Raw genomic sequence first — 113,105 nt, 5'->3', positions numbered from 1 at the left:
TCCTCAGTCGTGTCTTGTTGTAACCCTACCTCAGACCATAAAACTTTACGACCCAGGAAAGCAGGCATTCCAGCATTACACACACACACACACTCTGGACTTTGAAACAGATATTCCCCCACATAACAAGCCACTGAATGTTGATATGTATTCCTATGTTTCTCAAAGTGTCGTCACTTGCCATAACGGAAACACTGACAACTTTATTGTGTGTTTAATCAAACTTTATGTGTGTGTAATAATGCATATAAATGTAACATTATGTTTCCCTGACCTTTATCTGTCATTTTTGATATCTGTCTGACCGTCCTGTTCTAATTCAACCCGTCATCCATAGGGGATTACAGTAAAATGTAGTGTTCTGTGTGTACCATCGTAAGAGGAAATATGAATTCTTTCTCTCAATAAGACATATGGTCAATGGAGGCGTGGCTTCTTTACACAAAGAAGTTTTTTTTCCCGCTTCAGAAAAGACGATCTGATTGGCTTTTGTCCCAACCGGAGGGTGTAAACAGATGTCTGACAAAAGGAAGAAACTCTTCTCCGATCTCTCTCTCTTCTCCGGTCTCTCTCATCCCTGACCTCCTCCTCCTTCTCCACGTGCAGCGCTGCTCCAGCTGGACAGGCCTTGCCTTGGCCACTGGGACACATGGCCCGCACCATGAAAAAGCCTGCCGTCTCTGTAACCAAGATCTGAAACCTCTCCCGTCCCGGGAGACGCACCTGACTTTCTCGGTAATATTACATTCAGTGAGCCTTTTTAAACTTCGCGGCACTGGAAGACCCAGCAGAAACAGGACACGTCCGCGCTGTCCGCTTCCCGCTTCCTGCCTCAGCCTCACCAGAAAGAGCACAGAATTCTGCAAGTATATTGAGCTGATAAAAGGTGTTTCCAGGGGTCTCGTGAACAAAGGTTTCTGTATGTAATAATTACTAATTTTCCCTTCTCTTTCTTTCTCTCTTTCTTTCTTTCATGTCATTCATTCCGATCACGTCATGTTTGTTTAAATGTTTGTTTGTTTTATTGTTTGCATTTTATGTACGTTTATATTTGTAGCTTATAATCTCTAGCGTGTGCCATTTTATTAATAAACCCATTCATACTTTTAACTGTCTCTGTGTTTGAAAACCCACTTTTTATAAAGTCAATGAAACAAAAGATCTATAAAGCTACAGGCTCTATATTATAAAACTACTTTGAGTAGTTTTAATTTATAAACCCAAAGAGGTTTTATCTTCGTGGCCAGAAGATAAACTTTCTTGGAGTTTTGTAAACAGGAATACTTCTTCTTAACTGTGATAGTCTTACATTTATTCGCGGGACGAATAACGGATGACGAAACCAGTTACAGAACGAGGCATTTCCTATAATTGATAAAGTAAATGCATATGCGATTTATGAATTATGACCATGAGTTATGATTATTAATATTTCTAAAATTCCCTATATCCTTGAGCTAATTCGCATTAACCCAGAGGCATTTACGTTACAAATACTTGTAGTATAAAAGATACTTACACATGTCTGAGTTTGCAGATGCTTACACCAATATTTACCTCCATCCTCCCCACCACCACCAGGATGGTCCCTGTCCATACCTCCCAGGGGGTCGGCTGCGCCCCTGCCTTCGTCTTCAGGCAGGAAATGCAGATTCTGTTACCCTCGGATAGCGAGCTACAGACGGGGCCGATGCCAAAGAACCTCATAATATAAAACTTGCTTGCTCTTGCTGGTTTGTTAATAAATGAATGTTTTTTTTTTACGTCATTTTGCCTCCCGAGTGTTTCTGGTAGAACTGATGTTAACAAGCAGATTCACTGAAGAAAAGAGAAACAACAAGAACTACCACTGACTTCAAGACAGGGTCAGATGAAATCAACTGAAGATAAAAGAAGACATTAAAGTGGTCATAAACTGGATTATTTTATTATTTTATAATGTTTCCTGGGGTGCCCTTATAATGTTAGTATGATTTTTACATCAAAAATTGTCATAATCTGAAATAAAAGGCATTTTTCCAAGCCTGATTTTAGCCTCTGATTTGAACACTCTGTTTGAAGGGGCATGTCTGCTGTGAGACTTCAGTGTTAACGCCCACTGCTGTGATTGGCTGCTGTGAGACTTCAGTGTAAACGCCCTCTGCTGTGATTGGCTGCTGTGAGACTTCAGTGAAAACACCCACTGCTGTGATTGGCTGTGAGACTTCAGTGTAAACGCCCACTGCTGTGATTGGCTGCTGTGAGACTTCAGTGTAAACGCCCACTGCTGTGATTGGCTGACAGCTGTGCATATGAAATTGCTAGCATTACATGTGGAACTCTCTCAAATACTTTTACTACGTTTTTACTATTACAGCTATCGAGATTAACGAATCGTAAGAAGTTTTTAAAGTATTTAGTCTATTTCATCACATTAAAGGTTGCCGTGATGAGCATTGAGCAGATGAAAGACAGTCTGTTGATCGTGAAAGAATTGATTTTCTTGCTCAGACAAAAGCTGATATAAAACTCACCCTACAATAAAGCAATAAAACGCACCCTGGACAGAAGATCGCAAAGAAAGAGCACAAACTTTTGTCCAAACTTTTCTCCTTCCTTATCTCTGCATTCCCCTCAAATTCGAATTCTCAGTTCACGGCCCCTTTAATTCTCTCAAGATCCCAGCAGAGGAGGATTAAACAAATCCACAAACAGCTTTACCAGCTTCACTTATCATCACAAAACCTGCCACTAAAAGTCAACACAAAAACAACAGCAAAAATAAAAGCAAAAAATTAAAGAAAATAACGACAAATTCAGTGGCATAATTTATTTATGTCACAATGCATGCTGGGAGTCATGGATGAGTTTTGATTGGTGGTACCCAGCATCCATTGCGGCATGAAGCTTTTGATTGTCACTATTGTTGAGATTCATACGCTGATTCTTGATGTCTGTGTGAGTCTGAAAAATGTCAATCCAAACTTTTCAAAATCATTCATATTTTCTGGTTATCGCAACACTGATGGATCTCATGAAATCAGTGAATCAGGCCATTAGATTACAGTGATCATTAATTAATAAATAGTCAACACTGTCTGATCATGTTTCTTTTGGCTTTTTTGCCATAACAAATGTATTTTAAAGACACAGCTACTGCAACCAAAGGAAAACTACTGTAAAAAAAAAAAAAAAAGGTTGAGAGAGTCAAGAGCCCAACTACAGCAAACACTGATCATCATGATGGTAAAGTCAAATGAAACAATAAAACATAAACATCTAAAGCTCTGTTAATTCTCAATAAGAACCTCTATTGCCACATGACAGAAATAAAGTCAATCTGGTTAGTAATAAGTGAAGCTGGTAATGCTATTTGTGGAGTTGTTTAATCCTCCTCTGCTGGGATCTTGAGAGATTTAAAGGTGCTGTGTGTAACTTTTTCACTCTACTAAAGCATAAAAATACCATAATATGTTACCATAATATATTTAGGAAACATGCTAAGGCCACATACACGTTTCTCTGAAAAACACTTCTACAGCCAGTTATTTTACTTATTATTTTACATGTTCTGTGTTGTCAGTCTGTTTTTGTTTTGGTCTGTGTGACTCCGCCCACTGCCAGTTCACCCAATAGTGTTTTGACACCCCGGATGCCAGTTGGCAGAAAACGCAACGTATTGGAGCCAGAAAACAAAACTGGGTCAGAGATTGCAGATTCCACACAACCTAAAAAGCCTCGATATCCATCTAAAAATCTCAATGAACGAGAGCATATCAAAACGCAGATGAATCAACTCATCAACTTACAGTGTTGTAAGTCTCCTCGGCTTTCATTGTCAATTGCGCTCGTTCCTGTTGCGTGTCCTTAAACTGGCAACTCGCGTGTGCGTCGAGTCTGAGCCAGAGTTGCCAACTATTTTCAAAGGATAGTAGCTAATGCCTGCCCCAAAAGTCGCTAGATGATGTCATACGTTAATTAGCATATTCATGACGTCATCACGCCGTACTTGCGTTCTGCCTGCCTAATTTGTTTTCTCTCCAAATTCATGCTCACATAATGTATTTTAATATAATATAATATAGCCGATTATCCAATAAAGCTGTTCTCATTTATATTTTTTGTCAGACAATAGAACAAGTATGATATAGTGAATTACTACTTTTTTCATAAGTGTAAAATTATTTGAAAAGTTCGGCAACTGGATGAACTAAAGCTCTGTGATAGTGAGTATTTCAAGTGATAAGCACAAGAAAAGAATGGAAATTAAAATGGTCAAAATAAATTCTTTAAATATAAAACAAAAGAGAAGCTGATAAGTGATAATTCTGTGGCAAAAACACTGCTCGCAATTCACGTCTGTCAGATGCCGTGCGCAGAATGTGCTGCTCCTCCTCTCAGCCATTCACTGAACAGGGTAGATGCAGAGAGGGGTGTGACGGCAGGGAGAAAGCAAGACCTTGCGCTTGCAGGACAGTACTGGCAACATTTGGAAAGTTACTGAGGTTTGTCCAAAAAGTCGCTAAAGGGGTCTGAAAAGTCGCTAAATCTAGGCGCTAAGCTGGCAGCACTGGTCTGAGCAGGAGGGGGCGGGGGAAACAATGATCTCTGAGATTTTGAATTTGGACTGCAGTACCTATTTCGACCACTAGCTGTCATTCTTACAGACCGCACCTTTAAATGTCTTCTTTTATCTTCAGTTGATCTTATCTAAGCCTGTGGCTGGAAGTCAGTTGTATGTTTGGAGAACATTATTATTATAAAAATCTGTTAGCTGGGCTTGCCTCATACTATGAGCTCACCATGTGACACCACTGTGATAGTGCTGAGAAACAGGAAGTAAAATACCCCCCCCAGTGACCGATATTTGAATCGCCTCCTCTCAACCTGCTCAACATTTTGAATTCACAATGAGCTCACATATTACTATTGTCACTGTGATCATCGTATGATTTCAAGTGTTGTCTGGGTACGCACCACTCATCTCACTGAGTGACGCAACCCTCACCACAGGCTTCTACATGTCACATATTTGGACTGCCTTCAAATTCAGTTTCAACCTGTTTTGTCATATTTCCATAACTTCAATAACAGTGTTATAGTTCCTGAATTTTCAACTCTACATTGAGCTCCTTCCAGTGAAGCAAAGTTATAGCACTATCTGCCTGAAGAAAAGCAGAAGTAGAGGAGAAACCTTCAACACTGATGTTAATTGTTTTATTTTAAAAAGATAGATCATATATAAACCACATTACCTCGACCTGCAGAACTAACATCCACATTTTGGGGAGGATCAGGTAACATTTTCAACCATTTTTCTTATTATCGCTACCATTGCACAGATATCTCAATGAACATACCAGCATACATTTTTTTGTTAGAATTATAAACGTTTATAAACGTCTCTGAAATGTTACCCACCACTTACGAGAGATATTAAAGATATCATTAAATTACTATATGTTCTACATTCTCTGTTGTAGTATATAATCTGGAGATTGTTTGAATAGATCAAATGTCTGAGTTTTTTTCTTCTTTTTCTGGTTAGCATAATACAAGTCTTTGCTGTATATCAGTCGTACACTTTTAACAAGGTTGAGATGAAATTTAGGTCAGAGGAATATAGACTGTGTAAAAATTAAATGTCACCCTCATAAAGAATCATAAAGGTGTGAATCAAATTGCAAGCATGTTAACTTTGTGAACTGGTTCAACCGGGTCGTTGAAAAGAGCTGTCAAAAAAAAAAAAAAGAGAGAGAGAATTCCACTATCAGGTCTATGAGGGATTCTCAAAGTTACCCATTACACTTTGAAATGTTTGGAAGTAAAACTGTCCTAAAATTAAAGTCTGTACAACAGATGCCATATTAATCATTGTTTTATGTACATTTCAAATGGTTATTTTTATTTATTTATTTATTTATTTATTTAATCAGGGACAGTACACATTAATAGTACATAACAATATAAAATGCGCCAGATTTAGCCAACACTGGCTAATTTTCATCCGTTGTCCCTGTTAAACTTCAAGCACCTCCTGTATCAGTCAACAATTATCAAAAATTCCTAAAAGACATCTCACAATAGCCGCATTTTGTTTAATTTCTTAATGCTTTGTAATGTTTGGAAGTAAAACTAAAATTAAAACAGTGTACAACAGATACTGTAAATACTTAGACAAAGTGCTCACTGGGTATTTTATAAGGTACACCTTGCTAGCAGTGGAGAGTAGCTATCAGAAGATGGTACACTGTGGTCATAAAGGGGATTCGCTATCAGGTTTCATGTTGTTTACGCCAAATTCTGAACCGACTATCTGAATGTTGCAGCAGAAATCCAGACTCGTCAGATCAGGCAACGTTTTTCCAACCTTCTATTGTCCGTGTGAATTGTAGCCTTAGTTTGCTGTTCTTATCTGACAAGAGAGGCACAGGTGTGTCTGAGACTTGTAATATATCACAACTATGCAGTGCTTTCAACCACATAATGTTTATTTTAGATTTCAGTCATTTAAACCCATATAAGCAGCAGCAAACCGATTCTCAAAACGATTTTCATTATAATTAATAATGGATATAATTCATTATTCATCTTGCGAATCTCCAATCCCTTTCTAACAAAACGGACAAACTTCTTCTCCTCACCTGCACTAACAAGGATTTTTTAAACTCTTCTTCGGAGCTAACGGGGGAAACGAGAGGTGGTGGATTGTGTTTCTACATTACCGAAAGTTGGTGTTTAGATGCTTCAGATGCAACAACACTGAAGAAGATGTGCTCTCCTAATTTAGAGGCCCATTTCATAAACTGTAAACCTGTCTACTCGCAGCGGGAGTTTTCCTTTTTCATTCTCGTGAATGTGTACATACCTCCAGATGCGTGTGTGAGTGCGGCGCTACAGCAGCTGGCTGAACAAATAGCTGAACCGGAACAAAGGTACCCAGACTCTCTTTTAATCATTCTTGGGGATTTTAACAAAGCAAATCTCTCCTGTGAACTGCCAAAATACAGACAGCATGTCATGTCCCACCAGAGACAGTAATATACTGGACCACTGTTAAACCACAATAAAGAATGCGTATCTCTCCGTTCCACGGGCAGCTTTGGGACTCTCTGATCACTGTTTGGTTCATCTAATACCGACCTACAGGTAGAAACTGAAATCAGATAATCCTGTAATAAGGACTGTAAAAAGATGGACTAATGAAGCAGAGCAGGATCTACAGGTCTGCAATATACTTTAGTCAAGGGCTGGAGCCTGGACTGGACTCTGGTGACATATCCATTATCATGCCAATCTCTACAGAGTTGTCATGACAGAACTATACAGTATGAAATTTGACAATACTGAGTCAAAAGCAGAAGTTGATTGATATATTTATTTATCAGAGAAAATGAATCAACCTCCTATGTCTGTACCATTTTGTTTTGTGACTGTATATTCAGTAAAGGCCAAATTTGGGTTGTGCATGTTTTCTACATGCCACTTAATTTACTGCATACCAATAGTGTAATCTTTAACCATGGGTCACAAAAGCTCTCTTCAACCATCTCACGCTATGTACATTATGTTTCATTTCCTAGAGGACAACTTCAGACAACTCTCTACAACTCGTCATAGACATTTATGAGACACCATGGACCAAGACTCAGAGCGTAAGTAGTTACCGCAGTAAAAGCAGAGATAGCCATATGAAAAAAAGTCTGCATTACACTGATTAAAAGTGAAGTGGCCCAAATAAGTACTTGCTATTCTATAGAATATGCCGTTCTTGAATCTTATAAAATCACGTTCTTCCTTGTGAGCAGTTATCATGTTATTATCTCTCTACCAGGTGCTTGGTTTGTGGACGCCCACTGGGCGAAACTTGTCCAGAGAGTACATATGGTGATGCCGATAGCGGATGAGCTGCAGTCCGGTGGCATGCTGCAATATGAGCCATACTGTAAGATCAGAGCAGCAGATACTAACCAGGAGAAAATGAGAGAGTTTTATAAAGTGTTGCACTCTGGAGGAGACCAGGTTAAATCTGCCTTTTATTCTAGACTGGAAAAGCATGAGCCATCTCTGTTCAGAGACTTAGGTAAGAGCACACTAATTTTGGCTATTATACCACATGTGTCTATACAGTATGTACTGAGATATGTACTGTTAAAATATGTACTTTTACAGGCATTGCACAAAATGCAGAAGCTCTTGTAGAAACCTTAAATATTTTGTCTTAACTTTCCATCTTGTTCACTTATTTCTGTCAGGACCACTATCATCAAATACGATTGACAATTAGCATATGTTTTGGATTGGCGGTATGGTTATGTTCTGGGCAGCCTAGCATGGATAAGAGCAGGGAGAGCAGCAATTACCCCCTTTAGGGTACACAGAACAGAACCAACATGAATGTATTGCAGATATCATTAATGTCAATATTTTAATGTACAACATAATTCGAGAATTTAGTCTGATTCAAAGGGGAATCAGAAGGCCAAATACTGACCAAATATGAGGAGCTGGGGATGGAGGAGGGTAATTTGCTCCTGAGAAACGCGATAGCTGTTGATAATACTGGAGGAGCTGATATATGAATACAGTGATAGGTGTCGTATTCCTATAGGTAGATGTGCATCAGCTGAGAGTCTGACAGTCTTTGCTTTTCAAACCGTAAGATAGATAGATAGACAGACAGACAGACAGACAGACAGACAGACAACGAGATACATAGCGAGATAGATAGATGACAGACAGACAGACAGTGAGATAGACTGATGTAAAATGTTTGAAAATATATGTGTAATGCCTTAATCAATATATCAATTAATATATCACTGAATGTATCAAGTGTGTCTAATGTTCTACAGGCTCCACAGGACATCACACACACTCTGAAAAAACACATTCCTCAGGTGACTGATGAATTTTATAATAATATGTTTTAAATATTGCACTCCATCGACCTCGTAATTTAGTTGGTATTTCTCTGCTCTGGAATTTCTTACTGTATTTGAATCAGGAAAAAAAACTAACTCTTTGAACATTGACCGTTTCTACAGAAATCAGCCCAGTGATTCACAAATATATGAAGCGGATCTGCAGCGAGTATCAGTATGTGACTGAGTATAACTCACTGCCTGGTGAACATGTGCTGCTGTCTGAGCGCTTCACACAACCTTTGATCCTTCAGAAACATAGAGATCGAATAGAGCGAGAAGAAGAGATCTGCTCCAGTGGAGAGAGCTTCCAGCAGGTCCTCAGCTCCAGGAGCAGTGGAGACTCTGTCCATCTCAGCTCTCTGTTCGACCCAGATGTCAAAGGGATCAGTCCTAGATCTGTGATACTGCAGGGAAATTCTGGAAACGGGAAATCTTTCACTGTGCAGAAGATCATGATGGACTGGGCATCTGGTGACTTCTACAAAGGGCGGTTTGATATTGTGTTCCACTTAAAGTGTAAAGAAATAAATCGCATTCCTGGCAAGAAGAGTTTGGTGGAGATCTTGAGCTGCAGTTGTAGTTTATCATCACATGAGATCTCACAGATTTTACAGCAGTCGCCAGAGAAGGTTCTTTTGGTCATTGATGGATTTGATGAGCTGAAACTCACACAGGACATTAATGACACATCAGCACACACTGATCTGCTTCAGAAAGCCCCACCTGTGGACACTCTTTGTGCCCTGCTGAGGGGTCGAATCCTGCCAGAGTCTCTCCTGCTGGTCTCCTCCAGATCTACAGCTACGGACACACTCAGTAAAATGCTCAAAGGACCTCAGCGTTTCTCTGAGATTGTGGGATTTTCAGAAAAGGGGGTGGAGGAGTACTTCCAGAAGTTTTTTAAAAATGAGGACCATTTCAGGGAGGCTTATACAAATGTGAAGGCAAATGAAACCCTCATCACTGCCTGCTCAATCCCTGTCGTCTGCTGGATCATCTGCACAACTATCCAGGAGAGATTCAAATATGGTGCAAATAAGACAAGCGGACTGGAAACCACGACCTCCATCTACGTGGACTTTGTGTGCACTCTTCTGGAGCATCACTGCCAGGGTTTGAGTCAGTCCGTCCCGACCCTGCTGAGGAGTCTGGGTCAGCTGGCAGAGAGAGGGATGCTGGAACAGCAAGTCCTGCTGGATGAGAAAAGTGTGAATGAAACCATTTCAGACCCTGCTGGAAATCCATTCTTGTGCAAGTTCCTGTTTAAGAGAAGAATCCACCAGGAGACAATGTTCAGTTTCATGCATCTCAGCTTTCAGGAGTTCTTCACTGCTCTGTACTATGTCCTTCTGGATGAAGAAGAGTCCCAGAGGAAACTTATAAGGTTTTGCGATGATATTTTTTCAAAACCAGCTGTGGTGCAATTTGCATTTGGTTTGTTGAATAAGGATGTGAGACTCACACTTGAAGAACATGGTCTGTTCATTTGTCCAAAAACACAGGCTGATCTGAAAGAATGGATTTTGGAAAAGGTTAAAGATTGTTCCTTGAATTCGGAAGCAGTATGTTTTGTTCTTCACTGTCTCTATGAACTTCATGAAGAAGACTTTGTGAAAGAAGCAATGGAATCCTGGAAAAAGATTAAACTATGTTGTTATTCCCTCAGAAGAACAGAATTATGTGCCCTGCTGTACTGCTCTCAGTGCTGTCAGAGCATTGAAGAAATCTCTAGCTTGTTTTTAACATCGGAAGATTTGTCTATGATTTTGCCTGAACTTCACAAGTTTAAAAAAGCAAGGTAAATGTGTTGGTCTAAAATACATATTTGGTGGATGTAATTAATATCTAATCTCTAATTTGCTGTTGCAAGGTAAATTTAATTAGTCTGTACAGTAATGTTCTGGATTTGATTTTGAAGCTTGGGTATAGAAGATCCATCTGACTCTGATCTCGTTGAACTGATCTACGCTCTCGCGAGAGGACAGACCCTGAGCTCACAGAGGTAATGTTTTAAAATATATTTTATACGTTTGGTGTGTTTTATGCACACGTGCTATCATCCTTTAATGTGCTTTTGTTTAACTTTAAGGTTCATGTATATTTTTTCTGTGCTTTGATTTGCAGCTTTCGTGTAGAAACCTTTCCAATAAAGTATTTTGATTATGCTGTCCACAAACTTGATCTGTCAATCGACGAAGAGCCGTCCAGGTGAAGAACAAGTGAATTTTTTCTTTATTCTTTTCATTAAATAGTTTTTTTCTCCTGATAACCAGAAATAATTTTATGATTAATATGTTTTGTATAACCAATTATATCATCGTCTTGTTCTCCCTTTATCTGGCATACTTGGTCTCCGCAATCTAACAGATTATAATTCTAATATAATAATGCAACTAAATTGGTCACCCAAAACAAATATGAAAATTAGGTACAATCTTTGTGTAAATCTTTTTTGACTATTGCTAATGATGCAAATATTGGCTGGTGCCCAACAAACCACCAATTAATCATAATAAAAAATAAATAAAAAATCACAAAAAGATATTCTAAGCAAGAAATCATTGACTCATAGACACAACAACAACTTGAATATTTTTTTCATTCTTTTTTTTATAGTATCTGCATAGAGATTTTCCTGCTTCACCATCCAGATTTGCAATCATTCAGTCTCACCTTTCCACACTCAAAGATAATCAACATCGACTGGACCAGACTTTTTCAGATAATTCACCAAAGGGATTCAGAAGCATTGCTGTCATTTCTCTGTTCCTTCTCTAACCTGAAAAAGATGGAAATAAGCGTGAGGTGTCTAACTAAGATGTTATCTGCCTGGACCCTCCAGATGAGCCAGAACTGCCCCAGTCTAACTGAACTCACGTGAGAAACATGAAACAACTCGTTCCAAACCTGTTTTCCTCTGAGGAACACAACAGAAGTTATTTTAAAGAATGCTTGTGTAACACCCCATGGACTTCCATTGTTTGGACAAGAAATACAATTAACCAAAACTGTTTTATTACCAGCATTATTCAAAATATCTTCTTCCATGTTCTGCAGAAGAAAGAAAGACACACAGGTTATGAATGACATGGCAGAGTTTCATTTCTCTTAGTTAACTACCCTTTTAAAACATTAAAAGGCTATGAATTAATGACACTGATCACACAGTCACTCACCTTTAAGGAATTGAAAACCTTAGAAATACAAAATGGTTTAGTAAACAAAGGAACTATTGTATTTTATATTATTATTATATGCATTTATTATTATTATTTTATTCATTTATTTATTTCTCTTGGCAGTTTTGCAGTTTTGCAATACTCTTGCTATATCAGATAACCTTACAAAGCAAATGAAACCGCCCATCTGTAGTTCATGGCCTTCATCCATTTAAACTGTTATGGAATTGTTTAAATTAATGTGTAATAAGCAGATGTGAAGAATGGCATTATCAATCTTAATAATTTTATCTGTATAATGTGTTTCCACATCTAGGGTAAATGCTGGCTTATTACTGGAGGAAGGAATCAAGATCTTGCAGAGCTCAAACACAAGACCAAGGTGTATGATGACACTTTACGGGTTTGTATTGGTTTATCATTATATAGATTTTCTATGAAATTTCATGGAGAGTACAGCTTACAAGCTTTAAAAAGGAGACAAAAACACCATAAAAGAATGACTTTTCCATATTCCATGTTTTCTGAATTCATATAATACCTTTTTGTAAGGAACAAATCAAAAGTTTGAGAATTGTTATTCATAAATTAAGTTTTCTTTACATCCACCCTAGATCTCATAGTTCATTAACAATTCAATAACAACTTAAATGTTGATCTGTTTCTCACACAAATTATTGTTATAACAATAATTAAAAGCAAATATCAGGTTTTTTAAAGACTCTGTACTGATGCTGTGCTTTGTGCTTTCTAATTATGAAGGTACATATGCAATAAACCGTCTCAAAAATGCACAGATTATAAAGGTCTGTTTGACTGCAACCAGGAGGTGGAGATTCTTCTGAATGACCAGGGCTTTTCCATGGAGACTTTTTGAAAGTAAGTTAAGACTGAGATTAACACTAAGAAAGCACCAATAAAAAAATGAGAACTGTAATATGACACGAGCCAGTAACACAAACGTTTTCTTATGATTTATACAATTCCATTTGAACATCGCATACTAAATGTTGATCCTATCCTACAGGTCAGCTTGTTCATATTTCTCTGTCATGATTTATCTCTCGTCTCTCCATTTCTAAGGCCCTTGTTTTGGGAACTAATGAGAAAACTGAGAAAACTTTGGAACTAATGGTACAGCTTTACAGGAGAAAACTGCAACATCTTTACCTGGAGCTGTGGATGGGAATAAAGACACCAAACAACTCTGAAGTCATTTACATGCATTGTAATCATAATAGCTGTGTTTCAATTTGTTTGTATAGTGTTTTTCCAAGCAGCTTTACAGAGTTTTACGATGTTGATGCTTTGTCCAAATTTAATATTTTAGAGCAGAATGATTTTTTAGATCGTATGGTTTATGTGTGAAGAAAATATAAACTATCAAGCATTTGAGATTTGCTGTATATATCATGTGACAGTTATTGTATTAAATTAAATTGTATATTTAAAGCCACACTAAGTAGAATTTGTGTTTTTGTCAAACAGCGACCCCTAGAGTCGCTGTGGAGTACTTGCACTGTCGTAAATATATTAGCCTATATTATAACGTTTTTACATGATTGCAGCTAAATCACAAGTAAATAGTCTATAGTCTAGGCCTACTGTATAATTTAATTTCTGTTGTTTTTACTGGAATGTAAACATTACAAAATGCCAGATAACATCAATTAAGTTAAATGTACGTCGCATTATTTCATAACATTGGCCGTTATGATGTTTAGACATTAGACATGATTATTGCAATTTATCATAATAGTTTGCAAATTGTGCTCGTTCATACTATTTACAACCTCTACGTTAGGCTTATTTATGTACTGATAATTATGTGAGATATTGAAAGCTGTTCTCATGATAATCACAGAAATTATGTCAACAGCGTCGTCTGATATCCCTCAGGACTACGTGATAAATACACCTCACAACACCTGAGTTCAGCTGGCAAACTAATTTGTGAGGCATAGCTATCAGATTTATCAAAACGATTCCATTTACACCTGGTCACATAAATGCATTTTTGCGAAACGGATTTAAATCCGATCTTCAATTCTCGCGCTATATGCAGATTTAATGGAGTGCACGTCACCGAAAGCAACAGATATGAGCTGCATTTCATAGATCATCAGCTAAAATTTCAAAATCAAAGACCGCAATAGCCTAAGAGAGAGCAGTAAGCCTGGTAAGATCATTTCGTTTCTTTACTTTTAATGATGAAGATTGTGTGTTAAGCGTCTGCGACTTACTTTCACTTTGATTTGCGATAGTTTGCACGTTGGCTTGATGCAGTTGCTCATCTGCGGTGATGCGTGTTCCAGCACGTTGTCATATCTGGATATAACATATAGCCTATAACACGCTCTCACACGTTTTTATTTTATTTTATTTATTTATTTAAATTTTTTTTGGGAGGAGTACAATTTGGTTTCTTTCAACAACCATATGCATTTACACTTGTCCAGTTTCGTCTGGAATGCGTCTCAGATCTCCTCCTGAAGTGGTTTGAGGGATCGGATTCAAATCCGTCTCGAATGCATTTCGGAGGGCATGTAGGGGAGAGTGGGGTGATTTGTGCCAGGGGTGAAGTAGTTCCACCCCTTGTTTCTGGAAAACCATAGAAGAAATTGGTCATGTGACCACATAATTTTGAAACGCAATCACTTTTACTCATCCTCCAAAGAAGAGAGACACATGGCATGAGAGTTAAGCACACTTTAGTGCAAAAAACTGTTTTTTCCCTTTCAAAGTAAAATTTCTATGATTAAGGTTTTTTGATTGTAGTGTCTGAACAATTATAGACAAATTTGAAAACATTTCACACATGTTTTAGTGCTTTAGTAGTCTACACAATGAGTCTATACAGTTAGCATGATGTTAGCTCTTAACTGCTGGATCATGCTAGTTTTTCAAACTTGTGGGTCTGGGGTGATTTGTGCCAAAGGGCCTGGGTTAAGTTGTGCCAGATCCAGACCACCTAGACCTACTCACAGGGGATAATCTTGAGAAGTGAGGAGATGGGCATGCCTCATCATTGTTTGACTTAGGCCTGCCTGCTATTTGTTTAATTTAGCTAACTCTGATTTCAGTTTTGAGTTTGCACTATGTTATTAAAGAGAAGTTTTATTCCGTTTTTAAGTGGCCTATGTCACAATAGGATGTTTAGAAATTAGCCTAGTCACTTTATTCTTATATGTTACATAATTGACAGCGCTATGTCAACAGGCATCTATTGCCAAAGCCTTTTTGCCTGAAATGATTCACAAACATCATATATTGTGTTGCTATGGTGCTCTAAATGGTTGCTAGGGCGTAGCTTGATAGCTTCACAATGATCCTGAGAGACTGATTGGTCGTCTGAGTAAAATGAGCCCGCCCCCTTGTCTCTATGACACTGTGATCCAGAGTTATGTTCAATACAAAATCCCTATGCAATTGACCATAGTAGGAAAAACGCATGCTATGGTATTCCAGGGTGACAATATCTAAATAAACCTTAAATGAGTGATTTTGTATTGAATTTATCTTGCTTTCATATAGCATTACGGTTCATAACATTAAAATGTTCTGTTTTACTTCAGAAATCACTGGCACAATTTACCCCAATGTATTCCCCCAAAGGCACAACTTCCCCCGCACCAGGGGCAAGTTGTGCCATGAGACCACTTTTTTCCCAAAAGCTATATTTCTGAAACAATTTATTTCAGATCCAAAGTTATTGTTCTCAGGGATGCACCACATCCTGAAATATATGTACATCCTTAAGTTGAAGGCATTACAACCATGGCCTCACTTTAAAGTCACTTTGAGTAAAAACTGGCACAACTCACCCCACTTTCCCCTACACCTGGGGCCCGTTCTTCGTACGTCGCTAACTCAGTTAGCTGGATTTGATTGTTGGCGATGTGGCATGATCTTGGATTGTTTGGTTCTTCGACGCTCATCCTGGACTTGCTGTCATAGCAACAGGTGCGCAATCTTAAACCTGCTCGGGAGCAGGCTTATTTCATGTTATCAGGATTTGACTGCGGCTTTATAAGCGGAACTGATACGGGAAGTCCAGCGCAGCGCGATAGTGCACTTTCTGAGATATATTTTTTTCTCGTGACTCGTGAGATTGTTGTTTACATTATTAATTTGTTGGAAACGCACATTTATTTTTGACTTGTCGGAGTCTGGCTTTAAGCACAAACTGTTTGCATTGCCCTAAGATTATTTGCGAGTGGCTCTTTCCTTTACACTATTGGAGATGCGGAGAACTTGATGGAAAGTGCTGTTTGTCGTGTCATTCGGAGTTTACCTGGAGCTTTTAGGTTTAAAAAACAGTTTTAGTTTTTTTTAAAGCAGGTTTTTTTAGGCTATCATAATTTTTTATGAAGATCATACAATCATGACCATGCCGATTACAGTATATGTCACTCAGGCTTCACTAACGTGATTGGTACCATAGGCTATAGCTAGACCATAGACTGCCATCAAGGCCTCAATAAGGGGAGTGAACAGAAAGAGGGTTCACAATGTAAATGTGCAGCCCAGTTACTATTGTGATTCTTAATATTCCAGATTAGTAATATTATATCAAAAAAAAAAAAAAAAGCCAGTTGACTAAAATCTTCCATATCACAAATGTGAAAGCAAAATGTAGGATCTGTGCATGACTTAAGCATTTTCAGAGATTCACATTTATGCACATTATTTGAAAGTGGTAAGAAAAGTTCCACAATTAAATATCAAGCTCACTACACTTATGCTGATCCTAACAGAACTGCATTTTTTCATAGGTGATTATGACATGTTCCTGCCTGCAGACAGGTGTTTTATGACCCCATTCCCTGACCCAAACCAGTTACAATGCAGCTCTAGCCAGGACAAGGGCACACAATGAAATTAACTTTCGCTAACTAAAGGGAAGATGTCAGTGTCTGAAAAGTCTGAGGGTTGCACACCTGACAGGGCCTGGGACATTGTTGCATGTGCCATATTACACAACATTGCCAAAAAAAAAAAAAAACACTTTTCATTAAATGTTTAATAAAAGACAAATATGCTTAGTTCCTTGAGTTTAATTTCACTTGTTCTTTGTAAGAAAAGCCAGTGGTCAAGTGCCTGCAACAAGAGATATTAGACACATGCCTCAGGCAACACATAAAAAGGAAAAGTTGGCTATACACTGCCCACCTATATAGGCCTATGTGTCCTCTGTCTTCTGTAGGCCTTTCTGTAGATGTGGAATCTTGCAACTTATATTGCAGCCATAAAGCATACAAGTATAAATTAAGTAAAGTTATTTATGCACTTGCAGGTAGGCTAGTTCCTCCATATGACAGTTATCTGAGAGGGTTTATTCTGAGAGGGCTCCTGTCTGCCTCGCTGCCTGCTGTGAGTGTGTTTGCTTCGGTGCTGTAAGCTCCGTCTTAGCCTCGTATTTCTTTGTTTTGAACCATCATTTACTACAATTTGTAGTTGTTTATACTAAATACAGCTTACCCAACATCTCAGATTGACATCGCTAGCTTCCATTACTACTAGCACAACATGCTAATTCGCTACTGCTAGCCTGTTAACGCGCCACCCGTGCGCTCAGCTGTTTTATTTATTTTTTTTTCTCTCGCGCGCTCGCGCCTTTGAGTTAATAAAAGCTCAGGTAAGTAATAATCAGTCAACAAACACGGTGAGTAATGTCTTGTCCTGTTATTGTCACCTGCACTTCATGTCACATGTTTAGCATAGACTTCTCTGTTGGCAATGTAGGATTTATATGTGATAAATGTAAGGAGACAGTTAGGCTGACAGAGAAGATTTCAGAATTAGAGACACGCATCCAAACTTTAATTGAGGATAGTAAGAGTGCTAGAGCTTTAGATACTATTTTGGATGCGCATAGCATAGTGAACTCTTTACATGATTCGGTTCCAGCTGAAGTAGAGCCTGTGCAGCCGGGCAAATGGGTGACAGTGAGGGATCGCTCTAGTCGCGGATCAAAAAACCACTCTTCCGTTCCGATTACCACAACAAATCGATTTGCCCCGCTCAGTGAAACACCCACTGAGAATTCTGTTGATTGTGCCCTAGTAATTGGTGATTCGATCACACGGAACGTGAAAATAGAGACACCAGCGAACATAGTCACATGTTTGCCGGGAGCCAGAGCGCCTGACATCAAAGCAAATTTAAAAGTGCTGGCTAATGCTAATCGTAAATTCTCTAAGATCATTATTCATGTCGGCACTAATGATGTTCGACTCCGCCAGTCGGAGATCACCAAAATTAATATTAAAGAGGTGTGTGAACTTGCAAGTACGATGTCAGGCACTGTAATTTGCTCTGGCCCCCTTCCTGTTCGCAGGAGTGATGAGATAGTTAGTAGATTGTGTTCACTGAATCGCTGGCTGTCTGAGTGGTGTCCGTGTAATAATATAGAATTCATAGACAATTGGAAAAGTTTTTGGGGCAAACCTGACCTGTTGAAAAGAGATGGTATTCATCCCTCCTGGGATGGTGCTGCTCTTCTATCTAGTAATATGGCTCATAGTCTTAGAGCTCAAACATGACAAATTGGGCACCAGGTCAGGAAGCAGACAGACTGGCTAAACCAACCGTCTGCTAGCGGCCTCGCATCACCCAGGTCAGATAAATCCCATCACATAGAGCCTCTTTCACCTAGCTATCATCATATAGAGACTGTGTCTGTTCCCCGATTTTGGAAATCCAAAAAATGTTTAAACCTATCTAAGGTTAAAAATTTAATTGATGTTCAACAAATAAAAAACAGCTATAATACAGATGAGCAAATGCTAAAGCTTGGGTTGCTGAATATTCGATCGCTTACTTCAAAAGCACTCATTGTTAATGATATGATTTCAGATAATAACCTAGATGTGCTGTGTTTGACAGAAACCTGGCTAAAACCAAGCGATTACATTACTTTAAATGAGTCCACCCCGCAAGACTACTGTTATAAACATGAACCTCGTCTTAAACGCAAAGGGGGTGGTGTTGCTGTAATTTATAGTAATATTTTCAAAACCACTAAGAAATCAAGTTTCGAATATAATTCTTTTGAAGTGTTAGTGCTTAATGTAAAAATATATAGTATAAATGATAAATCACGTTTGAGATTTGTGCTGGCTACTGTATACAGGCCACCAGGGCACCATACAGACTTTATCAAAGAATTTGCGGACTTTCTATCAGAGTTAGTATTGGCTGCAGATAAAGTACTAATTGTTGGTGATTTTAATATACACATCGATAATGAAAAAGATGCATTGGGTTTGGCATTTAAAGACATTGTAAACTCAATTGGAATTAGACAACACGTGTCAGGACCTACTCATCGTCGTAATCATACTCTAGATCTAATATTATCACATGGAATAGATGTTGATGCCGTTGAAATTCTGCAGCAGAGCGATGACATCTCAGATCATTATCTAGTCTCGTGTAAATTACATTAAGCCAAGGCTGCAAAGCCGACTCCGTGTTACAAATATGTTAGACCTATCACTTCTGCTACTAAAGATTGCTTTATTAATAATCTTCCTGATCAGTTTCATCATCTCAGCATCCCGGATAGCTTAGAAAAACTTGATATTGCAACAGAAACTTTTAACTCTCTCTTTTCCAGCACCTTAGACACACCATCTGCTCCTTTGCGCTTAAAGAGGATTAAAGAAAATAATCCAACGCCGTGGTACAACGAGCACACTCGGGCCCTTAAGAGAGCAGCCAGAAAAATGGAGCGCAACTGGAAGAAAACAAAATTAGAGGTATTTCGCATTTCATGGAAAGAGAGCTCGATTGCTTACAGAGAGGCTTTAAAAGCTGCTAGATCTGCTTATTTTTCAAACCTATTAGAAGAAAATAAACATAATCCTAGGTATTTATTTGAAACAGTGGCTAAACTAACGAAAAAGAAAGCTTCAAACACAGAAGGTTCCAAGCAGCACAGCAGTAATGACTTTATGAACTTCTTCACTTATAAGATTGATAATATCAGGGATAAAATTATAACTATGCAACCGTCTACTACAGTATCGCATCAGGCAGTGCATTGTAGTGTCCCTGAGGAAAAATTTGATTCATTCATTGCTATAGGAGAGGAAGAATTTACTAAACTCGTTAAATCATCTAAATCTACAACATGTATGTTAGACCCTATACCGACTAAGCTAATGAAAGAGATGCTTCCAGAGGTCATAGATCCTCTTCTTAATATCCTTAATTCATCTTTGTCTCTAGGATACGTACCAAAAAACTTTAAGCTGGCTATGATTAAACCGCTTGTTAAAAAAATGCAACTTGATCCTTCAGAATTAGTCAATTACAGGCCGATCTCGAATCTACCTTTTCTGTCAAAGATACTAGAAAAGGCAGTATCTTCACAACTATGTTCCTTTCTAGAAAGAAATGATATCTGCGAGGATTTTCAGTCCGGATTTAGACCATACCATAGTACTGAGACTGCTCTCGTTAGAGTAACAAATGATTTGCTCTTATCATCCGATCGTGGTTGTGTCTCTCTATTAGTGTTACTCGATCTTAGTGCTGCGTTTGACACCATTGACCACAACATTCTTTTAAATAGACTAGAAAACTATGTTGGCATTAGTGGAATTGCACTAGCATGGTTTAAATCATACTTATCTGACCGTTATCAGTTTGTAGCAGTAAATGAAGAGATGTCTTATCGATCACAAGTTCAGTATGGCGTACCACAGGGCTCAGTACTAGGACCGCTGCTGTTCACTCTGTACATGCTACCATTAGGAGATATCATTAGGAAATATGGAATTAGCTTTCACTGTTATGCCGACGATACTCAGCTCTATATTTCTTCAAAACCTAACGAAACTTACCAATTCACTAAATTAACAGAATGCATAGCTGATATAAAAAATTGGATGACTCGTAATTTCCTACTTCTAAATTCTGAAAAAACAGAGATTCTAATTATTGGACAAAAAACTTCCTCACGTAATAACCTAGAATACTGTCTAACACTTGATGGCTGCTCTGTTAAGTCTTCGTCGTCGGTTAGGAACCTGGGTGTGCTCTTTGATACCAATCTTTCATTTGAAAGTCACGTGTCTAGTATCTGTAAAACCGCATTTTTCCATCTTAAAAATATATCTAAATTACGTCATATGCTCTCATTGACAAATGCGGAACAATTAGTCCATGCGTTCATGACCTCAAGGCTAGATTATTGTAATGCTCTACTGGGTGGTTGCCCTGCACGCTTAATAAACAAACTACAGCTAGTTCAAAACGCAGCAGCTCGAGTTCTTACCAGAACCAGGAAGTATGACCATATTAGCCCGGTTCTGTCAAAACTGCACTGGCTCCCTATTAAACATCGCATCAATTTTAAAATATTGCTGATTACTTACAAAGCACTAAATGGTTTAGCTCCGCAGTACTTGAGCGAGCTCTTAACGCATTATACTCCTTCACGTCTATTGCGATCTCAAAATTCCGGCCAGTTGATAATACCTAGAATATCTAAATCGACTGCTGGCGGTAGATCCTTTTCCTATTTAGCACCAAAACTTTGGAACAGCCTTCCTACCATTGTCCGGGAAGCAGACACACTCTGTCAGTTCAAATCTAGATTAAAGACACATCTCTTTGACATAGCGTTCACATAATACATTATAGACTTCTATAATTCAATATTAGGCTGCATAGATTAGGTCAGCTGGAACCGGGAACACTTCCCATAAATCCTGATGTACTTGTTACATCATGAGAAGAATGGCATCTACGCTAATTTTAGTGTCTTTGTTTATCCCAAGGTTTTCTCGCAGCCTGCCGGATCCAGGCCGTTTCCAGATCTGATGAAGGACCTTCGCCTGGACCCGATGTCAACGCAGTGCTGAAGTGCCAACTAGTCTCTCCCTATGGAGGATCCCTTTCCCACTCTACAGATAACGCGTCGTCGGGAAAACTCAATTTGCGTATCTACCCCGAATTGATAAAATAAAATAAAATTCTGAATCAAAACTATAAGGAAACACCAGTAATTTGTTTAGGCTTGGTTTGCAGGGAATTCCAAACCTGCACACATATATTCAAACGCACATAACTATAGAACCCGTTCTTAATGCGCATTTTTTTTATTTATTTTTTTTATTTAGATAAAACGCCATCAGCGTTTCTCACAGGTTCGCGTTTAAAGTCTGTGTAGAGAGAATGGTGTCGTCTTGGCGGCCCTAATTTAAAAACAAATGATCGTTGCGACGGAAGCGAATCAATCAAAACTAACTTTAGCTGGAAAATAACTTTATTAAAGAACCGCTATAAAGCCAAAACAATCTTACGTTAAATTATACATTTATCTCTGTAAAGCTGCTTTGAGACAATCTACATTGTTAAAAGCGCTATATAAATGAAAATGAAAAATGACACTGTCCAGTGCAATGGAAACAAATGGACATTACAAAGTCTTATTCTTTCTTTCTTTTGGAAAGTTAGAAAATGTCCACTTACTGCACATATTTCAGCCACCACTTTCTTGGGAACAGATACAAGTGTTGGTGTATTGTGTAAAATTGCACAAAAGAGGAAAACACAGTGTCATTACAATGAACTACCCTGGGGAAAAATGTGATCAACTCATGGTAAAATATTTTCACATTAACATATCAGTTTTAACTTTCACAAGTCAAAGCAATTCATCATTACTCAAGATTTAACAGTTGAAATGACTATGCAGCCTTAATTTAATGCAGCAAAAATGATTTTACAGTGTAGGAGAGTAAGATATTTTCTTCTTTTTTTTTTTCTCAGCTTTTTTCTTGGTTGCTTTTATAATCAGACAACCATTTATTTAACAGTGCCTTTTATAAAATAGACTATAATATAACAAAAAATTACCATTATGTAGAATATTTTTGTACTTCACTTTTATTTGTTCCCATGTTCCAGTATGGTGACTGACATTAAAATGCACAAAGTAATTATGCAATTATTAAAATACAAAAATATAGGCTAATAAGTGATAAAAACATCTAACATGGCCACCTCTAACGGATTTAAATTGTCTGCTACTTTTTGCCAGCCCTCTCTCCTGGCTTTTGCAGACTTTGAGGTGTTCCCTGGCGTTTTGATTAAACATTAAAATTCCGAATAAACTTCGACTATTAGTTCTTGCTCTGCTGAGGAGAAAAACTGAGCGCGCTCTTTGGCCACGCTGAGCAGCCAATAGCAGCTTTGCTGATCAATGTTTCTACTATCGATACATATCCCCTTTAAACCAGCGCATGAACGCGCAATTATCTCAGATAACTCAATCCAGCGATACTAATCATATCCGGCAAGTGTGTTCGAAGAACCGAGTTAGCCAGATCATGATTCGCACGATGATATCATCTTGGATGTGTCATTTGATCTCGTGATCTGTCAGTGTCTGTCTATATTACACATAATAATAGTTATAATATTAATCTCATGATAGTAGCCTAATAGCCATATATTGTAAAAAATAATGCACCGAAAAATAAAGAAAACTTTCATAATTAGTTTTGTACTAATTTCTATACTTGAAAGAGATAAGCACATGATCTTTTATTTTGACGGAAACCGCATCAAGCTTTTATTTTGGCGGAAAACATGGATACAAACGCGTCTCATTAAACTTCTAGTAAATTGCTGTAATCGTCAACAAGGCAGATGTGGAAATAATCTGTAACTGGGTAATGGGTTCCTACACTCATAGCCAAAGTGTTTTGAAAGTAGTTCTGCTTACCGCGGACTCTACGTTAAACTTTCTCATCTCTCTCCTGATCCTCCTCACTATCCTCATCATCAGCCACTGGAGCTGATGAAGGTCCTGCTGCTGCAGAAAACATATATATCTTGACACATTTTACAGCGTCTGCTTGAAGGGCCTGTATCTATTTTTCACGCTATTTCTCTGCACATTCCTTGCGTTTCTTCTCCATCTCTCAGACTCTCTTTTGACAGATACACACTTGACACTGCACGCTCACTCAAAGCCCAGAGGGGGAGCTTTTTAAAGATGTGATTGGGCCAGCCCAGTGTCAATCAAGAAAACAACCAATGGGCCGCTGACCTACGCGTTTCATGGGCCGGTCTGTCAGTGAAAAAAAAAAACTAACGCTTACTTTTTTTTTTGACCAATGCATTACACCGGCACTAACCCAGCGCCGTCAATTAAACAAAACAAAACGAATGAGCCGCCGATGTACGAGTTTTATGGGCCGTTAAAAAAAAAAAAAAGTATGAGATGTATCGGCCCAAAAGCACGTCGGCCCACCGGGCATTTGCCCGGTATGCCAGATTACCAGTCCAGCCCTGTGGGCGGCCAATCACGTGGTGTGCTGGCGGATGGATGGAAAGTCTTTGAAGTTGGAAGTGGGTTTTGCAGTTGAATTGTTGACTGAAACTTTGCAGCAAAACTGAACTTAAAACCGAGACTCTCAACAAAAAAGAATAGAAACTAAGTAAGAAAAAGATAAGTGAGACGAGAGTAGTTAGATGGCTTGAATGAAGCGGTTTAACCCATGTTCTTCTGATCTTGATTTTGGTTCTTTTGTTTGCTCGTCTACATTACTCGTCTGTCTGGTTACTCCGTCATGGCTTCTCCATGGCTATATTCTCTAAGGCTTCTCTTGTTACTCTAAGGCTTGTTCGGGTCATAAGATTTTAAACTCAAATGTTTGTCCAGCCTCCTGGATGAGTTCTGACCAATTAGGCACTGTCTTTATTTGAGAGGGTACAGTTTAGACATGATTCCTATTATAAGCATACGAAACATTTTGCACAGATTTCAATCAAGCCATCTTTTGAATTATGAACATACGATCGTACTGATAGAAAACAAGAAACACTTTCATTCAATTACATCTAATAGTTATAACAATTGCATGATTTATATGTGATCTAAGCATGATAGTCACATATATAGGTTGTAGACATAATATAGGATTATGTAGTTGAACTATGTTTGATTATACGTCCATCAATAATTGTTTTGGGATGATTTTATGCATTTTGATATGTAAAGTCTCAGTTTGTGGTTTTAAGAGGTTTCAACCCTGGGGTCGTTCAAAGGTCTCTATAAAGAAGAAGGTCTGTTTTGTATATCTATCGGGGGATCAAACAACCTCTGCCGTTATCTTGGTGAGTCCCGAGCTGTGCCATCTATGAACCAATCAGTCTTTTCCAAAGTATCAAACGTTGATACGTTCTTCCTTTAGTTGGGCTCATCTCTTTGAAGCTGGCATAAGTTCTTAGCTGGGGGTTTTCGTTGGTTATCTCAGACTGGCTGGAGCCTGGACTTCATGGTCCTGAATGGTTGATTTTGGGTCTGGAGTGTTGAATTTTTGTGTGGAATTATGTTTGAACAAATCATCTGGTCCAAACAATCCTACACATTATATTCATATAAATAGATTAGTCTATGTGGAAATTGATTTTTTTTCTTCATCGTTATTTCTAAACCTTAACTGGTGCAAAATACAGTGCATCACAGATCACATCAGGTCATCTGTACAGTATCTGCTTGTTTTACACTCTTTGACCACCAGTTGGTATTGTGAGCAAATGAAGCCTCGAGAAATGAACCTTTTTGTGAACCACTTGGCTGAAAGGCTTCAATGCTTCATGAGGCTTCATCTCACCATCACTACAGATGAGGGGAGTTTCCAAAGCTCCAAGAGCAGTGACAGCGACTCACTGAACACTGAAAAACAACAACACAAGGAGAAAGGAGCGGCAGTCAAACGTGCCAGCATTCCCTTTCAGACCAGAGTAGTGGATCAGAGCTAGTGAAATAGAAGTGGCACAACTTACCCAAAATTAGGGGTACATTATGTTGTCACTGGGCAATTTGAGTTTAAAATAAATAAATATTAGTTTTTTTGTGCATTATCCCATGACAGACTTACTTAACATCACATTATTCAGAATGCCTACCATTCATAATATTTCCATGAAGTGAAATATCAAAAATATCACAATGTTAAATGCTGAGACTACAAATAAAGTTAGAAAAAAGAGCTTTTATTAGGTAAAGAAAATATAAAAATGTTCCATCATTGCAGTTCAACAAACTTTGTGTGTTTGCAGAGGAATTTAATCACATGAAAACAGAGCATGAAAAATTATATTTGCCACAACTATCTTTTTTTTAGTAAAATTCTACATTTTATAATTTATGGCTAATCTATCAGAAATTCACCAACAAGTATGAAATAGACAGTCAAATATAAATCTTGCTATACATTTACTTTGGCATTGAAGCAGAACTCAGCACTGAAAAAAAAAAAAAAACTCAGCCGTTTGAGGCAGCGAGTGGATTCTGACTAAATTAAACACCTCTGATTGGCCCTGATTTGCGTTCAAGAGATCAACAAACATGACTGCGATTGGCTACATTTCTCACCGCTGCAAAAATACATTGAAAATGGAAACATGAGACACACTAGAGTGTTTGCCAAATCTGTTTCGCCAACATGATATTATTACAATATATATAATATATATCAACTTTTGAGGGTGATTATTTTTTTATTTGATTTTGTGATGTTTTTTATCCATGTGTTAATTTTTTAACAAAAATTATTTGTTATCAAACATTTAATTGGCGGAGCCCCTGCAGTACCGTTGTGGACCCCTGGTTGGAGAGCCTTGGGTTGAAGAACCTGTGGCACAGAAGAAGGCAGAATGAAAGAGTGAGATGGTTTTTATGCACAAACAGTGTACAAAATTAATTGTTGAATAAACTAATAAATTAAACTTGCTGGTTGGCTGGTAACTTTAACTATATTAGTTAGTATGAACTAACAATGAAAAATACCAAAGTGTTTATTAATCTCAGTTAATGTTAATTTCAACGTTTATTAAAAAAATATTCATGTGTCTGTCAATATTATTTAATGGACCTGAACTAAACAGTTGAATTTTTAACGTTAACAAAGATGAATACTCGGGATGCACCGATATGAAAATGTTGTCAAATACCGATAACCGATAATTCTTTGTATTTGAAAGCCGATAATCAATATATTGGCCAATAAATCTAGAGCCTGATTTCAAAAACAGAAGGCTCACCATTAAAAGCCATGTCCCAAACACTTTAACATAAATCAAACAGTAAACCAGTGTAAGATTCCTTATCTTTTCAAATTAATTGTACACTCCTATGGCCAAATTTCTTTATTAATAACTAAAATGGTAACACTTTACAATAAGGTTTCATTTTGTTAGCATTAGTTAACATGAAGCAACAATGAATGAACAATACTTCAACAGGATTTATTAATCTCAGTTAATGTTAATATCAACATTTTAGCAAGGGGGGGCAAGGGCGGGGGGGGGCTTAACCCCCCCTAAGATGATCTTAAGCCCCCCTTGCGGTGATCTGAATGATGATTATGTGACTGCGCATTCGTGCAGGGTTCGCCTAAACACTTTATGAATAAGATAACAATAAACGAGAACTGTCTGAACTGTTCTCGACTTTAAGATATTAAACGTATCACACACATGTGAGAGGAAAACCTGAAGACCGTGACACCCCAAGTACGCATTGCATGACCTTTATTGCCTATCTACGGCAAGCCCTGAGGGGAAAATGCATTGCACACACACATAGAACGAGTGCCAGCACATCGAGAATGAATGCATCATAACACAATCAAACATAAGGTCTGTTAGAATTATTATTATGAGGCTACTTTTATTACCAAATCAATATTACAATTAATTAGCCCCGCAATAATTTCATAGCGCATCACTGCATAACCGACGCGCAGCAATGAAGATGTTATATTAGTCCTCATTTAAAAAACAACGTGTTTAACACGAAATAATTCTCATTTTTTTCACCATGGGCCACAAGAGAAATATTAAGAAAATAAATTAAGGTTAGGCCTATATACCGTTATCAGAACATGTTGAGTAGATTCAGCTCTCACTGGTCAGTTTTTACTTTCACTTTCTATAGTGAATAATTGAATGGGATTTGATAGTAGCCTACTTCTTCACCGACATAACTCTCGCGCAAAGTGCTCACCTTCATGGTTTAAAACGTTTTTCTTTTTCAACAATTGCGCAGAATGATGGACAACAATCACATTTCGCCCACGTCTTATCCCGTTATAAATCCCCGTCTTAAAGTGCGTGCTCTCACTTTCATTTCTGCCGTGGTCAGTAACGTTAGGCCTGTCGCTCTAAAGACTGTAACGTTAAGCTGGATCACAAACAGTACAGCTCCATCCTCGAGTAACAACGAGAGTAAATGAAGACGGCTATGTTCATTCTTACATCCATGATCCAACAACAAAACACCTCAATCGCTTAGGAGACATTTCTTGTCTACAGCGGCTCAAGCGTCAAAACAATGGAGGACTCTGTGTCCAGCTCACTCAGGGCGGGGCTATGCTCAAACTGCAGTGTCAATCAACAGTCGTGGGCGGGGCCTGTGCAATTCTACGTCACACTGCATAGAATCTTAGAACAGCTCGTTCTGAGACAGTGCTTATGATTTATTGAGATTGTAAAAAAAACACTGGGTGGATTTTTATCATATAGGGTGGTTTTGCTCACACACTGCCAACACACATTTCACGAGTTCACACTTACATATAATTTAAATGGGTAAGTTTAATGCGTATATGGCGTGCTGTCCGGAGGGAGGGCTCCGAGCTCGGAGTTCAGCCCGAACCCAGAGTACTCCCCCCGTATGTAAGTGTTTAGTACTAGAAGTGTGGAGAAGGGGTGGTGGAGGGATGCTGCAAAAACTGTCAATGGAATGAGGTGAGACTGCTGAGTATTTATACCTCTCACCATTGATTGCTGAGTGCTTTCCACTTGTGTTAATTATCTGAACGTGCTCCTCCCGAACCTTGTTAATAAAACATCATTTATGTTCAAACACCATGTAAAAGTGAATTTTGCATAATAGGTGCCCTTTAAGTCTTAAATCTTACCGTTTTCTTTAAAAAGTTAGCAAGGAGAGGGGAACATCACAGGGTTATGCTGGTGGAATGGCAATCTGCTTGCCGCAAGAGGCAGCGTCAAATGTTCCAAAACAATGTTTAGCTGCTTGCAGATGTACCTGTCTATTAATTGGCCTAATTTGCAGCAAAATCGGCCAATGCCGATTAATAAAAAATGCCAAAAATCGTCTTGATTAATCGGCCTGCCGATCAGTCGGTCGACCTCAAGACAGAAATGTTCATTATCCAAACATAATAAATGAGTTTGACTATAAAGAACTGGACTGTTTTACTGCTTACAACACAACTGTCTACAGTTAATTGTGCTTGATTGTAATTGAGGGGAGTGCTGGAATAGATCAAGTAATACTGAGTGAATTTGACCAGTTTTGTCTTATTCCTCTTCTGCAGGCATATTAATAGAAAAGAAGATCACACTACAGCTAGAAAATTACAGAAAATTAATAGCAAATTACAGTTTAGAGATCATGTGTGATCAGGAGCTTTTGAGAAATACTGGTACAGCAATCTAAGTCAGAGACCTCGGAAATTAGTTTTTGCTCAAAACTAAAATGAAAAATAATTTGTTTATAGTCCCTGCAAAGTAGAGACTTGGTGTTGTTTCCAAACAAAGGAGAAAACAACATGTTTATTAGTATCAGAATCTGCTATCGGCCAAAATATGTTTATCGGCATATCGCATATCAGCAAAAATCCAACATCGTGCATCTCTCTTGTATTGTATCTTGTAGTGTTTAGTGATGTACGAAGAACATAGGATTGAACTATTAGTCACAGTCTGGAAAAATTATTCACTAAGACAGTATATTTCACTCACCCGATTGTGTGTGTCTCACTGTTGTTTATCACAGGATGCTGTTTAATGTCACACAGAGACACTGAGGAATCAGAATAAACCCCAAATCCAGCATAGGGGGGTTCAGTGAATGTGGTGTTGAATGTGTATAAGTGTGTGAGTGTGTGTGTGTCAGAGACACTGTAGAAGGACAAAGTGCCGGCCGACACATCCACATACACTCCTGCTCTCTTAGTGGATGAACGAATGTCAGGTTTACCAGTGTATCTCTTATTATGACGGACAGAGAAACTGTCATTACTGCACCCCAGACTCCAGGATTTGTCATTCGATCCAAAACTACAATCACTCCATCCTTTCCTGCTGATCCCTTTATATGTCACTGATATTTCAACAACTCCGCTCCATTCAGCCTCCCAGTAACAGCGTCCAGTCAGACTCTCTCCACACAAAACCTGATGATACTCATCAAATCTCTCTGGATGATCAGGATACGGCTGATGCTCTAACACACGCGTCACCTTCCTGTTCTCCTCAGACAGAATTAGAAGATTGTGTGCTGTGTTTGGATTCAGTGTGAGATCACAGGCATCTGAACACAAGAAGAGAGAAACATCTAGAGCAACAAAACAAAAGTCACTAGATGAGTGTGTATGTGGGTGGTACTGGTAATCCCTACATTATAGGTAACAGATGTCACCACAAAGATGGCAATAACAAGCTTATAAATCCAACATGTTTTTTGAAAATGTAAAAGTTTTTTCAGATGGGCAGGTTTAGGGGATAGAATATACATTTTGTACAGTATAAACTCATTAAGTAAATGGAATGTCCTCATAGAACATGAAAAACCAAAATATGAGTGTGTGTGTGTGTGTGTGTGTGTGTGTGTGTGTGTGTGTGTGTGTGTGTGTGTGTGTGTTTGTAGACATACACTTTCGTAGTCCGGCTGTCATCATGATGTCTCCTCCATGATCCACACTATAAACACCAAAACACACCTTAATGTAGATAATGCTAGTGGTGGGTGATCTAAAGATTTTATATCATGATCTACTAAATAAAAAATAAAAAAACAGAGGTTCCAATTATTTGTCCAAAATCATCTGCACGCAATAACCTAGAATACATACAGAACACTTGATGGCTGGCTCAAGACAAATAAATCTAAAATACGACTTATGCTCTCAATGACAAATGCGGAACATTTCATGACCTCAAGGCTAGATTATTGTAATGCTGTTCTGGTTGGTTCCCCCCACGCTTAATAAACAAACTCCAGCAGGTCAAAAAAAGTTCTTACTAGAACCAGGAAGTATGACCATATTAGCCCGGTTCTATCAACAGCTTTTTGCACATAATTTTTTTTTTTTTTTTTTTATGAAACTTACCCACATTCAAGTGTTGATTAAAAAAAATGCATGAAGGTAGAATACTTTTTTTTTTTTTTTTTTTATTAGTAGAGGGTCAGTTCTGTCTTTTCAAAGTACATATAAAGTTGTATTAAAGTACCACTTAAAGGATAACTGTCGCCAAAATGCAACCTAGGGTCTTTTTGTTTATTTACCAGAGGCAAACTTTCGTTTAAAAGCATAATTAGAATGGAATTGCCTTTTTTAAGTTTGACCGTATTTTCGTTTTCGGTCAAATTGCCTTTTGAATGGGAGTGCTAGGGGCAGTAATATGATAGCATCAAAAATCGCTATTTTTAAAACACTAAGAAGGCTCGACACAACATGAAACTTTGAGAACATTGTTTGTGTACACAGAGTTTACTAAAAAGAAAGATTTTGAGTTTCCATCCGCCGGCATTTTGTCAGTCAAAAATAGTGTGAATGAACAGTGCGAACTGTCTCCGAATGCGAATGAACTGACTCTTAATTTTAGTATTGTTTCTTATATGAGGATCCTTTTTCAAATACAAGGTCAATCTTGATTTTCACTAACAACAAAACAACAAATTATCCGTGAATTTATATGGAACTAAGCTTTAGGAGCTTTCCATCTTTACTCTCCTCCCTGTTATGGAGATCGACTACTTTTGACTGACAAAATGCCGGCAGACGGAAACACAGTGAGTTGTTTAAAATGTTTCTTTTTAGTAAACTCTGTGTACACAAACAATGCAGTCAATGCTGGAGTTCATGTGTAGAGCCCCTGGTGATACTTCAAGCACAGTTTCATGTTGTGTCGAGCCGTCTTAGTGTTTTAAAAATAGCGATTTTTGATGCTATCATAGTCGTGCCCCTAGCACTCCCATTCAAAAGGCAATTTGACCGAAAACGAAAATACAGTCAAACTTAAAAGTGGCGTTTCCATTCTAATTATGCTTTTAAACGAAAGTTTGCCTCGAATAGATTAACAAAAAGACCTTAGGCTGCATTTTGGCGAGAGTTATCCTTTAAGTGTCAGGGTTCTGTCACTTCTGTCTAGTGCAGTGGTTCTCAATTCCAGTCCTCGGGACCCCTTGCTCTGCACATTTTGTATGTCTCTCTTATCTGACACACTCAGTTCAGTTCATGGAGTCTCTCCTAATGAGCTGATGATCTGATTCAGGTGTGTTAAATAAGGGAGACATACAAAATGTGCAGAGCAGTGGGTCCCGAGGAATGGAATTGAGAACCACTGGTCTAGTGTATTCCTTGGTTCTGTGACAGAGCTCTGACACTCCTGTTTTGTCATGTCTTTGTGTGGGCGCGCGGCTTTGAGTGTCCTTGAGCCATGTGCTCACTTGTCTGTATGCCTTGTTACATGTGCGGGGCGTGGTGTTTGGATCCCGGCACATCTGTCTAGTTTGGTTTTGGTTGGTCTCCGCGTGTTTGTCCTCTGTTGTTAGCGCACAGGATGAGCTTTCCCTTGTTCTGGTGCGCTCTGTCTTGTGTAAGAGTTCGCTTGGACCGTACGCTCTTCTGTCCGCGTGTGTTGTTGTATTTTGTGTAGCATGCGGTTCATGTTTACATCGGCCACGTGCTTTCATGTCATGTTTTGTCTTGTACTGTGTAGCACGCAGCTTGTGTTTTTCACCAGCTGTGTGCTTTCATGTTGTCATTATTTATGTGAACACGTGGCTTATGAGTGTTCTCATTGGCTGCGGGTTCATGTCTCGTTTTGTGTGAGCACATGGCTTGTGATTTTGTTTTACTGGCCATGTGCTTCTGTTTTTGTCATGTTTGGTGTGAGCACATGGCTTGTTTAAGTGTTACAATGTGGTCAGCATGCACAAAAACGTTTTCAGTAACCAATGTAACTGAAACTAAACAGCGTCTCTGCACATTGAAAGGCTGTCACTCAGTGCGCAGTTACATTGTTACGGCAACAGACTGTCTTTGAGCGAGTTATTAAACCATTCATTCAACGAATACGTTCAAAAACCCTGATTCATTAAAAGATAGATGTAATGAAACAAGGCGTTAATTATTTTAAACTTTGAGCTCCACTTTTCAAGTATCAGCTGCCCATCAATGCGTCGCATGGTTAACGCTGAAGCTTAGCTTAGCTTTAGCTTACCTCAAGGGCATCCAAGATGTAGGTGTCTTTTTTTCCGCAGTAGTTTCAATTTTGATATTTTTAGGTCAAACCGTTCTTGTCTGTCAGTCATATAATGCAGGTCTGTGGTCACTGTCTCAAAGAGCATGCACAGAGTCGAAATTAAAACAATTCCCCATCGTCCAAATTAAACAATTCCCCATCGTAAGTACACATTGATGACCTAAGACACGAAACAAGCGGTTTGTGTGAGAAAACGAACAGTATTTATATCGTTTTTACCTCTTGTAACACAGCCACGTCCAAGTGATCTGAGGGCGCGCGTGCATCCTGCTGTGTGACGTGTACGCAGACTGGTGCATAGAAATATACACTAGATGTCGCCTTGGCTACGGCATTCGTTAAGAACTGCCGTAGCCAAGGCGACATCTAGTGTATATATCTATGCACCAGTCTGCGTACACGTCACACAGCAGGATGCGTGCGCGCTGACAGACAAGAACTGACAGACAAGAACGGTTTGACCTAAAAATATCTAAATTAAAACTACTGCGGAAAAAAAGACACCAACATCTTGGATGCCCTTGAGGTAAGCTAAAACATTTAGCATTGATTCAATGCGTGACTCGCTGATTTTTTTCCCCACGGCTTCCTCGTGCTGTGGAATGCTGACCACTGACTCCATTCATGGAAAATTCCCTTAAACGATAAAAGGATGATACGACAAATATTTCGCTATCCTTAGACATGGCAACCTTTTCACAAATACTGTTTATGACTTGACCTCAAAGATAGACGCAGGTAATCGCACGCGCTCAGTCAATCTCGCTGATTCACTGTCTGTTTAGGCTTAAGTGCAAATCCACGAAGTACAAATCACCATGATAAATTCATGTAATGTCTTGTTATCATTAACCTATTTAACACATGCACGAAGTTCAAAACAAGAAGAGTAGGCTATAGCCTTAAGAAAAAATAAAACACGTGAATATTGCGGTTGCTGCGATTACTTGCATTCCTCTGCGGTTGGCTTGTCAGCACAGGCATTTGTGGATTGTGAGCAAAGCAATGTGAGTAAGGACAATAATGCATGATTGCTGTGTGTGTGGATCGCTGTGTGTGTGCGTGGATCTCTCGCGTGCATTTGTGGATTGCTTTATGTGTGTGGATCTCTTGGATCCATTTGTGGTTTGCTGTGTGTGTGTGTGTGGATCTCTCACGTGCATTTGTGGATTGATTTGTGTGTGTGGATCTCTTGCGTGCATCTGTGGATTGCTTTGTGTGTGTGGATCTCTCGCGTGCATTTGTGGATTGATTTGTGTGTGTGTGTGTTTGCATGTTCACTACTCACTACTCCTAATGTGTGTGCCCTAACTTGCAATGGGTAAAATGCAGAGGAGAAAAATTCTGAGTTTGGGTTCTTTTTTTTCAATGTTTTATGCAACATTTGATTATTCAAATTATGTAGTATTAATCTGCCTGAATCCTACTGTCAGACATATCTGGAAAACATAAAGCACTCTTTATTTGTCTCCTTATTCTGTTATTTTTATTTATGATTCTGCTTGCAATTTGTTTATTTTTTCTTGTTTACTTGTCTTTTTTGTAAATTCAACTCAAAGTTCAACTGGTGGGAAATCCCCCCATTTTCAAAAACGAAATTTAAGCCCTGCACAGATATTGACTCTGCTAAACAACCCTGTTAGTGTTTGATATACTTGAGTATCTGCAGTGGACAGTTTGGATCCTTCAGTTTGTCAGAGAGCAGCTTGACTGAATCCCCTGGGTGATTGTAGCTCAGATCCAGCTCTCTCAGGTGTGAGGGGTTTGAACTCAGAGCTGAAGACACATAACCACAGCCTTTTTCTGTCACCATACAGCCTGACAACCTACAGAGAGAAGTGCATGTGAAACTGTATTAGTGCCTGTTCAGCTCCAGCCATGTGTTACTTAAGGACAACTGTAAACTACAGCTGCCAGACAGAGAGAGACATGTCACTGACTGCTGCATGCATATCTCTAGTCAATTCAGAGTAGACTTAAGTAACTACACTAACCCTTACAGTTTATAAATGGCCTCATAACATACTGATATAATTTATTCAATATACATAATTATATCACACACTTTAACTATGTGAATACACAAATAAATGCAAATAATGGTTCTTGCCCTCTGCAAATATTTCTCATTTAAATAATCAGATTTTACTCAAAAAAGTTATGTGTACTTTGCTTAATTTGATGGTGTGTTTATGGCATAAAAAAGAAATTGTTAAAGTTTAGAGAAACAACTAATTAGTGAATGATTTTGTCATGGTTCTGGAGTTGGGTAAAAATAGCCTAATTTAGTGGTCACGTTTCACTCTTGCGCAGAGGTTTTTGAAGTCAAGCAGTCTGACACACAGATCGTTAATGGTGGGTCCATGTGGTAATTACAGTATGTCGGACAGGAAATCCAAACCTTTGCCTATCATCCATCGACTTCAAATATGGCTTATCATTTGAAACATGTAAGTAGTAGCAACTATACATGGCTGCTTGCTCTAGCGTTAACCTAGACAAATCTGCTATTACTAGGTGCATATCCAACAAAAATTAAGAAAAAAATAAATGTGAAAATCGAACCTCAATATCTGCAACTGACAGTTTGGACTCTTTAGTCCATCGGAGAGCAACTTCACTCCTGAATCATGCAGGTCATTGTTACATAGGACCAGCTCTTTCAGGACACAGTTTGAGGATTGTAAAACTGATGACAAACTCTCACAATGCTGACCAGTGAGGTTACAGACAGAAAGACTGAAAGAGAGCAAAACACACACATCAACAGTCAGTTGCAAACACACATTAATATTATGACAGACTGACTGAAAATTATCTCTTACATATTCTAACATACCTAAGTATCTGCAGCTGACATTTTGGACTCTTCAGCCCATCCGAGAGCAGCTTCACTCCTACATCCTGCATGTCATTGTGACTCAGGTCCAGCTCTCTCAGGACACAGTTTGAGGATTGAAGAGCTGATGACAAACTCTCACAGCCATGAACAGTGAGATTACAGCCAGAAAGACTGAAAGAGAGCAGAACACACACATCAGTCAAATCCTCTACAAACACACACCAACATTATGGCTCTCTGAGTGTAAATTATCTCTTATATGTTCTTAAATACCTCAGTATCTGCAGTTGACAGTTTTGACTCTTCAGTTCATCAGTGAGCATATTCACTCCTGAATCCTGCAGGTCATTGTTACTCAGGTCCAGCTCTCTCAGGACACAGTCTGAGGATTGAAGAGTCGATGCCACAATTTCACAATGCTGATCAGTGAGATTACAGCCAGAAAAACTGAAAGAGAACAGAACACACACACACACACTGTAAATTATCTCTTAAATTATCTCTTAAGCTCTCACAACACTGACCAGTGATATTACAGACAGGAAGATTAGAAGAGATGAAATTACATAAAATTAATACAATGATTAAATAGCATTAAAGATGAGTAAAGGAAGTTGCCAGTTGTCTGTCCTCAGGAACAAAATATTTTTAATTTTAGGACTCCTAAATTTGTACACAAGAGTATTTCAGAAAGTGTTTTAGTGTGAAAAGTTAGGGGTAAATTTGAATTTAACCCTCTTGCTCGTTTTTTTTTTAGCAATGAAAATAAACACTAAATGCTCTGTTAATTTTGATCTTTCATTTTCGTGTAATACATCAATCGATCCTGTTCAGTTTCAATTTTTTTTTCTGTATACTCACAATAAAAATAAAGTGTTTTGCTTTTTGACAAATAAAGAAAAATTAACATGATGCGATTTCTGCCTTCTCTCTGTCAGTAAACTACCATTTGTAACGCGTTCGAAAATGATCTATAACTCCGCGAAAATTCAGTCAAACAGGCAAACAGACCCACGGGCATAAAGCTTGAGATCGCATCTTTTAAATGAAGTAATTTATATAAAAAAACAAATATTCTCAGCTTCTGTAATCTGTATAAAAAGAGAGCGACTCCAGTCGAGCTCATTACGAGCCATTCAAAAGTAATTTGACCACTCCCCGGAGAGCGCGTGCTATTCAAATGCAAATTCTGAGAACCATTTCAGTCTGTGAAACGCCCCCACATCAGCTGTAAACAAAGCGCGTCGCAATCGAGTGAGGCATAATAGCCTACCTTATGGAGAAAAGTTTCCTCAGAACAGTGCTGATATGAGGAGCAATATCTCCTGATATGAGGAGCAGATCCCGCTGAGGAGTGAGGTAGGCTGTTTTCTTTTCTCAAGTGTTGATGTGGAATAACGTTATGGAATAACGTTAGTGTAGGCCTATGCAAACCGCAAAAAGATGAATCGCATTTCTATAATATGACTTGCCTTTCTGTGAGATGAATGAAGGGTACATATTTGTAAAGACTGTTTAGCCTAAATATGAATCGCGCGTCTGTGTGTGAAAGAATAAACTGCTTTGCTATAGCCTACTGAGATGAGTCAAAATCGACTGGAATATGTTGAAATAAAATGTATTTGTATAAGCAACGTATTAAACTGCAAAGTAACATTTATATGCCCTAATATTTCATAAAAACAACGTTACAGTCAGTCACTTGTTGACTAGATTTGGGTACAGTTTTTAGGCTACTGTAGAATATACTGCCACATCAAATAAGCTATTGTTTAGCAATTTCTGCTCATATCTAACGTATATATATATATATATATATATATATAACTATATTATTTATATATATTATATATATTATATATATATATATATATATTTGCTATATTCAAACTAATGAATACATATGATAAAATGTAGGCCTATAATCTTTTTTCTTTTTCTTTTTTACAAAGAAAGAGTACACTTGAAATATTGTTGAAATTGTAATTATTGTTGTAATTGTAACATTTTTAATAAAATAGCAAAACATATTTACAAGATAGATGTAAGCGAAATCTTAAATGGTCAATATAAGTCTTCTTCTAAATACATCTTTTGTCCTTGCATTGTGGCTCAGTCAGTGTCACACCTGAATGAATGGCTAATTATGCAGAGTCATTATGCAGAGTGGGTGGGACATTGTAATCTAAGGTGTAAACTACTCCTCCCCCTCGCATATTGGCTTTCCAAGCAAAACCTGTTTTACACCATTTAAATCAATGTATTTTTTTTTTGTGAACGATAAAGCAAGACTATTTTCACATAATTTTGAAGCTAGAACACAAAGGGACAACATCCATTAGTCAAAAGTCTTGTGGACACATATTTAATATGTGTTTTGTGGTCTTAATTCAGCAACTTTCATTTAAATTTTTTCCAATAACCACGCATAAACATTATTCTCTTAAAAATACAAACATCTACATACACGTTGCTCGCATATTATGGTAGCCCTGTTTGTGCTATATAGAGTGAATTTACACCTTTGCCATTAACATGTTTATAAATAACTGAAAAAAGCACAAATGTCAGAGCATGTCAGAACATCTCAAGGACCCCAAAAACAGCTTGGTCCCCAGAGGGTTAATGATGGAGAATAAAAAACTGAAAATAATGTTCTATCGTTGGCACCAATAGCCTTGCAGGCAGCTCGGGTGACCCGAATTTGTTTTCTGGATCATGGTGTCACAGATATCCAAGGAAGACAAAGAAAATGACAAATAACAACAAGGTTTATTTACATAACTCAGAACTTAATAACAGACGATGAACTGAAACACAGCCAGGAACTAAATACAAAGAGACGTTTCACTAAAGGATGAACAGCTGTGGTGAATGTAGTTCGGGAAAGTGGCGGGAAACTAGAACAAAAGAACACAGGAAGAGTGAAAGCCAAAACAAACAGAACATGACACTGACAGTTCTCCTGGACCTTGTGCTGTAACGGAACAACGAAGGATGTCCGGAGGGCGATCTGGAGGGCGGACCCAGAGCCTGGCAGTGGTGACAGCCCACGGTGGAGATGAGGGAGGAAGGCGCCAAAATGTTGACGGGACTGCCGACATCTGGGGGACGACCGACGGAGGCGGAGGTGGTTGATCCCAGGGCACATCGGAGGACTAGGCGCAATCGCTGCAACGACAGTCAGAGGAAGAGCCAGAGTACCCAAGGACTGAGATGATGCCGATGTGACCGTGGAGAAACAGAGCGTAGCGGAAGATCTGCAAGTCCGTGATAGAGTTGGTGTGGCAACTGACCAAGGGGGAGGGAGCCCAGTTGAGTCAAAAGGCCAAGGGGGTCTGGTGCAGCCAAAGGTAGGAGGAGCCAGAGCGGAGCAGCCAGGTCGATCAGGTAACAGATCCACTCGCTCAGGTGCTGATGGAGGTTGCTCGACCTGAGGCTCGATGTCACAGCATAGCGATTCCGGAGATGGTGAAGGGCTGACAACCTCCAGCAGAGGAAGGGCTGGAGGACTGGCTGAGAAGGGTGGTGACGGAGGCAGATGGAGACTTGACAGGGTTGCAGGTAATAATATGGATTATTATAGAATTTAGCCCAAACCCAGAGTTATTTCCCAGTATCCCAGGCTGGATATGGGAACCAGCCGAGAGTATGGAGTCGAGGTGGTGGACGGATGCAGAAAGCTGCTGTGGTAACTAGGTGAGTCAGATGTCTGTCTAATATACAGTATATATGTGACCGATCACGGAAAGCAGGGACACAAGTCGGTTCTGGGGCATTTTGAGTTATTCACAGATTCTGAAAGTGTAGTCTCCAAGCTTTCCAACGACGTGTAACACATGGAAATCTGATAATATTTGGAGAAGTTGTGGCCATTTAAAGGTAGGCACTCAAAAAAGCTCAAAGGGAAGAAAACGGCCTCTAAAGATTGTGCAGTTCTCACCTCTCTCTGCTTCTGGGAGTGACAATAGGGCTCATTTACATATCATTTAGATAAGCCATACCCCCTGTAAAGCTCCCCCTGTAAAGCACAGGGGGGAGCAAAAAGGTCAGGAAAATGTGCCATCAAAAAAAAAAAAAAAGTTTGCAAACAGGTAATATATAAATAAATGTCTCTTAGCATCTACCGATAAAACTGTATAGGCAACTCTTATGTACACTGAATAAAAAAATAAGATAAACTCTAGAGAATGTTCAAATCAAAAACAGGATGTGCTATGTGATTATATATATATATATATATATATATATATATATATATATATATATATATATATACAGTATATGAGTATGAATCAGAATCAGAATAGATTTTATTGCCATTGTCAATGAAAGGTTTCACAGACTAGGAATTTTCTTCAGTGTACTCGTGCAACATGAAACATAAACTTTTGCTAATGATAAATAATAATAAATAAACTATGGAAATAGGCATAGGCGTAATTTGCGGCTGGGACGGATGGGACATGTTCCCACCACTTTTTGCCAGGGTCGATATTGTCCCCACCACTTTTTAAAACATCTCGCGGCACGAATGTACCAATTCTACAAATAAATAAAACATCTCCAGTTAATTGCCAGAGCATTCATTTCGTTCGTTTTTTAAATAAGAGACTGTCTAGCGCTGAAATGTGTTTTTTAAATCAAGTGATCAAAGTGTTCGTTGCCGCTGCGATCAGTGGCGCGGATACAGTGTTTTCTTGTGTGGCTCACGCACACGCCACACTGTCTTCACTCGGATGTCCCTGCTTGATATACAACCACTGATGAACATAATCAGTTTTGATGAGAGAAAAAAACAATACGAGAAAAAAAAACCTATACAAGGGCGGATTAGAACCAAGAACCTCTGACACCGTTGGCAAAAGATCTACCACTGAACCATTAAGATACACATTAGTTAAATAGGTGGATCTCTCACTGACAACATTACATCTCATTAAACAACAAATTAAACCCCATGTAACCTACTATTTAAATCGATTGCTGGACATCGTAATGTTATTGGCGTCCATCTTCATTGAATTTTGAAATCAGATAGAGCCGGCCAGAGCGCTGCATAATAAGTAGCCACGCTGTTCCCTTGGAGGGCGGGGGCAATAACAAAAGAAACAAAAGCTGGCTCATTCAGTATGGAAATACACACCGACAATGACACGCCCCTACTGCATGCTAGAATCTCTGGAAAACAAGCAGATTTTAACCTCAAAATGTAGGGTTATGATGTTAAATATACCATGTTGTTAAATATATGTTAAATATACCAATACTGCTATCTCAAACATGGAGAGGCTTCTTCGTGATCTCAACTAACAGATTCTGCAAAAAAGCGAAAATCACCAATTTAAAAAAAAAAACACGCTTCTTTCTCATTTTGCTCGAAAGTTGTGCTGCCGACTTGTGTCACTGTTTTCCGTGACGGGTCACATATATAACAGCTCCTCTCGAACTTAGTTTATAAAACATAATTTGTTGATTGAATTCTGCTTGTTTAACCTGTTTAAGGCGAGACACTACAGGTGAATAGGGTAGAAATTTTAACTAGCAGATATCACCATGAAACTTTCCCAGTTGATTACCTACATTAAGATGAGAATAAAATGTATTACAAGTTTTCTGTAATTTAATGTTTAAATATGCAAATTAGGCAATATCTAATTAAATATGTGCTAATTTGCATATATTTTAAAAAACGAAATCTGAGTATTGGATAAAGCCAGGTTAAAAATTATTTTTTCATTGTGTTCACATATTAGATGGGAAAAAATTACAGAGGGATTTATGGATATCTACTTTTGTTATCCTGTAAATCAGAAAATACTGTCAATAGCCTTAAAAAAATTCCAAAGTTTTTTGGAATAAAATGTTATATAAATCAGGCTAGGAATAATATATTTATAAATCCCTCTGTAAATATCTTCATAATATAACTAGGTACAAGACTGGAAAGTTTGGTGTAGATAGGTGCTACTGAAGTGGAGATTTCGGACTTGGAGTATGAGAGTAAAGTCATTTTGAGAAAACGGGCTTTAAAGATTTATCATCAGCCAATGAGATCACGCATTCAGCCCTTTTACTTTCACGATTGGTTTCCGAGAAAAAGGAAATGACCATATTTGGATCCGACAGCATTGTACAGGAAGAGAGAGAGCTTCCTAACGGTGCATGTGATGAAAGGGTGCCGGCAGAGATCGCAGAGCAGCGGAGGATTAAGAGCACCAACTTTTGTTGAATTTATGAGAAATCTACAGACGCAAACAGACAAAGTGTAGTAAAATAAAGACCTAAATGTGTATTTCGGACTTTTTTTCACCACAAGTCTGAAAGAAGATATGTTATTGAAGACAAATATCCAAAAATCTCAAAATTGACCAGTAAAAAAAAAACGATGTTTTTGCCTGCCGTGTCTCGCCTTAATTAATGACAGCCTCATTTTTAAATCTTTATTTGTATGACAACATGTTAACTTGTTCTACAATATGTCGGTGACGTCGACATATGTCGGATGTGACCGACTGAAAGGAAACGTCTTGGTTACATATGTAACCCTCGTTCCCTGAAGGAGGGAACGAAGACATGACGTCCCATCTTCACTATTGCTGTACTCGCTGGGCAGCCAAGTCAATGTAAGCTTAGCGTTAAGTTCTGCCAGGAAGACTCAATCAGCGCGTCATGAATTAACTCACTTCTAACCAATCATGTGTTAACACTCTCAGTATAAAAGAATGGTACTTACATCCGTCTGAGTTCGCAGATACTGACGGCGCCAATTACCTCCATCCTCCCCAACCACCTCCAAGATGGTCCTTTCCCTCCATCCTCCCCACCACCACCAGGATGGTCCCTTCCTTTACCTCCAAGGCCCCTGCCTTCATCTTCAGGTGGGATTTGCAGATTCCGTTACCCTCGCATTGCTTGCTAAGGACGGGGCCTACGCCAAAGACTATGCTTGCTGAGCTATTAATAAATTTACTCTTGTTATATCATTTTATCTCCCGAGTCTTTCTGGTAGAACTGGTTTGGCTCCCCAGCAAAAAGCAAATGTGCATTGCATCCGCTTCCTTATTTAAGAATATTGCATCCGCTGTGAGACAGAGCACGAGATGCAAATCTCTTATGCCAATCTTCATTGGCTCGTTTAGTTTACCAATTTAGTTTACCAGTATGTCGGTGACATTGACGTTGCGTCTCCATTCCCTCCTTCAGGAATGAGGGTTACATGAGTAACCGAGACATCTTATCCACACATCTGTGCATTTAAAAACATTTTACTGTTTTCAGTGCATGATTTTTTCTTTCTTTTGTTGTTTGATATTAAACATTACAAAAATGAAAAGCAAGGAGGAAGACTATCAGCACCTAACATTTAATACTATTTATCAGATTAGTTACACCACTCAACCAAATGGATAAATAATAATCATTTTACTATAAAAAATGTACTATAGAAACTTAAAGAAGTTTCAGGCCTTTAAAATTTCTCCTCACATTTAATAAAACTAAGCTTCCAAAACGACTTCTACTTCCTCCACACTGTGATGTTGCACTGTAGTAGATATCTGCATCTGAGCACCTCTAGAACAGTCAAGTCAAGACACCAATATTTATATAGCGCTTTTTACAATACAGATTGTATCAAAGCAGCTTCACAGTATCAGACTATATTTTGCCTAGTTTTGGCTAGCTTTTGACATCTTACAGGAACGATTGCCTTACAATATCCCTAACATTCGTGTATATGCTCAAGTGTAAACCTTTTTAAATATGATATTGCTCTTTAAACATATTTGTATATTAAATATATTTCACTCAGTTTTGATTAGCTTATGACACTGATTATCATGCTAAAATACTGCCTTATGCGTAATGTAGCTTGTTTGCGAATATCTGCTTAGGTTATATAATGTGATTTAGTGCAAATATATTTCAGCCTCCGGTAAAATATGTGATACTGTCTAAATACATTATATTTTTATATAAATGTTCGGTTTTGGTTAGCCTATGACACTGCTTATCATGCTTCAATACTACCTTATGCACAGATGTTTGTGAATACAGGTGTAAATGTTTGAAATGTAGTGATGTGTCGTTCGCGAATGATCCGTTCATTGGGTGTGTCACTAAATGCGTGCGGCCTATATGGCCCATCAACAGATACTCGCGGTGACGCGGTCTACGGCACATCAATAGATATTTCTCCGTCCTATGGCTCATCAACAGATATATACATTGTGCGTCAATAACCATCAATTGCTCATCAGTTTACTTTGAATAATGTATGCAAACAGTTTTATTTTGTTGTTGTTTTTTAGGAATGTGGCCGCATCTAGCTCTCCTTCTCCAGCACCCCGCAGAGAGGCACGCAGGTGTCGTTCAGTTCTCAGTGCGATCGAGAATCATACTGAGTAAGTGCATAGACGTAATATTTTACAGATGAAATGTAGCCTAATTGTGTTTACATCGTCATAATATAAAAGTAGCCTACCTATTCTTGTGTGAAATGACAAAAAACGTTGTCTTTTTTTATCCATGGCCATTAGTGATTGATATTGATAATACAATTCAAGATGGCCGCGGCGTGAGTGAACGTGTGTCAAGCTCTACTCAAGCATGCTTACTGCTATCATAGTAGCTTTGTAAGATCTCCTCTTTTTTTTTTTTTTTGACTGCTTTTCAATACATTGGCGTTAAAGTTTTTCATACGGCCACACTTTTTCTGCTGTTTGGATTACACGAAACTTTGGGAGATCAAGTTCATTTGTTAGAGCAATGTGTTGGGGCTAATGAGGACAACGTGCAAGTATGTGTCGCTCGGATTCAACAACTGGAGAAAGACAACTCCTACCTGCTGGACAAAGTTGACGATTTGGAGAATCGAAGTCAACGTTCTAATCTCCGCTTTGTTGGAGTTCAAGAGTCATCGGAAGGCAGTGATATTGCTGGCTTTATGTCCCAGTTGATTCCACAGCTTTTGGGACAAGACAACTTTTCCACTCTGCCGATCATTGAATGGGCTCATCGCTCTCAAACAGTTCGTCACAGCGATAGAGCCAGTCCTAGACCTATTATGATCAAGCTCCTTAATTTCCAGGACAAAGTGAAAATTCTTTGCATTGCGAGGGAGAAAAAGAAGCTTGAGTACAACGGGACACGCGTATATATCTATCCGGACTTCAGCGCTGACCTGATGAAGAGGCGCAGGAGCTTTGATCATGTTAAACGTAAGATAGATATCTTAGATTTATTTGCACGTTGTGTGTTTTTGTTGATGGCAAACAGCAGCGTTTTAGCTGCCACAAAGATGCTGAAGCTGTCTACATTTCACCCTTAGATTTCACCAGGATAATTTAATGACTGTCTGAGGAGAGGATTTTTCGGATAACCGAAGTTTGTTAGAAGCATAATTATTATTATTGTGTTGAGGTAGTTTTGTGATGTAAAATACTATTTTGGAGCGTTGGATTCTGTATTACCTCCCACAGAGCTACTGTTAATTTTCATTAAGTTACGTTCTTCTTTATTTTCTTCTTATTATTATTTTTGCTGTTTGAGTTGAGTTGATGAGATGGTTTTTGACCTATATTATTTGGTTTACTCACTGGAATGCCCTAGAACAGGCGTTCTCAACCCTGGTCCTCGAGGGCCACTTTCCTGCAGAGTTTAGCTCCAACCCTAATCAAACACACCTGAACCAGCTAATTAAGCTCTTCAGGATTACGAGAGAGCTACAGACAGGTGAGTTTGATCAAGGTTGGAGCTAAACTCTGCAGGAAAGTGGCCCTCGAGGACCAGGGTTGAGAACGCCTGCCCTAGAACATGGTCTCTGGGGCAGCTGGGTTATTCTTGTTTATTGTTTATATCAGTTTATTTGATAGTTTTTACACCCTTGTAATGAATTTTTGGATTCAGTTATTTTTGTTCTTATATTTGACCAGTGACAGTATCATTGTTAGTTATTTTTCAAGCTGGATAAGGTTAAGGGATTAAAAATCATTCACTTGAATATTAGAAGTCTGGTGTGTAAAATTGATTTACTTCGTGTGTGGGTTGATTTAAATAAGCCTGATATTATCACTCTTTCCGAAACATGGCTCAATAGCAATGTTTCAGATAATGAAATTAACTTAACCAATTATGTTGTTTACAGATCGGATAGGTGCTCCAGGGGTGGAGGTGTGGCTATATATGTTTCTACAGGTCTTGTATCTGAATTAATTATACCTTCGATTGATCCTTTATATTTTGAATGTATTTTTGTCAAGGTGGTTTTCCATTTAAATAAATGTTTAATCATCGGGAGCATATACAGACCACCCTCTTCACCAGTGGAGTCCAACTGACTGATATCCACTATTAATTCAGTTTTTGGTAAAAATGAGCTAATCTTATTAGGTGACTTCAATAAGAATTGGTTGGATACGTCATGTAATAAAGAGAAAAATATATTTAATAATTTAAATCTTACCCAATTAATTACTGAGCCTACTAGAATTACTTCTCGCACACAATCTCTTCTTGATTGGATACTTGTCTCACACCCAAATAGATTTTTAAGGTCAGGTGTGATGTCTGATTGCTTTAGTGATCATTCGATTATATTCTGTGTATGGAAAATTAAAGTACCTTAATTGCCACCAAAATTAATTAAAATCAGACAATATAAAAAACTGAATTTAGATTTATTTATTCATTATCTGATTTCTATTAATTGGAATAGATATAATTTAATTCCTAATGTACAAGACACTTGGGATTTTTTTTATACTGAGTTTATAAATGTTGTAGACAAGCATGCACCTTGAAAAATTGTTAGGGTTAAGGGCAATCATCTTCCTTGGATTAATTCGGAACTTATTAGTCTTTTTAGGCAAAGGGACAAAGCATGGACAACATTTTGTCAGACAAGAAGTAATGCTGATTGGGAAGTCTATAGGCATTTGAGAAATTTGAGCAAGACAAAAACTCGAAATGCCAAGTCTAATTATTATAAAGAATGTCTTTCTTTTCATTATAAAAATCCTAAACAATTCTGGAATAAAATTAAAAACATTATTAATACATCAAATAAACATTCAGTTAATCAAATTAGAGTTAATAATAATACAATACTTCCTGATTCCTTATCTATTGCGCAAGAATTTAATCAGCATTTTTCTTCAGTTTGGTCTACTTTAGTATCTGCCTCTTACTTGAATACTGATATTTGTAATGAGACTGCATCATGTAATAGTTCATTTTCATTTGGGAAGATTGCTCCAATTGATGTTCAGAGTGCCATTGATGAATTAAAAGTGACTAGTGGTGAAGGATTAGATGGAATTGAAAATAGGTATCTTAAATTAACTTCACATATTCTTATGTATCTTATGTATGAGAAGCTGACAGACCTCGGCGTCCCGACTACCACCTGTAACTGGATCTTGGATTTCCTGACTGAAAGACCACAGGTGGTGAGGATGGGAAGGAGGGTGTCTGCAGAGCTCATCGTCAGCACAGGATCACCACAAGGCTGCTGTCTCAGTCCTAAACTATTCACCCTGTACACACATGACTGTGTCTCCACCCAGGATAATACCATCATCATTAAGTATGCGGATGATACCACCATTCTGGGCCTCATCAAGGGGGGGGACGAGTCGGGCTACAGGAGTTTGGTGAATGACATTCTTGCCTATGGTGAAGTGAACGACCTATGCCTTAATACAGATAAGACAAGATAAGTAATCATGGACTTCAGGAAAAATCCACCCCCCCTGCAGCCCCTCTTCATCAAGGGGACTGAGGTGGAGAGGGCTGACAGTTACAGATTCCTGGGACTACAAGTAACATCAGATCTGAACTGGACCTTGAACACTGCTGCCACAGTGGAAAAAGCCCAGCAGAGACTGTATTTCATCAGGCTGCTCAGAAAAGCTGGTCTGCACTGTCGCCCTCTCACCCAGGTCTACAAAGGACTGATAGAGAGCATCCTCACTACAGGCATCACTGTATGGTATGGAAACACCACACAGACAGAGAGGAAGGCTCTGCAAAGAGTTATAAAGACTGCAGAGAGGATTATTAGAACAGAACTCCCCTCCATGGATACAATTTACACACAGCGCTGTCAGAAAAGAGCAGAGAGAATTATTAGAGACACATTACATCCAGCTCACTCCCTGCTCACATACAAAAACTGTACATATAATCTCAGGCACAAACGAGCGGACAGCATTATCACAAATAGAACACGCTTTTATAACAGCTTTTTCCCAGCCACAGTGAGACTCTTGGCAAAAACAAAATGAACTACTGTTTCTAGGGCTTGTGCAATATACTTATGCATTATATTTTATTTATTTATTTATTTATTACGCAACTTTGCACTATAATATATCATATTATATTATGTTGTCTCTGGGGCCTGTGCAATATGCTACATACTTGTGCAATTTACAATGCAAATTTACACTTTTAATGGGTTTTGTGCAATTTTTTATTTTAATGTATATGTTTTATAGATAGATTTATGTCTTTTCTGTGTGTCTTTTTAAATCTGACTTGACTTTTTGAGCAATAACCGCACAAGAGTTCCTATGTGTGTAAGCACAAATGGCAAATAAAGTTCTTGAATCTTGTATCCACTAGCTGATTTATTTAATCTTTCTTTGTCTACATGTGAGTTGCCGGTGATCTGGAAATGTGCACGCATTACTCCGCTTTATAAGGGAGGTGATGTACTTGATCTCAATAATTATAGACCAATATCTATTATATGTTCTATATCTAAAGTTTTTGAAAAATTAATTTATAAACAACTTTCAAATTATTTATGTATTAATAATATTCTATCATCATCTCAATCTGGTTTTAGGTCTAATCATTCCACAACTACTGCATTACTTAAAGCTGCAGTATGGAGTTTTTAGAAAACGTTGACTTAGCCTGAAAATTTGAACAAGCACAACTTACAGGTCACCCCCCTTGCTCTCTGCTGTGCTACAGCCCTCCCTCCACAGCTCCTCCCCCACATCGGAGCCTGCCGTGAACGTGCAGGCTAGTAAGCAGGGCCACCGATGACGGCGGATAAACAGTTATGGCACATTCACTGGTAGGGACAAAACATCAACAATATGCTTTACATTGACTATGGCCTGCCCATACTTTGACTACAAACTTGGTCCTCAAATCTTTACGTATTTTGCAATACATGTAATGTAACTTTATAACGTTTCACTCTTTCTATAAGTTATAAATAGCTAGTAAGATAATATAACGGTAACTAACGTTACAGTATGTAAGTAATTATTCTAGCGATATGTAATGCTAAATAAGGTTTGTTAGTACATTATTTCAGCAACATGACAAGCCAGTGAATTAGCAGGTTTCAATTGTTGCTTTGCACAGTGCGTGACATTTTATCTGTATGTTATGCGCCTAGATGAGTCAATGGGCTCTGACAGGCTTGTTTATCGTCATCGGTCTTTTTCCGTTTACCTGTCTTTGTTGTATGAGCAGGTGCCACTCGAGAAATTGGCACTTTTGGTTGTTTGTCTGCCATTAGCACAGCTGCGGCACACCGGCAATCTTGATTTTGAACGACGGTACGCGCTGTGCAAGAGAGAGGTGTGATCAGCTCGTACACGAGCTTGATTGACACTGCTAAGACATTCCTCCTGGCTCTGATTGGTTGTTTCTGACAGGGAGCGGTGTATTTCTGCAAATGGCAATAGGACCACTGGGAGGAGCCAGAGGAGCTTGATTTTTTCACAGATTATCTATCTCATATTCTACTGTCAGGACATAATGACAGTTTTAACAAATATGTAAAAAAGTTTTTTTTTTACAAAAGTTACCTACTGCAGCTTTAAGTTTACAAATGATGTGTTTTCAGCTTCAGATAATGGCAAGCTCACAGGTGCTATTTTTCTTGATTTGACTAAAGCTTTTGATTTGGTTGATCGTTATTTGCTTTTAGATAAACTTCATGCTATTGGTTTTTCAAAAAAATAAAATTTTGTGGTTTAATTCATATCTGCACAACAGGAAACAATGTGTTGTCCTAAATGGGAATAAATCAGATTTTCTGATTCAGCAAAGATGTGTGCCTCAAGGTTCAGTTTTGGGACCACTTCTTTTTTCTATTTATGTAAATAATCTACCATTACTTCTTAAAAACTGTCAGGTTCAACTTTATGCGGATGATACTGTCATATATACATGTAATTCTGATCCTATACAAATTCAATCTCTTCAATCGGATTTTAATAGTTTACAAGACTGGCTTTTGGCTAATAAATTAGTGCTTAATAAAACCAAGTCATATACTATGATTTTTGGTTCTAGACATAAACTTAATTCCAAAACCTGTTCTTGTGATATATCATGTAAAGACGGTACTCCTCTGCATAGAGTTGACACTATTAAATATCTTTGGTGTATGGCTTGATTCTAAACTTTCCTTTAAACCACACATTAATCATGTTTTACGAAAAGTCAATGTTGGAATGAGTATTTTGCATCAATCTCGAAATTGCTTCTCTTATAGTGTTCGTAAGAAACTAGTTGCTCAATTAATATTTCCGTTTTTTGATTACTGTGATGTGGTTTATCAGACGGCATTAAAATCTGATCTTGTCTCACTTAATTCGGCATATAATAGAATTTGCAGATTCGTTTTAGGATGTACTTTTTCCACTCACCACTGTACAATGTATGATGCACTTCAGTGGCCATCTTTGAATGTGAGAAGGCAGATTCACTGGCTCCAATTTATATTTAAATGTATTTACTTTGATTATCCTAGTTATCTACAACAATACTTTGTACTCTTTTCTTCAAACCACCAAGTTAGGCATTCTGTCCAGACTTACTTTCTCGTTCCTCGTGTTAAAAAAACAATTGGTAAGAGAGCATTTATGTTTAAAGCCGTATTGGACTGGAATAATTTGCCTGTAGATATTAGATCCATTACTTCATTTCGGTTGTTTAAACAATCTTTATTATCTTATTTTAAAGTAGATTGCACATGCTATCATTGAAACTGTCGTTGTTGTTATGTGTACTGTTGCTTTTTTTTTTTTTTGTTGGTGTTTTGTTGTTTGCCTGTTTGTTGATGTATTGTTAATTGTAATCTTGTTATGTTCTTTAAGTTGTAATTGTGCTTCATTGTAAGGACCCCCTCGAAAACGAGATGATACATCTCAAGGGGTTAATCCTAATAAATTCTAATAATAATAATTTCTTTAATTGTGTTATCTGCATGCTCACGTGTTTTTTTGGTTGTGTTTTTTTTTTTTTTTTTTTACATATGTGACAATGAACTTGTCCAAGCACCTGTCCCGAAGAGAGGCAAGGCTAACCAGCAGGCAAGCAACAGGCAGTCCACTCTGTCATGGAAAACAGGAACTGATGTTGACATGGTTCCACAGACTGTGCGATTCCGTCCTTCACGGGAAACTGGACCACAACTGAGCTCTAGGGCTGTAGTCAACCAAAGAAATGCTTAGTCGACCAAAGTCCTGTCCTGCACAACGATTAGTCGACTAAAGAAAAAAAAAGACGCGATGTTTTGCATTTTGATTGAACATTTATTAAACAATTGTCAGAGCATTTATAAAACAACAACGGAAAAAGTTTTTTTTGTTTAGTTTTTTTATTGACACCTGGGATCCCCCGCGAAACGGTTCTCATTCGCGCTTGAATAAGGCCGGCGACACACTGGCTGCTGGCGTGAGAGTCTCAGCTGCGTTGGGTGTCTGTTTTTATTTCGGCTCCCATGTTAATAGGTTGGAGTTTGCACACTGCCTGTGTGAGACATGCGTCTCAGGCGCGGCTCGAGCCACGCGGAAAACGCGCGCATGCTAGAAATAGAACCGACGCCTGAGTGTTCCAGCAAAGGTGGTGTTCTCTGGCTAGAGCGCAGAACAGCGGAGTTTGTATGAACCGAAGTGCATGCCTGAGCTTGTATTGCTGATGTTGCTTTGACATTGTGGAAAATAGAATAATAGAAACAAAATGTATTCGACTTTTTACCCGTTATTATCAATCTAAATTAATCTCGTTTTTAATTTAGGCTAACTTAATTTCGTTCTTCTTTATTAAAATTTAGTTTTTTCTTTATTTAAATTTCGTTTTTCTTTAGGCCTTTTTAAATTTCGTTTTTCTTTATTTAAATTTCGTTCATTTAAATTTAATTTTTTCTGTATTTAAATTTAGTTTTTTTCTTTATTTAAATTTAGTTTTTCTTTATTTAAATTTAGTTTTTCTTTATTTAAATCTACCCTTTACTGTGTCAGTAATTTGTTAGTCAGAAAAATATTAGACTACCTTAAAAGTATTGCTTAATTAACAGACTGTGTGCGTTTTATATCACTAGTGCAGTGTCCGTTCTCAGAGAATATAGCCGCCCTGCTCGCGTGAGGTGCGCCGCTTCCCGCTCGCGCTGTTCTGTAGTTTACTATTAATTCTGAACGTGTTGCGTCTCACGCGTCTGTCTATATTGCACCAAATGCGACACTGCACTCCCTTGTAAAGTCGATTGGATGAACGGTTCTCGAAATAATCAAAATGCAAACGGACAGACAGACACATAGAGATTACTACCTATATTCCTTACTGAGCGCGAAGCAGCAGTGCAGCCAGCCACAGGTGCGGTTCCCGAGTGTTCTACGTGGTGCGCTAAACTGTGGCGCTGTTACAAAATAGCCTAAATTAAAGCATTTAAAGTTGAGCATAAAACATAGGCTAATTATATTTAGAATACAGTACTATATAACTGCTTATAAATGAATAAATATCAAGGAGTAAATCAATGAAAATGTATTTATTGGTAAAAAAAAAAAAAAAAAAAAAAAAATTGATGCGACTGGTCGACCAATGAGAATGTCAGTCGACCAAGATGGCATCGACCGATTAGTCGACTAAACGACTAAAGTTGACAGCCCTACTGAGCTCTGTTGACTCACATTCACCCATGAGTCTATTCAAACTATTTTTTTTCAGAAAGTGCTGTGTCAACTCTGTACCACAACACCAATGCTCAGGCTGCCAAGGCAACTGCAAAGGGCTGCAAATATAAATGGATAGATATCAGCATCAGTGAGATACCGCTACATTGGGTTGCTGTTCTACATGGCTATGGTGAAGGTCAGCTCCATCAGGGACTTCTGGCGGCAAAGCTGTGTTTTCTCTGTACCCTTTCCAGCTACAGTTATGTTCCTGGACAGATACCGCACCATTTCATGGAATGTGCACATGAGTCACCCAGATGCAGATATGGATAATGACAGAAAGAGGGGCACAACTGAACATGACCGTCTTTTCAGGGTCAAACATCTCATGGACACTATTCGTCATGCTTGTAAAGCCATCTATCATCCTAAAAGAATCTTAGCTGTGGATGAAAGAATGGTGGCATGCAAAGCACACACAGGTATGACACAGTACATGAAAGCCAAGTCAACCAGGTGGGGTTTCAAGTTGTTTGTTCTTGCAGACTCATTGAATGGATACACCGTGGACTTTTCTGTGTACACAGGAAAGAACAACTTTCCCACAGGCCATGGACTGTCATATGATGCTGTAACATCTCTTTTAGACCTCACATTTTGGGGTTCTGGGTACCATGTGTACATGGACAATTTTTATACAAGTCCAAAGCTCCTCAAAGACTTGTTTGCAATGAAGTTTGGTGCATGTGGGACTTACAGGGACAACAGGAAGGACTGCCCTCGGAATGCAGCTAATTCACTCTCTAAAAAATCTGCCAGGGGATGCATCAGGTGGATGGACCTCTTGTATTTGTGAAGTGGATGGACACACGAGAGGTATCTGTCTGTTCTACCATCCATCCTGCTTATACAGGAGACACTGCGCAGAGGAGGGTGAAAACACAAGATACATGGAGGACAAAGACATTTCCATGTCCTGCACCTGTGACTGCCTACAACAAACACATGGGGGGCGTTGATCTGTCTGATCAGCTGTTACAGTACTACACAACACAGCACAAAACCATGAAGTGGTACAGAAAGATTTTTCTACACTTCTTGGACATTGCTTCCACCAACTCTTTAATTGTGCACAAAGAGCTACATGGTAACCTGTCCCATAAAGAGTTTATGGAGCAACTTATAACAGAGCTCTGTGGTGTGTCAAAGAAAACGGCACCAAAATGGACCAATAGTGACCATGTACCAGTTCCAGGAGCTGAGCTGACATCAGATGACAGGGATGTTGCAGTTGGTCGCCGCAATTGTGTGCATTGCACAGCAGTGCTTGGTAAAAGACAATTAACACCATGGAAATGCCAGGCATGCAATGTTCACTTATGTCTTCAGTTGAACAGGAACAGTTTTCAAGAGTGGCATAACGATGTGTGACTGTGTTCAGATGTGTGTGCTCTGCTGACCACCTTCCACTAACCATCAGCCTTCAGAAATCATTCTGATATGATAATTATTTTTTTAAATCAATGTTGGAAACCGTTGTGCTGCTTAATATGTTTTTTATAACCTGTGATAGTTTTTTCAGGATTCTTTGAATAAAAATATTTTGTTTTATAAAAAAACTAAAGTTTGGTCTTTTTTTCTTTCTTTTTTGGAAAGGATGTATTAAGTGATAGTAATAACTTTAAGTCTTTACATTGTTAGGAAAGATTTCGGTAACACTTTATAATAACGTTCAGTTGTAAGTCATTTATAAGTGGTTAGTTAATGATGAACTAAGCATTTACAAAACATTCAGAAATGATTAGCAAGTGATATACTAACATTTTATGTATGTTTTGTAAATTCTGTTACAAGTCATTTACAAGTGATTAGTAAATGATTAACTAATTATTTATGAAACATGACTATGCGTTCATAAATGATTAATAAGTGTTATGTTTATTATTGTATGTATGTTTTGTATATTCAGTTGTAAGTCATTTACAATTGATTAGTTAATGATTAACTAATCATTTACAAAACATGAATATGCGGTTCATAAATGTTTAATAAATTATGTTGTTTTTTTTGTATGTATGTAGCAATTAGAGTGTGCAGAAAGTGTTGTAAATGCCTTGTATACACGTACAGATCATTTGTAACAGGTAATTAACAGTGTTCAACACAATGATGTGTAAACGCATGAATAAATCATTTACAACACTTTCTGCATCCCCTAATCTAAAGTGAAAACTATTCATCACTTGTAAATGTGTTACACATCATTCGTAGATTACCACTTCAAGAATCAATAAGGCATAAGATCAACAAATCGTTTCTACGAATGATGTGTAACACATTTACAAGTAATGAATAGTTTACACTTTAGATTAGGGGATGCAGAAAGTGCGTTAATCATCCATAACAGGTGTTGAACACTGTAGTGTGCACTGCAGTGTAAGTGCTGACTGGTGAGGGTATAGACAGCTGTCTTCTCTGACACACATGGAGTCTTTAACCACTGTGCACCTGATGTGAGCAAAACATAAAAAAATTTTTTTAAATGTATTAAACATTTATGAAACGCATAGTCATGTTTTGTAAATGATTAGTTAATCATTAACTAATCAAATGTAAATTACTTATAACTGAATCTACAAAACGTACATAAAATAATGAACATATCACTTATTAATAATTTATGAACGCATAGTCATGTTTCGTAAATAATTAGTTAATCATTTACTAATCACTTGTAAAAGACTTGTAATGGAATTTACAAAACATACATAAAATGTTAGTATATCACTTGCTAATCATTTCTGAATGTTTTGTAAATGATTAGTTCATCATTAACTAACCACTTAATAATGACTTACAACTGAACGTTATTATAAAGTGTTACCCAGATTTCTATTTTGAATAAATGCTGTTCTCTTTAACTTTTTATTCATCAGTGAATCATTCTTAGTTCATCATTCTTTGTTCAGGCTGCCTCACAGTACCTTGATGGGGCATTAGCCATTGGGGGAGTGGTCTTTAGTCACACTCCTGGTGTGAATCACATTAATATTCATGGCCATTAACACTCCCATGCATACAGCAGTGCTGACACAAAAACTGACTTGCAAAATTAAAATCGCTATATTGTTGTTTGTGAAAGAGTGGTCAGAATGATTTTCACATCATTTTGTAGAAATTTTTTTAGCCTACAAGAATAGTAATTCAAAAGTCTTGTGGACAACTATTCAATATGTGTTAAATGGCCTTATTGCAGTGACAATTATTTTCCAAAAACGTACTAACCACGCATAATATATATGTTTTTCTATAAAATGCAAACATGTACATCCATTTTGCTCACATATTATTGTAGCAGAGTTTGTGCTGAATACAGCAAAATTACTTGTTGGCCAATGGTATGTTGTAAGTAGCTGAAATAAGCACAAATGTCAGGGCATGTCAAAACATCTCAAGGGCCCCAAAAACACCTCAGACCCCAGAAGGTTAAGACTCTGAGTTTGATATTTAGGAAAAAATCTCTAATTTACGAAATGGTTAATTTTTAAGGTGCTAGATTTATTATTAATCATGATTCTTCATTTGTTAATAATTAAACACTCACAGAGCTTTTCTGCAGTTGATCACAGCTGGAATCAGTCTTCTTCTACCCTCATCTGATGTGCTGAATTTCCTGAGATCCAGCTCATCCAGCACCTCCTCTGACATCTGAAGTATGTATACGATTGTTGAGCAGAGAACAGGAGAGAGTTTCTCTGACTGTTTGTCTGATTTCACAAACTCCCGAATCTCTCTGGACAGAGTCTGATCTTTCACTTCCAGCAGACAGAGGAACAGATTAATGGATTGACCTGCTGAGGGACTATAAAAATGATCATTATATTTGATCTTCTTTTTAATGTACTGTGTGATTTCCGTGATGCTCTCTAAGCTGTTCTCTGTGCATGTCAGCAGATCCTGTAAGAGTCTCTGATTGGACTCTAGTGAGACGCCCAGCAGGAACCGCAGGAACAGGTCCAGCTGTCCATTCTCTCTCTTGAGTGCTTTACTTACTGCTGACCTTAGTAAATCATACAAAGAGTCAGATGCATGGTTATCATATCTATGTTCATGGTCATGTTTAGATTTTGCATCCAGAAACTGTAGTCCAAACATAGAGTCTTCATAAAATCTGGAAATCCTATATTCATGCAGAAAAAACTGCAGTGGTTCATTGTTCTTTGTTAAATAGCAGTAAAAAACATAGAAAGCAGCAAGAAACTCCTGGATGCTTAGATGGACGAAGCTGTAGACTTTCCTCTGATTAATCACAGATTCCTCCTTAAAGATCTCAGTGCAAATCCCAGAATACACTGAGGCGTCAGTGATGTCTATGCCGCTCTCAATCAGGTCCTCCTCATAGAACATCACATTGCCCTTCATCAGCTGATTGAAAGCCACTTCAGCAAGTTTCACAATCACTTCTCTGTTGGACTGCAGGAGTTTCTCTGGATCTCTCTCTTCATACTTCTGATTCCTCATGTTGATCTGCATCAGTAGGAAGTGGATGTACATTTCAGTCAGAGTTTGAGGAATTTCTGCACTCAGATCTTCTTTCAGGAGCTTTTGAAGCACAGTGGATGAGATCCAGCAGAAGACAGGTATGTGGCACATGATGTGGAGGCTTCTTGCTCTTCTGATGTGTGAGATGATTCTGCTGGCTTGATGCTCGTCACTGATTCTCTTCCTGAAATATTCCTCCTTCTGAGGCTCATTGAATCCCTGAATTTCTGTCACACGGTTGATGAAATTAGAGGGGATCTGATTGGCTGCTGCTGGTCTGGAGGTGATCCAGATGAGAGCAGAGGGAAGCAGATCACCTTTCATGAGGTTTGACATCAACACACCCACTGATGAAGTCTCAGTCACATCTGAAACTTTCTGAGCATCTGAAAACATCAGTGGGATTCTGCTTTCATCCAGACCATCAAAGATGAACCCAACTTTACACTCCTCATACATCTTTGAGTCCAGATCTTGAAGTTCAGGATGAAAGTCCAGCAGAAGTCTGTGAAGACTGTACTGATGATCTCGGATCAAGTTCAGCTCTCGAAATGGAAGCAGAAACATGAAATCTACATCCTGATTGGCTTTTCCCTCTGCCCAGTCCAGAATGAACTTCTGCACAGATATAGTTTTTCCTATTCCAGCGATGCCTTTAGTAAGAACAGTCTTGATTTGGGCTTTCTGCTCACATCCTGGTTCAGGTGAGGCTTTAAAGATGTCATTGCAGTCAATTGGAGTCTCTTGTGAATGTTGTGTTCTTGTTGTTTTATCCATCAGTAAAAATTCATGTTCTTCATTCACTCCTTCTCTCTCTCCCTCTATGATGTAGAGCTGTGTGTAGATCCTGTTCAGGAGGGTTTCATTATCTTGGAGTTTTGTTCCATCAAATAATCTTTCATACTTGTTCTTCATGTTGGTTTTGTGCTGGTCTTTGATTCTCTGGAGTTCATCATTCACTGGTTGACAAGAATCCTGTTCTCCATGCTGATTATATCTATACACACAGCTAAAACAACAAGAGTTCACAGATTTAAGAATATGAAAAAATATATAAATTAAAATGTAACATAATATGTAACAAATGTAAAACACAAAGCAATAATTCCTCTTTTAGTTCTGTCTGCGGTTTCATTTATTTTAACTGGGCTCTGGGGTCGGCAAACACGCCGACGTTATGGTCATGCAGAAAAAAAAAAGATGAAAAAAAAATCTGTGATATGTCTACATTTGTATGTGTCCACTTACAATCAAAACAAACATTGTGCTTTTGTAAAATAAAGAAAATAAACAGGGTGTGCTTTCTGCCTCTCCATCTCAGTGAACTTTTTTTCTTGAGCAGGTCTATAAACTGAGACAAAACTCAGCGAATACTTGTCACACAATTATGAGCCATATATCTTTATAAACATTTAAGTGTGTACTTTTAAATGATCTGATTCAAAATGAAAACAAATATTCTCTGTTTAAGTAATTTGTATAAAACCAACAAGATGTCCAGGTTCTCAAACCCTTGCTCATTATTTTTAATGTGACCACGCCCACGCACGCAAAAGAAGATTTACATGCAAATCTCCACGTGAAGGAACGCGAACGCGCTCAATACCTCAAAAACAAAGCACCAAACTTCATCAGTCTCTGCTTTTCGTGGAGTTCGGAAGACACGCTGTAAGCTTAGTCAGCTTACATTGGATTTACCTCAGAAGAAGAAGAACGCGATTTGAAGACAAGAAAGATGTAAGGTAAGAAATGTATTCTGAATTATATTAGTTAATTTTATTGTTGCATAAACTTCACATTGCAGTTGAACTGTTGCTAGATATATGCTGAATATTATAATGTTTAGACCCGTGTTCACTGTTAAATACTGTGTTTGTGGATATCTGCTCAAACGTAGATATGTATATGGTAACAAATATGGTAACAATAATGTTTCATAGTTTGGAGTGGCTCGATCGCTTCAGTAAATAACACGCTGTGCGTTTTTGTGTCATTTTGTTTTTTTGTAGTGTAGTGTTACTGAAGTGTTCCTTTTTAACGATTGATAGGCTGCCTGCTATAGGTTATTGTTATTATTATTTTATGCAGCACTGCAGCCTATGCCTACAAGGCACAACAAACCTGGTGTTCATTTTATATATATATATATATATATATATATATATATATATATATATATATATATATATGTGTATGTATGTGTGTTTGTGTGTGTGTGTGTGTGTGTTGTGATTTTTAAAAAGCAATTTTAACCAGAAAAATCTAAAATGTATTCCAAAATCGTGCAGCCCTATAGTTTATCTTGATATTGGCATGTTCACAGCTGTTTTTTAACATAAATTAAATAGGACAAAGCCTATCACTCAAATTTCTAAGCAACATAAACAAAACCATATTGCCCTACTGACAAATGAAGTAGGCTATTTTCTGCCAAACTATTTCAAACATCCTTGCAAAAAAAAAATGTTGTTGACTGACAATGGTTTCAGTACCAAACAGTTCCTCAGAGCTAGGTGTACAGGTCAGAATGAAGTGAGGATACGCTGTCAAAAGATGTCGGGAGTGGGCTATTGTCAGTCAGACCGCCCGCTCCGTCCAAAGTATAGGTACACCAGAGTTCCGACCGCTACTGTCTTTATACTTTAAAATTGAATCCCGCGACGCATGATTCCTTATGGACGTTTCACACAGTACACGGCAGTGAAATCGCCGCGCGGCTACGGCTTTTCTCAAGTAGTGGAAGAGTTTTGTGCAGCATTTAGTGCAAATATTTTTTATCAGGTAATACATATTTTTTATCAGTGTGTTATACCCGAATAAAAGTCGGACTGTAAGCGAATGAGACTTACAGGAGGAGAGCATGATTGCTATTCACACCCTTATTAAAATGGCTGCAATCTGTTACCACAATAGTACTTGATCTGTTTAAAATGATTTCATTGGTATATGTCTGCTAAGGTGTTCAATTAAAATTCAAAATTAAAATTTGTCTAAACCCGTTATTCATTTTTTCTATTTTTGATCTGAGCGCACAATCAGAAAATCGGAAAACAAGTCGTTATTCATTTTTTTCATTTTAGTTCAGGAAATAAATAATGGAAAAACAAGTCGTTTTTCATTTTTTTTATTTTTGGTTTTAATTTGAAAAAACTATTGAACGAATGATACCTGGTCCGTGTACTTTTTCGTTCATTCATTATTCTATTTCGGAATGAAAGATGAAATTTAAAAAAGGGTGCAGCTTGGTTTTTTGTTTAAAAGAAAAAAAGCAGAAATGGCTGTATTTTGTTTTCCAAATGTATTGTTGTCATCAAATAATAGTATTAGAAAATTGATATCATCATAGTCATAGATATCTACACTAGATGTTGCCTTGGCTACAGCAATGACGATCGCCATATTCGTAGTGAACGAACCTATAGAGAGAAATGCACATAATGGATTACATAATCAGAGAGTAGCCTTTTTCTTTTCGTTTTGAATTATTTCGTTTAAAGACATTTCAAGCTTTGTGTATTTGATGTATTTCTCATGTCTGTGTGAGGCATACACTGAGTTTTGTTAAGTTAGGATGAGATGCGCTCCAGTTAACGTGCAATGCAAGTGACAGCGCGGGCGCCTCCATGATTATATTGTCTGTTATATTCTTCTTATTTATTAAATCCAGGCAATTGGTTGATGAAAAATTGATTAAAATTAATATACAATTTATACAAAACGAAATTCACTTTAAAGAAATGCTTTCTACAAAACAAAACTTAATGAAGTGGTCAAAATCATGTCTGACCCGCTCCATGTCTCTCGATATACTGCGCATCCTATCTTACTCGTGCTGTTCACTTTTCATAAATCAACATAAATGAAAAAAAAAAAACATAACATTATAATATTTTAACAAATATGAAACTAAATGCACTTATTTAATGGCTACAACAGTATAGTAGGCACAACGGTGTAAATTACTTCCGGGTAAAGATAGGATCAGTCAAATGAAATACAATAAACGTACAAATACATATTACAAATTAAATAAAGATCGGAAATGTCGTCCAATTTTCTAATACTATTATTTGATGACAATAATACATTTGGAAAACAAAATACAGCCATTTCTGCTTTTTTTTTTTTAAACAAGAAAAACCAAGCTGCACCCTTTTTTAAATTTCATCTTTCATTCCGAAATAGAATAATGAATGAACGAAAAAGTACACGGACCATACACAGGGGCCTATTTGTAAACCGTTATTGTAAAATAAAAATAGGCTGATTAAAAAAGAAAAAAAGAAACGGACTTCCAAAATAATCCGGCGGGCCAGAAAATATTGCTGGCGGGCCAGTTTTCGTCAACGAAAATTATGAATAAATATCGTCGTCAACGAACCTTTATCACGTGATGAAAACGAGACGCAGCGTAAATGCTGGTCATGTGACGATAACTATAATTAAATGTATAATGCAATATTGTTGACGAATAAAAACGAGACTAAATGTGGTTTACAAAATAAAAACTATGCTAAAATGTCTCTTCATATTTGTTGACAAAAACGAGACGAGACGAAATGTTATGATGTTATTTCGTCTCGTTTAGTCGCATTATTATTTTGCAGTATTTCGGTTTCCCGTGGCTCACTTCAGGGGCTGCATCAGGTCGCACTGCGCAGACGCAGGTGACGTCACTTCATCAAGACCCACTCGCGGCATTATTTAGAAGATGCAGCGGCGGTGAGTTAGCGTAAACGACAACAAACAAAGTTAAGTCTGACGCCCGTTTCACACATACACCGTGTGCAGTGTGTATGCATTGCAGGAGCAGCACGCGCTATAGTGCTTTCACATATGCTGCGTTTGCAGTGTGTAACTGATCCACGGCTGTACCACAAACACATACTCTTTATAAGCAGATTTATAAGCAAGTGGTAAAATATTTAGCCATGTAGTTATATTAAAATCGCAAACATTTTAAATTAAAACTTAAAATTGGCAAAAACAGCCAACTCTCATGCCTTTTCTTTTGCATTTAAATTTTAATACAATAAATCTTGGATGTCACAACGAACTTGTTTTTCAACCTCCACAAATGAGACGAGTGTTACTTTTCTGTTCGCTATTTTTCCATAGTGGTACACTATATTGACTGGGTTAAATAGAATTGCATTACTAAAAAGAGACTAAAATACAATTTTCATTGACTAAATCTAGACTAAATGTCATCAGTTTTCGTCGACTAAAACTAGACGAAAATAGTCATGGATAATTCTGACTAAAATAAGACTAAAATGCTCAGACTTTTAGTCGACTGAAACTTGAATAGACTAAAAAGAGTATGAACATGACTAAAACTAATAAAAACTAAAATGACAGCTTGACACAAAGACTAGACTAAAACTAAAATTAAAACAGGCCGCCAAAAACAACACTAGCTGGAACATCTAATTGATAAAATGGATAATAATAGATAATGAAAATAATTGATGATGAACTTGATTATCAATTAGTCGCATCTGCACACTGCACATAAAGCATATGGAAAATAGCGGAAGACACAGAGTGAGCTACTGAGGGAAAGGTACATGATTCATCTGTGTGATACATGAGAATGCTTTAGATTTATATTTATCTTCAAACAAAAGCATAAGTGTTTACCTCGGCTAGCACTGTTGTGCTTTGTGCTGTTGTGACAGATACGTGTGATATTTAATGCCTTTGAGACGTGTTTTCCTCAGTGTATAACTTACATTTTACAGTTATATACTTATTTGTGAATGTTAGAAAGGATTTCCAACATTGGCGTATTAACTGTAGGTTTAAAGTTCTACATGTAACACAAGTAATCATATTTTTATGAAAGCAGGGATATTGTTGGAATAGCCTATTAATGCAATATAATTACTATGTTATAAAGGATTTCCAACATTAGCGTATTTCCATTTTGCAAAACCTGACAACGCGAACGAGTGACGATGTGTAAAAAAAAATGCCTTTTTAATAAAATATAGTGTGAATAAAATATACATTTTGGTAAAATATTTCATATTAGAAATTAACTGTAGGTTTAAAGTTCTACACGTAACACAAGTAATCATATTTTTATGAAAGCAGGTATAATGTTGGAATAGCCTATTAATGGAATATAATTACTATGTTCAGATGAGTGTGTTACAGTCTACCTCAAGCTTATGTTTTTTTAATTATAATTTTTTATTTAGTAATTTCAACTTCTGCTTTGGTGGGTAAGCACTCACTTCTTTTTTGGTTTGGAATGTAATGTTTGTGTGTTTTTTTTTTTTTTTTTTTTATCTGCATATAATGTATGGCATAGTCTATATAGATTCATTCACTGTATACGTTTTCTTGGGCTGTATATTGGACTGTACATTGTTTGAAGGACAACATTGGCCAGGATTTGGAACGTATAATGTAACCTCCATTCCCTGAAGGAGGGAATGGAGACATTACGTCAGAAAGACTGACAAATTGGGATCTTGCCTGAAAACCCAATCACCTCTGAGAGTAAACAAAACAAGCCAACGGACATTGGCGAATGAGATTTGCATCCCAAACTGCGCCCCGTGAAACAGATATAAGGAAGCATGCTGTACTCTCTCACTTAAGTTTTGCGCTGTGGAGTCGAGACGCTGTCCTGGCCGTTCAGTAGTGGTATAGCAATTGTAGCTACGAGACGTAACGTCTCTGTTCCCTGTTCAATGTTACATCCGAACGACTGACGAATCGGGATCCAGACATTCCCTATCAGTCAGTCATGTTCAATGTTACATCCGAACGACTGACGAATCGGGATCTCTACCAAAACGCTGCAATTGCTGCTCCTTAGGTGCCCTGCATAAGCCGCCTTATCCCCCTACACCTGCTTGGGTGGAGAAATGACAAGGTTTTAACGCAGAGACTCGATCACTTCTGTTCCATCTTACCCATGGATAACACTGGGAAAGCTTGCCTATTCCAAACGGAAACGGACCCTACAGAGACCACATTCTGCCCGTAGGGAGGTGGAGTTACACATAGAAACGGTCTTTTGAGGGAGAATCGAGACATGAAGGTACGTATTCTTCAGGTCGATCGCTGCAAACCAATCATGAGGACGAATGCATTTGAAGATGAGTTTCGGCATTAATATCTTGAACGGGAGCTTGTGAAGGGCCCGAATTAAGACACGCAGGTCCAAGATTGGCCGTTACCCACCACCTTTTTTGGGTACAACGAAGTACGGGCTGTAAAATCCCGTCTTCATATCAGCTAGAGGGACCAGCTTTATCTCATCCTTCGCCAGTAGGACTGCGATTTCCTCATGCGATCTGAATTGCATATCCAAGTCTGATGCTGCCTGCTGGCGATAGGAGATGGATTGGGGGGTCTGACAGGAGCTGGGACAGCCTGTGCCGCCTTCCTGTGACCGGCTCCGTGCTGCAGCTTAGGTGGAGGCTGCTGCTGAGGCTGTGCTGGAGCAGAGGTGGAATCCACAGGAGAGCACCTTTGGTCACAAGCAGGTGGTGGGACTGTGTCCAGTAGCGGAGTGGAGGTAGCAGCAAATCTCGCTCACTAATGTACATTGGCTTGTTTTGTTTACACTCGAAGGCTCTCAGGTGAGATCCCAATCCATCAGTCGTTCTGACGTAACGTCGAATGTGACTGACTGATAGGGAACAACATTTTTTAAAATAGTGGATTAAAATTTTATTTTACTAAAAAAAATTCCTCTTTAATAATTCATATAATTTTTTTTCATCTGATTAATTAAAAATAATCATAATTAATTAATCCATTATCAAAACATTCATTACTTGCAGCCCTTATACAAATCTCTTCTCTGTGTGAATTTTACTTTTACTCCCATAAAACAGTTCACCCAATTCACCCACGTCACCTGGGGTCAGAGGTCACTGGTTCATCACTGAATAAAGGAGGAAGAGGCATTGACATGTCACTCTTCAGAGACACACAGCTGGGTTCTGGAGATGAACATCTCTTCCTCTTCTTCCTGGTGACTCTAAAATGTAATAATTCATTTACATCTTTACAGTTTAATTAACACAGTTTTATTCATTCAGATGATCTGTGATGTTGCATGTGTCTGTCTTTTGTCTCCAGTACTGGATGGTGTCTCACCTGGGGTCAGAGGTCACTGGTTCATCCCTGAATAAGGGAGGAAGAGGCATTGACATGTCGCTCTTCAGAGACACACAGCTGGGTTCTGCAGATGAAGATCTCTGACTTTTCCTCCTGGAGATACTGATAAACACACAGAAATAATTCTTCCTTTAGTTCCACCTGCTATTAAATTCATTACAAGTCAGTCTGTTTTTCTAAAAATCTATTTTACACTGACAGTGTATCTAGTGCACAACTAAGCCACTGCTGATTCTATCATCCTCTGAACACACTGTCATTTGACGTGCTATTGTTTTTGATAAGAAGCATAAACAAACTATACTTTAAATAATTTAAACATGCTTGTGGCTGTGCAACTTGTGTGTTTTTTTATTTCTTTGTTTTACAGTGAAAGTCATTTGGTGACTGTGAAACACAGCAGACTTCATGTAAATGTATTTAAGGTGGAATTTATATTTTTAGTCTGATCTCATTGTGTCTCACCTGGGGTCAGAGGTCACTGGTTCATCACTGAATAAAGGAGGAAGAGGCATTGACATGTCACTCTTCAGAGACACACAGCTGAGTTCCGGAGATGAAGGTCTCTGACTCTTCCTCCTGGTGATTCTAAGATATAATAATTTTTATATATCTTTACAGTGTAATTAACACAATATTATTTGTTCAGATTATCTGTGATGCTGTATGAGTTTGTCTATTTTCTCCAGTACTAGATGGTGTCTCACCTGGGGTCAGAGGTCACTGGATCATCACTGAATAAAGGAGGAAGAGGCATTGACATGTCACTCTTCAGAGACACACAGCTGGGATCTGGAGATGAAGGTCTCGGACTCTTCCTCCTGGTGATTCTAAGATATAATAATTCATATGCATCTTAATAGTTGTAGCATCTGGACCGACCAGACACACACAAATGATTCATTATATTTAATGAATAGTCCAGCAAACTCACTCTCCCAACAAATGTCTATGAAACTTCCCCCAAAACTAACATCCCAAATGAAGCTAACACACTGGCAGAACCCGGTGTCCTGTTACATGACACATTAAGACTGATAAGACTTTTATGACCCAGAAGGAATTTGCAGAGTGTTGTTTGTTCTTGCCGAGAAGGAGAAATAACCCCTTTTAATCCTATATATTCTATATATAACCGCTTGAGAAATGTATAAACATGTATCCAATTTTCCCATCTCATGATTTTCCTTTTATGGGGTTTGGCCCATGTATTCATTATCTCTTTGAAACTCTTTTAGATTAATGTCTTAGTATTGCATACTATGGTTAACCAAAATCATGTGTGTAGCATGTTTGGTCTCTATAAACTCCTATCTTCGTCCCCCATTTGTTACTTTGCATTACATTTTGCTAACTCTGTGACGCATTAGTATTATAAGAATCTTGAAGGTTAGTTTCTTAAACACCCAATGAAATTACATATTCAAATGCCCTGCTAGAACACAAAGGGTCGTAAAATCTCCCTCCAAAGGGAAAACTTCTTATTGGCTCACACACCTCCAGAGGGTGTGACATTTTCACACTTAGAAAATCACTGATCACAAGATCATGTCTCTTAGTCCCTTTCGGAGAAATCCTGATGTGAAGATGATGCTGAACTAGAAGTTTTCTAAGGACCCCCAAGCTTGTGCCAGGCTGTGGCCTTGTCTTTCCATTTACCAAAGATCCTCTGACTCACACTGATTCACTCTCATCAAGACCACATCAGCAAAGATCAACTGGAGCCTCAACAAATTGCATCAAGACAGTTTAATTCAAATGGGCGAGACATGCAAGTATCAAACTTAGTCTCATCATTTGATACATTAAGTATCCTTACCCCTTTTAAAGAAGGGCGTGTTAGAACTAAACTGATGGTTTGCTCAAGGCTGTTGATCTGCTGAATTTCAAACAATGCTATAACTTCTTGCTTTCCTCAGGGTTCGTACAGATTCTGTAAAATGAAATTCCAGGACTTTCAAGGACTTTTCAAGCACTACGTTTTTGGATTTCAAGGACTTCAATCAGCACTTATCAAACAATATCTTTATTATTTGTATTTATTTTATTAATTTTTTTACTCAAATTACATATATATGGTATCTGATATGTCACTTCATAGAGATCAATCCATTGAACAGTGCTGTCAGGCATGGGAAATCCCCTTAATCATTGAAAGGATATTGAAACAGATTTTTTTCCCATTAATATATGATTGACCTGAAGAATGAAAGTTGTATTATATACTTATCATATACTTAATATCATGCTCATAGCCATGTGAAATAGCTCTATATCTCAGACGGGCTGAAGCATTAATTTTGCGTGAAACAATGGTATTTTTCCATCAACAACAACAACAACAACAACAAAATTTAATTAGGGATGCACCGATACAACTTTTTGCAGATTGAGTCCAATACCGATACTTTCATTATTGAATTTTTTTTTCAACGCCGATACCGTAACCGATCCCTGAATTTTTTCTGCATTTGTCATTTTTAAATGTATTAATAGATAAACCAAAAGAATATAAATCATATTAGTTGGCTTAAATTGTTCATCAAATATATATTTCCTTCAGTTATTTCCATGCTTAATTAAGCCTGCTAAAATGCATTGTATGAGCTTCTGTTACTTTCACTGTTCATTCTATTGCTCTATCATATTTTATCTTTCATTTAATAGCCACAGCACATATTTAGAGCTGCTCCAGCAGGGCTCAGTGCTGAGGATCGGGTCAGTGGTACAAATGTTTAGACACCAGTGAAATATCAATTCTTTATTCCAATTTTGATACTACAACAAAAACTACCAGCCTAATTAATGTGAATTTAAAACATTATTAAAGACAAATAAGCAGTCAGTAACAAAATAAGAACAAATAATCGAATTACAAATAGGACAAATGAATACAATAGAACAAAGAAAGGCTACAAATGAAATAAACAGTGTTTTTAGAGTTTTTCGGGTAGATCTAACAGGTACAGATATTTGAATAAAGTAAACAAATGTGAAAAAATTGCATATTCATTACTGTATAAATTAAATATAGATGGGTCTTTTTGTAAATTTGAAAAGGGTAGCCTATTTAGTCAAGAGCAGTGAGTAATTTCGTTGTCCTTTGTTTGATTAACATTCAAACACAGCAGCCGGTTTATAAGACTGCTGCCCCTTTAAGACCTAACGCACAGACCCCATTTGAACATGGCTACATTAACTTGAGATATAACCGACTTTGTTTCCTAAGATACTCACCAAGACGGGCGTTTTTACATAATTTGTGTGAATTTGTTTTATTTTCTTTGCCACTGACATCCGACTTAACTACAAACTTTCCACTGATGTCTGTTTAAAGGGATGCGCTCGACCAGCTCGCGCGTCTGTGCCGATAAGTTTTTCTCTTATCAGCTCGCGCACCACAGATATGTGTCACTACATTGCGTTAAATATTCCACTAATAAGATACATTTACTTCATAGACAGCCTTCTTTTTTATCCCCATTAAACTCTCAGTTATGAGTGTTTCTTTGTCTGGACACACACACAAACTGTACACACGCTGCCTGGTAGGCCAATCGGTTGTTGGTATCGGAGCATTTTTACGAGTACGAGTACATGAGCTCGGTATCGGTGCATCCCTATTTTTAATAGGCCTAATTCAAGCTCTTTTCAAGAACCTCTTCAAAAATATGGCTGTTTTCAAGGGTTTTCCAGGACTTAAATTTAAAAAAGTCAAATTCAAGTACTTCAAACACTTTAAGCACCTTGTACGAACCCTGTTTTCTGTAGTCTGCTTCAGCTCTCTTCCCCTTGGAAAACTGTATGCATGTGTGTATGTGTATGTTAGAGTAGTTTAAGTGTTAGTCTAGTTAATCAAGTCTTGCTAATGTCACACTTAAAGTTGTCTGTGTTTCATGCTTATATACCCGAGTCCCTAATCATGCAGATTTTGACTACATGCTCTGATACTGTACAGTAAGATAGACATTTCCCATAGCCCGAAAATTAACATTTCTTAGAATGAATAAACAATTAACACTGAGTGTTCACAGGACAAACAGTTTAATTTATTGTAATATTAATTTAACTACATTAAGTCCAAATATTTATAAATAAATATAAATTATGATTAATTATTAATATTTCTTTAGAGCTAATTTACTACACAGTGTAATTAACACAATATTATTCGTTCATCTGTGATGCTGTACGAGTTGGTCTATTTTCTACAGAACTAGATGGTGTCTCACCTGGGGTGAGAGGTCACTGGATCATCACTGAATAAAGGAGGAAGAGGCATTGACATGTCACTCTTCAGAGACACACAGCTGGGATCTGGAGATGAAGGTCTCTTACTGCTCTCTCTGTTCTCCATAGTGAGAAACTGACTTCAGACCTGCTTATGGAAACACTGAGAAGAAACACAATTCTTAATACTACACAGTACACACACACACACACACACACACACACACACACACACAAATTACATTCTAGAGTAGGCCTATTCTGTGCTTCAGACTCAGTAGCAGCAGTATGTGGCCGATCCTTTTCTTATGAAATCCATAAATTGATGGTTTACTCTGGTGTGGAAAAACTCGTCAGTAGAGATCAACCGATAATTGTTTTTACCAATATTTTTTCCTGATATTTAAGCATTTTCCCGTAATCGGGTATTGATTTTGTAATAACAGATTCACGATAAACGGCACCATCTTGTGGGCATTTTAAGAATTGCGCACTAGACCACTATTAGAGCACTGCTATGGGATCAATATCCCGCCTAAAGTATTGCAGCCACGGATCAATACATTTTATTTATAGGCGCTTTACATGACACTCAAGGACACCTTACAAACACCATAAAACAATCAACAATAAACAAATACTCATAATTACAGCCTGGATATTAGTATTAAAGTGTATAAGTAATCACATTAAACCCTGCTGAAAAAGATGGATTTTAAGGCGAGATTTAAAAACACGAAGACTTTCACTGTTTCGCACATCTTGTGGCAGCAGGTTCCATAAATAAGGAGCTGGATGACTAAAGGCTCTGGACCCCATGGAAGTAGGGCAAGTTCGAGAAAGAACAAGTGTGAGTGAAGAAGATGATCTTAAAGTCCGAGTAGGAGTGTAAATAAGAAGAAGGTCAGATAAGTATGAAGGGGCAAGATTGTTGAGTGCCTTGCAAGTAAGAAGAAGAATTTTAAAATCAGTACGATATTTAACCGGGAGCCAATGCAAGTGTTGTAATATGGGAGTAATGTGTTCAGCTAGAGGAGTTCTGCAGATGATTCGAGCAGCCGAGTTCTGCACTAGCTGAAGTTTGTAGAGTAACTTTAAAGGCAGTCCATAAAAAAGAGCGTTGCAATAATCAATACGGGAAGTGACTAAAGCATGAACAAGAATTGCCATGCTCTTTACTGAGAGAGATGGACGAAGTCGGTTAATATTACGTCAGAGTTTCCGCTAGAAAAAAATGGTGCCGGTCACTTCGTTTTCCGGACATTTTAATGATATGCCGGTCAAATATCGCCTCTTAATTAGTCAAGTTGAGGAAAACTGGAGGCAGGCTATGTAACTTAAAAAAATGACATAATCAGGCCGAATGCAACATGTTTATTAGCCTAACTTTAAAATAGACGGAAAAAAAACATTTTCTACTATGGTTCGTTTCTTCATTCGGATCTATTTGCGATCCATTCCATTCTAAACAAACAACGCAGTTTATATGCTTCGTCCTTGTTTCATTATTCATTAAGATAATAATTAATAAATGCGCGCATAATTATCAGTGAACTTGATAAATGTTGCAGATATGTTTTGCTATGCATGCACAAACAAATGCCTTTCAACTTATGTGTGCAAAATTCAGAATAAAATGAATGTGCAGCAATTTGTACAAATAGAGAGTCTATGTCTACTATACGTGTTGTAGCCATTAAATAAGCTTATTTAGTTTAATATTTGTTAAAATATTATAATGTTATTTTTTAATTTATGTTGATTATGAAAAGTGAACCGCACGCGTAAGAGGATGCGCAATATCGAGAGACATGGAGCGGGTCAGACATGATTTTGACCACTTAATTAAGTTTTGTTTTGTAGAAAGACTTTTTTGAAGTGAATTTCGTTTTGTATAAATTGTATCTTAATTTTAATACAGTTTTTTACAATCGCTATGACAGTTTTTTCAATACATTTAACAAGTTTCCTAAACTCTTAATGCACCAACACACCTAAAACACACAATTGGCAAAACGGTTAATTTCATGCTCAAAATCACACATTGTAAACTAAACTCCAAAACTAATTTTCAAAATACAACACTAACACAATACACCATGTCTACCAAAACACTGCAAACATGTTTCAAAATCAAATAATTATTCAAAACACTAACACATGTTCTCTTCCAACAGGAACATTTAGTCAATCATAGCACAATGACAAAAAAACACTATCATCAGCTGAAATTACAGAAACTGCATTATTTTATGTGTCAGGTCTGCCCTTATACAACAGACAGTATATTGTATTGATCATAGATTGTGTTTTGCACTGCAGTTTTTTTTTTTTTTAAGTCTCTCTACATTTTTGTTTTGTTTTGTTTGTAATGTAAATGCATGCATTTTTTTTTTTTTTTTTTTTTTTTGCAGCAGAAATTCAATACAACAAAATAAATGACCCTTCTTAGAGTAGCTTTATAGAATGTATGGTTTATGAAAAAAAGAAGACAGAGACAGAATTGCTGCAGTAACGGCTTTATTTGCAACAGGACATTTCTGCAAGATAACAAAAATATGCAATAGCTGCCATTTACAGTATTACTGTATGTGAAAATACAAAATATACAAACAGAAAAAGCCATCTTCTAATCTGCGCGGTCTTCTGCATTTGTCCACGTTCTCATCCACATCACACTTGATATCTTCCCTGGCAAGGCATCTTGGGAAGAATCTTTTGGCTTGCCTTATCCTGGCAGTGTTCAGCTGTGATGTCTTGGTATGCAGCATCTTTTGCATACAGGAGGGACATTTGGTCCTGTGGACGATGGTCAAAAACCTTTCATCTCCAGGCTGAGAAAACTCCTCAATGGGGTTGAGGAAAGGGAAGTAAGGGGCAAGGAAAATGGACATCATCCTCTGATGGGCGTCAAACCAGGCTGTGACTGCACGGGAATGGTGGAATGCCACATTGTCCCATATTTGCATAACTTCAATCAGCTGTTTCTCAGTAGCAATGGAATAAAATACAGGGGATATATTTGTGTTTCAATTCACAATATAAACAGCTGTTTACCTTGACTTTACTGTAAGGTTAGGTTTAGAACATGGTGTTATCTGTTCTGACATACAGTGTTAAAGCATTGGTAAATTTGGCAGTAAAAATCCATTGTTTTGGTCTTGTTTGAGCTTGTGTGTAAAAGAAGTTCAAGCATTTTAAATTTGTGTTAATTGTATGCATTTTGTGTTAAAGCAACAAGAAATGTGTTAATAGTATAGCATACACAGACGGATGTAGTGCTAACTGTGTTAAGAGTTTTGGAAAATTGTTAAAAGTATTGAAAAATCTGTTTTTATCTGTTTAAAAAAAAAAAAATTATCAACCAATTGCCTGGATTTAATATAGCAGACGATAGGCCTAATCATGCAGGCGCCCGCGCAGTCACTTGCATTGCTTGTGTGAACTGGAGCGCATCTCATCCTAATTTAACGAAACTCAGCGTAGGCCTCACAGACATGAAATATATCTTAAGAAAGCTTGAAATGTCTTTTTAACAATTTAAAATGAAAAGAAATAGGCTACTCTCTGATTATGTAGGCCTAATCCATGATGTGCATTAGTGCTGCACGATTAATCGTATCGCAATCGCAATCGCGATGTCAAGCCTACGCGATTATATGACGCAAAATGCTGCGATTTTATATTAAATAAACAAATTAGCGCTGTTAACACACTTATTAATGCAAATGCTTTTAAACCATTCATGCGCGATAAGACATAAAAGAACGAGCTGCCTGTGAATGTCCTCCTGACACACACACGTCACACACAGATAGACGCGCGCCAGTACAAGTTCTCTTTCGCTGTAGAACGAACAACACACATGTAGCACTATGACAAAATGAACGCGCTGCCTGTGACTGTGACAGACAGAAAGACTCGCGCTAATATCGTGCGTGCGCACAAAACAGCATGACAGAATACAGTTCTCTTTCGAGCTTGAACGAACAATAACACACACAATTATGCCAAAATGTCTTTTTGTCGAGTGTCTTCATAACATAAGAGTAGTATTATGATGAACGTGAAGAGTTGTGATGACTCGTGAAAGAATGAGGCGCGTGTGAGATCCGCGTCTCTGACAGCGGCTGGTCTTAAAGGGACAGTACACAGTAGCCACTAATTATATCTGTCGCTAAAGTTATTCTTTTTTCTTTTTCAATTTTTTTTATTATTATTTTTTTTCTTTACCCCTGACATGTATGGTAATATGTACTCTTGTATGTAAATTATGTTTTGTTCTTGTTAAAATGCAATAATAATAAAAATCTGTCGCTAAAGTTAATCAAAGAACAAAGGGAACAGAGAAAAACACTCACTGCTCTTGACTAACGAACTTTTTTCTTTAGGCTGATTATCACTAATCTGTGTGTGCATTTATTTTCCTTGAGAACCAAGCAAGTTGACTCATGAAACTATTTGTTTATTATATCGCATATCGCAATATTGACCTCAATTATCGCAATTTGACATTTTCCCCAAATCGTGCAGCCCTAATGTGCATTTCTCTCTATAGGCGCGTTCACTACGGAGATGGCGATCGTCAACTTCATCTTTACAGCTGTTGTTACTGTTAATAAACTAAAAATAATAGGCCTATCATTTTATTAAACAATAAATTAAATGAGATTGTAATTGTATTAAAAAAGCAAAAAAAAAAATCCTGTTTAAGTTTTTTTTTTTTTTTTACCTATGCTAATTACGCATTAAATAAGTCGCTGTCCTCAGTGCCCAGAAAAGCGCTGAAACGGAGATGAAGAGGAACCCGTTTTTATTTATTTTTTTATTTTTTGGCTTAATTTAACTGGCCCATCCAGTTTTCTGGAGGCCCACCTCAAAATCCTGGCGCCGCTAGTGCTTTGCAGCGGTCTGTTATCAAGAAATAACAGACCGCGTTCCACATTGGAGTTCAACCAAGCCATGTAATAATGTTTAATAACTTTCAAACGGTAGAGCCTGTTCCTTTATAACATAGCCAAAGGTCGGTGTATTTTTGCTTTATACATTTTAGGCTTATTCTCAAATTCAGATTGTGTTAGGGGGGCGGGATTATTAGGCAATTTTAATCGGACAATTTGACTGGAGAGATTTCATTTTGTCGGACATTTCATTTTTTTCCGGACAACGGAAACCCTGTATTACGTACAGTATATGGAAATAAGCAGAGTGAATGTTTATGTGTGCTGTTTATGTGTGCTTCGAATGAGAGAGTACTGTCAAGGATGACCCCCAGACTTTTAACTTGTTTAGATACAGATAGGGTTGTAACGGTATACCGGTATGGGGATTTATCACGATATTGGCATGTACGATTATTATATTGTAAACATTTGCTAATCCATGGTTTTGGAAAAAAAATTAAACCAGATCTCATCTGCGCATATGCAACTTCTTTCCACTTCACTGCTTAGACTCCACCCATACATGTGCAGCAGAGAAAATGTCTGAGGCCCTGTTTACACGAGAACGCTCGCGGGTGAAAACGTAAAAATATTTTATCAGATGTGCCTTTCGTTTAGACGGCGACAGCGTTTTTGGGGCTTAAAAACGCAAAAAAGTGAAACCACCCTCCAGAGTGGAAATCTTAAAAACGCTCCCCCGTCACGTTCCCGTCTAAAGGGTAAAAACGCAAAAGTCTGCTAGACAGTGAAGGCGCCGATCACCGGTCCATTGCCACCTAGCCACCTGGAGTGCATACTACATCATATTTCACACACTTTTGCGTCACCATATGCACGCAGATTTCCCCCCATAACGCTCGTCTAAACACAGACTAAAAAAGTGATAACGCAACGCCACTTTTGCGTTTTCTCTTCAGATCGTTTCCGTGTAAACATAGCCTGAGACAGAGGCTGTGAATTCTAATCTCTATCCCCCGCCGAAAAGAAAGTTAAAATCTGCAGTGTGGGAATACTTTGGTTATCCGAAAACCGAATGCGGGATTTTCCTTTAAGATGGATATCCAGTTGTGTCCAGAAATATGGACGAAGAGTGGCAGCTGGCTGCAAAAGGAGGAAATATGTCGAACATGTTCTCCCATATTCGCGAACACCATCCCTCCCTGCAGATAAATTTATAAATGGTAAATTTACCATTTATAACTTAAGGCCATATTATTTCTGTGTTGCTGAGGAAATTTACAATATAACACAGATGTCACGTAAAATGCTCGATTTGATAGATAGATGAATAAATCTAAAATATAGCTGCGCAATTAATCAAATCGCTATATGAGGGTGTCTATTAATATACAGCGGAAAAAAACTGCTATACTGTAAAACTATATTCTGCTTGTTCTGCGTGTCTGTGTGAATGAGCAGCGCCATTTCGCCTAGTACATACTCAAGTATGTGTGACACTCATGGTGTTTAAAGCGTCTGCCGTCTCAGGCCCTGTCCCAAATGGCACACTTCATGTGCACTTTCGGTCTTGTGGACTTACAATGGCTGCCGCGTGCGCGTGTCTGTTAAGTCCGTGAGACCGCAGTGTGTCCCATTTCTCATTTTTAGATCTCAGAAGGGTGCTCGCGAGCGCCCCCATGTGGTTGATTTATGCCCTTGATGCGCACTTTTGCCCGCACTGATGCGGGCTCCGCAGCAGACTTCTTCCCGACAGTCAAATCAGCATTACGTCACGAAAGTGCGGACTCAGAGGAAGACCGCGAGTGCTTAGGGTTCCATTTGGGACAGGGCCTCACTCACTATATGAGGACGTGAACACATGAACATATCCAGAGCTGCACTGCTTTTATTGAAAAGAATCATCATCAAATACACTCTGACTGAAACTCATAGGTGTTTAGTACAACCTGTCAAAATAAAAGTTCGATTTAGCTTAAAAAAATATGTTAGAAAGAAATACCGCAAAATCCTTGACGGAGGATCCAAAGAGGCCAGCGGGAGAAAGCGGGGCGTCGAGGAACGCGGTGCGCTCGGACTCGGCCATTTCTGAGAGCGTCAGCCACAGGTGTCTCTCGGTCACAGTGAGAGAGGCCATACTCCGTCCAATGGCCTGTGCTGCGGACTTAGTGGCACGGAGAGCGAGGTCCGTGGCTTATTAGGTCCGGCACGCAGATCGCGTCAGGTCCTTTCTCATCCAGCTTTCGGAGGAGATCGGCCTGGAAGATCTGCAACGTGGCCATGGTGTGCAGCGCTGACGCAGCTTGCCCGGCGGCGGAGAAAGCGCGGCGGAGCATGCTTGACGTCGTGCGGCAAGCTTTAGAGGGTAGGGCCAGCTTAGCGCGCCGTCCAGCGGAGGGCGGACATAAGTGGGCCGCTATCGCCTCTTCGACCGGCGGCAGCGAAAGGTATCCCCTGTTCTTGGCATCGTCAACTGCAGAGAATGCCAAAGAAACAGCTGGACGCACTCTAGCTGAATAGGGGGCGTTCCAGGACTTAGCGACTTCTTCGTGTAGCTCAGGAAGAAAGGGCGCTGGTCTGGACGCAGGCGAAGCGCGCTCCCCAGGCAGGAAAAAGCCATCCAGCCGGTTGTGAGCGGGCTGCTCGGGCGAAGACCACTCGAGGCCGAGGCTCGCCGCGGCCTGTGCGAGTATCCGCATGAGCTCCGTCTCGATAGACGCTCTCTTGCCTGACGATGTGCGGGCAGGGGGCGCGAGATCCTCAGAGCTCGCCCAATCCTCACTGCCTGACGCCAGGATAGAGCAGGAATCATCCTCTCCCAGCAGGGCTTCCTCGTCAGCGATGTCGACGGAAGCGGCGGCAGACAGCGGCCGCTGTCCGTCAGGAAGAGAAGCTGACGAAGCCGGTGAAGCAGGCGGGCGAACCGGCGAGCTTTGGCGGCTGGGGGAAGGTTCCGGGACCCGCTGGGCATGGCGCTTTTTACGGCGCGACACCGCGGCGGGCGGGGGAGCAGTCTCGGTGAAGAAAGCCAGGCGAGTCCTCAGAGTCGCCATGGGCATAAGCTCGCAGTGAGGGCAGCCGCCGTCAGCGAGCGCGAGAGCTGCATGTTCCTCACCCAGGCAGGAAACGCAGATAACATGGCGGTCCCCGTCGCTGAGTGTGGCTCTGCACGAGCCGCAGGAAGGCATCTTGAAAAAGACGCTGCTCTTTTAGAATGTGTGTCGCGGCGGCGACACACACACACACAGAGTACAGAGAATAAAAGGATATAAGCGCCGGAAAGCGCAGCAGGAAGGCAAGGAAGGCGGCGCGGCCAGCGACTTCAGTGACTCGTCCCGCTGAAGGTGCTCTCTCTCAGACGGCGCGGCTTCTTCTCCAGCTCCAGCGATGCGAGTGCTTCGCTTGAAGGATGAAAAATCAGATAATAGCTGCCTGCGAGCGGTATTTATAGACCTAGACCACGCCAGTTTCGGCGGGATGTGACGCAGCGGGCGCGAAGCACCCTCATTGGGTCTGGCGTCACGCCAGGCCTCGCTCGATAGGCTGCTGCAGTTGCCGCAGAACAGCCAATAGGCGCGTGAGCTGCCTCGCCTATGTCTGTATGCTGCCGCAACGCGTTTTGCATTATTACAAAATTAAGGATAATTTTTGGCTTCAATATCTCGCGGAAAAAGGATTTTCCCCTAGCGTAAGATATCTTACGCAGTACGAGAGACCTCTCGTAAGAGAACCTCAGACGCGTGTTTTATAGTTGCACTGTCATCATTTATATGCGTGTCAGCTTCTCGGGTTTCTCAAACTCCATCTCTGCATGCTGTGAGTTTGTGTGGCTTATAACGTTCATCTGCACGCAGTGTGCGCCGTTTCACAAGATTCGTAACGCAACTCATTTGTAAATCTACGCCAACACAGAAGAATACATAAATATATTTTTGAAATATATGTGAATTGTTGTTCATCGCGATCTCAACATAAAAGTTTAACCCTTGCACTGAGTTTGCATGTTTTGATGTGCACATTTTATTGTTCAAGAAATGACAACAGCTGTTGCATCTCTATCGTACAGAAGGGACCAAATATTAAAGATTAAGTTGACATTTTAATAAAATTTTGTTTGACCAATATTAAACAAGGATTTTTGCCTTAAGGTGATGATACACAGGGCAACTTTTTGAGCAATGTTGCAGGGCAATCTTGCCGGTCGATTGTTTCTTGGGCACTTTCCCATTGAAAATGGGCAATACATTTCTATCTGGATAATTTAGATCGGTCGTGGGCCCTGTGTCTCATCTAGTTGCCCGTTGACGGCAACATTGCCCAGCAATATTGCTCAAAAAGTTGCCCTGTGTATCATCACCTTTAGTGTAACCAGGCCTTGGCGTTCTGCTGGCATCTGTTTTTAAGTAATGTACATAAGTTATGTTTATATTAGTTTATATCATTTATTTTACATGGTGTACTTTAACAGCGTTGTTCAATAAAACCCATATGATTACTTTGATACTTTATTTGAACAAATAATTATTGCTTGTTATTATATATTTAGGTAACACTTTATAACAAAGCTCATTAGTTAACATTATTTAATGTATTAACCAACATGAACTGACAATGAACAATACATTTGTAACTGTATTTATTAATATTTGTTAATGTTAGTTGAATTGTTTGTTCATGTTAGTTCACCATACATTAATGTTAACAAATACAAACTTTTACTTTAATAATGTATTAGTAAATGTTGAAATTAATGTTAATATTATGCTGTAGAGTAGTGTTCATTCTTAGTATGTTAATGAAGATAGTTAACTAATGTTAGCTAATGAACCATATTGTAAAGTGTTACCAATTTGTATTTTAAGTCATTTTAAAGGCTGCTGTTCACTTGGATCTATTTTTATCACCACATTTTTATCCAATTACTCGATTAATCGATGGACTAATCAGTAGAATACTCGATTACTAAAATAATCGATAGTTAAAGCCCTAACAGTTACAGTTACATTTTTATTAACTTTTATTAAGCAAAAAATATAACATGAACGTTTAATTAAACTCTTTGAAAATTTCCCACCCTCGCCCAATTAGGAGTCCATTTGCAAAAACAGATAACTATCAAACTGCAGCTGAGTTTTTGATTAAGTAATAATAACAACTACAAAAAAATACAGGTTACTTACAATATATATATATATATATATATATATATATATCAGTTTGTTTTTTAGCAAAAGCGGATAACTCCACATTTCATGTTTCAGAGTTAAATAAGTAATTGCTATGATATATAATAAAACACTTGGTTAATCTTTGTAACGTTAATCTCCTCCACTGACATAGACTGCTGACAAACTTTGTTGCTGTGATTACATGCAATACAGGCAGCTTTTCCCTCACCACAGTAACGTGCTGGTTTAGCAAGGTTCCGTGAAAAAGTTTCAGCTTTTATTTTCCTCTTACGCCCCGAAGAAAATATCACAGGTTTGTCAAGTTCATTGAAATGAATCTGATCTATCTTCGATCACTTTTAGTCAGCTTTGATGAAACTCCTCTCAGCTAGCTAGCGTGTCTTTTCGAAGTGACTAGCAACCTTGTCACTTGACTTGAATACTGCGCGCCGATTCGCTAAAATGAACTTATCGGGTTGTGTTCACAAGCAACAAGGGTGCTTGTCAGATTCTGCTGTAAAACATGAACTCGCGATGCCTTGACAGTGGACAATACTGGCTTTTGTGATAAAACGTGTTTATTGTTTAGTCAATCTTGTCAGGTGTCTATTTCAGATGAGTAGATTAACGTTATAAAGACACACCGGCAGACAGTATGGTGAGAAAATGAAAATACGCGCTTTGGCGGAAATGCTTAGACGAACGTTACGTGAGGATGTGGAGAGTCTCAAAATAAAGGTACCTAATATCGATATTTTACGTGTGGTATCGATGCACCCATAGACAGTATATAAACTGGACACAGCGACCCCATAGGTTTCAACGGAGAAAAGTGAAGCAAATTAGAAGCCCTCACTTTCTGATGGCTGAGCGTACTGCGCAGACTCAAACTGAGCTTGACGACGTGGATGTGACGTGAGCAGCCTGTCTGACAGTTGTAAGTCTTCTAGTAGCTGTGCCAAGAGAAATCTGAATCATTCCCTTCCAAATCTTGCAGAGATGGAGAGCGTGAGTACTAGGAGCTGTCCATGAGCTAGGAGTAGGAGCAACTTTATGGGCGTCTCCCTAGACTTTATCGGACTTTATGCCTCCACATCCCCCCGATTGCCTGCGAGCTTCTCCTCCTGTCTATACGGTAATTTCCAGAAAGTCGCGTGGTTATAACGCAATCGTTAGCCTGTTTTTACAAAAACTGCTTCTACGGGGCCATAACGTAAGATACAAGGTAATGGAGCCTTTTATACATTGTCGTGTTTCTTTAGAAATAAACAATGGACAAATGGAGTCTTTAAAAGCCTCAGATGTAAAGTTATTCGCTGTCAAAGTGACGCCAAAATGAATGGGAGTCAATGGAATGCTAACAGCAGGTGATGGCTTGATAGCCAATGGCGGCCGCCGGGGGTGGTACGGTTTTCGAGAGCTCGATTACACCCCTGGATGCACCGTATCGTAAGAAGTTTGATCAATGCAATTAATCACGATTAATCGGATCCAAAATAAAAGTTTGTGTTTACATAATATGTGTGTGTGTACTGAGTATAATTATTTTGTATATAAATACACACACATGCATGTATTTAAAAAAAGGTTTTATATAAAATAATTATATTTATATACAGTATATAATATAACATAAATATATAGTATGCAAATATTTCTTAAATACTGTATATACCTGCATGTGTGTGTGTGTGTGTGTGTGTGTGTGTGTGTTTTTATATACAAAATAATTATATACAGTACACAGTAGTAGGTCATCCGTGTGCTTTTGCCTACTCTTTTATGAGTGCTGTGAATTCTGGCATACTTCTTTTGTCACATACTGTTTTTCACAAACTATATAGTAGGGAAGTATGCGATTTCGGATGCAGCCATTGGTGTGCTATGGCTTGGCCCTCTGTAATTTCACAGCTGGACCACCAATCACCAAACTTATGAAATGACTTAATTGGGCTATTAGGGTCCAGATAAATCCATTATATATATTTTTTTAAATGCACATTTTTGCTTATGTATTATTATTTATACTGTATTATTATTATTATTATTATGCATTTTCACATTTTTATTTTTATTTTATTTTTTTTATTTTTTTCAAGCACACAATGAAAAAGTGTACAGTGTGTACAACATAAGACAATAATCGAAAAACACTGATGATCCAACAAATAAAATTCACCGCTGCTTGAAAAGGAGTGGGCTGAAGTTTAACACTTGTTGATTCCCACCCCTCTTTCAAACTCTTAATACATTAGTTTTTTTTTTTTTTTTTACAAAACACAACCACATAAATCTTCATACATTTATACAATATGTTAGCAACAGACATTCTGGCTTAACCAACTCATTTTCCTTCATTTTTATAACGTTCAAAAATCATTTCTTTAAATCTTTTCCTGAATTGTTTTATGTTTGGACATTTCTTAAGCTTCTCATTTAAGTTGTTCCACAGTTTCACCCCCTGTATGGAAACACAAAAACTTTTCTTCCTACTGTGTACCATTGGTAATATGAAATTTAATTTTCCTCTCAACACATACCCTCCTTCTCTCCAAGTAAATAACTTTTGTACATTTTGAGGTAAATCATTACACTTTGCCCTATATAGGATTTGCACAGTCTGTAAATCCACCAAATCTTTAAATTTTAGTAATTTGGACTCCATAAAAAATATATTAGTATCCACATTAAAAGTGGAAAGTTCTCAGACAATGTATCACATTATTTACTGTGGAATATTCCTTTAAATAACACAAACCAGACAATAGGAGTGTTTTTGTAGCCATCAAAAATAAATTTATGTAACAATGAAACTTCTCACTAAAGCTGATCCTCTGTGAATCGACGTCTAACGTTACAGAAGTGCGGAAGTATTTAGTAGCTATATTGTAAAATGTTTACATTTCCAATTTCTATATTTCAGAATGTATCCGTAAATTAATATAAAATAAAAGCATAATCCCTAGTTGTTCACTTTTACATGCGTCACAACTCCATTAATTGGTCTTTAAAATGCAAAGATCGAGTTTAATATGAACGCGACGCGAAAGCGAAAACATTGTACAATAATATGACACGATATCAGCAGCAGGTAAATTAACTTACCGCAATGTGATATTCTGAAGAAGAAGACTGAAGGTGAATTTACATTTCCTGAGGATCTTCTTTACTTTCGGTTTGGACACAAAGGTGTTTCCTCGTAAATTGGTCTTTAAAATGCAAAGATCGAGTTTAATATGAAAGCGACGCGAAAGCGAAAATATTGTACAATAATATGACACGATATCAGAAGCAGGTAAATTAACTTACCGCAATGTGATATTCTGAAGAAGAATACTGAAGGTGAATTTACATTTCCTGAGGATCTTCTTTACTTTCGGTTTGGACACAAAGGTGTTTCCTCGGAATGCGCATGCACAGAGGCCTCAGATATCAACAACAAATAAACCCCGCCCATCACTCTTCTTGTTCATTTATTTTTCTGGCGGGTTTAATTATATCGTGAAGGCTGTTTAGCGCCTCCTACTGTATACTGGAGTGTGTGACATCAGAGAATGTCTAATAAGGCGAGAAGTTTCACTCTCAGTACACTTCCGGCTTCTGAAATGGTTGCAGTTCCACTTTGATTCCATATGAGGGCGCGCACAGGACGAGTGCAGAATGAATGGAGGTCTATGGCAGTATACCCATCAAAATCCACTTTTCTCAGGATATGATTTTTTGTCTAGTAATTTGAATATTGTATTCGAAAGGAGATGCAAAGAAATTACACATTGCTGGGTGTTAGATTTTTTAGAGTCACTTATTTGCTTTAAAAAGTCTTTTAAAGTGTCAATGACGTCATACACATCGTACGACCAGAGATACTGCTTTATGGCAATCCTTCAGTCACTTTGGTGCTTTCGCGCTTTGCACTTTCTTTTCTCTTGAGGCATCGACAACACAGCTGACACAGGTAAATACACATGCTAGAAGAGTTTTTGTTTTGTTTGTTTCTGGTCCCGCTTTGGATGCCACGATGCCATCAAGCGGTATCTCTGGTCGTAATCAGTCCTTCACTGACCAATCAGCGTTCATTAGCAGAATGCTAGCGTGTTATGGGCAACAACAACTCAACCTGTAAGAAATCGAAAGGACATAAGTACTCGTTCATTCAACTTTCGACCTATAACCCATGTTGAACTTGCAAAACCTACTATCGAATCTGAGATTTCTCAACGGCAATCGGGTGAACGAGACAAATTTAGCCGTCTAGCCCCATAGACTCCCATTCATTCTGCACTCATGGGCGATCGCCCCCAGTGGAACTCTGGTGGAACTACAACCAAAATTCGGTACAATAGGACTTAATAGGGAGTGGGCAGGCTCTCCGTAGACGGGCTCTGGTGACATCATGACTTCTTCAATCTCTAGCCTTGCTTTCATATTATTCATTCCTTTCCACTTCCTCCCATTATAAGTTATAATTTATTTCAATTTAATTATTTCTGAAACCATTTTGTAATTAATTTATACTCCACATCTCTTTCAATACACATCACATTTATTTTTGTTTGTTTTATGCATGAGAAATAGCTTATTATAATCTAGTAAATATGATGTCTTCGTTTTCTAAAGGGTTTCAGTTCTCTTACGAGAGGTTCTCTCATATTGCGTAAGTTGCTTACGCTACGGGTAAAGTCATCTTTTCTCGAGATATTGCCGCCAAAAATTATCCTTAATTTTGTATTGTCAACACGTTGCAGCAGCTAGCAGACCTAGAGTGGGCTATCTAGCACGCTCATTGGCTGCTCGGCGGCAACCGCAGCAGCCTACCACTGAGCCCTGCGTGACGTCCAATGGACGCTTTGCGCCCTCACGCGTCACAGCCCGCCAGAATGGGTGTGGCTTAGCGTATAAAAGGAAGGGCTCGGGGGCTGCTTACCTGATTTTCATCTCTTCAGCGAAGCTCTCCGCATCGCTGGATCCTCTAGAAAAGCCGACGCCGTCGACTCAAGCGACAAGCACGCCCAGGACAGCGCCTGAGGAAGCCGGACGTTTTTTCGCCGCCTTCAGCCATCCGTGCCTGCTACGCTATCCGGCGTTATATCCTTTCACTGCTTTTAGAAGTGAGCGACGAGCACACACACTTCTCTAAAAGACCGCGAAGCATTTTTCAATGCCTCGTTTTTCCTGTGGCTCTTGCCGAGAACCGCTCAGTAACAGAGACTGCCATGTCATCTGCGCTCTCTGTCTGGGCCGTGAGCACGCAGCCCTCACCCTTTCCTCGGGCGGTTGCGTCCACTGCGATGAACTGACCATGTCGACCCTGCGGGCTCGACTTGAGATGTTCGATGCTGAAACTGCACCTCCGCCCGCCTGCGCCGGACCACGCTGCAAGAAGCGTCGCTCCCAGAGGCTGCCGGAACCTTCCCTGTGAGCCTCGCCGCCACTTTCCCCGAGCTCTCTCCCAGATGCACAGTTGCCGGCGGCTGCCCGCACTGTTGACGCCTCGGGGGATGAAGCGGAAGAGGACGCCGTTAATGACAGCTGTTCTCTCTTGGCGTCAGGAACCGAGGACTGGTCTGGCTCTATCCCAGACCCCTCCCCTTCGCTCCAGGAGTCCGCTGGGTCTCGGGCCAACGTGGAAGCTGAGCTTATTCGCCTCCTCACCAAGGCAGTCGGTCAACTCGGCCTTGAGTGGTCCCCGCCTCAAGAGCCCGCGCCCAACAGACTCGACGGGTGTTTCCTGCCTGGCCACCGCCAAGCGCCCACGTCCAGATCTGCACCCTTCCTGCCGGAGCTTCACGCCGAGCTTACGAAATTGTGGAGCGCTCCATTCTCCGCGAGACTTCACTCCTCAATCTCCTCGACGCTCTCCCAAGTGGACGGCGCTAGTGGACCGCTTCTCTGAGGTACAAAAGACCACCCAGGCCATGAAGCTCTTTTTACCTCGTCGCTCGAGCTCTACCGCAGGCCGCTCCCAGAAGCAGCCGCTTGCCCGTAGTTCTTTCCTTTTTTTTTCTTTTTTTTTTATTATTGCAAGTTAAAACATTGTAGCTTAAGGTAAAAGATCAATGTCATATATACACATACAGAAGAGAGAGGAACATACATAACACCCAAAAAAAAAAAAAAAAAAGGAGAGAAAGAAAAGAAAAGAAAAGAAAAGAAAAGAAAAGAAAAGAAAAGAAAAGAAAACAAGTAAATATAAATATCAATATAGTGAAGTATGCAGGTACATTGGTAAGTTTAAGCAATGAGATATTTTAGTGATATAGATAGAGGCAATTTTAAGAGATCATAATAATTGTGACAGAGTTTGTAGTAAAAGTAGTATTCATACTACTATTAATAATAATAATAATAATAATAATTAGAACAAAAATAATAATAGTAGTAGCAATAGTAGTGGTAGTAGTGGTAACACTCATATTCATGATAATAATAGTAGGGGCAATAGTAGTAGCAGTACTGTAATTACAATAATAATAATAATACCATATTTTAGGCCATTCAATACAATTATTGTAGATACGCATTATTCTCTAGGCATGGGGGCCACTCTACTACTGCCAGTGAGCACAAACAACAGACCCCCCCAACAAAGACACCTCCCTCAGATTCACCGATCCACCTGGCCCCTCCCACCACCACCATCAGTGACACCCAACCCCAGCAATTAAGCTTCTATGTTTCGCTGAGTCTTCCTCTGCAGAATATGCTATGGCACCATTACAGGCACCTCCAGACCCAGCTCACCTAGTCTGGTTGTGACCTGACAGGACCAAAGTCCCATTTATTTATTTATTTATTTATTTATTTATTTATTTATTTATTTATTTATTTATTTATTTATTTATTTATTTATGTGATCTATGGCTTGGACCCTAGCGTGTACTGGTTAGCTCCCTAGCCAGAGACACCACATCCAGCCCAGATATCCGTCCAACACATTTATTTTGCATATCAGAAGCCTGGAATTGGGGCAAAGGCGGTAAAAATGAGAGGCCAGTAAATCCATGAACCGAGTTACTAATGGATATGCCAACAGGACGTGCTAGTCATACCCACCAACAGCACCCAGAATAGTCGCCTGACCCAGATTAAAAAAAGAATACAAATGGTTTTATAATATCAATACCAATACCACCATCCCTACTACCACCCCTACCAACAACAACAATAAATAATAAAAATATGCAGCTTTTACATGTAAAACGAAAAGTATAGCTTATAGAACACAATATAAACCCACACATATATATGTATACACGACTGATGTATTTAATAATACTCAGAGATTATTTATTATAGAAATAATTTGTAATCAGTGGCGGTCTTAACATAGAGGCATAGGTAGGCGGCGGCTTGGGGCCCCCTACCAGCAGTCGTAGTAGGGGGGCCCCCAACCAACCTAAAAAAAAAAAAAAAAAAGCATCTTATCATCATGAACGCTTCAAAAGCATGGTAAATTGTATTAATATTCTTAAGAAATACGTTGAAACGTTGAAGTAGTAGTTAAAATGTCCAGTTCATGCCTTCATGGTTATCCGTCTCTACACATACACCCCCGACTTTCACAATGAAATGGACTAGTCCGTAACGGTGCGCGGCGCGAAAGATAAACACGCAGTGACAGGAGGACTGGGACGTACACAAACAGAGACGAAACAAGACGAGTCTAAACGCGAAAATGAAACGAAGTTACCCAAGCGGCTCAAATAAATGAAAAAAGCGAAAAGACGCAGATAAGTATTTGGCAACGCTGCCAAAGATGACCATTTTTTTTACGGCTACTGTTGGGGATACAGACAGGAACAACAACGTCCAAAGCGTTGAACATGCCTCTACAGCAGCAGCATCTAACTTAACGTTAGCTGTGAAGTGGCGCTAGGTGAGAATAATGTTAACACACTCACATGGATATACGTGGATTTGCTTGGAGCAAAATGCAACATCACCTCTCCCATGTTCGCCCCTCTTATGTTACCCCCTTACTATAAATACCGTTTTGGCGCTTGTAAATGTGACGTGACAGATCACTAGCAGCAGGTGAACCGAATCGATCCTCTCTACTAGCTAATAGTGAATAAACACGAATGAACAATGTTGAAAGATATAGTAGGCCTACAACTTACCGAAATGTATATTCCTTATATATCGATCAATCAGTGTTTTTCAACTTTGGAAAGACGTCAATAAAACAGCTGGAGAACAATTATGTCACTTAACGTTACGTTACCTCAGGAAAGCCGTAATATATGTTATAGCATGTTAGTTGGCTAGAAAAAAGATTATTTTGCTAAATATGTGTAATATATTACATATTTAGTATTTTTTTTACTTATATTATTAAAATTGTTATTATAATAAAAACACATTATGTTTAATTTGAGTTTAATATATGTTTACAGCATTATGTGAGTTTTTTTTTTCTTTGGAAAAATTAACGCCTATCTTAAGTACCTAATATTTATCCAAATGAGTCAATATTGAATCAAATCACAAGAATTGAATTGAAATCGTGACATTTGTGTCAAGCAATAAAAAAAAAAAAAACGTAGCTTACCAGAAATTGTACCATGTAAACATTGTAACATGTTTCTGTTTAGTTACTAAAATGTTTTGATATCACAATACACTTATTGTGATGCTAGATTGTTCTGGTGTTATCTGAAACCGTATTCTCTGCTGGGTGCCATTGTGACTATTAGTTTGTGTAGTGCTACACTTTGTGTGTTCTCTGCTTTTTGGATTAAAGAAAATGTATGCAGGATTTAAAGGGAAAGTTTTTTTTTTTCCTCTCCAATCTTTACTTCCCTGTAGATTAGCTTTACCTGCCTATCCACCATTAAGTCTGTAAAAAAAATTTTCGTTCTCTTTTAAAGATCGAATGGGGGGGCCCCATACATACTTTCGCCTTGGGCCCCCAATTTGCTAAATCCGCCACTGTTTGTAATTATGCATATTGCGATTCCTTATTATTAATCCATTTAGTATACCAAAGATTTGAGTTGAGGCATCGACTACCTAGCTAGTTTTAATCAATATTTAAGGATGAAAGGAGTGGACTGAAAATGTTATAAAATTTGTATAGATAATTTTTATTTGCTAACGTTTGTTTCTCTTTAATAATATGGTCCCTTAATAGATGTAGCCATTGTGTCGTTGATATCTGGTATTTATTTTTCCAATTGAGTAGTATTGTTTTTTTGGCGATAGCTAGAGATATGAGCAGAGGTTTTGAATGTTCAAAGGGAGGGTTAATTTGAGATGTGTCACCTAAAAGACATAATAATGGGAGTGCATTAATTGTAATTTTAAAGAAATTCGATAATTTATTAGCGACATCTATCCAGAACTGATGAACTGGTGGGCATAGCCAGAATGCATGAAGGAAAGTGTCTGGTGTATTTACACTGCAGTTAGTACATCTATCGGAAGTTACTAGTCCCATTTTAAACATCTTACGCTGTGTTATGTGTGTTCTGTGTATAATTTTATACTGAATTAACTGGATGTTTATGTTTGTACTTATGATAAAAGTGTTTCTGCAAATTGTTTTCCAGAATTCGTCATTTGTGTTGATATTGAGATCTTTTTCCCATTGTTTAACTGGTGCTACTATTGTTTTAGAGTCTATAGATGATATTAGGGTGTATAATTTACTAAGTGTTTTTGATGAATTACTAATTGTGGTGATATGTTTTAGAATTGGGGGAGGTTGTGCAATGTCTTTGTTTCCAATTGTGGTTTTAATAGAATTCCTGATTTGTAAGTAATAGTAATACTGTTCTTTTCCTAAGTTAAATTTCTGTGTTAGTTCTACAAATGTAGCGAAGGTGTTGCCAGTAAACAGGTGATGTAGATGTGTGATACCTTTCTCTTTCCATTTAATATTGTTAAGCGGAATTTTGTTGATAGTAAAATCAGGATTATGCCATATAGGTGAGTTGATGTGTGGTATCAGTTCATGTTTTGTCAATGTATTAATTTGCCACCAAGCAGTGAGAGTTGTTTTAATCATTACGTTCTTACAAATATTGTTCTGTTTGATTTTTTTTGTGACGGATGGGAGGTCAGATATGGTTATTTCTTTGCATTCTGTTTGTTCTAACTCTAGCCATGGGTTTTGGGGATTGTCCCCTTTGATCCATTTGCAAAAGTATTGTAGTTGGGATGCTAAATAATAGTGCTGAAAATTTGGTGCTGCTAGACCATTGTATGTAAACCATTTCTTAGTTGGTTGTACTGGAGTCATGGTGAATAGATAAAGAAGTTTTGGTAGAATACACATTTTTACTGTTGCAATACGACCTATAATGGAAAGCGGTAGGTTCATCCATCGAGTTAAATCATCTTCTATCGTTTTCAACAGTGGATTGAAATTGAGGCTAAACAATTCAGAGAGGTTCTGGGATATGTTTATTCCTAAGTATGTAATATTATTAATTTTAAATGGTGTGTCTTGTATGCTCCTGTCATGCGGTTTCATGTTCAGGGGTAAAATTGTTGATTTCGTCCAATTTATGGAGTAGTCTGATATGATAGAATATTCATTGATGAGTTTAATTATTTCTGTAAGTGATGTTTTAGGATTTTGTAAAAATAGTAGTATGTCGTCTGCGTATAATGAAATTTTATGATTAGTGTTAATTGATAGAACTCCGATGATTTTATCATTCTGTCTTATTGCAGCAGCAAGAGGTTCTAAAAATAAGGCGAAAAGTAGTGGTGACAGAAGCAGCCGCTTGCCCGTAGTTCGACTCAGCAGTCCTCCCAGCCTCCTCCTCTGCAATGTCGCGCCAGAGATTGTGCTCGTCAAGCTGCCGCAGGCCGCCTCCCTCACGGGGACCCCGGCCTAAGATTGTGCTGACACCTGAGCCAGCGAAGTCCTCCTAGCATCAAGGAGGAAACGGTGGTTGAGTCCCGCTGCGGCCAGACCGCCATCAAAACATTTCGCTCTGTCAGTTCCCTTAGCAAAGGTGACTGCAGATGTGTATTATGCAGCCAACGATCGCGTCGCGTCACCCGCTAACCTGCACACAAACGCCGTTTTTATGGCGACCCAGAGAAATCTCATAAAGAGTACAATTTCTGGTTATCCGGCTCACGCCGATGGTGTTTTAAGTGTAGAAAATGTGCCCTCTTCCCAGTGTTCACCCCTACACATAAGCACGGTTCCCCCGGTGTCATTCACTCATACAGAGCCCACTCTCATGAAGCTGGCGTATGCCGCTCGAGTGTTAAATGTACGAAATGTGCCCACAGAACAGTGCCCACACCTACTCACTGCCCGCTCTGTTACACCAAACTTGTCCCAGGGAACAGAGAATATAAAGCCGACACACTATGTCATAAGACCTGTGGCTGCTCGCGGGCACTCACGCTTACTGACAAACACATCACGCCCAGCGCTACATACGCGGCACAGGCTTTTTCACATGAAGCGTTCCCCATCCAAGCTGACCAGGACGTTTCATGCAAACTGGCCAGCCGCCGTTCTCAGCACACCGCTGTATACAAGCACCGAGAGCGCGCTCACAGCGCCAATGCCTCAGACTCAGGTTCACGAGCCCGCACTGTGCGGCGATCGGGACCAAGAGTCCATTCTACCCCTAGCCATGCACGCGGAGGCATGGGAGGCTATTCCGGGAGTGTCAGAATGGGTGCTAAATACAGTAAAGCAAGGCTAATCGCTGCAATTCGCTCGTCGCCCCCCCCCCCCCCCCCCCCCCCCGCGCTTCCGAGCCCGGACCGAAACGAAAGTGAATCTGGAAGTAGCACACCTACTTCGCACAGAAATAGCGAAACTGCTATGCAAAGGGGCTGTAGAACCAGTACCACCTTCTCAGAGCGAGTCAGGCTTCTACAGCCGCTATTTCCTCGTTCCAAAGAAGGATGGGGCTCTCAGACCCATTTTAGATCTGAGACACCTGAACAAAGCCCTTATGAGGCTAATTCGCAAATTCGCCCGAGGGACTGGTTTATATCTCTCGATCTGAAAGACGCATATTTTCAGATACAGATAATACCCCATCACAGGCCATTCTTGAGCTTCGCCTTTGACAGTCAGGTATATCAGTACACCGTCCTCCCGTTTGGCCTGTCCCTAGCACCCCGTACATTTACGAAGTGCATGGACGCGGCTCTCGCTCCCCTCAAAAGTCAGGGCATGCAAATATTGAATTATTTGGACGATTGGCTGATTCTAGCGCAGTCAGAGATGGAATTGATATCTCACAGAACGCGGCTTCTCAGCCACCTGGAAAGTTTGGGTCCCACGGTCAACTGGACCAAGAGCTCATTACTGGCACCTGGCCGCTTCATTTCAGACGGGCAGCCTTGTTCCCCTGAAAACTTTTCAGAGAATGCTAGGCTGCATGGCTTCAGCCGCAGCAGTGCTTCAGCTGGGTTTACTACGAATGCGCCCGCTACAGCACTGGCTGAGTGCATGAGTACCACACCGAGCTTGGGCTTTCGGCGGTCTGCGTATCAGAGTGACTCAGAGCTGCGTCTCAGCTCTGGAGCCCTGGACAGCGGCCAAGTGGTATCAGTTGGGGGTGATGATGGGTGCTATCTCGTACCGAAAAGTTATCTCGACAGACGCCTCGAAACCTAGGTTGGGGTGCCCTGTTCGAGGGCAGACCGGTCTTTGGCCAGTGGTCAGACCAGGAGAAATGCCTTCACATAAACTGTCTGGAGATGATGGCGGTCGAGAACGCGCTGAGGCACTTCCTCCCACACCTACGGGGCTACCATGTGCTGGTCCGCACAGACAATATGTCAGTGGTAGCCTACGTGAACCGTCAGGGCGGCGTCAGGTCCAGAAATCTCAACGCTCTGGCGGAACACCTCCTCGTTTGGGCTCAGCGCTCCTTGCTCTCACTGAGAGCCGCGCATGTGCCTTGACGCCTAAACGACGGTCAAGACAGACTGTCCAGGGACAATGTTCCCCCGGGGGAATGGTCCCTGCATCCTCAGACAGTCCAGCTGCTGTGGTGCCGTTTCGGCAAAGCGGAAATCGACCTGTTCGCGTCAGAAGAGAACACTCATTGCCCACGGTTCTTTTCAAAGAACGAGGACGCGCTGGCCCAAGCGTGGCCCAGCTGCCCGCTGTACGCTTTTCCCCCGATCTCGCTGTTACCACAGGTATTCAGGAGAATCAGGGAGGCGGGCCATTCGGTGCTCCTCGTGGCCCCCGCGTTGGGAGAACCCAGTCTGGTTCCCAGAGCTGATGCAGCTGACCGATCGAGCCCCATGGCCAATCCCGGTGAGGAGGGATCTCCTCTCTCAAGCAGGCGGTTCAATTTGGCATCCTCATCCAGAGCGCTGGTCTCTGCATGCATGGATAATCAACGGGTACCCGTTGATCTGCCGGAAGGGGTTGTGAACACGATCGTGCAGTCTAGAGCCCTTTCTACTAGAAGGCTCTATGGGTCCAAATGGTCTGTGTTTACTAAATGGTGCGCCGACAAAAGCCTAGACCCACAGATGTGTGGTGTCTCGGGGGTACTCTCTTTCCTTCAAGAGCTGCTGGATAAGGGCAGGACCCCTTCCACGCTCAAAGTTTATGTTGCGGCCATCGCAGCGTTCGCTGAGTCGACGCACGGCCAGTCAATAGGAAGGAATGAGCTCGTCATCCGCTTCCTCAGAGGAGCCAGGAGGATGAACCCCCCGCGGCCCCCATCAGTTCCTATTGGGATCTTTCTATAGTCCTAGAGCAGTGGTTCTCAATTCCAGTCCTCGTGACCCACTGCTCTGCACATTTTGTATGTCTCTCTTATCTGACACACTCAGTTCAGTTCATGGAGTCTCTCTTAATGAGCTGATGATCTGGTTCAGGTGTGTTAAATAAGGGAGACATACAAAATGTGCAGAGCAGTGGGTCACGAGGACTGGAATTGAGAACCACTGTCCTAGAGGCTCTGAAACCACATTCCTTCGAACCTTTGCAAACGGTGGACTTGAAACACCTTTCGCTCAAAACCGCGTTTCTGATTGCACTGTCATCAGTCAAGCGGGTGGGTGACTTGCATGCGTTATCTATTAACGCTGCGTGTCTCGAGTTTGGACCTAATGACTCTATAGTCATTCTCAAACCAAGACATGGTTATGTCCCCAAGGTGCTGGGCACTCCATTCAGAGCGCAGGTTGTTACGTTATCGGCTCTACAAGTTTCTGTGAGTGAGCCTGATGTTAACCTCCTCTGCCCGGTCAGAGCGTTAAGAATTTACGTCACGCCCTCCGCCGCCTTCAGGCACTCGGAGCAGCTTTTTGTTTCGTTCAAAGGTCTTGCTACCTCGAACAAACAACAAAGTCTGTCCAGATGGATAGGTAGACGCTATCGCGGCAGCGTATGAGTCTAAAGACCTGCAGTGCCCTTTGGGCGTCAGGGCTCATTCCACTAGAGGCATGGCCTCTTCGTGGGCTTGGTCCAGCGGGATTTCTATTCACGACATATGTATGGCGGCAGGCTGGGCCTCCCCGTCTACATTTGTTAGGTTTTATAACCTAGAAGTCCCTGCCTTGCAGGCTAGACTCTTATCAGTCTAAACTTATGAGTATGCACTGTTCTGTTTTCATTCATGCACAGGCTACTCTCATTTTTATCCCAGCTCCCCTGGTTGAGCTGTACTGTCACTGTGTGTGCTTATATTCTTGGACTGGCCCACTCTGTTGGCCGTCTTGTTCCCACTAAATTAATGTTCCCCGGACATGCCCTTGGGACTTATGAGTGGATGCTTGGCGCGCACGGCGTTGACAAGGGGTTCCCGTAGCGTAAGCAACTTACGCAATACGAGAGAACCTCTCGTAAGAGAACGTACTCGGTAACTAACGTAACATCGGTTCTCTCTAGAAGAGGGAACGAGTATTGCGTAACCCGCCGTGCTCGCGCCCCGAGCTGATATCGCTTCAGTCGATGAAAACCAGGTAAGCAGCCCCCGAGCCCTTCCTTTTATACGCTAAGCCACACCCATTCTGGCGGGCTGTGACGCGTGAGGGCGCTTCGGGCATGACGTCACACAGGGCTCAGTGGTAGGCTGCTGCGGTTGCCGCAGTATACATTGTATACATTGAAAAGTAACATTTATTAACTGTCAACATTCAGTGTTTATAGGAATAAATGCAAATTAAGAATTTAAGTGAAAGTCTTTCTGCTTGAGAGTGTTTGACTAAATTGATTTACAAACGTGTAACAAACTAACAAATTGTTCATCATTTGAGTTTTCTACATTCTGTATGCATCATAAATGATGTTTGTATGGCGTAATTTATTTTCTTAGTGATTTGGGGTCTTGAATTTACATGGTGAATTTCTACACAGGTCATTTTTTTATTTTATCTGCGGGGTTTGCCAGCCTCAATCTTAAATGAATGTGCAGCTCTCAGTGCAATAGTCAGATGTGATTCAGTTGTAACAGATGAAGTGTAAAACAGCATCACCATGTGTGCTGCAATGGCCAATGATGGTTTGCTTCTCAACACACCACTCATTGGCTCATACAACACTGAAAGGCTTATAGCTTTCCTAGAACAGCTCTATGCTCAGCTAGTGCCAGCAGAACAGGGGGAGCCAGTAAGAAACCCAAGTTTTTGTCATAGTTTTCTATAACGTTGCTTTTCACCACTCTGCAGCTGTCACAGATTGGTTTGCAGCACATCGCAGATTTATGGTTTTGTACCTGACTGCATATTCACCCTTCCTCAACCCAATAGAGGATTTTTTCTCTGCCTGGAGGTGGAAAGTGTTTGCACCCACATGACCAAATGTCTCTTTTGGAAGCCATGCATGCCGGATGTCGAGACACGAGTCGAGAGGACTGCCAGGGATGGATAAGGCACTCCAGAAGGTTCTTCCACAGGTGCATGGCAAGAGAGAACATTAGATGTGATGTTGATGAAAACCTGTGGCCTGATGCTAGAGAGAGGCAGGATTAGCCCCTCAATTATTTGTTTGAATTACAGTATGTACTTTTAGTTTCGACCTTTTTTTTCTCATTACTGTAATTCCGTAAATTACTTCAGACTATTGAAGCAAACTGCTAATTTTCATTTACCTTAAAGAATTGTTATGTTCTAAAAATTTTAATAAATCATGTGAAAGAATGTCACTCTTTTCTTTGAAGAAAACTTTGTATGAAGCCACTGAAATTGTTCAAACTGTAAAGATAAAAAGTTAGTATTTTCTGTATTGGTGTTTGATGCTAGTGTTTTTACTCTCAGTGTGTTCTGGGTGACAGTGTGTGTTATCTCAGTGAGGGTTATGCATAGTGTTTGGCTGCACTGAGCCTGTTTTGAGCCATGTCTTAAGAGTTGTGTTGCTTGGAATGAGTTTTGCAGGTGATGTGAACTGTTTAGCTCAGGTGACTGTTGGTAGTGCAGACTGTAGTTAGAGTTTTGCACATGTAGCTCTAGTTGTGCTCACTGTCGTTTAGCAATCAAAAAATGCACAGCTGAACTACTTCCTGAACTTCAGCCAGCTCTTTGTTTCCTGTCTGCCATTATTGGATAAACTGATTAATCCAGGTGTGTCTGATTATTGTTACTGAGGTCAGGCACACCTGGATTAATCAGTTTGTCCAATAATGGCAGACAGGAAACAAAGAGCTGGCTGAAGTTCAGGAAGTAGTGCAGCTGTGCATAAAGCCCGCTCAATGTGTGCTCCACTACACACACACACAAGCACGAAGTGACTCACGCTCGTGGTGTTTTCAGCGTTTCACTGTATATTGAGACATGATGTAGGCTACACATGTGCACTTCATCGCAGAGCTGCTATGAGAGTCACTTCACGAGAATTTCAACATTTCATTTGATAAAACTATCGTCATTCATTCGTTTCATATACTGTACACACAGAAACTGTTATGTCTTTACGACAACCTGTCAAAATAAAATTTCGGTATAACTTGAAGAAATTCTAACAGAAATCCTATATTACTATTGCACAGAGTGTACTTCAAGTAGGCCTAATAATAATAATAATAATAATAATACAAATAATAGTTTATTAAAACACACTCAAATGTCTACAACCCACCAAAATAAAAGTTTGGTCTAACTCAAAGAAATTAGAAAGAAATTGCACAGTAAAATGTATTTTAAAATAATAATAATAATAAAATATATTACAGTTTTTTTTTCAAACGCTAAAGGTACATGCAGTCAATCAAAGTACACCAGGTTTCAAAATACTGGCTATTGTTGACATTACAAAAACTGCATAGACTTTTATGTTTCAGTTTTACAGGTATTTGCATGCAAAAAATGCAATCCACCATTTTTACACTAAATTTCTTGGTTGGGAACTGTATGTCCACATGTACAGTACTGTTCACATTCAAAAGCATTCCAGTAAAAAGCAAATCAGTTTTTTTTTCTTTACTGTTTACTACAGGAGGTACAGTAGAAATATGTATGATATATGATAGAACAGAAACGGTATGATAGAACAGAAAAAGTTTTACAGTATTGCTTACAGTGAACAAAATATCCATGAAACACACAAGAGCATTCTGAACAAAAAAACAGCAAAAAGGGGGGGGACTAAAAAAAGAACAAAATTACTGTATCTAATCTCTGCGATCTTCAGGGTTAGGCCACATGTTTTCATCAACATCACATCTGATATTATCCAAGGCGATGCACCTGGGATAAAACCGCTTTGTATGTCTGTTAGAAATGAAGAATTCCAACACGAAAAGTGCCTTTAGCCTTCATCTTTATTCGGGCATATGAATGAACAATTAACCAGCTGGGGAGACAGTGCTCGAACTCACAAAACTCTATGTCGGGAATATATAGTGAAAGACTAAGGGGAGTTTGACCATCCTAACCAATGATACCATACATGACATCATATATGTTGTATAACAAAACTATAAATGGTCAATATCCGGTAAAGTTTCCTTCTGAGCCTTGCGGTCCGAAGGCTTCCACACAATGCATAGAATAGAATAGCATAGAGGGCTCTCTCTACAGCCAAACACTCGAGTCCACTTAATAGATAACAGATATGCATTACATACTTACAAAGGAATCTTGAACATACAGAACTGTTCTCTGGACATGGCTGAGAGGGAGAAAACTATGACTTCTAACAATGTCGGATCCACCCTTGGCAATCATGAACTGTGATGTCCCTGCAGCCAGCATCCATGGCTTCAAGGAGGGACATCTGGTCATGTGGCTGATGGTCATAAACCTTCCACCTCCATGCAGAAAAGAACTCCTCTATGGGGTATATCTTACTGTATAAGTGTCAATGTAATAGAAAAAAATAACCCCTGCCACTGAGCTGTGGTTGGCCCAATTTACCCAACATAAATCAGCTGTGTCAATTATTCAATTGTTTGTTTATTATCAGCTGACATATATTGTTTTTGAACTGATATCATTGCAGAAGAAGAGGTTTTCATACTGTTTCTAAGGTTTGGAATATTGTTTTTACTATTGTGGGATGTTGTGTGTTAACATTCGTAAATACTACAAAAACAATCCATAATTTTGTTGGGAGGTATAGCTTGTCTGTTAAGAAAATGTAAGCATTGTGGAAATGTGTTCACTGACTGCATATTGTGTGAAAACAACAAGAAATGTGTGAATGGTATGGCCACAAAACACCGATGCTGTGCTAATTGTGTTTAGAGTTTTGAAAATGTGACAACTGGTTGGACAAATGCTTGTTAGCGACTGAAAAAAACTGTAAAACGTTATTTTAAGGGAATATCACACAAGTTTTCATACATGTTTTAATTGAAACAGTAAACTTGCCAAAACAATAACACCATTTTTTTTTTCAAAAACATCATTTCTAAAAGTACATTTAGTAAACTGTAGTCGATTGTCGAGTTCACGCGCGTGATAACCTATGTGCGTGAACTCGACAATCGACTACTGTGGACTTCGACCGAAAACAGGAAATAAATACAGGTATGTGCGCTGGCTGAATTAACATCACTTTTATTCATATCTTTCACATCTACTGCAGTCAGATTCACCGTGTTCACTCTGAAGGAATCACTCACAATGGCTGTGCACTTGTAATGACACATCAAGGATGTTAAGAGGCTAAAAGCAGGTTTAAAACTTGCCCCATTTAAGTCAACAGGGTGCAAATTTTAAAAAGAGGATAACACGGTGTAGGCAACACCAATTTTTGCCGTTGTTCTCTGTACTGACAGCACTCCAAATTTACAAAAAAATGAGCTCAATGTTAAAACTGACCGGAGTTGAAACTGAAGCGCTGGGTGCCGCACTGTACTGGAGCCTTTCATATCATAATACAGTGACGCAATGAAAGATTATTAATAGCCGTTCTTGTTCTGTACTATCTATCATATGTTGCTACCTCATTTAACAGCTGTGCTATATATTTTAAAAATGTCTAAATTTGATAGTAGGCTATATATAAAAAAATTGGTATTTTTGATTTTTGTTATCTTGTTTTTCATGAATGTATTTTACAACAATACAAAGAGCAATGTGTAACGTTTTACCAGACTTAGTGTTACACTTATTGTCTCTTATTTGTTCCCCAATAAACGGTTGTTTTTTCCCACAAAATGTTCAGATTTTATACAATTATTGTGCACTCGTGATTTTTCTAGACTAAATTTTACTGCTGATCTAGTTTATAGCATTTATGTCAGATTATGATAATATATTTGTTGTTGTTGTTGTTTTTCTTTATAATGAAGTTGTCTGTATTAAGTAGATTGTGTTTAACACACAAAATAGTGATTATCAGTTCAACACAGAGTTATAGAAATTCTACTTGATAAAAAAATAAAAAAAATAATCCGGTATGGGATCGGTATCGGTCGATACTCAGAATTTTTGGTATCGGATCGGATCGATTCTGAAAAAATGGTATTGGTGCATCCCTACTTCCCACTGTTGACTTTGAATCATCTTTATTATACTGAATGCCCTTTTCTTTGATGAAAAAAAATATAAAGGCGTGGGTGTTTGAGGTGGCATATCTTACAGATGCTTCCCTCCTTACAATCATGGCTGATCACCTTCCTGGTCATATCTGAACTTTAGAAAACTCTCGTCTCTGGGCAAAAAGGAAACTGGTCAGGGGCTGAAGCCTGCACTGGACTCTGGTGACATATCCATTATCATGCAAATCTCTCCAGAGTTGTCATGGCAGAACTATACAGTATGAAATTTGAGAATACTGAGTCAAAAGCAGAAGTTGACTGATATATTTATTTATCAGAGAAAATTAATCAACCTCCTATGTCTGTACCATTTTGTTTTGTGACTGTATATTCACTAAAGGCCAAATTTGGGTTGTGCATGTTAGATTCATTTTTCTACATGCCACTTAATTTACTGCATACCAATAGTGTAATCTTTAACCATGGGTCACACAAGCTCTCTTCCACTATCTCACACTATGTGCGTTATGTTTCATTTCCTAGAGGACAACTTAAGACAGCTCTCTACAACATGTCATAGACATTTATGAGACACCATGGGCCAAGACTCAGAGCGTAAGTAGTTACCACAGTAAAAGCAGAGATAGTCATTTGAAAAAAAAAGTCTACAGTACACTGAACCCATTTGTGCCCACATTTTTCTGAATGGTTTCATGCATATAATCGTGTTAATAGTGTCCTATGTGAACATGTTCTGCATTTATTTTTCCCATGTTTTTTTTTTTCTTTCTTGAAAATCATATTTGAATGTGCGGCAACTGTAGTTGCCGGTGGGCAAATATGTTGTATGCACCCCCTCAATGTAAAAAATGAATAGGAGGAGAACATTTGGCATTTATCTCAAAATAACTGCTTTCAACAGATCAATCTTTATTCATAAACATATTTATTATGTATAAAAGTCGAAGAACATTTGATGCAAACCCAACTTTTAGTACGTTAAGAGCTCTGCAGCCATCTACTGGTTAAAGGTATTTTTTTATTTTTTTATTTTTTTTAACTGCATTTTTCAAAATTTGGGCAAAAATCTTACACTACACCTTGTCAAATTATCCATGTTATCCCCATGAATGAAAGTTAGAAATCTGGGTATTTTATACGGCGAATTTTACATAATTTTCTTTTTGGAGAATTTTTCTTTTCTTTTTTTGAACATTTTGTGGAGTAAAAATGTCCAAATGTGGAGTAAAAACATTAATAAACTGAGTAAAATTACATTTGTTTAATATATATATATATATATATATATATATATATATATATATATATATATATATATACACACTGTATATTGTTGCAAAATTAAATTTTGTTGCCTGGGGGGTCTCTCAGACCCCAAACAGCCTGACTGTAAACCGCAAACAAACAGCGCACAAGGGTTAAAGTTGTGGAACATAGTGCAGAACAAAGTGCAGCCATAACAGGGCATTGTGTATCAAAAAGTTAAATGAAAATAAATAAATATAAATAAATAGAATGAAGAAAAAAATATATCTATATATGACCTGATCCAGCAAAATGAGTCACAGTGACCCAAATTTCAAAATTGAGATTTTTGTATTAATGGAAAGAGGATACCATAAGCTTTCAAATGATATCCTAGTCAAAGTCATACCTTGAATGGTTGTAAAGATATACACATTTGAATTATGGTCGTCTGCCCTTTTTCCAATTGAAAACCTGAGAAAATCGCTTTTAAAGGGACAATAAGTAGCTTTTTAGGTATTTTATTATCTCAAATCAATATTTTTATTCATAAATATGCCCTCAATGGTGTACAAATACCTATGCCAATGATCAGACTAATCCTCGTAAACGAAGAATTTATTATCTTTATATACATGGGACGGGTAGGTCCACGGAGGCTTCCATGTAGTTCCGCCATCTTGAAAACCTATAATAGCAGAGAGGGACAAAAAGTACTAGGCCAACGCGTTTCGTTCAGAGCCAGCGTCACGTGACTGAAGCCAGCAGAAGCGGAGGAGCAGAGCAGTGAGAGGCGCTTGTCACTGCCGCGGCAAGTTTAAAAGGATGCACACTGCACGGTTATTTATACACCGTTCATTCATACATACATATGAGTCACAGGATAAGGAGTCCTCGTCATCGAAAAAGTCCAAAATAGACCGTAAAAGGAAACGTGACCGGAGATTACAAAAACAAGGGTTAATGTTGGGATAGCTAATGCAGGAGAAAGCTTTCAAAACAAGAGATGCTGAAGTTGCCTGCTTTCTTCTCGACAGGTAAGTCAATGTTACGGTCTTAATTACAAGCTTATTTTTCATTGCTTGGTTGTGAACTTTATTATATAGATAGTAGAACATTTATAGTTATATCTATTTATCTATTCATAGTAAGTTAAACAGGCTCTTTGATGAATAGCAGCTATTGAGTAAAGTAACGTTAGAGAAGGCACGGATGATGATGATATCTAACAGTGCACGTACTTCAAAAATATAACGAATAAAGGCGGCATTACTACTAACTACCATAGTTAATGTTTTTCACAGTCAGTAATTTATACTGTAACATTCTTTTTTTCGTTGATTCAAGTTTCAGTTTGTTTTAAATAACAAACCTGTTCACCCGAAGGAAAACTCGAAGTGCTATTATAAGACATCCTGTCATAGCTTTTTGGTACATAACGTCTACTGTAGATGCAACGCGCATTTGAAAAAGTGAGGCGCTGGAGAGCATTATTCGTTTGAATGCAAAATACAGTTTCACCACTAGATGGGAGAAATTCCTACTTAGTGTCCCTTTAAAGTTTTTTGCCCGTTTTTTTGTTGATATCTTTCAAAATCCATTGCATTTAAAGGGATAAGCTATTTATTGTACAGCTTAATTTGACCAAAGACATTAATATATGCTATTAAACCAGGCTGAAGCTCAAATTATTTGAAAGTTTTTATTTGAATAAATAATTTAAAAGGCACTTTTACAAACATTTACTAAAATCAGAAAGACTGAACAGAGGTGCTACAGTTTTGCATGAGAGGGTGTGTGTGTGTGTGTGTGTGTGTGTGTGTGTGTGTGTGTGTGAGAGAGAGAGAGATAGAGAGAGAGAGAGAGAGAGAGAGAGAGAGAGAGAGAAAGAAAGAGTGAGAGAGGCAGAGAGACAAGGAAACAGAGAACAAATAATGTTAGCCTATGCAATCATATCTTTGTGTAGGCTAGTTGACAATAACAGTGTAACAAATTCATAACGGAGATACTAACAGTTAAATATTGGGTTAAAATAAATCAAACACATTGTAATGGATTCTCCTTGCAGATAAATACACTCACAGAATAATTGCACTCACTCACATCCATACACGATAAATACCACAGGGCTGTCACTTTCGCTGTCGCTGTCATCAGAGGATGTCACGTCTCCAGATTCAAAAAAATCTCTGACTAGCCTTAGCCACTCTTGATGACCAGCAGCAGAGCTTAGGTTAGAAGCCTCCAGTGAGTTCAACGCTTTTTGGCGACTTTGCTCTCTTTTGACACCGACATTTCTCAAATTAATAATATTTAATCTTTCTGAGGAGATCTGCTAGCTTTTTTTTTTTTTTTTTTTCAAGAGCGGCTTTTTATTTATTATTATTATTATTTATTTTATTTTTTTCAGTACAAGTACACAAACAAGCAGATGCTGTTGAAAGTGATAACAGAATAAGTACAAGTACTTGCAAAAAATACATAAAGTATCAAATGACAATACATACAAGAGGTTACGGGGAATTCAATAGCTTAAACATATGGCACATTGTAGACGTGTATTTATAGCCAAAGGGCTTGCTGAGTGTTCAAGAGACAGGGTCGGAGGGTCGACAGAGACCCTCTGAGGGTCGAAACGTTGCTAAAATAAACTCTTTTGGAGCAGTAATTTTCAGTGTGCGGACTTCACACTTCTTTATTCTATACAACGTGTAACACCATATTTGGAGAGCAGAGACGTTTCAGGGGATACCCAGAAAATGCTCAGAGGGAGAGGAGTTGAGAAAAGCAATATTCATTTCCAGCGAATTTAGTAAAACTTTAATAGTCATTTAAATACCTTTACTCAATTATCTGGACTACGAAACTGTAGGAGATTATTTTTGAATGTCTGTTCTTTGAAATGTAGCAAAAAAAAATAAAAATCTATTATTTCATTGTTTTTCCACATAATCGGCCCATATCTTAAAATGGAACGTTGCGACTTCCGACTAATTTCGCCAGAGCGGGTCACATATAACAAAACTTCAATTTATGAACAGTAGAGATGTCATTTAAAGGGTTAAGTTATGTTTATGCACTAAACAAGACCAATAACCTTGATTTATTAACCTGTTGTTGTTGTTGGCATCCTTCTGTCTCTAGAGACAATGGAGTCTGCACCTTAGTTGAGAAGTGTTTACTGAGTTGTGGAGCTGCATCGCCGGCTGTGGCTGAATAATCCAATGCGGGAGCTGCAGTTCCTACCACACTTGCTACAAGTGTGGTCATTGGTAGGGGCCATAGGGGAAGCAGTCGCAGGCTGGGTTTTCTGCTGTTTACAGCTCTTCCTTTCCCTACGCTGGATCTCTCTCTTCTCCTCGGCCTGCTTAACGCCAGTTTTGACATCTGCGCGCCAGCTAGAGCGGTCGGAGGTTGCTGTCGCAAGATCTGCTGGGTTAATGCTGCATGACTTCAAATCCCTCTTGCAGACATCCTTGTAGCGCAGGGCAGGTCGTCCGTTTGGCCGTGTTCCTGTGGCTAGCTCGCCATAGAGGATATCCTTTGGGATGCGGCCATCGTCCATCCTGCATACGTGTCCGAGCCAGCGCAGGCGCCTCTGGGTGAGGATGGCGAACATGCTTGACATGGCCAAAACGCCTGCGTTGGAGACGCGATCCTGCCAGGTGATGCCGAGGAGTCGTCTGAGGTTGCGCATGTGGAAGGCGTTCAGTCTTCGCTCTTGGTGCGTGAACAGGGTCCAAGCCTCACTGCCGTACAGAAGGGTGCTCAGCACGCACGCTTGGTACGCCTTCATCTTTGTGTTGAGGGTCAACATGGGGTTGTCCCACACACGCTTCGCTAGGCGGGCCATGGCGGCGTCAAAGGATTGGTTGCTGGAGACTGTGGAGCCGAGGTATGTGAACTTGTCCACCTCCTCCAAGATGTGGTCGCCAATGGTGATTTGTGGGAGTGGTGCTGACATCCTGTCCCATGATGATGGTCTTCTTGAGGCTGATGGTAAGGCCAAACTCTGTGCATGCCTCAGCGAAACGAGTGATGAGTCGCTGAAGGGCAGCTTCAGTGTGAGCAGTGAGGACGGCATCATCGGCAAAGAGCATTTCCCGTATGAGGACCTTGCGCACCTTGGTCTTCGCTCTGAGGCGAGCGAGGTTAAAGAGGTTCCCGTCACTCTGTGTGTGGAGGAAGATGCCATCTTCGGACTCGCTGAATGCGTAGCGCAGGAGCAGGGAGAAGAATATGCCGAACAGTGTTGGGGCCAGGACACACCCTTGTTTCACGCCGCTCTTGATTGGGAAGGGGTCCGATGCTGATCCGTCGTACTGTACTGTGCCAGACATGTTGTCGTGGAACGACTCGACCAACTTCAGAAACTTGGGGGGGCATCCAATCTTGTGGAGGAGGGCGAAGAGGCCAGACCGACTGACCAAGTCAAACGCCTTGGTCAGGTCGATGAAGGCGAGGAACAAGGGACGTCGCTGTTCGCGGCACTTTTCCTGCAGCTGCCTGAGGGAGAACACCATGTCGATGGTTGAGCGCTTGGCCCGGAACCCACACTGCGACTCAGGATACACACGGTCAGCAATCGCCTGCAGGCGGTTGAGGACTACCCTGGCGAAGGCTTCTCCCACGATGCTGAGGAGAGAGATCCCGCGATAGTTGTTGCAATCGCTGCGGTCGCCCTTGTTCTTGTAGAGCGTGATGATCTTCGCATCCCGCATGTCTTGGGGTATTGTTCCCTCTTTCCAGCACTGGAGGAAAAGCTCATGGAGATGTCCGAGGAGGGAGCTCTCTTTTGCTGCCTTCACAACCTCTGGTGGGATTCCGTCGCTGCCTGGTGCTTTCCCACAGGACAGCGAGTCAATGGCCTTGCTGAGCTCCTCGATGGTGGGTGGGGAGTCGAGTTTTTCCATGTTGGGTAGTAGGGTGGTGTTTTCCATGGCTATGTCGGTGACGACGTTCTCCCTGGAGTACAGCTCCCCATAGTGCTCAACCCATCTCTCCATCTGCTCGCCACGGTCCTTGATGATGTTGCCGGAGGTGGACTTGAAGGGTGCGATCTTGGTGACACTTGGTCCAAATGCTTTCTTCATCCCCTCGTACATGACGCGGGTGTTTCCGCAGTCCGCAGAGGTCTGGATGTCGCTGCAAAGCTTCAGCCAGTAATCATTGGCGCACCTGCGGGCGACCCTCTTGGCGTTATTGCGGGCTTCTCTGTAGGCGACCAGTGTCTTCTTGGAGGGCTTCCTCTTGTACTCCAGAAGCGCAGCACCCTTGGTGGCTATGGCAGGCTCCATCTCTTCAATCCCAGCCTCAAACCAGTCCTCGTTTTTCCTGACTCTCCTCCCGAAGGTGTCTGAAGCGGCTTGGTATATGGCGTCGCGGATGAAGTCCCAGCGAGCTGTGGCGCAGTCTGTGGGGCAGTCTTTCAGGGCCTTGTCGATGGCCTCAGCGAAGCATTCACGCAGCTCAGGTTTTGAAGTTCTGGCTGTATCGATGCGGGGCCGGCCCTTCTGCTTGGAGCGGTGGGTCCGCCTGGGTCGGAGACGTACCATGCTGCCGACCAGAGAATGGTCGGTGTCGCAGTCGGCGCTATGGTAGCTGCGCGTGCGGAGCACATGGTTCAGCATGGGTCTCCTGGTGATGACGAGGTCCAGCTGGTGCCAGTGCTTTGACCTGGGATGTCGCCAGGACACTCTGTGGTGGGGCTTGGTGGGGTAGAAGGTGTTGGTGATGGCGAGGTCATGGAGGGAGCAGAGCTCAAGTAGCCGCTGACCGTTCTCATTCAGTTTGCCAACTCCAAAGAGACTGATGCAACGTGGCCAGGAGGTGTGGGCTGTGCCTACCCGGGCGTTAAAGTCTCCGAGCAGGAACAGGTTGTCCTTCGCTGGGATCTCTCTGATCCTTGCCTCGAGCTCCTCATAGAATGCATCTTTAGCCTCGGCTGTGGAGCTGAGTGTGGGGGCGTAGACACTAAGGATGTGTGTAGGTCCCGAGGAGGTAGTGAGGCGGAGTGAGAGGATGCGCTCAGTTCCCTGAGAAGGAGGTTCGACTGACGATAGGAGGATGTTGCGGACTGCAAAGCCAACGCCATGGAGTCGGCGCTCGTCTGACTACAGGCCTTGCCAGAAGAACGTGTAGTCCTTCTCCTTGAGACTGCCACTGGAGGCGAGGCGTGTCTCCTGGAGGGCCGCGATGTCAATGTTCCGCTTGGCCAGCTCGCGGTCGATGATGGCAGTTTTCCTGGCGTCGTCAACTTGCTTGAGGTCGTCAGAGAGGCCAGGGCACATTGTTCTGACGTTCCAGGTAGCCAGCCGTAGGGCTGGCGGTTTCTGTTCCTTTTTCTTTCGGTGTTTGCCTGGTGCTCGATTTTACAACAAGCCTGTCGATTTTGTCTAAGCTTCACGCACCCGATGAAGCAAGCAAGTTGTGGCGGGGTAGTACCTTATTGCCCGGGGGCTGCCCGGGTTGGGGCGGGCGGTAACTTCCCAATGGAGTCAGGGGACTCCTCCCACCGTCGAGAGCAACCCCTAGCGCCCGGCTCTACGCCAAACGAGCCTGGGCTTATCACTGGTGTCTGCTGCTCCCCGTGTTGGATCAACGCTGAGACAGCGAAGCTGGAGTGACCTCTCCAGGTGCAGGCCTGGGCGGGTAAGAAGGTCCTGGAGTGCCCAGTGCCAGGACCCCCTCTCGGCGTTGCTGGCAGAGTCCGGCGGAAAGGCAAGCCGATACGGCCGGTGCCAGCGCAGCTGCAGGAGGTGCCAGAAGGCATCGCAGAGCTCAGCCAACTGCCTACGGGTCTCCGTATCGGATTTTTTATCTGGGTTTACTCCCATAGCCTTTGGCCAGCCAAGGTCGACCTGCAAGGCAGCAGGAAACTCGTGGAGGGCGGGGTCGTTCATTTCCCGTGCAGATGCGAAGCATCCGCCCACTGCCCATTTTATGGGCATTTTATTAACCTATTAACACAGTATACCCCATTTTCCCATTAGATATGTACTTACAAGGCATTTGCCCACCGGCAACTATAGTTTCCGCTTGGACTTTTCACTAAGTATACAAAAAAACTATAGATCTCTTGTAAGATTTGTTTTGTTTGGATGATTCTAGAGACCTTTATGATTATGTAGATATACATATGTCAACAAAAAATACTTATTAGTAACATGAAAATGACCTTTCTTTGGGAGGGGTTGCCTTCACCATGCTTCCTAGAAGTAGGGCTAGGAAGTTGACAGCCTCATGTGACAGGGAGGAAGTGAATACCTTTTCTTTTTTTTTGAAATCCTTTATTTGGTTGTTTGCTTGCATGTCATTGAGAAATAAAACATGGAAAACATCTAGAAAAATACTTACAAAAGGAAAATGACAACTATGCATTGTGGCAACTATAGTTGCCGGTGGGCTTAAATGGGTTAAAAGTGAAGTTGCCCAAATAAGTACTTGCTACACTATAAAATATGCCCTTCTTAAATCTTATGAAATCACGTTCTTCCTTGTGAGCAGTTATCATGTTATCATCTCTCTACCAGGTGCTCGGTTTGTGGATGCCCACTGGGCGAAACTTGTCCAGAAAGTACAGATGGTGATGCCGATAGCGGATGAGCTGCAGTCGGGTGGCAAGCTGCAATATGAGCCGTACTGTAAGATCAGAGCAGCAGATACTAACCAGGAGAAAATGAGAGAGTTTTATAAAGTGTTGCACTCTGGAGGAGACGAGGTTAAATCTGCCTTTTATTCTAGCCTGGAAAAGCATGAGCCATCTCTGTTTAGAGCCTTAGGTAAGAGCACTATTGTGTTTGCGAAGGACTCAATAATCACACCGTGTAGCTTTGTTTATGTTGCCCTTTATCAACTGACGTGAAACTTACATTATACGACCATTGCCGTAAATCAATGCAATAAGCTTTAAAGGCACAGTAACCTGTCACTCGCAGTGCATAACAAAATATAGTCCAACGGGACCCAATGCTGAACATTTTCAGACATAACATTTTCCCCCCACCCCCCTGGAAACTGAAACATAACATTTAGCCCACATTCCCCAGTGTCACTATCACCCTGTCACATAGTCCCCATGCCAGACAGGCGGGACCCTCATTCTCTGAGGGCGTGCTGGCCGTGAAACGGCATCAGGCAATGCTGGTGGATTACCCCCCAACCGGTTAGCTCTTGGCCTAGGCTGCCAACCCAGAGCCACTGCTGTGGACAGAGGTGATGCAGGTGCTGAGGGAGCTGCGACTCTATGCAGGCGGTTTGAGTGCCAATGAGTCCCATTCTCCAATCTGTAAGTGGCCGGCCCCAACTGGTTAGTCACCCGCAGGAGCTCTGACCAGTATGACTGCAGCTTATTTTGGCGGTGGAGGTGTTTGATCCTGACCCAAACCCCTGGAGAAAGGGGCCACCACACTGTGTCACGGCAGCGCTGCTTCACCTTGACCACCCCCAGGTGCCCCTCATGTGCCATGTGTAGCACTCTGGACCTGAGAATCTCCGGAACGACCGCACAGTGGCCACGGGCCAGGCACACCGCTCCCCAGCAGGAGAGCTCGTTGCGGAAGCGGTAATAGGGGAGCAGCCTGTCATCCACTTTGGCAGGCCAGCCGTCCTGGACGTAGGTACGGAGAGTTGTGTGGGCCTCGTCAGCAGCTGAGGCCTGCTGCAGCTCCGCCAGAGTGACTACTGAACTGAGAGGCCCGTGCAGGATGTGGTCCCAGTCTTCGTCGCTCTCTATGTCTGATGTCACCCCGCCTGTATCTTTCGTCACTGACACAGCTCTAGACAGGAGGTCGGCCACCGTGTTGGCCCGCCCAGGCATAAACTCCAGACTGAAGTTATACTGGTTCAGCCTGTCAGCCCACCTTAGCAGGCTCATGGGCCTGTGCCCCGAGCCTTGAGTTGCCAGCAGTGCCGTCAGCGCTTGGTGGTCTGTGCGGATGGTAAAAGGCCTCCCATATAGGTAAACATGCCAGCGTTCGCATGCCCACAGGCAGGCCAGGGCCTCCCTCTCCCCCACTGAATACTTCTGCTCAGCTGTAGTAAGTGCCCATGAGGCAAAAGCCACCGGGCGTTCCACCCCCTCTTGAGTCTGGGAGAGCACAGCGCTTAGCACCACCCCGGAGGCGTCGCAGGTGACCATGGTGTGCGCGGTCAAGCTGAAATGGGTCAGTGTGGGTGGGGATGTGAGCTGCCGTTTGATGATGCGCACAGCTTCGTGGCAGGCCGGGGTCCAGTCCCACGTAACAGCCTTCCTGAGCAGCCGGCGCAGGGGGGCCGTTGAGTCAGAGTAGTGTGGCATGAATCTGAGGTAGTAGGCGGCCATCCCCTGGAAGGAAGACAGCTGGGATGGTGACTGCGGGTCTGGTAGGGACAGAATGACCTCAGTGACATAATCGGGGCGATGCCCTCCTTCGAGAGCCTGAAGCCCAGGAACTCGACCTCCTCAACCACAACATGCATTTCTCAGAGTTCAGTGTGACCCCATGCTGTTCGAAACGCTGAAAGACCTGCTCCAGGCGATCATCATGCAGGGTGGAGGGCGCATGAACCACCACGTGATCTAGGTAGATGGAGACACCCTGGATACCAGCCAATATGAGTAACATTATCTTCTGAAAACAGCTCAGGGCTGATGACAGTCCAAATGCCATGCGTTTAAATCTGAAAACCCCCATGTGCGTGACAAACGCAGACCTGCCAACCTGTACGCATTTTGCGTAGCGGATACGCATTTTGACTTCAAAGTACGCTGGTACGATTTGTTAGTCTAAACTACGCAAAAACCTGGTGACGCCTCTGCATGCGCAGTCCTCAAATCAAGCAACAGCAAAAGAAGAAGAGTTTGACCAATCATAGCGCTGGATTCATTCCCCAAATAGCAAGCGGGGATGATTGACAGATGCGTAAGGCCTATCATTAAAAAGAGACTGAAAATCGACACCAATAAAGAATCCCGCTCGATCCGCCTTCCACTCCCGCGGCCCGCAGTCTGGCTGATTTCATAAGCGAGGACAGTACAGTAGTCACTGTACATCTGACTCCTGAAGGTAAACAGCCTGGGCTGGGCTCGATGTGGAAAGTTGAAATATTGTACTGAGTTAACCTAATCCTATGGATTCGATGATCACACATGGATGGATTATCTTAAAATACTCCGTTCTTCATGCCCAGCAAACACAGAACGTTGGCACAACGTAGCCAACCTTCTAACAACGTTTTAACAACATGGCCGAAATGTTGCTACGTTGTGTGGTGAAGTTACAGCGTTGTCACAATGTTGACATTAAACCATCATTAAGGGCCATTGCTTAAGGTTGTGCCTAGGGTGTCTTGACAACCACTGGACTACATAATATACTCGTCAGTGCCCTGAAGCGCGAAAATCAGACTTTTAAAGGAGTCATGACCTGTAATTTTCACTTTTCCACGAGAATCAATGTATGTTATGATTGCCTAACGATTATACACTGGCCGGGAAGCCGATATTTAAAAGTGAAGCGTTTGTTTACCCCTGGGTTCGTCAACCAGCCCACGTGCACGCGCACTCAAATATGAGATTTTAATTTCTGCCCCGACTTGACGTCAAGACGGGGCAGGATATACCATATATGGACACTGCAGACCTATGCTGCAGGAAGCCCGCCCTGCCCCTCTCCCCCTCATATTCAGTCGCGAAAGATGTATGTCAACATGTAAATGTGTTTTCTCTCCCAAGAACGGACCAAGCTGTCAGGGACCAGTGGATTAAATTCATTTTCAAACAGACAAGAAAATGATACAGCTATATTTTTATAGAATTGTATATTATATAACTATGACAACATATAATTGTATTGATTTTTTTTATAGAATAGATAAGGATAGATAAATAAAACAAACAGTCAAGTAATAATAAACATAAAGAAAAAGATCACGTTACATGTCTGTAGAAGAAAAATATTGAATGTCTAAAAAACCACAACGTGAAACAAGGCAAAAACACCACATGATAGCAAACGTTGATCTCAATAACCACTGTAAGCTGATAAAAAAAGTAGACTACATCTCCGTTAATGTAATCTACATTAAATAAAAGGTATAATGTATGTCTCAGTCAAAATGATTGTCTTTACCATTCAGAGACATCTTGATGTAGACGTCCTTCCATCGACTCTACATCTTCCCTTTCCAGCTCAGGTTCAGAGTCTGGTTCATACATATACGGTTGAATTCCGTAGGTCGCGGCCAGGTCGGGTTCATTCACAACTTGCGCCATGATGTCATTTTGGAATGATATGCTGAAGTTACCTGCGGTGTCAACCCCCCTCCTTCCTGCCACCAATCAACGCGCCCCTCATTTGCATTATTAAAATGACCGTCCACGGCAGCCAAAATATCGCATCAGATCTCGCGAGACAATAATGCCTTCAGAAATAAGGGTCTGAGGAGCTCTGTGTTTATTTTTTTTCCACTTTTCTTTTTTAGAAGGGCCAGAAAGACTATAATAGAGCGTGGGTATCCAAGGTAATACTAGGTTATGACTCCTTTAAATTTCAACCACCTGTTGTTGGGCTCATTGTGTTCTCATTCATCATCGAGCAAGGATACGTGAGTATTGCGTTTAGCCTACCTCAGCTATCAAACACAACCTACAGCTTTAATTTCTAATGTGATTAATGAAGCATCGCTCGCACTGTTTAGTTTTTCATTTGATTTTTCCGCTATTTAGTCTCATTCGTTTCTTTGCTCCTCTGGATTTGTGGATATGTTTCCCCGGTGACACCTGGGGCCTGTTTCAGAAAGGAGGTTCAACCAA

The 113,105-nt window shown here is 39.8% G+C and overlaps 2 protein-coding genes across 3 annotated transcripts; one reads left to right on the top strand and one right to left on the bottom strand.

Annotated features, from left to right (window-relative positions):
• Positions 1-7,501: 7,501 nt before the first annotated feature.
• On the top strand, positions 7,502-13,542 carry LOC311297780 (NACHT, LRR and PYD domains-containing protein 1 homolog). The gene is made up of 10 exons (XM_084420215.1): positions 7,502-7,634; positions 7,814-8,062; positions 8,835-8,879; positions 9,027-10,704; positions 10,825-10,908; positions 11,031-11,114; positions 11,523-11,783; positions 12,402-12,488; positions 12,848-12,964; positions 13,169-13,542. The coding sequence occupies exons 1-9, from the start codon at positions 7,616-7,618 to the stop codon at positions 12,960-12,962; spliced, it is 2,622 nt and encodes an 873-aa protein (XP_084276341.1). The 5' UTR covers positions 7,502-7,615; the 3' UTR covers positions 12,963-12,964; positions 13,169-13,542.
• Positions 13,543-26,086: 12,544 nt separating this feature from the next.
• LOC311298678 (uncharacterized protein) lies at positions 26,087-83,583 on the bottom strand. 2 transcript variants are annotated; one of them, XM_084421801.1, is made up of 15 exons: positions 83,481-83,583; positions 83,277-83,380; positions 70,105-70,265; positions 66,580-66,702; positions 66,338-66,460; positions 65,852-65,974; positions 65,610-65,732; positions 56,790-58,736; positions 36,528-36,701; positions 36,252-36,425; positions 35,978-36,151; positions 35,068-35,238; positions 30,798-30,844; positions 29,885-30,455; positions 26,087-26,748 (listed from the first exon to the last, which is right to left on the bottom strand). In XM_084421801.1, exons 3-15 carry the CDS (start codon positions 70,227-70,229, stop codon positions 26,676-26,678), a joined length of 3,948 nt encoding a protein of 1,315 aa, XP_084277927.1. In that variant the 5' UTR covers positions 70,230-70,265; positions 83,277-83,380; positions 83,481-83,583; the 3' UTR covers positions 26,087-26,675. The 2 variants fall into 2 exon arrangements, with proteins under 2 accessions (XP_084277927.1, XP_084277928.1); XM_084421802.1 differs by lacking the exon at positions 83,277-83,380 and having other exon boundaries at positions 83,481-83,581.
• Positions 83,584-113,105: the final 29,522 nt, after the last annotated feature.

Source organism: Rutilus rutilus (assembly GCF_951802725.1).
Source record: "Rutilus rutilus genome assembly, chromosome: 10".
Classification (NCBI taxonomy): Eukaryota; Metazoa; Chordata; class Actinopteri; order Cypriniformes; family Leuciscidae; genus Rutilus; species Rutilus rutilus.
The sequence above is the reverse complement of the archived record's forward strand: the minus strand, read 5'-3'. Positions and strand labels throughout refer to the sequence as shown.

Bases quoted from the DNA above. Each gene is read 5' to 3' on its own strand.
- LOC311298678 (XM_084421801.1), bottom strand. From the start codon at position 70,229: ATGGAGAACAGAGAGAGCAGTAAGAGACCTTCATCTCCAGATCCCAGC. The intron at 36,702-56,789 runs GTGAGTGTTTAA...GTTCTCTTTCAG, and splicing joins ATCAACTGCAGAAAAGCTCT to TTTTTCTGGCTGTAATCTCA. The intron at 36,426-36,527 runs GTATTTAAGAAC...GCTCTCTTTCAG, and splicing joins TGTCAACTGCAGATACTGAG to TCTTTCTGGCTGTAATCTCA.
- LOC311297780 (XM_084420215.1), top strand. The intron at 10,705-10,824 runs GTAAATGTGTTG...TTGATTTTGAAG, and splicing joins CACAAGTTTAAAAAAGCAAG to CTTGGGTATAGAAGATCCAT. The intron at 11,784-12,401 runs GTGAGAAACATG...TTCCACATCTAG, and splicing joins CCCAGTCTAACTGAACTCAC to GGTAAATGCTGGCTTATTAC.